Source organism: Coregonus lavaretus (assembly GCF_964263955.1).
Source record: "Coregonus lavaretus genome assembly, chromosome: 21".
NCBI lineage: Eukaryota > Metazoa > Chordata > Actinopteri > Salmoniformes > Salmonidae > Coregonus > Coregonus lavaretus.
In genome coordinates, this window is record NC_140008.1 from 25,419,369 (window position 1) to 25,563,547 (window position 144,179).

Consider the following 144,179-nt stretch of genomic DNA (forward strand, 5'->3'; position numbering starts at 1 on the left):
ATACCACAAGATGTTTCTCTGCTTGGGATGCGGAAACCTTTCCTGGTCTCTTCCGACCCTGAGCGGAGGGTGGAATCAGGTGTATAAGCAGTAAAACCGATGACAGATCACTGTCCCAACCTGTAACAACACAAGTTCAATGTTAACACACTTCAGTTACGTTGTTTTCTTTACAAAAGACCCCCCAGACAGACAGCAGTTCTACATCACAAGAAGTTCTCTAACTAAAACATCCACAGGGCTGAGTCAAATCTCAAAAGTTTTGTTCAATATACTGCTACAGAACGTACTCGTAAATCTTTCACAGATCCAGCTTCTTAGTATTATGTTGATATTTAAATGTTTACACATAATGTTGATATTGCAATACAACACAAAAGGTAGGCTTACAAGCATCTTACCAAAGTCAACATCCAATTCAGTGCCATCCTCAGGAGGATCAGCTGCCAGCAAGAGTTCTTCAAGCTCACTTGTGGATGGAAGCTTTCTGCATTGTTTGATGATCTTTTTCTTGAACGTGACCGGCCACCTTTCCAGAAGCTTGCTTGAGGTATCCTCTCCGAACATTAGAACAAAATCCTGTTCAACCTGGAGTGGGGTGGTGTTGGTGACAATTTCAGTTATTTGACAGCCAATCAAATTGTATTGCGTGCTAGTTTAGCTAGCTAGTATCACTACAATGTCTTACAAAACAATTCACTTGTCATAGTATTTTCAAAATAACATAATTACCAAGCTTTTGACGTCTTTAAAACGTGGAAACTCAGACAGTATGTTGCTTGACTGCTGGGGGTCGAGGATCATTTTGCGGCGATACACAAACGTCAGTTCCATTTTCTTCTTGATTGTGTCTGCATCAGCAGAATGTTTCATCAGTGAGATTGCTTTGTTGCACTCATCATCAGTCAGGGCAGTCTCTGGAACAAACTGGGATTCTCGTCTGACAGTCGGTCCTCCAGACATGTCTTCACCAGTTGATCCTTTGGCTGATTCTACACAACACGGGAAAATTTCAATCATGTCAAAAGTTTTAGTAGCCTGGCTAACTTTTAAAGGAAGTACTCCACTGTAAAATATACTTTTTGAGCTGTAAACTAAATGATATGAATGATATGTTTGATGCTAGGGAGTGTGGCAAGCTGGTTTAGCCAAGGCCAAATGGGAAGAAGGCCAAATTACAGGTGTTGGCCATCTGAGGGGCAGAGGACAGCAAAGGGGGGGGGTGGTTACATGATATATATGAATGTATATGGAGCGTGATAAAAAGGTGACCTTGAAATTGTGGCGTTAATGGCGACGCAAGGAAAAAATTTGGGTGCACCTACATTTTGTGCTGGTGCACCTAAATAAAAAAGTTAGGCGCACAAGTGCAACCAAGACAAAAAGTTAGTGTGGAGCCCTGCATCAATGCTGGTGTTAATATTGACATTATTTCTTCACAATTTATGAAATCTGCAGTTTGTGGGTTGAAAAATGTATGAAAATGCCATCTACTGGTTTAAATCACCCTAAAGTTTGCAAGGCCAGTTTGCCAGGGGTTGCCTCGACCAGTCAGTGTCGAGGCAACCCCCCCTTATGTCACAGTCCTTTGTAGGTCTCTGATGCATATTTTCTTTAAATTTGCTAAGAGGGAGGGAGCTAGCAGAATTGAAGGATGTAGTTACACATTATACTATATGTCTGAGAAATAGTGCAACAAATGCAATTATTGATCTAGCAACTGTTTTGTTCCATACATTTTCCAGTATTACCTCCGAATGATGATCGCCTGTCTTTGGCGGTGCCTCTCTGAATAGTTTTAATCCTCCAGGCCAAGTACCCAGTTCCACTCTCGCCATCATAATAATGCTCCTTGAAGGATGAAAGGATAACAAAAATGGATACTTCATTGAAAACAACATGGTCTGGTAGGATTCAAAAACTTCCAATAGCATTTAACATTACAACTATTACTGTGTGCAACTCACATAGCCATTCTTAGAGAATGGGTCACTGAGGTACGGGAATAAGGTCAGTATTCCTTTGGCATACATTTCTTTCACCTGTCTGGGTGGAGATGTACTGCAAAATTGAAGAAGAAAGGATTGTGCAGTCATATTCACTTAGATTCAGATTTAGATTTACAGATTGAGAACACAAGGACTATTAACAAATTACCCATTCTTTTCTGTCATGTCAGCTGCCAGCATGTTCACCATTTTGCGTCTTGTTTCATCCGTCAAGGACTTGGTTCGGTTGTATTCATTTATTATACGTTCCCCACCGGTTTTGTTGGTAAGAGCTGATTACACCAACTTAAAACAAAATGCATAACAATTCTGCATGTTATGTCCACTGCAAATAAACTGGAAATAAACTAATATGATGTCAGAGGATGTCCCGATCCAATCTCAAAGATTGCAAGTGCTACAAAAATCCAATGAAAAAGCCAATAATGGTAAGAAACTCCCTCCAGACAGCGACAATAACTTGAATGTACTCGAAGTGTGCACTGTATTATCAATAAATAAATAAAAGTATCTGATCAGGACTCAATATCAGCAGATACTTTTTTTAATCGGATAGGGCGCTTAAAAAAACTTGATCGGGACATCCCTAATCAGGACTTCAAAAATGTTTTGAAACCATGTAATTTACAATGTATATTAATGTAATTTTAATTCTCTGAGAACAGATTCAAGAACAGAATTTAAAATGTCAGAATTGTCTTACTTGCTTGGCTTCTGTATCCAGCCTCTGGCGTTTTCTGGAGGGGCTATCTGAAATAATGACTGTATCCTCAGAGTCCAAGGTATCAAGGGATGATGGTTGGGATTGCTCAGAAGAGGCCACCATGGAGACAGATTCTAACCATGATTTTTAGAAGAAAAAGAATTATATATAGTTCCCTCATAATCTAAGACACTTATTTAATAGACACCATGAACTTCATAAAACAAAGAAATAACGTATTCATTAATTAGTCTAATTAACTGAAACAAACCTGAGTCATATTTGATGGTTAGCACCCCAGTTGAGGGATCCTTTATAATATCCTCAAAAACATCATCATCCAATTCAGTCCCTGAACTGTCAACAATTTTCACACCTTCTGTTACAGCTGGGACACCAAACTTTGCAAATGCTAGAAAAAACAGGGATAAAAGCTTGTGTAAACAAAAGTAAATCATTATTTATATAATAATTTCACTGTGTACACCTACCTTACCCTATAAAATAGGTTTTAAACAAACACTATTAAGTGATTAAAATGTTTTTTTTTGTAGCATCATAACTATACCTTAAGCAATGCATCCACAATTAAAGTGTAGTTACCAAGGGCAAAACAGAAGAAATTTAGACGTACAAAAATGGACCAGTTCCAAAAACCTGAGAACTTAACATGTCCCATCATTTTAGGAATATTCCAGTATATCAATTTTAAACAGCTAAATTCAGACAGTTATTACTAACATTGTCAAATTCTTACCTGCAATCAAAAAGTCTTTCAGATTTGGCTCAGTTATTCTGACAAATTTTTGGACATCTCCAAGTTTAGCTTTAAGCAGCATGCTCCCTGCAAATAGTATCAGTACAATTTCTCACAGTTAAAAAGTTGATGGTCTTATTTTAGCAGTATTTCCTCAAATATAAGAAAAAATATTGTTTCAAGCCACCAAAGTGCTGAGAAATGATCAGCACTTTTGCAGAAATGGCCAGTTAAATTGAAGTTACTGTCAAACACATTAAAAAGGATAACGTCTGATTTTCATCCTTGTAACATTAATGTTACCGCCTTGCCCGCACAATTACTGCAATTGTTGGGTCTTGGTATATTATAGAGTGTGGTCTAGACCTACTCTGTCTGTAAAGTGTCTTGAGATAACTCTTGTTATGATTTGACAATATAAATAACATTGAATTGAATAATGTTAGCTAAACGTTACACCATAAGTGTGTGCTAAGATAGTGCTTAAGTATTTTAACAGTACTGCTGCTGCTTTGAAACCCGAAAGTCATTTTGTATAATATCCAGGAAAAAAATAAAGGCACACCGCTTAAGCAGTGTCCAAGGTTAATGTCTACCCGCCGTTAACATAATAAATCCATGCCACCCGCACATAGTTAGCCAGTCAAGCTAACGTAGCTAACTGTAGCTAGTTTAGCCAACTCCCCTTAGTCTTTGCTATGTTCCTGTAATATCTGAACGTTAACAAGAAGTACACAATCCCCCCTCCACGTTGTATTAACATAACTTACAATAAATCGGGCTGACATTGTCTAGTTTGAACGTTATGTTCGTCAGTTAATGTTAATTAACGTTAGCTTAATACTGCTGGCACATGGACTGGACAGAAGTCAGTCACAACATGTTAACGTTAGCCTTTTTAAAATTCGACATTTTAAGACCTAAAACCAACTAGAGTGCACTGTTAGCAACGATATAAAGTAATTCTTAAATGCTGCTTCTGTTAAAATGACAAATAATGTGTGTATAGTCGCTTAGGATAAACTTACCGCAGTCATTCCACATGAAGAAAATGGCGCCGTGAAAATGTGTGGTCCGTTTGAGACGAGTCGTAGGTGGGCGGAGCTTTCCAGAGTACGTCTGACACTGCGTCTTTTAACACCGTACTTTAACACCAACACTGGGCGGTATCTTACTCCAACTGTTGTAGTAATAACTCTGTAAGAGTCAATGTACTTTGACACTGCATATTTAACACTATGGAATTTACTGTGTAGCTTATTCTTTAGATGTTTGGGGCTGCTGGTGAACCATGATGTGCAGGCATCTTCAAAGTGACGACTAGCGCACTTCCCAGTCTTTAGGGTGTCTATAGCTAGGATTCCATCCAATCATGCGAATGTTCTAAAATCTGCAAAAAAACACAATATGTTAATTTTCCCATCAAAGTTGTTTCCATCAAATTGACAGCATCCAGTCTTCTTAGGTATGACACTACAAGCTTGGCACACCTGTATTTGGAGAGTTTCTCCCATTCTTCTCTGCAGATCCTATCAAGCTCTGTCAGGTTGGATGGGGAGCATTGCTGCACAGCTATTTTCAGGTCTCTCCAAAGAGGTTCAATCGGGTTCAAGTCCGGGCTCTGGCTGGGCCACTCAAGGACATTCAGAGCCTTGTCCCGAAGCCACTCCTGCGATGTCTTGGCTTTGTACTTAGGGTCATTTTCCTGTTGGAAGGAGAACCTTCGCCACAGTCTGAGGTCCTGAGCAGGTTTTCGTCAAGGATCTCTCCGTACTTTTCTCTGTTCATCTTTGCCTCGATCTTGACTAGTCTCCCAGTCCCTGCCGCTGAAAAACATCCCCACAGCATGATGCCGCCACCACCATGCTTCACCGTAGGGATGGTGCCAGGTTTCCTCCAGACGTGATGCTTGGCATTCAGGCCAAAAAGTTTAATCTTGGTTTCATCAGACCAGAACATCTTGTTTCTCATGGTCTGAGAGTCTTTAGGTGCCTTTTGGCAAACTCCAAGCGGGCTGTCATGTACCTTTTACTGAGGAGTGGCTTCCGTCTGGCCACTCTACCATAAAGGCCTGATTGGTGGAGTGTTGCAGAGATGGTTGTCCTTCTGGAAGGTTCTCCCATCTCCACAGAGGAACTCTAGACCTCTGTCAGAGTGACCATCAGGTTCTTGGTCACCTCCCTGACCAAGGCCTTTCTCCCCAGATTGCTCAGTTTGGCCGGGCAGCCAGCTCTAGGAAGAGTCTTGGATTACATTTAAGAATTAATGGAGGCCACTGTGTTCTTGGGGACCTTCAATACTGCAGAATAAAAAAATGTGGTACCCTTCCCCATATCTGTGCCTCGACACAATCCTGTCTCGGCGCTCTACGAACAATTCCTTCGACCTCATGGCTTGGTTTTTGCTCTGACATGCACTGTCAACTGTGGGACCTTATATAGACAGGTGTGTGCCTTTCCAAATCATGTCCAATCAATTGAATTTGCCACAGGTGGACTCCAATCAAGTTGTAGAAACATCTCAAGGATGATCAATGGAAACAGGATGCACCTGAACTCAATTTCGAGTCTCATAGCAAAGGGTCTGAATACGTATGTAAATATGGTATTTCTGTTTTTTATTTTTAATACATTTGTAAACATTTCTAAAAACCTGTTTTCACTTTGTCATTATGGGGTATTGTGTGTAGATTTCTGAGGGAAAAAATGTATTTAATCCATTTTAGAATAAGGCTGTAACGGAACAAAATGTGGAAAAAGTCAAGGGGTCTGAATACTTTCCGAAGGCTCTGTAAATATGTAGTGCAAATAGAAATAACTTTTGCGGCTAAATTCCCATGTACCAAATACAAAATACAAGTTAATGGATTTCCATCGCATTTTCAACTCCAGGTTTTGCCACTGCAAATGTTGCTTAGGTATGGTATTGGCACATGCTCTCTAGCCAACAATTTGCAGATACAGTTGAGGTATTTTGTGTATTTTGGCTACCTAATGAGATTATTATGGACAAAAGTTTGAGATTATTTTTATTTGTCAAACTGCTGCCAAACATCATAATTTCCCCAGAATAAGACCATCAATATTTATTGAAAGGAGCATCAAGCTCATCACCATGCACTTTCACCACCCTGTGAAGTTCATATTTTATTTCATCTGTAGCCTAATAAACTGCATGCTTTCCCATGATGTCTTGACATTTTCTATCTGACATGTACTTTACTCACATATAAAGGTTGGATAGAAACCTGGTTAATGTCAAGCCATTTTGAGGATGCTGGAATTATAGGCTATTTTGGACCAACATGCACATGCCTACAGGAGATTTTTGAAGTAGCCTAATCAGATTAAAACATTGTGACTGGTTGTGTTTATGCCACATATATAAAAAAGTGAAATTATAAATATTTAGGCTACATTGAAGCGTTAGGTTCTAGGTGCACTAGGAATAGCCGCTAGAAGTGGAGAGGAGGCAGAGCCTGTTAAATTCCTGAATAACCAACCTGGTCTCAGAGCATTTCGTATTATTCTGTACGTAAATCAGCGACACTTCTTTTAGTATGATATGTTACGTTTCCTATGGTATGTATTAATTTGTGGATGTCCATCACCATAGCTGCGGGAAGTTGTTTTGGGGGGGGTACTGATATTTTTTTTGACCGCGCTACAGACGGTTATATCGTTCAGCTAGTAAAACATTTTTGTGAAGAAATAAAAAAGCATTATATTTTATATATATATATATATATATATATATATATATATATATATATATTTCATTCTGATTTTTCAGGGGGCTGAACCACCCTCAGCAACCCTACTTCCAACGGCTATGTCCAACACTGATTTCGCATGATATGTACAAAATAATACTAAATGCTCTGAGACCAGGTTGCTCTAAAACACAGAGCGCTGAAAGATCAGCAGACAAACGATAGGTCCACATTAGATGCGATGTGTGCAACTGAATCATGATTGGTAGGCTACAATGCGTTTGTTCCTTATTTTTTTATAATGCAATTTCATTGTAACTGATCGCTATGGTAAAATCAAAAATAAAACACAAGTCATCATGGTTGCTAGGAGAAATCTGCTGTCAAGCCGTGAGTAGCCTGAAGCCTCGCACTGGAGTTGCATAATCGAAGGAACACAGTCGTCAGTCATTAGTTAACACCATAGACATTATGGTCTGCGGTCCTACTGCCAGGACCGGTCGGGGGAGTTGTCGGTGTTCTTGCCATGGGCCGAATATGCCCAGAACTCTCTCCGCCACTCCTCCACTAACATGTCACCATGTCAATGTGTTTTAGGGTATCAGCCGGTCCTGGCACCGTGGCATCAGAGCCAGACCGAAGCTCCTGCGGTTGACGACTGGTTTCGGTGCGCGGAGGAGACGTGGAACGGCGCCCACGTCCACCTCCAGCGCGCCGTGCGTCGCCAGAAGTCCAACGCTGACCGACACCGCAGTGAGGCCCCAGTCTTTGTACCGGGTGATCGGGTCTGGCTCTTGACCCTCCGCCTGCCCCTCCGCCTGCCCTGCCAGAAGCTGGGACCGCGGTGGGACCGCGGTTTGTAGGGCCGTTCAAAGTCCTGAGGAGAGTGAACGAGGTTACGTATAGGTTGCTGCTCCCTCCTGATTACTGTATTAACCCTCGTTTCACGTGTCTCTCCTCAGGCCGGTGGCTGGTCCGCTCCTGGAGTCTGAGTTGCGGCAGGTCCCGGGGGGGGGGGGGGGGGGGGGGTTACTGTCACGACTCCCTCACGGCCATCTAGCCACTGCCGCTCCTCTTTTCATCATTCCATTTGTTTTGTCTTGTTTTTCACACACACCTGGTACATATCCACTCATCAGTCTCTGTATAATTATTCCCTCTTCTCCCCCATGTCTTTGTGTGTTATTATTCCATGTGGAGGTGTCGCTAGCTGGTGTTGAGCATTATGTTACTTTATCGCCGGGATATTCACCCGTGTGTTTTGTTCTCCCAATACGCATTTAGGTCGCACTGTATTTGGTTTACGCATTGCTACGGACTGCTGTATTGGCCAAATAACCCTATTATTTGATTCTAACCTCCTGCGCCTGGCTCCATCCTACTCACCTTGTTACAACAACATTGCAATGTTGACGCATGGTTCATTTTTTATAAATTTCGAAGCTATAGCATTAATTATTCAAATTGATACAAACAAATTATAGCTGATAGTACATTTGTTGAAAGTAATGAGCATTACAAACCAGAAACATGGAGATAAGAAAGATTTTGTGCACTTCTCGCCAGCTGTTATTTCCACCCCAAGGCTGTGTTACTCCCGCACCGCCGGCAGGTTAAAAAGTAACGTTGCAGTAGTTCTGTTCTCGGCCTATTTAATTTAAACTAATTTACCCTAGAAATGAAATTACAGTTGCTTATGGTAGAGGACGTTTATACGTTTGTCATAAAATATGGTGTCTCTAGCGCTATCGATCTCTAAGTCATTAGGGGGGAAAAGAAAGTGTTACTTTCCTCCCAGTTCTCCCAAAAATGCTACAGCCCACACTTCTTTGCAAAAGAGGAATTGTTGTTCAATATTTTGTTCATCAATAGATGATTGTGTTTCTTTCTCCTCTCTTGGTATAGGCTCTGAGATTAGATAGTAAATTATATGATATTGCGCTCCTATCTCACAGCAATACTGCAGCCTAGGCCTAACCGTACTGGCCAGGCTACCGTTCTATTTACTTTCGAGCATGCTTGGCTATTGAATGAGCGAGGGATAAATGGTAGCCAAATATTTGTTGTGTAGCGGGAATAAACCAGTCATGTCAGAAAATATGATTAATTTTAGGTCCATATAATAAGTAACATATTACGCTACATGCTGCTATGCTATCTTCTTACCAACGGCAAATGCATCCGTTGTATCATTAGGCTATGTTTTGTTTTAAAAACATAATTATAATTCCCGTGTGTCAAACACCTCAATTTCCCCCAAAATAATATTATTTGCTTGTAATACAATTCTTCAACCATTTGAAGTTGTGTGTACGCATAGTCTGAGATTTGCATGGAGATAGGCACACTTTCCTGTCAAATTCAAATTTGATAAATACCAACCTTTGTGGGAAAAGTGGTGCACGCAAGGTTTAGTATTTTTTGTGCATATGCACCTTTTATAATTGAGGCCCCAGCTCCGTTTAAGGTAAGAAGCCAAATCTATTTGATTTGTCAATTACCAAAGTCTTAATCTCTTTTTTTTGTTGGTGTATATCCTCAGCCATATATGTTTCTGTATTAAAATAAACTAGGTTTAGTGTTTCCTTTCTCCACATCCTGTGTTTGAGGAAGCTTCCTCATTTGGCTTACACGCTGATGGCAAGACTGGACGGATGCCTTTGACATTGACCAGAGCACAACTGTATTCCTTGCCATAGTTGTCATTGTTAGCTGCATGTTTATTGCCATTAATGGTGTTAGACAGTGATAGCAAAAAAAAGTTAAAGGTATTGTAGAGCTTACCTTGTATAGCATAGGGCTACTTGTTGTTGCACTCTCAGGGAAAGGGAAAACTCTGGTATTTGGTGACAAATGTCGTTGGCTCTGGCTGTATGTGGAGGAAAAATAACTTGACTCCCGGGACTGATGCATTTCTGTTTGTCATGTGACTCACAGACTGAGTAGGCTAGATCATCATGGACATTGACGGAAATAAACATGATTTGGCATAGCCGTTATCAAAACATAGGTTAGTTTGTCATTAGGTGTAGTGTTGTCATGCATCAGGGTCCACTGGTGAGTCATGGCTAGTTATTCTGCTGCCCAGAAAGGGTGTGGAACTCTACACAGTCAAACTACAGCAAAAGGCGGGGCTGTATATAGGCTACTGTATGATGTTTGTTTTCATAATTCTAATGTGCTCTTTTTTCTTCTTCAGGAGATAAGGAACTATTCTCTATGAACTTTGTCTGAGTGAGGACTGTAGAAATGCCTCCTAGGCCATCTTCTGGTGAATTTTGGGGCATCCATTTGATGCCCCCCAGGATCTTTGTGGACTGCTTGTTGCCAAACGGGATGAGCCTGACCCTCGAGACCCTCGAGTGCCTCCGTGCGGCCATGCTCATCACCATCAAACATGAACTGTTCAAGGAGGCCAGGAAGTACCCCCTGCATCACCTACTACAGGAGGAGACCTCTTACATCTTTGTCAGTGTTACGCAGGATGCAGAGCGAGAGGAGTTCTACTATGAAACTAGCAGACTATGTGATCTCAGGCTCTTTCAGCCTTTTCTGAAGGTCATCGAACCCGTTGGCAACCGAGAGAAGAAAATTCTGAACAGAGAAATTGGTAAGACTTAGGCTACTTATTACCCTGCCTCCTCTTTGTAGAGAGTTAAAAAACCTGTTAAAACAGGCTTACTAGATTATTAGATATCTTCTAAAACATAATATAAGTAAGTGAGTTTCTTTTGTTTCAGGATTCGCAATTGGTATGCCTGTGTGCGAGTTTGACTTAGTAAAGGACCCTGAGGTGCAGGACTTCAGGAGGAATATTCTTAACGTCTGTAAGGATTCAGTAGAATTCCAAGATGTCAACGGACACCATAGTTGAGCTTTATATGTTTACCCTCCCAACGTGGAATCGACACAAGAACTTCCAAGCACATCCATGGCAAACTGGAAAAAGGCATTATTGTATCAATTAAAATCAAGCAAAGTGATTGTAATGTCATGATGCTGCAAGATGCCTAAGGTAGATCTAGTGGGTGTCAAACAATCACTTTTTTTACTTTGTCAACACATAGGCTAACATGTTAATAAGCAGCAAACAAAATTATCCTTATTCCTTTTCATGATAATCTCTTTCAAGGTTGTTCACAGCCTGTGTGTGGAGTAATAATTATTCTCTTTTCTGTTGCTTATTTTATAGGTCAAATCATTGTAGTGATCTGGGTGATCATCTCTGACAACAACGACAAGCAGAAATACACCCTGAAGATCAACCATGATTGTCTGCAAGAACAGGTGATAGCCGAGGCCATTAGGAAGAAAACCAGGAGCATGCTGTTGTCCCCTGAACAACTCAAGATGTGTGTGCAGGAGTACCAGGGCAAGTACATATATATTTTTTAAAATTTATTTCACCTTTATTTAACCAGGTAAGCCAGTTGAGAACAAGTTCTCATTTACAACTGCGACCTGGCCAAGATAAAGCAAAGCAGTGCGATAAAAACAACACAGAGTTACATATGGGGTAAAAAACATAAAGTCAAAAATACAACAGAAAATATATATACAGTGTGTGCAAATGTAGCAAGTTATGGAGGTAAGGCAATAAATAGGCTATAGTGCAAAATAATTACAATAGTATTAACACTGGAATGCTAGATGTGCAAGAGATTATGTGCAAATAGAGATACTGGGGTGCAAAAGAGCAAAATAAATAACAATATAGGGATGAGGTAGTTGGGTGGGCTAATTTCAGATGGGCTGTGTACAGGTGCAGTGATCTGTAAGGTGCTCTGACAACTGATGCTTAAAGTTAGTGAGGGAGATAAGAGTCTCCAGCTTCAGAGATTTTTGCAATTCGTTCCAGTCATTGGCAGCAGAGAACTGGAAGGAATGGCGGCCAAAGGAGGTGTTGGCTTTGGGAATGACCAGTGAGATATACCTGCTGGAGCGCAGACTACGGTTGGGTGCTGCTATGGTGACCAATGAGCTAAGATAAGGCGGGGATTTGCCTAGCAGTGATTTATAGATGGCCTGGAGCCAGTGGGTTTGACGACGAACATGTAGTGAGGACCAGCCAACAAGAGCGTACAGGTCACAGTGGTGGGTAGCGTATGGGGCTTTGGAGACAAAACGGATGGCACTGTGATAGACTACATCCAATTTGCTGAGTAGAGTGTTGGAGGCTATTTTGTAAATGACATTGCCGAAGTCAAGGATCGGTAGGATAGTCAGTTTTACGAGGGCATATTTGGCAGCATGAGTGAAGGAGGCTTTGTTGCGAAATAGGAAGCCGATTCTAGATTTAACTTTGGATTGGAGATTCTTTATGTGAGTCTGGAAGGAGAGTTTACAGTCTAACCAGACACCTAGGTATTTGTAGTTGTCCACATACTCTAGGTCAGACCCGTCAAGAGTGGTGATTCTAGTCGGGTGGGCGGGTGCCAGCAGCGTTCGATTGAAAAGCATGCATTTAGTTTTACTAGTGTTTAAGAGCAGTTGGAGGCTACTGAAGGAGTGTTGTATGGCATTGAAGCTCGTTTGGAGGTTTGTTAACACAGTGTCCAATGAAGGGCCAGATGTATACAAAATGGTGTCGTCTGCGTAGAGGTGGATCTGAGAGTCACCAGCAGCAAGAGCGACATCATTGATATACACGGAGAAAAGTGTCGGCCCAAGAATTGAACCCTGTGGCACCCCCATAGAGACTGCCATAGGTCCAGACAACAGGCCCTCCGATTTGACACACTGAACTCTATCTGAGAAGTAGTTGGTGAACCAGGCGAGGCAGTCATTTGAGAAACCAAGGCTATTTAGTCTGCCAATAAGAATGCGGTGGTTGACAGAGTCGAAAGCCTTGGCCAGGTCGATGAAGACGGCTGCACAGTACTGTCTATTATCAATCGCGGTTATAATATCGTTTAGGACCTTGAGCGTGGCTGAAGTGCACCCATGACCAGCTCGGAAACCGGATTGCATAGCGGAGAAGGTACGGTGGTATTCGAAATGGTCGGTGATCTGTTTGTTAACTTGGCTTTCAAATACTTTCGAAAGGCAGGGCAGGATGGATATAGGTCTGTAGCAGTTTGGATCTAGAGTGTCACCCCCTTTGAAGAGGGGGATGACCGCGGCAGCTTTCCAATCTCTGGGGATCTCAGACGTTATGAAAGAGAGGTTGAACAGACTAGTAATAGGGGTTGCGACAATTTCGGCGGCTAGTTTTAGAAAGAAAGGGTCCAGATTGTCTAGCCCAGCTGATTTGTAGGGGTCCAGATTTTGCAGCTCTTTCAAAACGTCTGCTGTCTGAATTTGTGGGAAGGAGAAGCGGGGGGGGGGGCATGGGCAAGTTTCAGCGGAGGGTGCAGAGTTGGTGGCCGGGGTAGTAGTAGCCAGATGGAAAGCATGGCCAGCTGTAGCAAAATGCTTGTTGAAATTCTCGATTATTGTAGATTTATCGGTGGTGATAGTGTTTCCTAGCCTCAGTGCAGTGGGCAACTGGGAGGAAGTGCTCTTATTCTCCATGGACTTTACAGTGTCCCAAAACTTTTTGGAGTTAGTGCTACAGGATGCAAATTTCTGTTTGAAAAAGTTTGCCTTTGCTTTCCTGACTGCTTGTGTATATTGGTTCCTAACTTCCCTGAAAAGTTGCATATCGCGGGGGCTATTTGATGTTAATGCAGTACGCCACAGGATGTTTTTGTGCTGGTCAAGGGCAGTCAAGTCTGAGGAGAACCAGGGGCTATATTGGTTCTTAGTTCTGTATTTTTTGAATGGGGCATGTTTATTAAAGATTGAGAGGAAATTACTTTTAAGGAACAACCAGGCATCCTCTACTGACGGAATGAGATCTATATCCATCCAGGATACCTGGGCCAGGTCAATTAGGAAGGCCTGCTCGCTAAAGTGTTTTAGGGAGCGTTTGACAGTGATGAGGGGTGGTCGTTTGACCGCGGACCCGTTACGGACGCAGGCAATAAGGCAGTGATCGCTGAGATCCTGGTTGAAGACAGCTGAGGTGTATTTAGAGGGTATGTTAGTCAGGATGATATCTATGAGGGTACCCATGTTTACGGATTTAGGGTTTTACCTGGTAGGTTCGTTGATAATTTGCGTGAGGTTGAGGGCATCTAGTTTGGATTGTAGGATGGCCGGGGTATTAAGCATATCCCAATTTACGTCACCAAGCAGTACGAACTCTGAGGATAAATGGGGGGCAATCAATTCACATATGGTGTCCAGGGCACATCTGGGGGCTGACGGGGGTCTGTAGCAAGCGGCAACAGTGAGAGACTTATTTCTGGAAAGGTGGATTTTTAGAAGTAGAAGCTCAAACTGTTTGGGCACAGACCTGGATAGTATGATAGAGCTCTGCAGGCTCTCTCTACAGTAGATTGCAACTCCACCCCCTTTGGCAGTTCTATCTAGACGGAAAATGTTATAGTTGGGGATGGACATTTCAGAATTTTTGGTGGCCTTCCTGAGCCAGGATTCAGACACTGCTAGAACATCAGGGTTGGCGGAGTGTGCTAACGCAGTGAATATCTCAAATTTAGGAAGTAGACTTCTCATGTTTACGTGCAAGAAACCAAGACTTTTGCGATTACAGAAGTCAGCAAATGATAGCGCCTGGGGAGTAGGAGTGATACTGAGGGCTGCAGGGCCTGGGTTAGCCTCTACATCACCAGAGGAACAGAGGAGGACTAGAATAAGGATACGGCTAAAGGCTTTAAGAACTGGTCTTCTAGTGCGTCGGGTACATAGAATAAAGGGGGCAGATTTCCGGGTGTTGTAGAAAAGATTCAGGGCATTATGTACAGACAAGGATATGGAAGGATATGAGTAAAGTGGGGGTAAACCTAAGCGTTGGGTAACAATGAAAGAGATAGTATCACTAGAGGCATCAATTGAGTCGGTCTCTGCGTGTACAAAGGAGCTATCTAAGGCAGGTTTAGCTGGGCTGGGGGATCTACAGTGAAATAGTACAATTAGAAATAACCGAAACAACAATAAGCTAACCATGTTTGGGCTGAGGCTAAACATAAACAGGATGTAGTACCGTAAAAAGGAACAGTCCAGCAGACATCAGCTGTATAGCTGAGTTATCATAAGGTCCGGTGAACAGCAATAGGATAGTTCGGAGGCTGCTAAAGCACTAGCAGGTAAGAGGCCACGGCTAGCGTGTGCTAGCGGGCCGGAGCTAGCAGATGGAATCTTCGTGGTCGACGTCGTCGCAACCACATCAGACGATTTCGTCGGCAGACCAGTCGTGTAGGATCGGCGGGGCTCCGTGTCAACACTAGGTGGTCCCGTCCGGTTGACAGAGAGGTAGATAGCCGGGAGATGGGCCTAGCTCAGGATGATTTGCCAGACCACAGCGTCCATTTAGTTGAAGCTAGCTGGTAGCGATGAATCCGGAGTTAAAGGTCCAGTGATTCAGTGATTCCGGCAGAAAAACTGATATGTTCTGGGTCGATAACGCGCTGTGCAGACTGGCCGAATATCCGGTGATTAATATCCAGTGATTGAATTAATCCCGCAGAAAAAAAATCCAATGTTCTGGGTGAAATACCGCTAACTGTGGCTAATAGCAAGTAGCTAGTTAGCTGGCTAGCTAGTTTCAACTGGAGATTCTAGATAAAAGGTAAGTCAATAATAGAATCCGTTCCACATTGAGTGAGGCGGGTTGCAGGAAAGTATATTTTGTAGAAGGATGAAAAGTCTGATAGGGAAATATGTACGAAAAATAAAAATAAACAGGGTATTTACAGGCTATTTACAGACACACGACAAAAACAGAACTGCACTACTTCGCCATCCTCACTCAATGTGGAACGGATTCTATTATTGACTTACATCCTCAAAGTGTGTGGCTGTGACGAGTACCTCCTGGAGAAATGCCTTTGAGTCAATATAAGGTTCGTTGGGCCCGACTGTGCACTGCATGTAACCAATGCATACACATTGAAGCATAACATTAGTTCTGACTCAGGTCCATATTGCTTAATCATGTATGTATCTTAAAGGTCCAATGAAGCCATTACTGTGATTGTTTTCATTTAAAATGGTCAGAAATAAACAAAAATAGTTTCGTAGCAATGGGCAATTTCTCAAGCAATAATTTTGCTACTATTGCCTGGGAGTGGTCTGAGTGGGGAGGGGAAAACTGAAAACTAGCTGTAATTGGCAGAGAGGATTGGTCTATTAACTAATTTACTAGGCCAAAACTCCATCCCACCAAAACAGGCTGAAATTTCAGGCGCTTTTCACAATTTCACAGTATTATTCCAACCTCATAGCGTGAAAATATATATACATATATATACAGTGGCTTGCGAAAGTATTCACCTCCCTTGGCATTTTTCCTATTTTGTTGCCTTACAACCTGGAATTAAAATAGTTGTTTTGTTTTTTGGGGGGTTTGTATCATTTGATTTACACAACATGCCTACCACTTTGAAGATACACATATTTTTTATTGTGAAACAAACAAGAAATAAGACAAAAAAACTGAACTTGAGCATGCATAACTATTCACCCCCCCAAAGTCAATACTTTGTAGGGCCACCTTTTGCAGCAATTACAGCTGCAAGTCTCTTGGGGTATGTCTCTTTAAGCTTGGTACATCTAACCACTGGGATTTTTGCCCATTCTTCAAAGCAAAACTGCTCTAGCTCCTTCAAGTTGGATGGGTTCCGCTGGTGTACAGCAATCTTTAAGTCATACCACAGATGCTCAATTGGATTGAGGTCTGGGCTTTGATTAGGCCATTCCAAGACAGAGAGCTCCTTGGTATTCATGGTGCCGCTTGCTTGGTGGTGCCCCTTGCTTAGTGGTGTTGCAGACTCTGGGGCCTTTCAGAACAGGTGTATATATATTGAGATCATGTGACAGATCATGTGACACTTAGATTGCACACATGTGGACTTTATTTAACTAATTATGTGACTGTATATATATATTTACCAGTAAAACTACTAGTCAAATGTTTGGACACACCTACTCATTCAAGGGTTTTTCTTTATTTTTACTATTTTTTACATTGTAGAATAATAGTGAAGACATCAAAACTATGAAAAAACACATATGTAGTAACCAAAAAAGTGTTAAACAATTAAAAATATATTTTATATTTGAGATTCTTCGAAGTAGACACCCTTTGCCTTGATGACAGCTTTGCACAGTCTTGGCATTCTCTCAACCAGCTTCATGAGGTAGCCACCTGGAATGCATTTCAATTAACAGGTCTGCCTTGTTAAAAGTTAATATGTGGAATTTCTTTCCTTAATGCTTTAGAGCCAATCAGTTGTGTTGTGACAAGGTAGGGTTGGTATACAGAAGATAGCCCTATTTGGTAAAAGACCAAGTCCATATTATGGCAAGAACAGCTCAAATAAGCACAGAGAAATGACAGTCCATCATTACTTTAAGACATGAAGGTCAGTCAATCTGGAAATAGTCAAGAACTTTGAAAGTTTCTTCAAGTGCAGTCGCAAAAACCATAAAGCGCTATGATGAAACTGGGTCTCATGAGGACCGCCACAGGAAAGGAAGACCCAGAGTTATCTCTGCTGCAGAGGATAAGTTCATTAGAGTTAACTGCACCTCAGATTGCAGCCCAAATAAATGCTTCACAGAGTTCAAGTAACAGACACATCTACACATCAACTGTTCAGAGGAGACTGCGTGAATCAGGCCTTCATGGTCGAATTGCTGCAAAGAAACCACTACTGAAGGACACGAATAAGAAGAAGAGACTTGCTTGGGTCACGAAACACGAGCAATGAACATTAAACTGGTGGAAATCTGTCCTTGGTCTGATGAATCCAAATTTGATATTTTTGGTTCCAACTGTTGTATCTTTGTGAGACGCATAGTAGATGAACGGATGAACTCCACATGTGTGGTTTCCACCGTGAAGCATGGAGGAGGAGGGGTGATGGTGTGGGGGTGCTTTGCTGGTAACACTGTCGGTGATTTATAAAATTTTTTACATTTTAGTCATTTAGCAGACGCTCTTATCCAGAGCGACATACATTATTTATTTTATTTTTTCATACTGGCCCCCGTGGGAATGGAACCCCACAACCCTGGCGTTGCAAACGCCATGCTCTACCAACTGAGCTTCATCCCTGCCGGCCATTCCCTCCCCTACCCTGGACCACTTGTGCGCCACCCCATGGGTCTCCCGGTCATGGCCAGCTACAACAGAGTCTGGATTCGAACCAGGATCTCTAGTGGCACAGCTAGTGCCTTAGACCACTGCGCCACTCGGGAGACATTGAATTTAGAATTCAAATTCAAATCAAATCAAATGTTATTTGTCACATACACATGTTTAGCAGATGTTATTGCGGGTGTAGCTAAATGCTTGTGCTTCTAGCTCTGACAGTGCAGTAATATCTAACAAGTAATATTTAACAATTTTACAACATATACCCAATACACAGAAATCTAAGTAAGGAATGGAACACTAGTCACTTTAATAATGTTTACATATCTTGCATTACTCATCTCATATGTATATACTGTATTCTATAATATTCTACTGTATCTTAGGCCATGCCGCTCTGTCATTGCTTGTCCATATATATTGTATATATTCTTAAATTCCATTTCTTAAAGTGGCCAGTGATTTCAATAGGCAGCAGCAGCCTCTAATGTGCTAGTGATGGCTATTTAACAGTCTGATGGCCCTGAGATAGAAGCTGTTTTTCATTCTCTCTGTCTCAGCTTTGATGCACCTGTACTGACCTCACCTTCTGGATGATAGCGGGGTGAACAGAAAGTGGCTTGGGTGGTTGATGTCCTTGATTATCTTTTTGGCCTTCCTGTGACATCGGGTGCTGTAGGTGTCCTGGAGGGCGGGTAGTTTGCCCCCGGTAATGCGTTCGGCAGACCGCAACACCCTCTAGAGAGCCCTGCGGTTGCGGGCGGTGCAGTTGCCGTACCAGGCATTTATACAGCCCGACAGGATGCTCTCAATTGTGCTCTCAAGGCACACTTAACCAGCATGGTTACCACAGTATTCTGCAGCAATACGCCATCCCATCTGGTTTGCGCTTAGTGGGACTATCATTTCTTTTTCAACAGGACAATGACCCAACACATCTCCAGGCTGTGTAAGGGCTATTTGACCAAGAAGGAGAGTGATGGAGTGCTGCATCCGATGACCTGGCTTCCACAATCGCCCGACCTCAATCCAATTGAGATGGTTTGGGATGAGTTGGACCGCAGAGTGAAGGAAAAGCAGCCAACAAGTGCTCAGCATATGTGGGAACTCCTTCAAGACTGTTGGAAAAGCATTCCAGGTGAAGCTGGTTGAGAGAATACCAAGAGTGTGCAAATCTGTCATCAAGCTGTCATCAAGGCAAAGGGTGGCTACTTGAAGAATCTAAAATATAAAATATATTTTGATTTGCTTAACACTTTTTTGGTTACTACATGATTCCATATGTGTTCTTTCATAGTTTTGATGTCTTCACTATTATTCACAATGTAGAAAATAGTAAAAAATAAAGAAAAACGCTTGAATGAGTAGATGTGTCCAAACTTTTGACTGGTACTGTATGTGTGTGTGTATGTATGTATGTGTATATATATAACACAGGATAATCTGTTTTTTGACTGCACTGGGCCTTTAATCCTATTCCTTTTTCCTCTCAGTATGTGAGGAGTTGCATCATGCTTGGCAGGATGCCCAACCTCATGCTGATGGCAAAGGATAGCTTTTGCTCTCAGTTACCCATGGACAACTTCACCATGCCCTCTACACCCGGCGCATCTCCACTGCCACCCCCTACATAAATGGAGAGTCCTCCACCAAGTCCCTGTGGACCATCAACGGCACCCTGCGGATACGAGTGCTCTGTGCCACATATGTCAATGTGAACATTCGGGATATAGATTAGGTACTCCATTGGTTATTGTTTTAAATCACCTTTTTCACATTTGTTTACTGTTTCTCTGTTTCTATGATTGGCTAGGCCTTTTAACTCTTCTCTTATAGCCACTTTTCAGTAATTCATTTTCTATTTGACTCCTTGGTGTGAATATCATACTGCTGCTACTGCTGGTTGTTTTCACTGTTTTTTTGGGTCTATTCTTCCTGTTGTCCATGAAGAGTTATGTGCGAACCGGCATCTACCATGGAGGGTAGCAGATGTGTGACAACGTGAACATGCAGCGTGTGCCATGCTCTAATCCCAGGTATTACACACACACAAAACATGTGGCGTCACAGACAGTGGCTCACTCATCAAGAGATATATTGTTGCTATTTATCCCATCGTAATGGTAATGGAAGAGGAGGTTGTGTGTTGAGCTGTGATTTTTACACTTGTAATTGGTTCAGGGTGATTCGCCGTGTCTGTGCTTGTTTCCTAGGTGGAACGAGTGGCTGACCTACGACATGTACATTTCTGACATCCCCCGGGCGGCCTGCCTCTGTCTCTCCATCTGCTCTGTAAAAGGCAGGAAGGGGGCGAAGGAGGCAAGCACTCAGTTTAATCGGACACATCAGACCTTTAAGGGTAGAAATGATACCTACTGGCTAGAATGGTGTTCAATGGTCTTACCTGAATGACCCGAGGTGTCCTCAATGTGCATGTTGAATTACTTATTGACTTGTGGCATGGAGCGATCATGGCTGTGTAACCTAGGCATGAAGACTGTAACCAACACCTGGGCTTAGTGATATCACCTGAAGGTCATAGAGATGGGTTTTCGTGCCCATGATGAATTAGAGATAAATGCCTCTAAAGGCCATCCTTTGTGAGCAACCTACTTTACACCTTGAAGCCAACAATTAATTTGAACTAAAACATAGTCTGTTTGTTTGCCTCCTATTCTTTTCAATTCAATTCAGTACGACTTTTATTCCCCAAGGGGCAATTAGGATGTTTGTGTTGTTGTTACACAAGTACCCCATATAACATTAGCTCAAGCCTGTAGGAATGCATTCACTATTCTCTGTGGAAGGATGGCCATTCACAATATGTGTGTTAATAACCGAAGCCACCCTTTGACCGTGATCCTCTCCTCAGGAGCATTGTCCACTAGCGTGGGAGAACGTCAACCTGTATGACTACACTCATACCCTGGTCTCTGGGAAGATGGCTCTGGACCTGTGGCCTGTACCCCACGGCCTGTGTCACGCCCTGGCTCTGGGGACTCTTTAATGTTGAGCCAGGGTGTTCGTTTCTATGTTTTGTGTTTCTATGTTGGCCGGGGTGGTTCTCAATCAGAGGCAACGTGAATCAGCTGTTGCTTGTTGTCTCTGATTGGGAACCATACTTAGGTAGTCGTTTGGCATTTGTGTGGTGTGGTATCTTGTTCCGTGTATGGTTTGTGTTTTGTTACCAAGGACTTCACGTATCGTTTTGTTGTTTTGTTCGTGTGTTGTACATCTAATAAATCATGTACGCTTATCACGCTGCGCCTTGGCCCATTTCATCATGTAACGATAGTGACACCCTGTCTAGAGCTGGAGTTTGACTACTTCAACTGTCCTGTCAAGTTCCCAGACATGACCACTCTGGGGGAGCATGCTAACTGGACAATATCCAGGGAGCTAGGCTTCAACTACTGCCAGTCAGGCCAGGTAATAGCATACATGGATATATACTGAGTGTACAAAACATTAGGAACACCTGCTCTTTCCATGACATAGACTGACCAGGTGAATCCAGGTGAAAGCTATGATCCCTTATGGATGTCACTTGTTAAATCCACTTCAATCAGTGTAGATGAAGGGGAGGAGACAGGTTAAAGAAGGATTTTTAAGCCTTGAGACAATTGAGACATGGATTGTGTGTGCCATTCAGAGGGTGAATGGGCAAGACAAAAGATTTAAGTGACTTTGAATGGAGTATGGTAGTAGGTGCCAGGTGCACCGGTTTTAGGGGGTCAAGAACTGCAATGCTGCTGGGTTTTTCACGCTCAACAGTTTCCTGTGTGTATCAAGAATGGTCCACCACCCAAAGGACATCCAGGCAATTTGACACAACTGTGGGAAGCATTGGAGTCAACATGGGCCAGCATCCTGTGGAACGCTTTCGACACCTTTTAGAGTCCATTCCCCCAAGGAATTGAGGCTGTTCTGAAGCCAAAAAGGGGTGCAACTCAATATTAGGAAGGTGTTACTAATGTTTTGTACACTCAATGTGTATGGGAGCTGGTCTGATGTGATGTCTGATCCCTTGCAGAGTAATAGAGTGGCGCGAGACCAAGCCTTAACAGACAGTGATAGCGAGCAGCTGAGACAGTTGTGCAACCAAGACCCCCTGTCTGAGATCACAGAGCAGGAGAAAGACTTCCTCTGGAGGCACAGGTACTGTCAGAAGCAGCACTGTCACCACCATAGAACTAGAATCAGTAGTCACCACCACACTTTACCTGGAGATACCTGTACAGAACCTGCTAGTGAGGCCTTGACTAACATGTCTATTGTCGCAATATTGTGTAAATATACCTGAAATCCTGCCCAAGATCCTACTGGCTGTCAAGTGGAACTCAAGAGATGAAGTTACAATGTTTTTAACATTACTGAACCAACATTTTTTTAAGACATCTCAAAAATGGAGAATGAAAGAAAATGAATTCTGAAATTCTTCAGACACTTATCTGAGAACTCTTGTGGGAATGTAATCCTCTTCTACTGCAGCACTACCAATGTGATAGCGGTGAAGTTACTGTTGTTTTTCTTGCTCTTAGATGTATTGCCTTCTGAAGGATTGGCCAGCAATAAAACCGGAGCAAGCCATGGAGCTGCTGGATTGTAACTATCCAGACCCAATGATCCGTGACTTTGCGGTTCGGTGCCTTGAGAAGTACTTGACCGATGACAAACTCTCTCAGTAACTCATTCAGTTAGTCCAGGTAGGATTTATTTGGCTTTGGCTTCCAGAGAGTGACTTTCCTCTCACATTTCTTTGATTGTTTGGACTGTTGTCAAATATAAAATGTCATAATGACTATAATAACTGGCTCATCTCCATACTCTCTTGTCAGGTTCTAAAATATGAGCAGTAACTTGATAACCCACTTGTACGATTTCTGCTGAAAAAGGCCTTGACTAACCAAAGGATAGGACATTTCTTTTTCTGGCACTTAAAGTGAGTTACTAAGAGTTACTTTACTGAGTCAATTCCATTACTTTCACAGAGTTGACTGAGTGCTAATGCCCTATAACTCATCCACTTTCACTGTCCACTATGTGCCCTAGATCTGAGATGCACAATAAGATGGTGAGCCAGCGGTTCGGCCTGCTCCCGGAGTCCTACTGCCGGGCCTGTGGAATGTACCTCAAGCACCTGAGCAGATAGGTGGAGCCATGGAGAAACTCATCAACCTCACCGACATCCTCAAACAGAAGTAGAAGGACGAAACTTAGAAGGTAACCCAGCACTCCCTCTCTCTCTCCAATACACGCAGGTTTATTGTGCAACATGATGATCTGTTAGAGAATGTCTGCTGTTTCAGCTTACTGTTCCACGTTTCTGTTTCACTTCCGAAACTGACATCAGTGGCTCCGTTTACCTAATGTTGTGAAAACTAGGCTTCACATTTCAAATTGGGTATCTATCTTCACAGCTTGCTCTGTGTGGCCCTTGCAGATGAAGTTCCTGGTGGAGCAGATGAGGACCCCAGACTACATGGATGCCCTGCAGAACTTCACTTCCCCCTTCAACCCTGCACACCAGCTGGGAATCATACACACTGGCACTCCTGTGCCTTACCCCAGCCTTAACATAGACACTATTGAAACTGTAGATGGGACATTCTGTTTCAATGGCTAAAATGGTCAGCATCTCTCTTTAGTGGCCCTAGTGGGAATGTTACATTAATTTGATCTAAGAGAGCAGAGGTAACCTGTAAGCATTCTAGTTCCCCATCATAACGTTCTGCTCATGCTTGAAAATGTGAAATGTTATCTGTAAACCGATTGTCAACTAAAGTGCTCAGACACTGGGCCCCTCAGTGCGGACGACTTGCACTCTAACACTGTTCATCCAATTGATCAATAAAGCTAATGCAGCTGCCTGTGTTGCTTGTACCTTGTAAAATGCTCTGCCACCCCCAGGCTTGAGGAGTGCAGAATCATGTCATCTGCCAAAAGGCCACTGTGGCTCAACTGGGAAAACCCTGACATCATGTCCGAGCTCCTCTTCCAGAACAATGAGATCATATTCAAAACGGAGATGGTGAGTCCGAGTCAGGTTTCATATTCATTCTGCGTTCTAAACAAGCGCTTTGCCTTGTAATGTTGTACTGGATCAGTTGGATTAAATGGATGGAATGTATTTAAATTCTGCCATGGCACACTGAATATGGTTTCAGACCTGCGACAGGACATGCTAACACTTCAGATCATCAGAATCATGGAGAACATTTGGCAGAACCAGGGTCTAGACCTGAGGATGTTGCCGTACGGCTACATGTCTCTAGGTGACTGTGTGGGGCTGATCGAGGTGGTGCGGAGCTCTCACACCATCATGCAGATCCAGTGTAAAGGTGGCCTGAAGGGGGCACTACAGTTCAACAGCTCAACACCACCAGTGGCTCAAAGACAAGAACAAGGGAGAGATGTTAAGAAACTATATGTTGTTTGGGCACTTTCCTTCACAATTGCGTTGGTTTGAAAATTGTAAATCGTAGTGTGTCACGGCTCAGATTTGACGTTGTAACTCTGTATGTAGGTATGACCTGGCCGTTGACTTGTTTACACGATCCTGTGCTGGGTATTGTGTGGCGACCTTCATCCTAGGCATCAGTGACAGACACAACAGTAACATAATGGTGAAGGATGATGGGCAGGTAGGACCTGAGTTCTCAACAAGCTATTGTCATGATTTTAATTTATTTTTATCCTGTGCTAATCTGGGATGTATTGCAGCTGTTCCACATAGATTTTGGCCATTTCCTGGACCACAAAAAAAATAATGTGGCTACAAGCGAGAGCGAGTTCCGTTCGTCCTAACACAAGACTTCTTGATTGTGATCAAGAGAGTTTGAGAGGTAGCCATATTTGTTTTCTCTTTCTTGTGTGAGAGGACGCATCTGTGGATGTCTGTCTAGTGCTTGAATGTAAATGTTGTGGCAGACAGCTAGTGTCTACACAGTAGGCAGCTATTATATAACAGTGGCCTGTGTGCTCTGTCTCCCTGTGCTCTGTCTCCCTGGGTGTCTGATAGGCTACTGCCTGCCAAGTTTCCAGACTCTCTCCCATACTACTGCTTTAACAAATGGACTGATATCAGTATCTACTGCTAAATCAACCATTTTCAACAGAGACTATATATTTCAATGGCCAAATCTATGCTTGGGAAGGATTCTTTTGAGGCTAGAGAATTCAGAGGGAACAAGGGGAGTGGTATATACTGATTCTTCTGCATTTTCCCTCCTATTCTGTTTCTCAGGTTCCAGGAGATGAGCTATAAGGCCTACTTGGCCATTCGGCAGAATGCCAACCTCTTCATCAACCTGTTCTCCATGATGCTGGGCTCCGGGATGCCTGAGCTGCAGTCCTTTGATGACATTGCCTACATCCGTAAGACCCTGGCACTGGACAAGACAGAGCAGGAGGCCCTGGACTGCTTCATGAAGCAGATGAACGACGCCCACCACGGCAGCTGGACCACCAAGATGGACTGGATCTTCCACACCATGCGCCAGCACGCACTCAACTGAGCCCAGGCAGGGATACCTTCACCCAGCCCAGGCCCACCGGACACACCTGCCAGCTGTGAGTGGCACATCCAAACCTTAATGAACTTATGGGTGATGCACAACCATCTTACTGAGCACTTAACAATCCAGAGCTATATTATTATTATTTTTACTGTATTTGTTTCCTGCAGCAGCTTAACAACTAACTCGCCTTGTCTAAAACCGTTCCTTTTTTTACTATAGTGTTTTGTCCATACATTTTCTTTGAACCTTTTGTGTACACTTTTCTCTTCTAAGAGACACCTTCCCTGGGTATTTATTCTTCTTGTTCCTTTCATTTATGTAAAAGAGAAGAATTTGCCCGTCACCTTTACAGGGTCACGGGGTATAGATGTCTTCCTTTAACGTAAATGCCTTTTGAATATGCACGGTACATAGGAACTCCCCCCAAAAAACTGGGTATGAATTCAGTCATTTTAGATGTGCTGCCTACTCCTCCCCCAAAAAGTGAGCCCCTTGAAAGGCAGCACATCTGGAAGTAATAGTGTTTCATTGTGGCCTAATGGCTCCATTTGGTGGTAATTTCTAGCACCACAGTTTTTGAAACCATTGTCATACTCCTCTTGGCATCATATTTAGCAGTTTGTGCAGATGTTGTTGTTGTTTTTTTTTGGGGGGGGGCACACACACTGATTGACTGACTGACTGACTGACTGACTGACTGACTGCGATACTATGGAGAAGTACAGCAGTACTGGAAGTAATGAATGTGCTGTCCAGAAATCCTTGCAGTGTAGAAAGGAAGCCTTAATGTAGTTGACGTACAATGAGCAAGGGCTGGATTTCTCCCTCTTGATCTTTGAGGTCAATGGTAAAATAAATCTGTTGCTCAGTGAGACGCCTTCAGTTGAGCTTGGTCATAATGACTGTTGAGAAGTGCATTAAGCTAGACAATCATAGCCACGTCTTTTAACTGATGTTTTGATCATGTCAATGGTGCAGTTGGATTGTGAACTATACGAATGTTACATTGCTATAGGTTAGCATGGGGAGAATCGGGCAGTACATTGTGAACATAATACTTTATTTGTAAATGTTGGGAGGTGGATGAAGTCTGATCAGTGAATGTGAGATATTGAATGGCTGTTCTGAGGCAGCTAGTCAGTCCTGTTTATTTATGTGGGCACCTCTCTCTCTGTTTGGACTAGACTCTTCTGCCCCCTGTTTGCTATTGTGTTCTTAGTGTAAACCTTTTGATAATAGTTGGACCAAGGCAACTCTGAATAGAAGCTGTGGGATACTGTTTTCATTCCATAATGGCCTCTTAAAGTCCAAACCTCTTTCAGAGGTGAAACCCTGTATTCAAGTGAAAGCCCTGTATTCTCATTCTCAATCATGTTCACAAGCATAACTCGGTGATATATGCTGGTGAGAAAAAAGGTGCCATCTGAAGAAGTGGCTGTTTATGGAAGATTTTTCCCCAACGAGAACAGATTTCTCAGAAAGTGATAAAGAAAAAAAATGCACTTTCCGTTTTCCAACAGTTTTTGTTGATTCAATGACAGCCAAAGTTTTAAGTGTCGATTTTTATAATGTTATGTGAATCGCTCAATGGTTGTATCTGCATTACCATAGAAAGCCTAAGGACTAACACATACACTATACAGTTGAAGTCGGAAGTTTACATACACCTTAGCCAAATACATTTAAACTAAGTATTTCACAATTCCTGACATTTAATCCTAGGAAAAATTCCGTGTCTTAGGTCAGTTAGGATCACCACTTTATTTTAAGAATGTGAAATGTCAGAATAATGGTAGAGAGAATGATTTATTTCAGCTTTTATTTATTTCATCACATTCCCAGTGGGTCAGAAGTTTACACACACTCAATTAGTATTTGGTAGCATTGCCTTTAAATTGTTTAACTTGGGTCAAACGCTTCAGGTAGCCTTCCACAAGCTTCCCACAATAAGTTGGGTGAATTTTGGCCCATTCCTCCTGACAGAGCTGGTGAAACTGAGTCAGGTTTGTAGGACTCCTTGCTTGCACATGTTTTTTCACTTCTGCCCACACATTTTCTATAGGATTGATGTCAGGGCTTTGTGATGGCCACTCCAATACCTTGACGTTGTTGTTCTTAAGCCATTTTGCCACAATTTTGGAAGTATGCTTGGGGTCATTGTCCATTTGGAAGACCCATTTGCGACCAAGCTTTAACTTCCTGACTGATGTCTTGAGATGTTGCTTCAATATATCCACATAATTTTCCTTCCTCATGATGCCATCTAATTCGGCTCTCGCTCCCGAGGGAATATGATGGGACAGCTGCCGGGTGTAAGGGTTTCCTGCTCCAGGTGGAGCTCTACCTGGTAACCATCCACCCGGCTCCCTCGGGATACGAGAGCGTGTCCGCCCTCATCTCCTGTCTGTCGGGCAGAGTGCTGGAATGGGCCAACGCAGAGTGGGGTGGAATAGATGCTGAGTCCGTACGTTACGAGGATTTTACCCGCCGTTTCCGGGCAGTATTCGATCATCTGCCGGAGGGGAGAGCGGCGGGGGAGCGTCTGTTTCACCTCAGACAGGGAAGGAGGAGAGCACAGGACTTCGCCCTGGATTTCAGGACACTGGCAGCCAGCGCGGGATGGAATGAGAGGGCCCTGATTGACCACTACCGATGCAGTCTACGGGAGGACGTTCGTAGGGAGCTGGCCTGCAGGGACACGAATCTAAACCTGGACCAGCTGGTAGATTTATAGATCCGGCTGGATAACCTGTTGGCCACCCGCGGACGTCCGGATCAGGGTCCGTCCAGTCCATCCCCCAGCACTTCCGACTCCACTCCTATGGAGCTTAGAGGTGCTGATGTGGAGAGACCCGGCAAGGGGGTGGTCTCCTGCACCAACTGTGGCCGCAGAGGACACACTGCGGGCCGGTGCAGGAGAGGACCCTCATGGAATCGAGGCAGCAGGCAGGGCCCTGGTGGACCATCCCAGGCGAGTAGGCACCCAACTCACCCAGAGCTCCCTGTTGCTCACATGATGGTCAATGTAAATTTCCCTGGGTTTTCCCCACATTCCCAGCATAAGGCGCTCGTAGATTCCGGCGCAGCTGGGAATTTTATGGATAGGCTGGTTGCGCATAAATTAGGGATTCCTATATTGCCTGTAGATGTGCCCTTCCCCATACGTGCCCTAGATAGTTGCCATTTAGGGTCGGGTATGGTTAGGGAGGTCACAGTTCCACTCCGGATGGAGACGCAGGGGGGTCCTTATCGATTATCCTGCGTTTCCCGTGGTGCTGGGGCTTCCCTGGCTAGCCACCCATGACCCCAGGATTTTGTGGCAACAGAGGGCTCTTAAGGGATGGTCACCTCAGTGCTCGGGAAGGTGTGTAGGTGTTTCCGTAGGAGCAACTACGGTGGAGAGCCCAAACCATGTCTCCACAATGCACATTCCCTCAAAATATGCCGATTTAGCTCTCGCCTTCTGTAAAAAGAAGGCGACTCAATTACCACCCCATCGATGAGGGGATTGTGCGATAGATCTCTGGGAGGGCGCTGCACTTCCCAGGAGTCACGTGTATCCTCTGTCACAGGAGGAGATGGTGGCTATGGAGACATATGTCACCGAATCTCTGGGACGGCAGTCCGTCTCTTTCTTAGGATACCGCCTGTCAGAGTCAGTGGTCGAGATGGAGTGTGACCGCATTTCAGCCGTGCGTAATTGGCCGACTCCTACCACGGTAAAGGAGGTGCAGCGATTTTTGGGGTTTGCCAACTACTTCTGGAGATTTATCCGGGGCTTTGGCCAGGTAGCAGCTCCCATAACCTCTTTGCTGAAGGGTGGACCGGTGCGCCTGCAGTGGTCAGCTGAGGCGGACAGGGCTTTTGGTCAGCTGAAGGCGCTGTTCACCTCGGCTCCCGTGCTGGCTCATCCGGATCCTTCCTTGCAATTCACAGTCGAGGTGGATGCGTCTGAGGCTGGGATAGGAGCTGTACTGTAAAAGTGCTCGGGTTCGCCTCCCAAACTTCGCCCCTGTGCTTTTTTTTTCAAAGAAGCTCAGCCCGGCGGAGCAAAACTATGATGTGGGGGACCGGGAGCTGTTAGCTGTTGTGAAATTTCATAAGGTGTGGAGACATTGGCTTGAGGGGGCAAAACACCCTTTTCTCATTTTGACTGACCACCGCAATCTGGAGTTCATACGGGCAGCGAGGAGACTGAACCCTTGTCAGGCAAGGTGGGCCATGTTTTTCACGCATTTTGTGTTCACCCTATCGTACAGACCAGGTTCCCAGAATGCTCAGGCAGACGCTCTGTCCCGGCTGTATGACTCAGAGGAGCAGACCAGGGAGCCCACTCCCATACTTCCGGCTTCTTGTCTGGTGGCTCCGGTGGTATGGGAGGTTGACGCGGACATCGAGCGGGCGTTACACACGGAGCCCACTCCCCCCCCAGTGTCCAGTGGGTCGTGTGTACGTTACGTCTGAGGTTCGCGATCGTTTGATCTATTGGGCTCACACGTCACCCTCTTCTGGCCATCCTGTCATCGGTCGGACAATGCGCTGTCTTAGTGGGAAGTACTGGTGGCCTACCTTAGCTCAGGACGTGAGGGTTTATGTTTCTTCCTGTTCGGTGTGCGCCCAGTGCACGGCACCTAGACACCTGCCCAGAGGGAAATTACAACCTCTCCCCGTTCCGCAACGGCCGTGGTCACACCTATCGGTGGACTTTGTTACGTATCTTCCTCTGTCACAAGGTAACACCACGATCCTGGTCGTTGTGGATCAGTTTTCTAAGTCCTGTCGTCTCATTCCTTTGCCCGGTCTCCCTACTGCCCTACAGACCGCGAAGGCCCTGTTTACACACGTCTTCCGGCACTACGGGGTACCTGAGGAAATAGTGTCTGATCAGGGTCCCCAGTTTACATCAAGGGTCTGGAAGGCGTTCATGGACCATCTGGGGGTCTTGGTTTCACCCCGAGAGTAATGGGCAGGTGGAGAGAGTAAACCAGGATGTGGGTAGGTTTCTGAGGTCATATTGCCAGGACCGGCAGGGGGATTGGTCAGTTTACATCCCCTGGGCAGAGATGGCACAAAATTCCCTCCGCCACTCCTCCACTGACCTGTCTCCCTTTCAGTGTGTACTAGGTTACCAGCCGGTCCTGGCACCATGGCATCAGAGCCAGATCGAGGCACCTGCAGTGGATGAATGGTTTCGGCGCTCTGAGGAGACATGGAGCGCTGCCCATGTACACCTGCAAAGGGCTATCAGGAGACAGAAGGCGAGTGCCGACCTCCACCGCAGTGAGGCTCCAGTGTATGCACCGGGGGACCAGGTCTGGCTCTCGACCCGAAACCTGCCCCTTCGCCTGCCCTGCCGGAAGCTGGGTCGGTGGTTTGTGGGGCCCTTTAAAGTCCTGAGGAGGTTGAACAAGGTTTGTTATAGGTTACGAGACAGAACGTGTCTCCTTCCTGAGCGGTATGACGGCTGTGTGGTCCCATGGTGTTTATACTTGCGTACTATTGTTTGTACAGATGAACGTGGTACCTAAAGGCGTTTGAAAATTGCTCCCAAGGATGAACCAGACTTGTGGAGATCTACAATTTTTTTCTGAGATCTTGGCTGATTTCTTTTGATTTTCCCATGATGTCAAGCAAAGAGGCACTGAGTTTGAAGGTAGGCCTTGAAATACATCCACAGGACCTCCAATTGACTCAAAGTATGTCAATTAGCCTATCAGACGCTTCTAAAGCAATTTTCTGGAATTTTCCAAGCTGTTTAAAGGCACAGTCAACTTAGTGTATGTAAACTTCTGACCCACTGGAATTGTGATACTGTGAATTATTGTCACGAATACAGCCGAGGCTGCCCCTCCTCCTTGCTCGGGCAGGCTTTGGCGTTCGTCGTCACCGGAGTACTAGCTGCCACCGATCGATGTTTCTGTGTTACACTAGTCTTGTCTTTATTATTCACACCTGTTACCCATTATGCTTATTTGTTTTCCTATAATTACCTCTGTTTTCCCTCCTGGGTTTGTGCGTGATTGTCCGTTGTTTTACGTCGTTTGGTGAGCTGTTGTTCTGATCTTCCCTGCGTGGAGGGTTTGTTATGGTTTACTTTTGTTTTAGTAAATCCATTCATTTCTCAGTTCTGTGTCCTGCGCCTGATTCCGTTTCACCATTTCACCCAGACGTTGACAATTATAAGTGAAATAATCGGTTTGTAAACAATTGTTGGAAAAATTATTTGTGTCATGCACAAAGTAGATGTCCTAACCGACTTGCCAAAACTATAGTTTGTTAACAAGAAATTAGTGGAGTGGTTGAAAAACGAGTTTTAATGACTCCAACCTAAGTGTATGTAAACTTCCGACTTCAACTGTATATACAAAAGTATGTGAACACCCCTTCAAATTAGTGGATTCTGCTATTTCAGCCACACCCATTGCTGACAGGTGTATAAAATCGAGCACACAGCCCTGCAATCTCCATAGACAAACATTGGCAGTAGAATGGCCTTACTGAAGAGCTCAGTGACTTTCAACGCGGCACTTTCATAGGATGCCACCTTTCCAACAAGTCAGTTCGTCAAGTTTCTGCCCTGCTAGAGCTGCCCCGGTCAACTGTAAGTGCTATTATTGTGAAATGGAAACGTCTAGGAACAACAACGGCTCAGCTGCGAAGTGGTAGGTCACACAAGCTCACAGAACGGGACCGCCGAGTAACGAAGCACGTAGCACGTAAAAATTGTCTGTCCTCGGTTGCAACACTCACTACCGAGTTCCAAAGTGCCTCTGGAAGCAACGTCAGCACAATAACTGTTGGTCGGGAGCTTAATTAAATGGGTTTCCATGTCCGAGCAGCCGCTCACAAGCCTAAGATCACCATGCGCAATGCCAAGTGTCTGCTGGAGTGGTGTAAAGCTCGCCGACATTGGACTGGAGCAGTGGAAACACGTTCTCTGGAGTGATGAATCACGCTTCACCATCTGGCAGTCCGATGGACAAATCTGGGTTTGGCGGATGCCAGAAGAACGCTACCTGCCTTAATGCATAGTGCGAACTGCAAAGTTTGGTGGAGGAGGAATAACGGTCTGGGGCTGTTTTTCATGGTTCGAGCTAGGTCCCTTAGTTCCAGTGAAGGGAAATCTTAACGCTACAGCATACAATGACATTCTAGATGATTCTGTGCCTCCAACTTTGTGGCAACAGTCTGGGGAAGGCCCTTTCCTGTTTCAGCATGACAATGCCCCCGTGCACAAAGCGAGGTCCATACAGAAATGGTTTGTTGAGATCTGTGTGGAAGAGCTTGACTGGCTTGCACAGAGCCCTGACCTCAACCCCATCGAACACATTTGGGATGAATTGTAACGCTGACTGCGAGCCAGGCCTAATCACCCAACATAAGTGGCCGACCTCACTAATGCTCTTGTGGCTGAATGGAAGCAAGTCCCCGCAGCAATGTTCCATCATCTCGTGGAAAGCCTTCCCAGAAGAGTGGAGGCTGTTACAGTGAGGGTAAAAAGTATTTGATCCCCTGCTGATTTTGTACGTTTGCCCACTGACAAAGACATGATCAGTCTATAATTTTAATGGTAGGTTTATTTCAACAGTGAGAGACAGAATAACAACAACAAAAATCCAGAAAAACGCATGTCAAAAATGTTATAAATTGATTTGCATTTTAATGAGGGAAATAAGTATTTGACCCCTCTGCAAAACATGACGTAGTACTTGGTGGCAAAACCCTTGTTGGCAATCAGAGGTCAGACGTTTCTTGTAGTTGGCCACCAGGTTTGCACACATCTCAGGAGGGATTTTGTCCCACTCCTCTTTGCAGATATTTTCCAAGTCATTAAGGTTTCGAGGCTGACGTTTGGCAACTTGAACCTTCAGCTCCCTCCACAGATTTTCAATGGGAGTAAGGTCTGGAGACTGGCTAGGCCACTCCAGGATCTTAATGTGCTTCTTCTTGAGCCACTCCTTTGTTGCTTTGGCCGTGTGTTTTGGGTCATTGTCATGATGGAATAACCATCCATGACCTATTTTCAATGCCCTGGCTGAGGGAAGGAGGTTCTCACCCAAGATTTGACGGTACATGGCCCCGTCCATCGTCCCTTTGATGCAGTGAAGTTGTCCTGTCCCCTTAGCATAAAAACACCCCCAAAGCATAATGTTTCCACCTCCATGTTTGACGGTGGGGATGGTGTTCTTGGGGTCATAGGCAGCATTCCTCCTCCTCCAAACACGGCGAGTTGAGTTGATGCCAAAGAGCTCGATTTTGGTCTCATCTGACCACAACACTTTCACCCAGTTCTCCTCTGAATCATTCAGATGTTCATTGGCAAACTTCAGACGGGCCTGTATATGTGCTTTCTTGAGCAGGGGAACCTTGCGGGTGCTGCAGGATTTCAGTGCTTCACGGCGTAGTGTGTTAACAATTGATTTCTTGTTGACTATGGTCCCAGCTGCCTTGAGATCATTGACAAGATCCTCCCGTGTAGTTCTGGGCTGATTCCTCACCGTTCACATGATCATTGCAACTCCGCGAGTTGAGATCTTGCAGGGCGCCCCAGGCCGAGGGAGATTGACAGGTCTTTTGTGTTTCTTCCATTTGCAAATAATTGCACCAACTGTTGTCACCTTTTCACCAAGCTGCTTAGCAATGGTCTTGTAGCCCATTCCAGCCTTGTGTAGGTCTACAATCTTGTCCCTGACATCCTTGGAGAGCTCTTTGGTCTTGGCCTTGGTCTCCTATTCTCAGCTCGTTACCTGTATAAAAGACACCTGGGAGCCAGAAATCTTTCTGATTGAGAGGGGGTCAAATACTTATTTCCCTCATTAAAATGCAAATCAATTTATAACATTTGTTACGTGCGTTTTTCTGGATTTTTTTGTTGTTATTCTGTCTCTCACTGTTCAAATAAACCTACGATTAAAATTATAGACTGATCATTTCTTTGTCAGTGGGCAAACATACAAAATCAGCAGGGGATCAAATACTTTTTTCCCTCACTGTAAATGGTGTAATTGTTATTTAACAAGGTTCAAGGGTCATCTTTGTATACCTCTTTATTTAATACAGTACTTTTATTCTGACAGGTTTATAGACATATTTAATTATATTTTTCATATACTGTATTTTGTCATTACTATCAACAACGTTACTATAATTCTATTATTACACAGCCATCTTGCATGAGAGTTGGTTAAAATAATATTCTGCTAAGCAGCTATAAAAACAGTTTGGCGCTATAGGAACAACTAATAATACTTCCAACTTCTAACCAGTATACTTCGTGTTTCAGTTTGTTCCTCAGTTAAATACTTGCATTGTATCCAGACTGACTAGAATTATTTGAGTGTTATGTGACAATGTACAAATAAACTTCTCAGTTAAGTACTTGCATTTGTGGATAGTGTGTTGCTTTACAGAACAACAGCACCCAGCACAATTTAATACATTTAGTTATTTATTTTTTTGTATCAAATGGCTAAACAGTCAAGATGCACTTTGACAAATTTGAGGGAATACAAAAGCAAGATTGAACTGCATTGTCAAAAAGAGATAATAAAAGCATGGTTCTTTTTTATTTCAAATCAGCAGGTGTGCTTATGATACAAATGCACTATAGAGCATGCACTTATTTTTTCCACAGCAACTCTAAATCACTTAAGCCCCCCTCTACCACTGGCAAAGGTGTTGTGCTTTCCTCCTGTTCAGGGCTCGGGATTGTTGGGGGGACAAACTGCTTCCAGGGCTTGGAGGGGCAGTGGAAGGGGCTCTCAGCAGCAGTGGGGGCCACAGAAAGCAGGGCTGACTCTGGGTCTGTTCTAGCCATGGTCACAGCAGTCGGGCTGCGCTCCTGAGACTCCTCTGATGACTCCTCTTTGGCTGAAGCAGTAGAGGCTTGGGTTGTTTTAACTTCATCAAAATTGTTGAAGTTCCTCAAGGGAGACCATCCAGGAGGTCTTCTTCTAAAGACTTCCTGTGAATGGAAAGATTTTTCATGTCAAAATCCTCCCTCATTTAGCACAAATCCCCCAAATGTATAGCTACACATCACCACCCTATTAATTTATCCGATTTTCTGTGCATCATTAATATGCTGTAGTAGTATAGTTTGCACAATGTCTCACAAAAGTCTCAAGGGGACCCGGTGCACATTCCACATTTGCTTCTGCAGTCTCATGCCTCCAAGGTGCCATATCTACTGTGGAATTGCAGTGAGCGAGTTCCTAGAGCGATAGCATACAAGATGATAGCGATGCCAGGGACAAGCATTCATGATACAACACATTACAGTGAAATGTTATGATACCACATTGATACCACAAAAGTATTATAAAAAGTATTTCATTTACATACAGAAGTATTACAACACCAGAATCATATATTAGATCAAATACAGTAGGCTATTCAAAAAATACTATGAGCTCCAATGTAGTTTACCACATCAGGATCTGGATGACATTCATCGTTCAGCTCTTTGTGGTCCGCTTTGGAGCAATTGCTTTTCCTCATATCGAACATCAGTCTATACCTGAATCCAGAAACCACCTGAGAAGAGCATGTGAAAGAAAGTAGAAGTTATTCAAATACAATAGTTTGAGTTACGAGTGTCATTCCAGAGTTCGTTGGGGGGAGGCCCCAACGAACTCTGGAATGACACTCGTAAAGCAAACAAGTGCATTGCAGTCCAACGGTCACAACCATAGAGATACATTTGGCCACACGCACCACACCTCCCAATGCCAGAACCAAGGTGATGATTTGGCATATTTCCATTGGAAGTAATGAGCAAAGATACTTATCTTCTTACAAAATATGATATTTTTTCTAAATCTCTGTCTCTTTGTGTTGTTTGTCATTGTTGTAAGGCCCAATACCCCTGATCCCAACTGGTTACTCTGTTACTTGATTCACACTATAAGGCCCCAACCGTACAATCCTGGCTCTGATATTTTCTTTTCACATGGCCCTTTACAGCATGGGTTCAGCAGCTATGGTGGATGCGTAACCAGGCCAGCCCTGGCCTAGTTCAGCTCAGCATGGTTTGGCTTGGTTGGGCCCAATAGTGTGAATCGGGCATGAATTGAATTAGGTGTTTAGAGTCTTGGTGCTCAACCTTCCACCAGAGGGTGTAGTTGGCTAGCCTTTGCAACTGATTTACATGTACCTGTCTAGTAGCGAAACCAACACTGTTCAGGATGAAGTGGTGGCTGGAGTCAGAATCAGCATTGAACCTGGTGATGGAGTATGTCAAGGGATCCTTCAGGTCCTCACTATCCACATCAATCTCCCTAGGACACCCCAGACATGTGGTGCGTTCAGCAACAACAGGGGCCTCCACTGGAAGACAGAGAGGGTTGTCAGTATCTCAGTTTGTCTCAGCTGCTCAATTGAAAATGATTTTAGCCACATTTTTTCCAGAATGTTTGGGTGATTCGAATCACTGAAAATAAATATTCTGCAGCATGAGTCATTGTATGGTCAATATTTATTGGGTTGTCTAGAAATAGACCTGTCTGTGTTGTATGGCTTGGTCTAATTGGTGTGAAGTATGAAAATGTATGCACTCACTAACTGTAAGTCGCTCTGGATAAGAGCGTCTGCTAAATGACTAAATTGTAAAATGTAAATGTAAGTGAAAACGAACTACCTGGGTCACAGAAAACTGCCAGGACCTCTTTAGATGTCTCTGACATGTGGACTGTTGCTTTACAAGGCCTTGGCACCTGATAAACAAACAGAAAAAGTGAAAAAACTGAGATTGCCCAGAGATGTCATCTAATAACAATACATTTTTCACCTAGTGAAATTATTCAAGTGTACAGTTACCTTGTTCCCGGTGGGGAGGTAGTCACAGTCTCTCCAGACTTTGTCTCCCCCTGCTGGACAGTCAGTGACCCTGCTATTGAATTCCACAAAGTACTGAGTGCACGAGTCATTCTGAGCCTACAAGAGAGGAACGCAAAACTGGACTGTGACTCGGTGTAGGAATGTTCGTATTCTCTCTTCAATAACAGAATGAACTCAAGATGTATGCAAAAAGGACAGGATAAATAACTGAATATAAAATTACAATATTCTAAGCCAATCACTAAGCCACTTACCTTTGAGGACTCCAGAATCTGGTAGAGTGCTAGTTGATTTCCATAAGAAAGCTTCTCATTATACTTTACTAGGGCCAAGTCCACAGCTGCCTCCACATCTTTGTCATCACAGAACGCCAGGATCTGCTCTGGCTCCAGCTCCTGCCCCTGTCCTGGAGCCCAAAGCTGGAGAGAGAACACCACCAGCACACACAGTCTCACTCCAAGCTTCATAACGAATACATGTATGTCCCAGGTCCAGAGAGATGAAAATGTGAGACCAGATCTCGTTCCCTACTGGACTCCTGCCTCTGAAATTATTGACTGTAGTCTGTTAGCCTACACAAACCTGTTTAAATAAAATGAGACTGGCAGAAAGGCATCCAGGCAGTCCCAGTGACAACAGAGTAAATGTTTACTTATCAGCTGTCACCACCATGCCTGCACTCTTTAAAAATCAATACCTTTTCTGAGTTGTAGAGAGTTTATGGCATGCAAGAAAAATAATGGACATGTTTAAGTATATATTATTCTCCTACAGTCACTTGTTGTGATACCAGTTTGTTTGACCCATCTAAAAAGATCCAGGCATGACTGATAACTAACTATGTAAGAGTCAAGTGTTAGAGTCAACTATGTAAGAGTCAAGTGTAAGAGTAATCTATGTAAGAGTCACATGCCTGAGGAGGGTTTATTTTCCTGTCTCCTCTATACTTTAAGGAATTAAACCTATCTTACTGTGCTGTGAATGTGCTGGTCAAATGACACATTATCACAAATGAATTACCTGTAATAGCCACTTCATGCCATGCAATGACTATATCAAAACCTTTTGGTCTAATGAAAACTAATTGTCTATCCCTAAAGTAAACATAAATATTAGTTTAGTTTTAAGTGTGTGTCATAGGGTAATGCAATAGTAAAGGTCCATGTTATTTAGATGTAAATGGAGGGGGAATAAGACAACCTCTCTCCCATAATAAAGACTTTGGATGGGTAAACATGACCCCTCACCAGACACTTTCCCCAAATTATTGTCAATGAAAAGTTAAGCCTGACCTGCATTGACACTGCTGCAGTTCTGTGTATTTTAGGAGATACTTTGTCCCTCTCTACCTTTGACCCTGAATGCCTCCAATGCCTGCCTACGCACCGTTTGATTTCCCCAGCTCAGCCATTCCCAGAAACCAACTACAGCTCTGGTGCAATAATAATACGAATAATAATACAAATGCAATCTTTGATAAACCAATGGAAAACATATTTTCAATTTAGAGGCTAACATCTTTAACTCCTGGCTAATGCAAACAAGTAATTGTCATAAAAACCGCTAATTCAACACAGATGCCAGATGGGCTGGTCCATTTTTAACCTAGTAGGCCTGTCTAATTTGTGGGGGCTTTGCGCAAAATTATCATTATCTGGCTAATAATGTGGGCCTCAAGGAAAAACATTGTCCAGCGTGGGGGCCTCAGGGAAAAGAATGGGTTGGTGTTGGGGCCTCAAGGAAAGAAATGGGCAGTTTTTTCAGAAATACCAGAACCGATTTCTGGTACCAGTCCACTCTGATTCAACATATGACCTTTACATGAACCAACCTACTTTTATGCTATGTTTTTAGGTAAAGAGTTGAGTAGACACAAAACAGAACATATCTGACCTGCAACAGCAAAATGTGCAGTTAGTTACATCATATATTGTCTATCAGCCATTTAAATAATTCGAAAATAAAACCCTCTTTGCCCCTCCCCTTGAAGGTGCTCATCACTTGAACAAGACGTTTTGGTCTTCTGGAGATGAATTCACCACACCACATCACATCTCACACCCCACATTTGGTGACAAACACCTAACTGAACACACAAGATGACAGACAAACTCAGCAACAACATGCATTGTGAAACAATACTTTTTCTACGGGTTGCGATCATAATGGGTGAGTTAACTTGCACCTTTATCTAATAATATCTAATAATGTCTAATCTATTCAGTGTTAGTGGTAGTCTAATTAAAACTGGGCAATGCAGCAATGCAGTTAACCATGCAGTATGTAATCGTTAATCTGCAAACAGAATAATGCAGGCCATTTGAATCTGATTTTGATTCTGAGATGATAACAGTGGTATTCTATAACAGTGGTCTGTGCACTCTTAGAAAAAAAGGTGCTATCCAGAACCTAAAAGGGTTCTTTGGCTGTCCTTATAGGAGAACCCTTTGAACAGTGGTGGAAAAAGTACCCAATTGTCATACTTGAGTAAAAATAAAGATACCTTAATAGAAAATGACACAAGTAAAAGACACCCAGTAAAATCCCACTTGAATAAAAGTCCCAAAGTATTTTGTTTTAAATATACTTAAGTATCAAAAGTCAATGTAATTCCTAAAATATACTTAAGTATCAAAAGTAAAAGTAAAAGTATAAATCATTTCAAATTCCTTATATTAAGCAAACCAGACGGCACGATTTTCTTGTTTTTTTAATTTACGGATAGCCAGGGGAACACTCAGACATAATTCAAAAACAAAGCATTTGTGTTTAGTGAGTCCACCAGATCAGATGCAGTAGGGATGACCAGGGATTCTGCTAAGCATTCAAAATGTAACGAGTACTTTTGGGTGTCAGGGACATTTTATGGAATAGAAAGTACATTATTCTCTTTAAGAATATAGTGGAGTAAAAATTAAAGTTGTCAAAAATATAAATAGTAAAGTAAAGTACAGATACCCAAAAAAACTACTTAAGTAGTACTTTCAAGTATTTTTACTTAAGTTCTTTACACCACTGCCTTTGAAGAATCCGTTTTGGTTCCAGGTGGAACCCTTTTGGTTTCCATCCCTTTCCATAGAGGGTTCTACATGGAACCCAGAAGGGTTCTACCTGGAACCAAAAAGGGTTCTCTTATGGGGACAGCCGAATAACCTTTTTGGAACCCTTTTTTCTAAGTGTAAAACATTGCTCGTAAAACTTCATGACATTTTACAGATATAATCATGACCACTTCAACACATGTAGTAATACCAAACAAGTTGTTAGAATGGCTTATTTAGGTTTATTGTAAAAAATAAGAAACTGAAACCAAGGGGATCTGTAAGTGTGCTTGTGAATGGTGCCTTGTCTTGTGGTTTCTGTAACCTGTTTCACTTTAGACTTCACTGCATTCCCCTTTACAGGAAACAGCCTCATGACTGCTGCATTGGACCCCACCATCATCACCACAGAGTCTGGCCTAAACAACCTTAAGCCCACTGAGCAGGCAAACCTACCACAGAGGCCTGTCCTTCAGCCCAATGAGACTGTTCCTGTCACCGGAAACTATGTGCTGAAAGACCCTGCAGGCATGCCATGCATCAAAGTCTCCATGGGAGTGGAGTACATAGTTATTGAGAAGAAGGTAGGGACAGTCACTTTCTCAGCACTTTTTGTTTAGTGCATTTCAGCACTTCTTTGCAGGGGTGAGATCTCATGTGGGTTGCTACCTAAGCTGTGAAAAACAGACAACAGACATTTTTATCAAGGAGAGGCTGCATAAAAAATACAAACATTATACAGATTAATGTTTAGTCATCCATACAATATTATTAATTGATACTATATTATAAAGTAGCTGTAAATCCTACCACATCACTTGTTTGCTATTGTTTTTGTCCTTTTCCAATCCAATGGTATGTTGATTCTTATTTTTTTCAGAAATCTTCCTATTTCAACGTAGACCCTACCACCACCCAGACTACGGGTAGATGTGGTGAAAAAGAGGCAGTTCTCTCCCTGGCTATTATAGGAGAGGGAGGCTATCTGAATCTCACCTTTGAAAAGGTACACATTCAGAACCTTCCATTTTCTCATGTCACACATGATTTCTGACACATATGATCACATAACTGTAAAACTTTTTTCGCCCTATATCTTTCTGACTCATACTGAGATAATGACTGTGAATTCACAGGTTGACCACAAGACTTTTCCATAACGAGCAGAAGCAGAGCCATAGATTATACATGGCTCTCAGTAGAAGCATACTCATTCAAATACATTTGCATGATGATTTGCATGTTTGGCTTTGAATAAACAGTTAAGTATTTGTCCTCCCACAGGAAGGAAACCTGACCTATGTGTCAAAGATCAGAGCTAATTTGGCACCAGGCAAAGGTAAGTAGACCATCATGATCTCATAAATGGAAGTCAAAATAGAGACATGATGTGAAACAAATGCATAGATCTTTTTCTACAGATTTCATTGTTAGAAAAACAAGGCTGAGCTTATTCTTTCACAATTAGGAATTAAGAACTATCCTGGGGTAATAGAACATGAGAAGCTGTTCCCAACTGCTGCTGGCCGCAGCCTCAAGTGCTACTCTCAGACTGAGTTTCATCTGTCTGAAAACCTTAGAGTGAAGATTGTGCCTCTTCAGTTCCAAGCTTTCAAACTCACCAATGGGAAGTTTGGAAAGGGTAGGTCACTTTAACTGGGGCCTTTCTGTTCACGATTTACAAAACCATTTTGTTTATGATTTTACTGTAGGGTTATATATGGTTTAATGCTCTTTGAAATGTAACATTGTAAACGTAATTTTTTGCCCTTTCAGCCCATCAAAAACAATTATTAAAATTGCTAAGATCCAGATGAAATATTGTTTCCTAATGTCCCCCTTGTGGCATTTCAGAGGTTGAGTGCAGGGCTGATTTCATCAAGAAGATCATTCCCATTATTCTTGGTGCCACGGCTGTGGGACTCTTTCTGATTGCTGTCCTGACCTTCCTGATCATCCGGGACCACCGTAGACAAGCTGGCTATGACAGGATCTGAGAAGACTTCATACAAATAACATGAACACTTTTTATGGCCATGTTTTGTATTTCCAAATTTTTTATTTTTATTCATTACTCAATATTACACTTTTTTTGTTGTGTTTTCAAATATAACATTCTTTCTGCAAAGAAAATATAAATAACATTATTACAGTAAAAAATATGTGAATGTATTTAATACTAATATGAAAGCACTGTGTAAGTTTACAATCATAATCAGCAAATATGGTCCGAATAATGTGGCTTTATTTTAGCAATTCGAATTTTGATGCTTCCTAATGTTTTTAAATTATATCTTGTTTGAAGAGTGCATACATTCCCGTGTGGCTTTATCCAGCTGAATTGAAATCCACTATCTTAAAATTCACATATAAGTATAGATTTCTTGAATGCCTTTTTATAAAAACACACTGTCCAAAAACATATAATTCTGTAAGACATTGTAAATTCGGTCTTGAACCTCTCTGTGTGACCTCTCCTGAGGGTTAGTGCTATTCGGGTTCCTTAGTACTTCCCGACCTTAAAGCCTAACCCTAACCACTATTAAACTTTTCAACTTCAATGGAGTTGGAGTAGGGATACGCAAGGATCCCGAATAGCAAGGCCCGGCCATAGACCCGATTGTCACTAGATAAAACAGCCACAAAGTCATAAATCTCGCCTATTTCTACAATGTATCTTCTTAAACCTAACCCTAACCTTAACCACACTGCTAACCTTTTGCCTAACCCTTACCTTAAGTTAACACCAAAAAGCATGATTTTTTACGATATAGACACATTTGACTTTGTGGCTGTGGTAACTAGTGTAAACCCCGCCTCCGTCTCGACTTTTTCTATTGGTTGATCATCTTACGGGTACACAAGAGAGACAGTCTTAGCAAATGGAACTTCATTTTTGACATCACTCTATATTTGTTGTTATTTTCACCAAACTAAGAGCATGTTTTAGGCTTATAATTTCATAGAATACCATTTCCACCGATCAACTCTAGTTGATAATACGTATTGTAAAATGCAGTATCGTAACTAGCTAAGGCTTAATTGGTAAATCAAAATAATCGATTTAATAAAGGCAAACGCTTATCATTTTCTCATTCGGCTGCTAGACAGCTTGTTAGACAGCAGACATGGCTGCTGTCCTAAAAGTTAAAACCTTACAGGGTCTAAGAATATTTCAACAGTAAGTCGATAATGCGTGTCATATGTTGTGTTTGCTATTACTGCAAGTTATCTATTCTTAATAAATAAACTGCTAAGAAGATGTCGTTAATAGTTTTTGTCTAGACAGTTGGCTAGCTAACTAGCTAGCGCTAGACAGCCAGCCAGTCGAACGTGCATCAGAATATTGTAGTTATCTTCTTAGTGTTAAAATGGTTAAACAGGTAACGTTAACATTATATAGCCAAAACAATTAAGCCACTATCTCGTGTCGTGTGTTTCAACATAACTAGTTAGCCTAATTACTTTTTAATGTGCTCCGATTTTGTGCAAGGTTAAATAAAGGTAACGTTAGCTAACTTAGCATAACAACTAACGTTAGCTAGCTAACCACGGTGAAATGTTTTGTTTCCAAAGCGATGGGCAGTTCATTTAATGCATTTAGCTCTATATCAGCTAGCTAGTTAGCTAATAGTCATTATCTTTGAGCAATGGTCATTATGCATTCGAGTATTAGCCAGCTGTGATGTACCCACCTGCACTGTGGTAAATGGTACAATTAGCATGTCTGCCCTTGAAAGCCATTCATTGATGTAAACAGCTGTAACTACTGTAGGTGCTCACTTTACATGACCTGTCCAACCATCAAGGTCTGTGTCCTGCAATGACCTGTGATTGTCTCATCTTAGGAAATGTATTTGGACCAAAGGATCAGTACGCTTCGCCTCGGTTGGTAAGTAACATGGGACAATAATATTAAAGTCAGCACTTCTGTGAATATTGTCTCTTTTTCAAGTTATTACTCTCCATCTAGATTGAACTGCATAACGCATACCAATTCTAGTTGACTAAATTGGTATGCGTTACATCACTCATAGCTCAGGTCTCTTTTCCTTTAGGGCAAGGCAGAATAGATAAATTACTAATTGCCAACAGAGGAGAGATTGCCTGCCGTGTGATGCGAACAGCAAAGAAGATGGGTGTGCGCTCTGTGGCAGTATACAGTGATGCAGACCGCCATTCCATGCATGTGGCCATGGTATGTCAAGGCTGTCGAAACTTTGAACCCTCAGTGTTATGTTTGTAGATGCAACCATATTGATGAGCTTTCTCTCATGTTCCTTAGGCAGATGAGGCCTATAACATTGGGCCAGCTGCATCCCAGCAGAGTTACTTGTCAATGGAGAAAGTCTTGGAGGTTGCCAAGAGATCTGGATCACATGTATGTCAAGTGCAGTATTGTATTTTTCGTTCTCATTTATTATGACAATCCACTTTTTCTCAAAGTCGCCATACAGGCTATGACTGAAGAATAAGTTGATGTTTGTAATTGTGTTTTTGTTATAGGCTGTCCATCCAGGATATGGCTTCCTGTCAGAGAACACAGAGTTTGCTGAGGCATGCAAACAGGAAGGTATCATTTTCATTGGTCCTCCATCATCTGCCATCAGAGACATGGGTATCAAAAGGTATAGTTAAATGACTCCTCTCTTTTCAAGTCACTATTCAGTTTTGTATGTTGTAAGTCTGATATGAATAAGGGTTATTCAAAAGTTAAATCTTAGAAAGGCTGGTCATGGCTCACATCAACACCATTATCCCAGAAACCCTAGACCCACTGCAATTTGCATACCGCCCCAACAGATCCACAGATGATGCAATCTCTATTGCACTCCACACTGTCCTTTCCCACCTGGACAAGAGGAACACCTATGTGAGAATGCTATTCATTGACTACAGCTCAGCGTTCAACACCATTTGTGGTCCTCTGTAGCTCAGCTGGTAGAGCACGGCGCTTGTAACGCCAAGGTAGTGGGTTCGATCCCCGGGACCACCCATACACAAAAAATGTATGCACGCATGATTGTAAGTCGCTTTGGATAAAAGCGTCTGCTAAATGGCATATTATTATTATTATTATTATTATTATTATTATTATATAGTGCCCTCAAAGCTCATCACTAAGCTAAGGACCCTGGGACTAAACACCTCCCTCTGCAACTGGATCCTGGACTTCCTGACGGGCTGCCCCCAGGTGGTAAGGGTAGGTAACAACACATCTGCCACTGATCCTCAACACGGGGGCCCCTCAGGGGTGCGTGCTCTGTCCCCTCCTGTACTCCCTGTTCACCCATGACTGCATGGCCAGGCACGACTCCAACACCATCATTACGTTTGCCGACGACACAACAGTGGTAGGCCTGGTCACCGACAACGATGAGACAGCCTATAGGGAGGAGGTCAGAGACCTGGCCGTGTGGTGCCAAGATAACAACCTCTCCCTCAACGTGATCAAGACAAAGGAGATGATTGTGGACTACAGGGAAAAAAAAGAGGACTGAGCACGCCCCCATTCTCATCGACGGGCTGTAGTGGAACAGGTTGAGAGCTTCAAGTTCCTTGGTGTCCACATCACCAACAAACTATCATGGTCCAAACACACCAAGACAGTCGTGAAGAGTGCACAACAAAGCCTATTCCCCCTCAGGAGACTGAAAAGATTTGGCATGGGTCCTCAGATCCTCAAAGTTCTACAGCTGCACCATCGAGAGCATCTTGACTAGTTGCGTCACCGCCTGGTATGGCAACTGCTCAGCCTCCGACCACAAGGCACTACAGAGGGTCTCCCGAGTGGCGCAGTGCCACTAGAGATCCTGGTTCGAATCCAGACTCTGTTGTAGCCGGCCGCGACCGGGAGACCCATGGGGCGGCGCGCAATTGGCCCAGCGTCGTCCAGGGTAGGGGAGGGAATGGCCGGCAGGGATGTAGCTCAGTTGATAGAGCATGGCGTTTGCAACGCCAGGGTTGTGGGTTCGATTCCCACAGGGGGTATGAAAAAAAATAATGTATGCACTAACTAACTGTAAGTCGCTCTGGATAAGAGCGTCTGCTAAATAACTAAAATGTAAAAAATGTATGGTAGTGTTTACGGCCCAGTACATCACTGGGGCCAAGCTTCCTGCCATCCAGGTCCTCTATACCAGGCGGTGCCAGAGGAAGGCCCTAAAAATTATCAAAGACTCCAGCCACCCTAGTCATAGACTTCTCTCTGCTACCACATGGCAAGCGGTGCCGGAGCGCCAAGTCTAGGTCCAAAAGGCTTCTTAACAGCTTCTACCCCCAAGCCATAAGACTAATCATGGCTACCCGGACTATTTGCATTGACCCCCCCCACCCAAACCCCCTCTTTTACGCTGCTGCTACTCTGTTTATTATTCATGCATAGTCACTTTAACTCTACCCATATGTACAAATTACCTCAATTACCTCGACTAACCGGTGCCCCTGCACATTGACTCTGTACCGGTACCCCCCTGTATATAGCCTCCCTACTGTTATTTTATTTTACTGCTGCTCTTTTTAATTATTTTTATTATTTTTATTTTTTACTTATCTATTTTTTACTTAGCACTTTTTATTTTCTTATAAAACTGCATTGTTGGTTAAGGGCTTGTAAGTAAGCATTTCACTGTAATGTCTACACCTGTTGTATTCGGCGCATGTGTCAAATAAAATTTGATTTGAAATATACTCCTTTTCTTTTTCCTAGTACATCAAAATACATTATGTCAGCTGCGGGTGTTCCTATCATTGAGGGTTACCACGGAGAGGACCAATCGGATGAGAAGCTCCAAGCTGAGGCTGTCAGGATTGGCTACCCAGTGATGATAAAGGCAGTGCGTGGCGGGGGTGGTAAAGTAAGTAATATGTACAAACCAAAATGATTGTTTCATGGAATGATAGTGTGGTTGTTTGTGTCTCAAGGCTGCTATGGTTCTGATTGGTTTATCTAGGGAATGCGCATTTCACACACCGCTGAAGATTTCCACGAGCAGCTTGAGTCTGCGAGACGAGAGGCTCGCAAGTCCTTCAACGATGACGTCATGCTAGTGGAGAAATTTGTAGAGGACCCCAGGTTTGTAGAATACACTGTATATCTATTTGTTTTGGAGATTCAGACAAAGCCCTTGTTTAGATGTCATGTGACCAGATTCCTTCCCTGACCAGACATGTGGAGGTCCAGGTCTTTGGGGACCAGCATGGAAATGCTGTCTACCTGTTTGAGCGGGACTGCAGCGTACAGAGAAGGCACCAGAAGATCATTGAGGAAGCACCAGGGGTAAGTGCAGGGTCCCGGCCTTTGCCCAGTACCCTGCCCTGAACTTTAGTCACTGTTACTAGCCGGCTACCACCCGGTACTCAATTCTGCACCTTAGAGACTGCTGCCCTATGTTACATAGTCATTGAACACTGGTCACTTTAATAATGTTACATACTGTTTTACCCTCTGCATATGTATACAGTGAGGGGAAAAAAGTATTTGATCCCCTGCTGATGTTGTACGTTTGCCCACTGACAAGGACAGGATCAGTCTATAATTTTAATGGTAGGTTTATTTGAACAGTGAGAGACAGAATAACAACAACAAAATCCAGAAAAACGCATGTCAACAATGTTATACATATTTTTGCATTTTAATGAGGGAAATAAGTATTTGACCCCTCTGCAAAACATGACTTAGTACTTGGTGGCAAAACCCTTGTTGGCAATCAGAGGTCAGACGTTTCTTGTAGTTGGCCTCCAGGTTTGCACACATCTCAGGAGGGATTTTGTCCCACTCCTCTTTGCAGATCTTCTCCAAGTCATTAAGGTTTCGAGCCTGACGTTTGGCAACTCGAACCTTCAGGTCCCTCCACAGATTTTCTATGGGATTAAGTTCTGGAGACTGGCTAGGCCACTCCAGGACCTTAATGTGCTTCTTCTTGAGCCACTCCTTTGTTGCTTTGGCCGTGTGTTTTGGGTCATTGTCATACTGGAATACCCATCCACGACCCATTTTCAATGCCCTGGCTGAGGGAAGGAGGTTCTCACCCAAGATTTGATGGTACATGGCCCCATCCATTGTCCCTTTGATGCGCTGAAGTTGTCCTGTCCCCTTAGCAAAAAAACACCCCTAAAGCATAATGTTTCCACCTCCATGTTTGACGGTGGGGATGGTGTTCTTGGGGTCATAGGCAGCATTCATCCTCCTCCAAACATGCCGAGTTGAGTTGATGCCAAAGAGCTCGATTTTGGTCTCATCTGACCACAACACTTTCACCCAGTTCTCCTCTGAATCATTCAGATGTTCATTGGCAAACTTCAGACGGGCCTGTATATGTGCTTTCTTGAGCAGGGGGACCTTGCGGGCGCTGCAGGATTTCAGTCCTTCACGGTGTAGTGTGTTACCAATTGTTTTCTTGGTGACTATGGTCCCAGCTGCCTTGAGATCATTGACAAGATCCTCCCGTGTAGTTCTGGGCTGATTCCTCACCGTTCTCATGATCATTGCAACTCCACGAGGTGAGATCTTGCATGGAGCCCCAGGCCGAGGGAGATTGACAGTTCTTTTGTGTTTCTTCCATTTGCGAATAATCGCACCAACTGTTGTCACCTTCTCACCAAGCTGCTTGGCGATGGTCTTGTAGCCCATTCCAGCCTTGTGTAGGTCTACAATCTTGCCCCTGACATCCTTGGAGAGCTCGTTGGTCTTGGCCATGGTGGAGAGTTTGGAATCTGATTGATTGCTTCTGTGGACAGGTGTCTTTTATACAGGTAACAAGCTGAGATTAGGAGCACTCCCTTTAAGAGTGTGCTCCTAATCTCAGCTCGTTACCTGTATAAAAGATACCTGGCAGCCAGAAATCTTTCTGATTGAGAGGGGGTCAAATACTTATTTCCCTCATTAAAATGCAAATAAATTTATAACATTTTTGACATGCGTTTTTCTGGATTTTGTTGTTGTTATTCTGTCTCTCACTGTTCAAATAAACCTACCATTAAAATTATAGACTGATCATTTCTTTGTCAGTGGGCAAATGTACAAAATCAGCAGCGGATCAAATACTTTTTTGCCTCACTGTATTCTAGTCAAGGCTCATCCTATATACAGTGCATTCAGAAAGTATTCAGACCCCTCTACTTTTTCCACATTTTGTTACGTTACAGCCTTACTCTAAAATTGATTAAATTGTTTTTTTCCTCATCAATCTAAAAACAGGTTTGGCACGCCTGTATTTGGGGAGTTTCTCCCTCTGCAGATCCTCTCAAGCTCTGTCAGGTTGGATGGGGAGCGTTGTTGCACAGCTATTTTCAGGTCTCTCTTGAGATGTTCGATCGGGTTCAAGTCTGGGCTCTGGCTGGGCCACTCAAGGACATTCAGAGACTTGTCCTGAAGCCACTCCTGCGTTGTCTTGTCTGTGTGCTTAGGGTTGTTATCCTGTTGGAAGGTGAACCTTCGCCCCAGTCTGAGGTCCTGAGCAGTCTGGAGCAGGTTTTCATCAAGGATCTTTCTGTACCTTGCTCCGTTCATCTTCCCCTCGATCCTGACTAGTCTCCCAGTCCCTGCCGCTGAAAAACATCCCCACAGCATGATGCTGCCACCACCATGCTTCACCGTAGGGATGGTGCCAGGTTTCCTCAGACATGACGCTTGGCATTCAGGACAAAGAGTTCAATCTTGGTTTCATCAGACCAAAGAATCTTGTTTCTGAGAATACTTTAGGTGCCTTTTTGCAAACTCCAAGCGGGCTGTCATGTGCCTTTTACTGACGAGTGGTTTCCATCTGGCCAGTCTACCATAAAGGTCTGATTGGTGGAGTGCTGCAGAGATGGTTGTCCTTCTGGAAGGTTCTCCCATCTCCACAGAGGAACTCTGGATCTCTGTCAGAGTGACCGTCGGGTTCTTGGTCACCTCCCTGACTAAGACCCTTCTCACGCGATTGCTCAGTTTGGCCAGGCGGCCAGCTCTAGGAAGAGTCTTGGTGGTTCCAAACATCTTCCATTTAAGAATGATGGAGGCCACTGTGTTCTTGGGGACCTTCAATGCTGCAGAAATGTTTTGGTACCCTTCCCCAGGTCTGTGCCTCGACACAATCCTCTCTCGGAGCTCTACAGACAATTCCTTTGACCTCATGGCTTGGTTTGTTTTATATAGACAGGTGTGTGCCTTTCCAAATCATGTCCAATCAATTGAATTTACCACATGTGGACTCCAATCAAGTTGTAGAAACATCTCAAGGATGATCAATGGAAACAGGATGCACCTGAGCTCAATTTCGAGTCTCATAGCAAAGGGTCTGAATACGTATGTAAATATAGTATTTCTGTTTTTTATTTTTAATACATTTCTAAAAACCTGTTTTCGCTTTGTCATTATGGGGTATTGTGTGTAGATTGATGAGGGAACGTTTTTATTTAATCAATTTTAGAATAAGGCTGTAACGTAGCAAAATGTGGAAAAAGTCAAGGGGTCTGAATACTTTCCGAATGCACTATCTACTGCTTTACACACATGTTCTATTCATATACTGTCCATAATGTCTATACACACCGTCATATAACTTAACACTGAGTGTACAAAACATTAGGAACAACTTCCAAATATTGCCCTCAGAACAGCCTCAATTAATCAGGGCATGGACTCTGCAAGGTGTTGATAGCGTTCCACAGGGATGCTGGCCCATGTTGACGCCAATGCTTCCCACAGTTGTCAAGTTGGCTGGATGTCCTTTGTTAGGTATTACTGCACTGTTGGAGCTAAAAACATAAGCATTTCATTAAACCTGCGATAATGTCAGCAAAATATGTACACGTGACCAATAAAATTAGATTTTTGCTCAAGACTAAATTAACATGTCTTGGTGTCCTGTGTGAATGGCTGTTTGCTGGTTAGGAGACTTGACTGCACTGTGGTTTGTACTGTGTGTGTGTGTTAATGATTGTTTTTTGTGTTTGCACGTGTGCTTGTAGCCTGGTATAAGCGAGGAGGTGAGGCGGAAACTGGGAGAGGCTGCGGTGAGAGCAGCCAAAGCCGTCAACTATGTGGGAGCAGGTGAGCAGAGAATGGACCTCAAACATTGTTGAATTTCTTTGTTGTTGCTTTGAACGCTCACTCACTAGAGGGTGTGAAATCATTATCTGTTGTTGTAACGTTTTAAATGGATGCTTTCCCATCCTTTGCACTACCCTGTGCACCGGTGTGACAACCACATTTATGTCCCTGACTCTATGCAGGCACTGTGGAGTTCATCATGGATGCACAGCACAACTTCTACTTCATGGAGATGAACACACGTCTGCAGGTGGAGCACCCTGTGTCTGAGATGATCACTGGTACTGACCTGGTGGAGTGGCAGCTCAGGGTAAGATGGAGAGAGGGGGAAAGCGGGATGCCTTTAGAAAGTCGGTTGGAGACATCAATATGTTGTAATACACTAAGTGTACAAAACATTAAGAACACCTGCTGTTTCCATGACAGACTGACCAGGTGAATCCAGGTGAAAGCTATGATCCCTTATTGATGTCACTTGTTAAATGCACTTCAATCAGTGTAGATGATGGGGAGGAGACAGGTTAAAGAAGGATTTTTAAGCCTTGAGACAAGTGAGACATGGATTGTGTATGTGTGCCATTCAGAGGGTGAATGGGCAAGACAAAATATTTAAGTGCCTTTGAACGGAGTATGGTAGTAGGTGCCAGGCGCACTGGTTTGTGTCAAGTACTTCAACGCTGCTGGGTTTTTCATGCTCAACAGTTTCCCATGTGTATCAAGAATTGTCCACCACCCAAAGGTCATCCAGCCAATTTGACACAATTGAGGGAAGCATTGGAGTCAACATGGGCCAGCATCCCTGTGGAACGCCTTCAACACCTTGTAGAGTCCATGCCCCACGACGAATTGAAGCTGTTCTGAGGGCAAAAGGGGGTGCAACTCAATATTAGGAAGGTGTTCCTAATATTTTGTACACTCAGTATGTTGAGTGTATTTATGAGCTCCTCTAGAAGGCCTCATAATCCCACATTATCCCAGTGATGGCAGGATTTTAATCTGCATAAAGATTAAATGAACAATTTGTAAAAGCACCACCCTGACGTAGGGCTGCACGATAAGGGCATGAAATCTAATAGCAAGTTTTTTTTGGGACAGAATATTGTGACTTGACATGCGATATAGATCAAAACACTTGGGTGAACTGTTGGGATCATAGAAATAAAATGATTTACACTGAGTGTAGAAAACATTAAGAACACATTGAGGGAGCGCGATGTGGCCCGGCCAACACTGTTAGCATTCAGAGGTACAGTAGATAATGAATAACATGGGCTTTCTCTTTGAGGTTACACAGCACAGTGCTAAAGATAGCTCGCCACAAGATTACCACAAGTTAGATTACAGAGGAGTGATGCTATCACACAGCAGTGATAAGCTAACCATCAATGAGAATTCACCCCAGCCATTACCAAATGTTCATACAATCCAAACTAATATTGTGTCCTCAGAACAGCCTCAATTCGCCGGGGCATGGACTCTACAAGGTGTTGAAAGCGTTCCACAGGGATACTGGCACAAGTCTTAACAAGTGACATCAATAAGGGATCATAGCTTTTTTGTGGTCCTCTGTAGCTCAATTGGTAGAGCATGGCGCTTGTAACGCCAGGGTAGTGGGTTCGATCGCCGGGACCATCCATACGTAAAAATGTATGCACACATGACTGTAAGTCGCTTTGGATAAAAGCGTCTGCTAAATGGCATATTATATTATTATTATTATAACTGGTCAGTCTATGTCATGAAAAGACCAGTTGTTCTTAATGTTTTGTACACTCAGTGTATATTAAGAAGCAAAGTGGAAAGCAGCATCGTTCTTCTTTGGAACAATCTGTTGACTGCATTTGACCTAACAGAACAGCATGCAAATGTATAGTGAATCTAACAGCAAGGAGGAGGAACTGTGTTGCTTGAGTGACAGGGGGTGAGGCTTTGTGTGTGTGTGTGGGAAGCAGCCGCAACAGGAGAGAGATGACAAACAGAGTAAACTATAAAAACGGACGTTTGTGTACTCTTCTTACTTGGCTCTCAGGTGGCTGCAGGCGAAAGGCTGCCCCTCCTGCAGGATGAAATAGAACTGATGGGACATTCGTTTGAGGCCAGGATATATGCTGAGGACCCCAACAACGACTTCCTCCCTGGGGCAGGACCCCTCCTTCATCTGTCTACACCCCTGGCAGACGAAAACACACGCATCGAGACGGGCGTCAGGGAAGGTACAGTACATCCAGCTCACCTGTAACTACTAACACCTATTTTACACTGGACTGTCAGACAGAACTCTTGATATAACCACATAGTGATGATGTACCTGTCTGTGTTCTCAGGAGATGAAGTGTCAGCCCACTACGACCCCATGATTGCTAAACTGGTGGTGTGGGGAGAGGACCGATCTGCTGCTCTGAAGAAGCTCAGATACTGCCTACGCCAGTACAACGTAAGAGCATTGTACACATACTGGACACATCCCATTGCTTATTTCTATTCTGTAAGAGACTGTTGATTGATCTTTGACCACTGATCCCGGCAGATCGTAGGCCTCAACACCAACATTGACTTCCTGCTGAGTCTGTCTGGGCACCCAGAGTTTGAGGCGGGGAATGTGACCACCAGCTTCATCCCCCAGCACTATGAGCAGCTGTTCCCTAAGCCCATTCCTCCCTCCAGGGCCACACTATGTCAGGCTGCCCTGGGCCTGCTGCTCAGAGAGAGGGCCAGCACCCAGACCTTCAAAGACCAGTCCAATGGTGAGGAACAACAACAGGCCTGTCTCTACAGGTCACTGAGAACTACACTACATGACCAAAAGTATGTGGCCACCTGCTCGTCGAACATCTCCTTTCAAAATCATGGGCATTAATATGAAGTTGGTCCCTCCTTTGCTGCTATAACAGCCTCCACTCTTCTGGGAAGGCTTTCCATTAGATGTTGGAACATTGCTGCGGGGACTTGCTTCTATTCTGCCATGAGCATTAGTGAGGTCGGGCACTAATATTGGGGCGATTAGGCCTGGCTCGCAGTCGGCGTTCAAATTAATCCCAAAGGTATTCAATGGGGTTGAGGTCAAGGCTCTGTGCAGGTCAGTCAAGTTCTTCCAAACCGATCGACAAACCATTTCTGTATGGACCCCGCTTTCTGCACGGGGGCATTGTCATGTTGAAACAGGAAAGGGCTTTCCCCAAACTGTTGCCACAAAGTTGGAAGCACAGAATTGTCTAGAATGTCATTGTATGCTGTAGCATTAAGGTTTCCCTTCACTGGAACTAAGGGGCCTAGCCCGAACCATGTAAAACAGCCCCAGACCATTATTCCTCCTCCACCAAACTTTACAGTTGGCACTATGCATTGGGGCAGGTAGCATTCTCATGGCATCCGCCAAACCCAAATTCATCCTTCGGATTGCCAGATGGTGAAGCGTGATTCAGAGAACGCGTTTCCACTGCTCCCGAGTCCAATGTCGGCAAGCTTTACACCACTCCAGCTGACGCTTGGCATTGCGTATGGTGATCTTAGGCTTGTGTGCGGCTGCTTGGCCAGGGAAACCCATTTCATGATGCTACCGACGAACAGTTCTTGCGCTGACGTTGCTTCTAGAGGCAGTTTGGAACTCGGTAGTGAGTGTTGCAACCGAGGACAGACGATTTTTACGCGCTACGCGCTTCTTCACTTGCCGGTCCCATTCTGTGGGCTTGTGTGGCCTACCACTTCGCGGCTGTGCAGTTGTTGCTCCTAGATGTTTCCACTACACAATAACAGTACATACAGTTGACCAGGGCAGCTCTAGCAGGGCTGAAATTTGACGAACTGACTTGTTGGCATCCTATGACGGTGCCACGAAAGTCACTGAGCTCTTCAGTAAGGCCATTCTACTGCCAATGTTTGTCTTTGGAGTTTGCATGGCTGTGTGCTCAATTTGTATATACCTGTCAGCAATGGGTGTGGCTGAAATAGCTGAATCCACTAATTTGAAGGGGTGTCCACATACCTTTGTATATATAGTTGTATTTATATATAAACTCAGCAAAAAAAGAAACGTCCTCTCACTGTCAACTGCGTTTATTTTCAGCAAACTTAACACGTGTAAATATTTGTATGAACATAACAAGATTCAACAACTGAGACAAACTTACATTTTTACATTTTAGTCATTTAGCAGACGCTCTTATCCAGAGCGACTTACAGTTAGTGAGTGCATACATTTTATTATTTTATTTTTTCATACTGGCCCCCCGTGGGAATCAAACCCACAATCCTGGCATTGCAAACGCCATGCTCTACCAACTGAGCTACATCCCTGCCGGCCATTCCCTCCCCTACCCTGGACGACGCTGGGCCAATTGTGCGCCGCCCCATGGGTCTCCCGGTCGCGGCCGGCTACGACAGAGCCTGGATTCGAACCAGGATGTCTACTGAACAACTGAAAACTGAACAAGTTCTACAGACATGTGATAACAGAAATGGAAGAATGTGTCCCTGAACAAAGGGGGGGGTCAACATCAAAAGTAACAGTCATTATCTGGTGTGGCCACCAGCTGTATTAAGTACTGCACTGCATCTCCTCCTCATGGACTGCACCAGATTTGCCAGTTCTTGCTGTGAGATGTTACCCCACTCTTCCACCAAGGCACCTGCAAGTTCCCAGACATTTCTGCGGGGAATGGCCCTAGACATCACCCTCCGATCCAACAGGTCTCAGACGTGCTCAATGGGATTGAGATCCGGGCTCTTCGCTGGCCATGCAGAACACTGACATTCCTGTCTTGCAGGAAATCATGCACAGAATGAGCAGTATGGCTGGTGGCATTGTCATGCTGGATGGTCATGTCAGGATGAGCCTGCAGGAAGGGTACCACATGAGGAAGGAGGATGTCTTCACTGTAACGCACAGCGTTGGGATTGCCTGCAAGGACAACAAGCTCAGTCCGATGATGCTGTGACACACCACCCCAGACCATGACGGACCCTCCACCTCCAATTCGATCCCGCTCCAGAGAACAGGCCTCGGTGTAACGCTCATTCCTTTGACAATAAACGCGAATCCAACCATCACCCTTGGTGAGACAAAATTGCGACTCGTCATTGAAGAGCACTTTTTGCCAGTCCTGTCTGGTCCAGCGACGGTGGGTTTGTGCCCATAGGCGACATTGTTGCCGGTGATGTCTGTTTAGGACGTGCCTTACAACAGGCCTACAAGCCCTCAGTCCAGCCTCTCTCAGCCTATTGCGGACAGTCTGAGCACTGATGGAGGGATTGTGCGTTCCTGGTGTAACTCGGGCAGTTGTTGTTGCCATCCTGTACCTGTCCCGCAGGTGTGATGTTCGGATGTACCGATCCTGTGGAGGTGTTGTTACACGTGGTCTCCCACTGCGAGGACGATCAGCTGTCCGTCCTGTCTCCCTGTAGCGCGGTCTTAGGCTTCTCACAGTACGGACATTGCAATTTATTGCCCTGGCCACATCTCCACTCCTCATGCCTCCTTGCAGCATGCGTAAGGCACGTTCACGCAGATGAGCAGGGCATCCTTGGCATCTTTCTTTTGGTGTTTTTCAGAGTCAGTAGAAAGGCCTCTTTAGTGTCCTACGTTGTCATAACTGAGACCTTAATTGCCTACCGTCTGTAAGCTGTTAGTGTCTTAACGACCGTTCCACAGGTGCATGTTCATGAATTGTTTATGGTTCATTGAACAAGCATGGGAAACAGTGTTTAAACACTTTACAATGAAGATCTGTGAAGTTATTTGGATTTTTACAAAATATCTTTGAAAGACAGGGTCCTGAAAAAGGGACGTTGCTTTTTTTCCTGAGATATATATATATATATAACTCAGCAAAAAATGTCACCAGACATCACCGGCAACAACGTCGCCTATGGGCACAAACCCACCGTCGCTGGACCAGACAGGACTGGCAAAAAGTGCTCTTCAATGACGAGTCGCGGTTTTGTCTCACCAAGGGTGATGGTCGGATTCGCGTTTATCGTTGAAGGAATGAGCGTTACACCGAGGCCTGTACTCTGGAGCGGGATCGATTTGGAGGTGGAGGGTCCATCATGGTCTGGGGGCGGTGTGTCACAGCATCATCGGACTGAGCTTGTTGTCATTGCAGGCAATCCCAACGCTGTGTGTTACAGGGAAGACATCCTCCTCCCTCATGTGGTACCCTTCCTGCAGGCTCATCCTGACATGACCCTTCAGCATGACAATGCCACCAGCCATACTGCTCATTCTGTGCGTGATTTCCTGCAAGACAGGAATGTCAGTGTTCTGCATGGCCAGCGAAGAGCCCGGATCTCAATCCCATTGAGCACGTCTGGGACCTGCTGGATCGGAGGATGAGGTCTAGGGCCATTCCCCCCAGAAATGTCAGGGAACTTGCAGGTGCCTTGGTTGAAGAGTGGGGTAACATCTCACAGCAAGAACTGGCATATCTGGTGCAGTCCATGAGGAGGAGATGCACTGCAGTATTTAATGCAGCTGGTGGCCACACCAGATACTGACTGTTACTTTTGATTTTGACCCCCCCTTTGTTCAGGGACACATTCTTCCATTTCTGTTGTCACATGTCTGTGGAACTTGTTCAGTTTATGTCTGTTGTTGAATCTTATGTTCATATAAATATTTACACATGTTAAGTTTGAAAATAAACGCAGTTGACAGTGAGAGGTTGTTTTCTTTTTTTGCTGAGTTTATATACATACATACACACACACACACACACCCACACACACACATTACCAGTCAAAGGTTTGGACACACCTACTCATTCCAGGATTTTTCTTTATTTTCTTTACTATTTTCTACATTGTAGAATAATAGTGAAGACATCAAAACTATGAAATAACACATATGGAATCATGTAGTAACCAGAAAAGTGTTAAACAAATCAAAATATATTTTATATTTGAGATTCTTCAAAGTAGCCACCCTTTGCCTTGATGACAGCTTTGCACACTCTTGGCATTCTCTCAACCAGCTTAATGAGGTAGTCACCTGGAATGCATTTCAATTAACAGGTGTGCCTTGTTAAAAGTTAATTTGTGGAATTTCTTAATGCGTTTGAGTCAAACAGTTGTGTTGTGACAAGGTAGGGGTTGTATTCAGAAGATAGCCCTATTTGGTAAAAGACCAAGTCCATATTATGGCAAGAACCGCTCAAATAAACAAAGAGAAACGACAGTCCATCAATACTTTTTAAGACGTGAAGGTCAGTCAATCCGGAAAATGTCAAGAACTTTGAAAGTTTCTTCAAGTGGAGTCGCAAAAACCATCAAGCGCTATGATGAAACTGGCTCTCATGAGGACCGCCACAGGAAAGGAAGACCCAGAGTTATCTCTGCTGCAGAGGATAAGTTCATTAGAGTTACAAGCCTCAGAAATTGCAGCCCAAATAAATGCTTCACAGAGTTCAAATAACAGACCCATCTCAACATCAACTGCTCACAGGAGACTGCGTGAATCAGGCCTTCATGGTCGAATTACTGCAAAGAAACCACTACTAAAGGACACCAATAAGAAGAAGAGACTTGCTTGGGCCACGAAACACGAGCACTGGACATTAGACTGGTGGAAATCTGTCCTTTGGTCTGAGGAGTCCAAATTTGAGATTTTTGGTTCCAACCGGCATGTCTTTGTGAGACGCAGAGTAGGTGAACAGATGATCTCCGCATGTGTGGTTCCCACCGTGAAGCATGGAGGAGGAGGTGTGATGGTGTGGGGGTGCTTTTCTGGTGACAATGTCGGTGATTTATTTAGAATTCAAGGCACACTTAACATGCATGGCTACCACAGTATTCTGCAGCGATACGTCATCCCATCTGGTTTGCGCTTAGTGGTACTATAATTTGTTTTTCAACAGGACAATGACCCAAAACACACCTCCCAGTCTGTGTATGGGCTATTTTACCAAGGAGAGTGATGGAGTGCTGCATCAGATGACCTGGCCTCCACAATCACCTGACCTCAACCCAATTGAGATGGTTTGGGGTGAGTTGGACTGCAGAGTGAAGGAAAAGCAGCCAACAAGTGCTCAGCATATGTGGGAACTCCTTCAAGACTGTTGGAAAAGCATTCCTCATGAAGCTGGTTGAGAGAATGCCAAGAGTGTGCAAAGCTGTCATCAAGGCAAAGGGTGGCTACTTTGAAGAATGTAAAATTGAAAATATATTTTGATATGTTTAAACAACAAATTGGTTACTAGATGATTCCATATGTGTTATTTCATAGTGTTGATGTCTTCACTATTATTCTACAATGTAGGAAATAGTAAAAATAAAGAAAAAGCTTTTGAATGAGTAGGTGTGTCCAAACTTTTGACTGGTACTGTATATATATGCCATTTTGTGATATTTTTCTATTCTATTATTTTGCTTGGTATTATTGTTTCACTCACGTCTCTTTGACCTGCATTGTTGGAGCTCGGAGCTTAAGAATTTCACTGTACCCTGCAATTACATCTGCGACCCTGTGCATTTGACTAATAAACTCTGATTTGATTTATACAACAACTGTCTGAGAGAGTACTGTTGTCGGTAGATCCTAAATTGTCTGTTCTTTTCTCCCATCGCAGATCCCTTCTCTCCTTTTGCCTCCAGTAACGGCCGGAGGGTGAACATCCTATACAGTAGGAATATGACCCTCCAGCTGGGTGAAACTAGTGAGTACACCAGCCTTTTCTGAGTTAAGATCACATTCTGAGTTAAAATGCAAGCCCAGATCTACCGCTCAGATTCTTTGGATCATGCCATACAAACGTAAGCCTATGTAACATTAACCTATTAAAAACAGTACTGTAGCAATGAGGTTTGTGCAGTAGGCCAGGGATCATCAACTAAATTCAGCCACTGGGCGTTTTTTTTTCCTTCTTTCTTGAGCGGATGGTCGCGGGGCTGGAACATAATTATAAATACTTTGTAGACTGAAAATTGACCCCAAGACGCCCAAACAGAAACTCAGCAAAAAATGAAATATCCTCTCTCTGTCAACTGCATTTATTTAAAGCAAACTTAACATGTGTAAATATTTGTATGAACATAACATGATTCAACAACTGAGACATAAACTGAACAAGTTCCACAGACGTGACTAACAGAAATGGAAGAATGTGTCCCTGAACAAAGGGGGGTCAAAATCAAAAGTAACAGTCAGTATCTGGTGTGGCCACCAGCTGCATTAAGTACTGCAGTACATCTCCTCCTCATGGACTGCACCAGATGTGCCAGGTCTTGCTGTGAGATGTTACCCCACTCTTCCACCAAGGCACCTGCAAGTTCCCTGACATTTCTGGGGGGAATGGCCCTAGCCCTCACGCTCCGATCCAACAGGTCCCAGATGTACTCAATGGGATTGAGATCCGGGCTCTTCGCTGGCTATGGCAGAACACTGACATTCCTGTCTTGCAGGAAATCACGCACAGAACAAGCAGTATGGCTGGTGGCATTGTCATGCTGAAGGGTCATGTCAGGATGAGTCTACAGGAAGGGTACCACATGAGGGAGGAGGATGTCTTCCCTGTAACGCACAGCGTTGGGATTGCCTGCAATGAAAACAAGCTCAGTCCGATGATGCTGTGACACACCGCCCCCAGACCATGACGGACCCTCCACCTCCAAATCGATCCCGCTCCAGAGTACAGGCCTCGGTGTAACGCTCATTCCTTCGACGATAAACGCGAATCCGACCATTACCCTTGGTGAGACAAAACCGCGACTCGTCAGTGAAGAGCACTTTTTGCCAGTCCTGTCTGGTCCAGCGACAGTGGGTTTGTGCCCATAGGCAACATTGTTGCCGGTGATGTCTGGTGAGGACCTGCCTTACAACAGGCCTACAAGCCCTCAGTCCAGCCTCTCTCAGCCTATTGCGGACAGTCTGAGCACTGATGGAGGGATTGTGCGTTCCTGGTGTAACTCGGGCAGTTGTTGCCATCCTGTACCTGTCCCGCAGGTGTGATGTTCGGATGTACCAATCCTGTGCAGGTGTTGTTACACGTGGTCTGCCACTGTGAGGACGATCAGCTGTCCGTCCTGTCTCCCTGTAGCGCTGTCTTAGGCTTCTCACAGTACGGACATTGCAATTTATTGCCCTGGCCACATCTCCACTCCTCATTCCTCCTTGCAGCATGCCTAAGGCACGTTCACGCAGATGAGCAGGGCATCCTTGGCATCTTTCTTTTGGTGTTTTTCAGAGTAAGTAGAAAGGCCTCTTTAGTGTTCTAAGTTTTCATAACTGTGACCTTAATTGCCTACCGTCTGTAAGCTGTAGTGTCTTACATTTTTGTCATTTAGCAGACGCTCTTATCCAGAGCGACTTACAGGAGCAATTAGGGTTAAGTGCCTTGCTCAAGGGCACATCGACAGATTTTTCACCTAGTCGGCTCGGGGATTAGAACCAGCGACCTTTCGGTTACTGGCACAACGCTCTTAACCACTAAGCTACCTGCTTAACGACCATTCCACAGGTGCATGTTTCAAAATTTGAGGTAGGCAATATGATCACACCGGTAATAGATCAGTTGTTGTATTACTTGAGGCACAGCTGAGTGAGTATACATTTAAATTATTTGCTTGTCATTTTTATTTTACTGGGCTGATGGTGCTTACATCTGATGGTCAGTCTCAGCGAAGGGAGAGAGCAGCAGACTGAAGGTCCGCCTCTCAATGTCCCTCCTTTCCCCCTTTCCTCCGCTTACCAAAAGGGGACACCGTCTTCAAGCTGATAGTGAAACTCAAGTTGCACCGCATTATTTCTGCCCCATACACACATTCATGTTGTTACTCCTATGAACATAGAAAGTAAAATTTTCCTCAATATTAAAAAAGACCCAAGCCGCTAATAAGACAAGCCTATCAATACACTTTCATTACAGCTGCAGTGCTGGTTATAGTGCGAGTGGAAGTAGGAAGAACGCACATTTTATTGTTTCATAAAAGTCTTGAATAAAAAGTGTTGACAGTGCTGAGTAAAAACTTAAACATGTAGTCACTCATATAAACAGCAGCTCTTTGCTGTATTCGTTGACAGTCTCTCCCTAGTGATGGTTTTAAAAGTTTTGAAATGTCACAGTAGGCTATCAACTTTGCTGTAGCTTGCTTTTACGCCTGCTACGTTACTGCAGACATGGTAATCTCAGTCATCCGATTGGCCAGCGGTAAGCCTATAGTGCACTTGATTTGGTACCTTCAGACATAAAAATGGTTCAAAATGGGAACACTTCGCCTACCCGGCGCGCAGGGCAGCTGAATCGGGTGAACCTACTGCCAACGCAAGGCTTTATCGTTGGGTTTTGTACAGAAATGTTTGCCGATCGACTAGGAATGCCTTGGAGATCGACCAGTTGATCGCAGTCGACCAGTTGGTGACCACTGTCACCCTTAGTCAGTCTTCACGTTGATGAGCCCAAGCCTGTCCTCCTAGACCTTGTTCTAATGACTGTTTTTAAATAATTAGTGGTAATGACATTGATTCATTAGTGTGTCTGATTCCTCCCAGTCTATAAGCAAGCCCATCTCCTCACTATTATTGAACTTTCAGCAGTCCATATGGCATCGTTAGTCACTCATCCTCATGTTTCACTGTTGCTGAGAAAGTCTTGAATACAGAGAAAAGTACTTTTAATCTGCTTTTTGTTTACTTGTCACAATGAATTTATAAGTCGTTTCCACTGAGAATAAGTTATTCATATTTTATGTCATACAAAAAAAATACTTTGGAATAGGACCCATCATATGCATTTTTTATAAAGGTAAATCTGAGTCCATGAATCAAGTGGCAGAGGAAAGACTTCACACAGAACTTTAACACATTTTTTTATCTGCAGAAGTGGAAGTAACAGTTACATACAATCCAGATGGGACTTACTCTATGGAGGTACATGTTCTGTGTGTTGTAAAAATTGCCATATATACTTCTAAATTCTGTCTGTGTCACATGATTTGCTGCAACTGATGGGTTTTGTCTGCTTCCTCAGAATGAAGGTGAAGTGTTCCAGGTGTCAGGGGAGGTGGAGACAGAGGGGCAGGCATCATTCCTGCACTGCTCTGTCAACGGGGTGAAGTCCCGGCCCAAACTGGTCATCCTCGATAACACAGTACACCTCTTCTCTATGGTGAGTCTCCCCCCCGGTGCACGTTTTGGTTTTTGCCCTAGCACTACACAGCTGATTCAAATAATAAAAACTTGATGATGAGTTGGTTATTTGAATCAGCTGTGTAGTGCTAGGGCAAAAACCAAAACGTGCACCCAGGGGGGACCCCAGGACCGAGTTTGAGAAACCCTGCTCTAGAACACCGCCATTTTCCTTCTCAGGTCCTCTAACCCACTCTCTTCTCCCCATCAGGAGGGCAGCGCAGAGGTGAGCGTTCCAGTGCCCAAGTTCCTGGCTGGTGTGAGCACAGGAGCACAGGGAGGAGCTGTGGCACCCATGACCGGGACCATTGAGAAGGTAATAAATTACGGATCATCCCTTTATCTCCTGGTTGTCTGTCTCTTTCTCTCACAACCATCATTTCTGTCTAGAAAAGCTGATGATCTTTAATATGTTGCTCTGGGATATGATTTCCTGCCAGATGGTCAGTTAGCACTCAGGCATGCTGATTCATGGGATATTAGCTCACTTAGCGGCTAAGGTCGGCACATTATTTAATCTATACCTCCTGTTGATGACATGGTGTGCATCATTCAGACGTGCCAATTGATAATTGTCAGTTGCAATGGAAAAACAGAATGTGGCCACTGAGACTCCTGTCCTAACATTAACAGGGCCATTTAGAATCTATAGGTAAGATCCTTTATAGTATCTCCTCTCTTCCTCCAGGTGCTGGTGAAGGCAGGAGACACTGTGCAAATGGGAGACGCATTGATGGTGATGAATGCCATGAAAATGGAGGTGAGCTTATGTCATTTCCTACACTGTGAGGAGTCCACTCCCAACACTACACACACACTAGCTCATCCACGTTGACTTTTCAAACCCTGCAGCCACCCACTTACATTGTGTTGTAAATGAACTATGGGTCCTCAGACTGTGTTCTCTCTCTCTCTGCAGCACACCATCCGAGCACCCAAGGCTGGAGTTATCAAGAAGGTGTTTTTCAAGGAGGGCTCCCAGGCCAACCGACACGCAGCCCTGGTGGAGTTTGAGGAAGCCGCTGAGGAGGAATAATCTCATCTGTGTGAATATCTGTGTGAACTTTGACTGTAAGAGTTACTGTAGAAATTATAGGAAAGTGGCATTTTGAATTCAACCGGAAGGGTTGACATTTTCTGTAGGAGTAGCAAACTGCTGTACCATCCTATGGGAACACACTACAGGTCCATGTGTTTCACACTGTACATACAGTATGAGATGCCAGAATGTTTTAATCTTCATTTTCTGATGGCTGTATAAAAGTAGAAGTCTGGCTTTTGTACTGTCCTCTGCAAAGTGCTCTTGTAGTCGGTTTCTCTATGCTTGGCTCATGGTTCTACTATAACCACTAAACCGCTAGCTTTTTGGTGGGGGTTCTTCCTTTCCTGATGCCTTTTCTTCAAGCTTCAGTTTTTTTCTAGCTTCACTATAGCATGGTCCCAGATCTGTTTGTGCTCGTCAACTCATTGTCAAGCTAAAAATGTTTTATGGTTTAATGACAAGGAGTTGGCATGATGACACAAACAGGTCTGGCACTCAGACTACATCTCATGATTCAGATTCACTCCAGGCTGTCAAATTCAAATAAGGGCTATTTGCTGCTAACAGCCTCCCCTCACAGGCCTACCTTGTTGTGATTTAATGACCAGAATCTGGTTACGTTACAGTCCAACAGCTAATACCAGGGAAGAGATGGCCTGCCATCTGAATTCATTAAATACGGTCATCTCTCACATCATGTGACCTACAAAATAGATTGACCATCAAATAACCAATTTGAGAGAAAGGTGGAGCACATCTGTGTTTTTATAGGTGTTGTAATATGTCAGCATTATAAAGTGTTGAATCCCCCAAAGCACACTCCTGACAACTTTGTGGTGAGTTATTATGAATGTGTGCCGTCATCCATTCAGGAGTGCATCTGTATTATTCACGTCATGATTTGTAATTAGCAGAGGGTTGTCAAATTACGTTTTTCTAAAAGATAATTTCAGATAGATAAAGTTATTTCTCTAAATGTCTCATTTTGTGGTTTTATAGAGGTATACTACTATGCTGGTGCTTATCTAATGGTCACAGTAGTGTGTGTACATTAGTTGCATACACAGTCTGCTGGAAAGGACAAAGGTTACACATGCTTTTTAAAAACATATTTATTCCTTAAATAGAATTTGCTTTAAACATCAGCAATGAAACAGTTTCACTGACAGGAGAGTAAAATAACAGTAACAACTTTTTTTTCTATTAACATGATCAAGAGATCGGAACATGAACAGCTGACTTCACATCTGTGTCCCTAGTGCAGATGGATCCTTATTGCCAATGAACATGGAGACTTGAAATAGATTTAAATATTCAAACACCTCTTACTGACTGACCTAATGAGTGGCATGATTAGAAGCTCTTGGTGAAGAGACTGACTTGAGGCCAAATGTGACTATCTGAACTAGAAGCTACATATATAAAACTGAGTGTGACAAATGACAACAGTAGCAAATAAGTATACAGTTGAAGTCGGAAGTTTGTGGCAAAAACATTTAATCCTAGTACAAATTCCCTGTTTTAGGTCAGTTAGGATCACCACTTTATTTTAAGAATGTGAAATGTCAGAATAATAGTAGAGTGATTTATTTCAGCTTTTATTTCTTTCATCACATTCCCAGTGGGTCAGAAGTTTACATACACTCAATTAGTATTTGGTAGCATTGCCTTTAAATTGTTTAACTTGGGTCAAACGTTTCATGTAGCCTTCCACAAGATTCCCACAATAAGTTGGGTGAATTTTGGCCCATTCCTCCTGACAGAGCTGGTGAAACTGAGTCAGGTTTGTAGGCCTCCTTGCTCGCACACGCTTTTTCAATTATGCCCACAAATGTTCTATAGGATTGAGGTCAGGGCTTTGTGATGGCCACTCCAATACCTTGAATTTGTTGTCCTTAAGCCAATTTGCCACAACTTTGGAAGTATGCTTGGGGTCATTGTCCATTTGGAAGACCCATTTGCGACCAAGCTTTAACTTCCTGACTGATGTCTTGATGTTGCTTCAATATATCCACAATTTTCTTTCCTCATGATGCCATCTATTTTGTGAAGTGCACCAGTCCCTCCTGCAGCAAAGCACCCCCACAGCATGATGCTGCTTCACGGTTGGGATGGTGTTCTTTGGCTTGCAAGGTCCCCCTTTTTCCTCCATACATAACAATAGTCATTATGGCCAAACAGTTCTATTTTTGTTTCATCAGACCAGAGGACATCTCCAAAAAGTACGATCTTTGTCCCCATGTGCAGTTGCAAACCATAGTCTGGCTTTTATATGACCGTTTTGGAGCAGTGGCTTCTTCCTTGAAGAGCGGCCTTTTCAGGTTATGTCGATATAGGACTCGTTTTACTGTGGATATAGATACTTTTGTACCCGTTTCCTCCAGCATCTTCACAAGGTCCTTTTGCTGTTGTTCTGGGATTGATTTGCACGTTTCGCACCAAAGTACGTTCATCTCTGGAAGACAGAACGCGTCTCCTTCCTGAGCGGTATGACGGCTGCGTGGTCCCATGGTGTTTATACTTGGCGTACTATTGTTTGTACAGATGAACGTGGTACCTTCGGGCATTTTGAAATTGCTCCCAAGGATGAACCAGACTTGTGGAGGTCTACAATTTATTTTCTGAGGTCTTGGCTGATTTATTTTGATTTTCCCATGATGTCAAGCAAAGAGGCACTGAGTTTGAAGGTAGGTCTTGAAATACATCCACAGGTACACCTCCAATTGACTCAAATTATGTCAATTAGCCTATCAGAAGCTTCTAAAGCTTTCTGGAATTTTCCAAGCTGTTTAAAGGCACAGTCAACTTAGTGTATGTAAACTTCTGACCCACTGGAATTGTGATACAGTGAATAAGTGAAATAATCTGTCTGTAAACAATTGTTGGAAAAATTACTTGTGTCATGCACAAAGTAGATGTCCTAACCGACTTGCCAAAACTATAGTTTGTTAACAAGAAATTTGTGGAGTGGTTGAAAAACAAGTTTTAATGACTCAACCTAAGTATGTAAACTTCCGACTTCAACTGTTCTTCATCAGACATGCCAGAGTGACCAATGCTGACCTTGATAAATCGTGCCAGATATGCTTACAAATATTGGTACCATGCAAATAAATATAAACCTCCACTGACTACTTGGACATTTCAAAGTGTCTCCCACTTCGAGCTGATGAGAGGTAACTGCTACAAATAGTAACCAAATAAAATCCCACGATTTTATATTAACTCGGCCATATTCTAATAAATCTGTGTGTGCTGATGATGTGCATAAATCAGTCATTGATAGCAAGTTTAAAACGGTTGTCTCAATGACCCTCTAGACTCGACTCTGGCATTTCCATTATTGTGGGCCAAAGGCCCCAAAAGATAGAGGATACAGAGAGCTCATGCAGTTCTGTTCAGTCAGTGAGGCGATGGAAATAAATACACAAACAAATATGAAGAAGTGGTTAGTAACAGAGGGGGAAATACACAGCAACAAAAACATGATTTCAATTAGCAATGATTAGGAAAATAAAAACAATGTGTGGGATTTTAAACAAGAACTAGATGTGCAAGCCATATTTGATTTCATCATGTTGACAGCTATTTAATATCTTTCATTGGGAGCTATTATATGGACATTCTCCTGTCGACATGTCTGAACGAACGTACCGCTAACAATCTGTGCAGAAAAGGCATATTTTAGGGACAGTTTCCAAAAAAAGCAACAGACTTGAGACCTGATCATCCAACTGCTTTCACATTTTCATACCTTAAAATCAGGTTGTAAAAATGGAGGATATGGCTATAACAAGGCCCACCTAATTTCCTCAGGAAATAGACCTTCCAGATAGTCAGGTGAAGCAGCAGCAGCACTGACCTACAGGCGCAAAGAAGTAGACCATGTTCTTTCACTCAAGTCTGACAAATTCTTTCGTCTTTAGTACCGTCTTATTCCCTTTTATTATTTACAGAAACAACAGATGCCAATGTAGCATCTCTCTCAAAGTGGTGGTGCAAAGCCTCATGGCTGGTCAGCCCTGGGCCATTCGGGGAGTAGTCCCTCTCCGTGTGGCAGGGCGGCACTACTGCTCTCTGCTACCTTAGCAATGAGTGGCCTCCATGGGTTCGAGCGTCAAGATGCTCCGGTCGTTGGAATAGAAGGGGTCCGAGTCGCTCCATGATCTAAAAGCATCAACGACAGAGGAGTGAGGGGTGGGGGAGGATGACTAAGCTGAAAACCTGCCTCTGGAGTGCTTCCATCTGTCTCTGTCCTGCCTAAAGACCCTTTATTTACTGTTGGATGGGACGGCCATCTTGCCATTGCATGGTACAGTAGGGGGATAGCACAGGAGTAGTTGAAGACTTTATCTGTATTGATATGAGGAGGCCCTGCCATGGAACTGAAACCTTGTCATCCTGCTCATCTTCCACTGGCTTCCTGCCCTGTCTCCTGACTCGTTTCCTGCCCTGTCGCCTGACTCGTTTCCTGCCCTAAACTTCAACTACAGGGGTAGTAGCACAAGCAAACAGTCAAACTCAAAAAGGAGGAGAGAATAGGGTGAGTACAGCGAGGGTTAGTACAGGATTAGTACATGGATGACACAAACAGTCAACGTCCCCCTTCTCTCTGAGTAATGTCACTATATGCATAATACATCTTATGCATAACCAGGTATACTAAATACTGTTTCTTTGAATGATATGATGCTCAGTTCTTGGCTGTACAATTATGTGACCAATTTACACTGAATATCTACTGCTAATACAAAAATTGTATCATAATATAATAATATATCGAAGACATCTTGAATATATATTTGCATATTTATAGTAAAGAAAATATCAAAGAGCCCTTGAAAAGAGGGCTCAACTCTCTTACCTTCAGGAAAGGCACAAGGCCCTTCCCTATCTATCAAAGCCTGTATGAACTAACATCGCCACCAGGGGGAATAGTAAGGACTTTATTCAGACTCCAGTAGAATCTAATATAATCTAAATAATATTGTTCATCAATATACCCATTTTATTATCTTTGGATCACAAGTGTCAACAATACCGTATACGTGCTAAATGGATTAAGTATTTCAGACAAAGACAACCGTTTTAAGATCTTGTATGTACATGATGCTTTTGGACTTAAAAAATAAGTATTTCTTGATAAATGTGTATGTTGGTGTGATGTCTAGTGGTACTCCCACTTGATATCAAGCTATTAGTCCATTGTCTATGGCGATCTATCAGAACAGAAAACCAGGCAAGCAGCAGAATATTAGATTGAATAGTGACGTCAAGGTGATAACAGCTGCATATGAATAACGTAGATGGGGGAAGTTGATTTATCTAGATTTTAGACACAGAGCGGCAACGACGAGAGAGGTTCAGACAAAGTGCAGCAAAGCTGGAGGAGGAGGAGTAACGTTATAGAAAAGATCAGGAGACACGTTAACACATAACGTCTGGTTACTCAGCATACAAAATACCAAAGGCAGCCCCATGCAACAAGACAGTTCTCTTCTCAAAAGCAGCTATAAGGCTTCAAGTACTTCACTGTATAAAATAAATAGCAAAAAGACTATTCTCATTTTGAGACTACAGTTTTCCAGTACATCTCTCTGTCAGGGAGTGTGGTCCCCATGTTTCAGCTGTGGCACACAGACCCCAAACACTGCAGCATGTCAAAACATTCAGTAACAGTACAAGGTACGGTACAGTAGGGCTGATGTATTCCCTGCCAGGCTGCCAGTCAGCGAGCATGGGCCATGGTGGGGTCTCTCTCTCCCCCTGTGCAGTGGCAGTATCCTAGCATTAAGGCCGGAACAAGTCTCAGTCTAACTTTGATTATTTTCTTTCGGAGTGCTCATCTCACCTCACAGTGTTGGGACAGTGAGGGTGTGAAGTAGATGTGTGGGCAGACAAGGAAGGGGCTGAGAAAGCATTACACTGGCATCATGCTGTCATTGTCCATAGATACACACATGCAGTATAACAAACTTTGGCAAGTCCGAGACTAAGAGTACAAGGAGAAAGCAGAACGAGAATGCTACATTTTTAACAATATTCAAATAAATATACCTCGGTTAGCATACTCTTGAATAGATCTTTCAGCATAAATACACTGTCATAGATCAATATAGACTTGGACTCTGAACCTGGGCTTCGCCTACACTGTGAAACACAAACACACTGACTCGGCAGGCTTTGGAAAAGTTAAAAGAAGCACAAAACTTCAGACAGAAGACGAGGTTGATCAGACACAAAGATAGGTGACAAAAAGCCCCCGGGTGAAAGAAGACTTGAAAAGAAATGCATACGAGTACAGACTTGGAAGGACAGATTACATAGACACATGGCTACATTGGTGAGCATGTTGTCCCACTGAATATAGAAGAGAAATAGACGAAGGACTCCATGAAGCCATGAAGTTGATCATAGCATACAAGATAAATATGTCTCCCTTAAAGGCCATTTAAGATTCAGGATCCAGATACTAGTCTCCCTCCCTACAAACCTTTGTCCGTCACTGGGCTGCCTGTCCTACCAGTAAGACCGTAGTCTAGTCTACCTCTCTCTCTCTACTAGGCTCTCACTACTCCTGGGGAGCAGTGGGCTCATCCTGCTCCAGCTTGTAGGAGATGCGCCTGCAGCAGCAGAGGCTACAGAGGGTGGGGTCACACCTGTTGGAGTTGGCAGGGTCGCAGCGGCCCATCACTTGCTCCACCATCCGGCCCAGCCGGGTGCACCCGTTCTCCCCCTCTGAGAAGCAACTCATGGAGTCCACGCAGCCGATGCCCTGGTAGTTAGTCTCAATAAGCTGCAGAGAGAGAGGATAGAGACAGAGAGAGAAGATAGATACAGAGAGAGAAGATAGATACAGAGAGAGAGAGAGAAACAGAGGAAGGGGAGCCAGAGGGGTGGCAGAGCACAAGAGAATTTTAGAATCAGAACACACAGGTCACCCCAATATCCACAAGAAAACAGCCCAATGACTGTCCAGGGAGCCGGGAGGGGATTTTGGGGATTCGGAGCTCTTCAAAACAATAAGGGGTGGGTGATTATGTACAAGGTATCAGGCAAAATGTACATGGCCAAGCTGGGGAGGTGAAAATCAATCAAATAAAAACTAAAATCAATACATTTAAAAGCGGTAAACGATGCAGTATTTTCCAAGGCAAGTCTGTCCTTGTCCCTGGCCTGGCCAAGCCTTGAAGCCATGTAATCAAATCACACAGGAGTTACAGGCAGTTGCCATGCCAGTCTGATGTGTGCTTAAAATCATATTCTCACGTTAATCTCAGTCAGCTCAGTTCCACATAACAATGATAAATAACAGTGATTCACTCGCAATCAAAGACAATCTACGGCTGCAAATGAATGGCAAAGGCAGAAAATTCAGTGAATATAAAATGCATAGCATTAAGTGGAGGAAATAATCGACTTTGATCTCGTACAGCCAATTCTTGATTTTCCTGAGTAAGCACTCACTGCGCAGAGCACCGCTAAAGAGGCAGACCTGAACACATCCCAAGACTATCGACACTGGTTTGGGGTTACAACGCTCAATTCCCTCCTCTGCCCACCACTCAGAAACTACAGCAGAAATAGTGGTAAAAAGAGTGAGAACAAAATAGGTATTAGGCTACACTGCCATGGATGTATAATTCTACTGTATCCTACATTAAACACTGTGTCCTCCAAATTCTACTCTATCAAAAACTGATGAGCAAGGCAAGCCAGTTTCAGGTGATATGGATATTCTTCTCATCAAGACTGATTACATAAACATCCTTCATGTTGTTTCCACCTTGACCTGCAGTTAGGGGACCACTAACATGGTTGGAGGTGGTGATGATGATTGACAGTTAAAGTAACTAAGTATGTTAAAAAGCAGCTTTTCTGTGTTTGAATGGTGTGAGCGTCCCCATTAACAGGTGTGATGGTATACCGGTCAATACAAATATTCATGACAAGTAAACAGCTGATTGGCCAGCTCAGCCAATAAGACAAAAACATAACATCATCCTCTATGAGGAAATAGCAAGAATTTTCTAAAACAGTCTGTTTGAGATACAAGTTTGCTGTGAAGTTTTCAAATTAGTTTTTCTAAAATGTATGCTTTGGCCACAAATACGAGTATAGGATGAGTCATCAACATTATTTGGGCATGAGTTAACAGATTATGAAAAAAGTTAGTATTTAAAAGTGACACTGTACAGTGGGGAAAAAATTATTTAGTCAGCCACCAATTGTGCAAGTTCTCCCACTTAAAAAGATGAGAGAGGCCTGTAATTTTCATCATAGGTACACGTCAACTATGACAGACAAAATGAGAAAAAAAAATCCAGAAAATCACATTGTAGGATTTTTTATGAATTTATTTGCAAATTATGGTGGAAAATATGTATTTGGTTAATAACAAAAGTTTCTCAATACTTTGTTATATACCCTTTGTTGGCAATGAAACAGGTCAAACGTTTTCTGTAAGTCTTCACAAGGTTTTCACACACTGTTGCTGGTATTTTGGCCCATTCCTCTATGCAGATCTCCTCTAGAGCAGTGATGTTTTGGGGCTGTCGCTGGGCAACACGGACTTTCAACTCCCTCCAAAGATTTTCTATGGGGTTGAGATCTGGAGACTGGCTAGGCCACTCCAGGACCTTGAAATGCTTCTTACGAAGCCACTCCTTCGTTGCCCGGGCGGTGTGTTTGGGATCATTGTCATGCTGAAAGACCCAGCCACGTTTCATCTTCAATGCCCTTGCTGATGGAAGGAGGTTTTCACTCAAATTCTCACGATACATGGCCCCATTCATTCTTTCCTTTACACGGATCAGTCGTCCTGGTCCCTTTGCAGAAAAACAGCCCCAAAGCATTATGTTTCCACCCCCATGCTTCACAGTAGGTATGGTGTTCTTTGGATGCAACTCAGCATTCTTTGTCCTCCAAACACAACGAGTTGAGTTTTTACCAAAAAGTTATATTTTGGTTTCATCTGACCATATGACATTCTCCCAATCCTCTTCTGGATCATCCAAATGCACTCTAGCAAACTTCAGACGGGCCTGGACATGTACTGACTTAAGCAGGGGGACACGTCTGGCACTGCAGGATTTGAGTCCCTGGCGGCGTAGTGTGTTACTGATGGTAGGTTTTGTTACTTTGGTCCCAGCTCTCTGCAGGTCATTCACTAGGTCCCCCCGTGTGGTTCTGGGATTTTTGCTCACCGTTCTTGTGATCATTTTGACCCCACGGGGTGAGATCTTGCGTGGAGCCCCAGATCGAGGGAGATTATCAGTGGTCTTGTATGTCTTCCATTTCCTAATAATTGCTCCCACAGTTGATTTCTTCAAACCAAGCTGCTTACCTATTGCAGATTCAGTCTTCCCAGCCTGGTGCAGGTCTACAATTTTGTTTCTGGTGTCCTTTGACAGCTCTTTGGTCTTAGCCATAGTGGAGTTTGGAATGTGACTGTTTGAGGTTGTGGACAGGTGTCTTTTATACTGATAACAAGTTCAAACAGGTGCCATTAATACAGGTAACGAGTGGAGGACAGAGGAGCCTCTTAAAGAAGAAGTTACAGGTCTGTGAGAGCCAGAAATCTTGCTTGTTTGTAGGTGACCAAATACTTATTTTCCACCATAATTTGCAAATAAATTCATTAAAAAATCCTACAATGTGATTTTCTGGATTATTTTTTCTCAATTTGTCTGTCATAGTTGACGTGTACCTATGATGAAAATTACAGGCCTCTCTCATCTTTTTAAGTGGGAGAACTTGCACAATTGGTGGCTGACTAAATACTTTTTTCCCCCACTGTAGGTGATAATTTCCTACGTGATTTACCAGTCCTGTAATTTAACGTCTAGGATAATGCGTCGGCACAAACGGGAAACTCGCACGCGTCACACCCAACTGCACAACGGTCAGCCAACTAGACCCATCAACAACATAGAAGACATCAAGACCCCAAGAACATTTAGAACCCAAGAACATCAAGAAAATCTGGAATAAATATGATGAATTTGACTAAGGTGATATTGGTAACAAATTAGATACATTTGATCTATTAACAATCATAATTTTTGTTATTAATGAGTAACCTTGATTTTATTAACTTAAGTCAGGGATGAGGTATATGAAGTTAAATGATGGGGACCCCCCCCCCCAAAAGAAAAATGCGTACATAAAGCCATTTTTAAAAAACAAGCCAAATTAAAAATAATAGCACAATCAATTTGACATATACTGGTAGGATTATGATATATTAAAATGAAAAATATGTAGAAAAACATTGTTTGTTTGATATAATGACTCAGTCTTTTGCTCGTTTAAAGGCATTTAGGCTAATAAAACATGCATACACATAATTGCTTACATACACAGACAGACAGGTGAAAAATGACACGAGTCATGATTAAGTAAGGTTGGGTGTTGTTATCACAAGGCACAATGCTGAATATTTCACAAATTAAAAGCATTATATTTGGGACAAATCATTCACTAAACCTCAACTAAATCATGCAATGAATAATGTGGAAATTGAACAAGTTGAGGAGACTAAATTGTTTGGAGGAACCCTAGATTGTAAACTGTCATTGTCAAAACATATTGATGCAACAGTAGCTAAGATGGGGAGAGGTCTGTCCATAATAAAGCGCTACTCTGCTTTCTTAACATCGCTATTAACATGGCAGGTCCTACAGGCCCTAGTTTTGTCGCACCTGGACTACTGTCCAGTCGTGTGGTCAGGTGCCACAAAGAGGGACTTAAATGTACACGAAGAGCTAACATTAATAATATGCATGCCAATCTCTCCTGGCTCAAAGTAGAGGAGAGATTGATTTCATCACTACTTGTATGTGTGAGAGGTATTGACATGTTGAATGCAGCGAGTTGTCTGTTTTAAACTACTAGCACACAGCTCAGACACCCATGCATACACCACAAGACATGCCACCAGAGGTCTCTTCACAGTCCCAAAGTCCAGAACAGACTATGGGAGGGGCAAAGTACATTTTACATTTACATTTTAGTCATTTAGCAGACGCTCTTATCCAGAGCGACTTACAGTTAGTGCATATATTTTCATACTGGCCCCCCGTGGGAAACGAACCCACAACCCTGGCGTTGCAAGCGCCATGCTCTACTAACTGAGCTACAGGGGACATTACGGGGACTTTCTACTACATAGAAATCTATTCCACATCAAGTAACTCATGCAAGCAGTAAAATATGATTTAAAAAACAGATAAAAAACAGAGCAATATGGGGATGGGTGGACAGGGTGGGCGATGGCAGTCCAGGGGAGGACCCACACACACACTGAGAAGCCTGGCCTGGCTGGGCCTGGGAAGCAGTAGGGTTACTACCTTGGCAGCAGCTAATGGGGATCCATAATAAATACAAATACTACCTAGGGGAGCATAGGGCTGGGCCTTGGGCGGGGGGAGGAGAAGCAGCTAGCAGTTGCCAATTGTCCTCCCCTCGGCTCCTGCCTTCAGCAGAGTCATATTCTGAGCTGACTGAACTCTTATCCTCTTCCATCTGGAAGCACAAAACAACCCATTAAGTCTCCTGGACAGAAGGAAACAGGAGAGAACAAGACGGAAGGAAACAGGAGAGAACAAGACAAATGAGCACAAAAACGACTCCCACATCCATAGGAGGTAATAGAGGATAGCAGCACCGATCAATTCGTGTCCAAAACAATTAGTGTGCACTAACATTTTAACTAGGAGACTGGGCACAAAGATGTTCCAAAGAACCAATGAGCCAGTTTAGTCATTTCAGGGTACTCTCAATTATGTAAATTGATCAATTGTAACTGGATGATTCAGGAATTAATTTAGAATTTGGTTTAGCAATTATTCTGCAAACATGTCAATCCAATTAGGAAATTGATCCCTTGCTTTTGGATGGAGTGGTTGTCATTTTCTCTGCTCATTGTGCATATCTTAAGAAAATAATACTATTGTTTAAGAGCATGCTGTCCAGAATATGATCCGGAGATACAGTGAATAAACTACTATGAAAATAGCATTCACCAGCTAGCAGCTTTTGCTAACTATTATTTTGGGCATCAGAGTTACTGTATTAGCAGCATACATTAAACAGCCTCAAGCTGTGCTCCACATGCCGTTATGACCGGAGCTTTATATCAGGGCTGCTGCACAATGCTGCAGTGAGGGGCTGCTCTGCCCAATGCAGAGTGCACTTGACTTTTACAGGCTAAACTAAAGTGACATGCAGTTGATAGACTCTTTGCAGGGGTGCATAACAAAATGCCTTAGACTTATCTTTCCCTCTCTTTTTTACCCTTATCTCCTAGAATGCTGGTTAGTTAGTTTGTCCTCTGCATTCAGACAAGACTTATAGGCAGCAGGGCCCCGCCTACTCTACCTAATTTTGCCCAGCTGATTCTTGGCTCTGGAGAGAGGCTGCAGAGCGATGAAGTCATCACCTATGGCGACTCGGTTGGAGTACATCTACAGAGCAGATGAAAGGAAGGAAGGGCGGAACACAGAGAAGGTCAGGTAGGAGGGAAGACGACATACACAGTAGACACGCCCAACACAGGGTCAAGCGCCCAACAACCTGCCCGCTTGACCCCATCCCCTCCTCCCTTCTCCAGACCATCTCCGGTGACCTTCTCCCCTACCTCACCTCGCTGATCAACTCATCCTTGACCGCTGGCCATGTCCCTTCCGTCTTCAAGAGAGCGAGAGTTACTCCCCTTCTCAAAAAACCAACACTCGACCCCACTGATGTCAACAACTACAGACCAGTATCCCTTCTTTCTTTTCTTTCCAAAACTATTGAGCGTGCCGTCTTTAGCCAACTCTCTTGCTATCTCTCTCAGAATGACCTTCTTGATCCAAACCAATCAGGTTTCAGGACTGGTCATTCAACTGAGACTGCTCTTCTCTGTGTCACAGAGACTCTCCGCACTGCTAAAGCTAACTCTCTCTCCTCTGCTCTTGTCCTTCTAGATCTGTCTGCTGCCTTTGATACTGTGAACCATCAGATCCTCCTCTCCACCCTCTCCGAAATGGGCATCTCCGGCGCGGCTCACTCCTGGATTGCGTCCTACCTGACCGGTCGCTCCTACCAAGTGGCGTGGCGGGAAGCTGTCTCCGCACCACGTGCTCTCACCACTGGTGTCCCCCAGGGATCGGTTTTGGGCCCTCTCCTTTTCTCCCTATACACCAAGTCACTTGGCTCTGTCATATCCTCACATGGCCTTTCCTATCATTGCTACGCTGACGATACACAACTAATCTTCTCCTTTCCCCCTTCTGATCACCAGGTGGCGAATCGCATCTCTGCATGTCTGGCAGACATATCAGTATGGATGACGGATCACCACCTCAAGCTGAACCCTGGCAAGACGGAGCTGCTCTTCCTCCCCGGGAAGGACTGCCCGTTCCATGATCTCGCCATCACGGTAGACAACTCCGCTGTGTCCTCCTCCCAGAGTGCGAAGAGCCTAGGCGTGACCCTGGACAACACCCTGTCGTTCTCCGCCAACATCAAGGCGGTGACCCGCTCCTGCAGGTTCATGCTCTACAACATTCGGAGAGTGCGACCCTGCCTTACACAGGAAGCGGCGCAGGTCCTGGTCCAGGCACTTGTCATCTCCCGTCTGGACTACTGCAACTCGCTGTTGGCTGGGCTCCCTGCCTGTGCCATTAAACCCCTACAACTCATCCAGAATGCCGCAGCCCGTCTGGTGTTCAACCTTCCCAAGTTCTCTCACGTCACCCCCCTCCTCCGCACACTCCACTGGCTTCCAATTGAAGCTCGCATCCGCTACAAGACCATGGTGCTTGCCTTTGGAGCAGTGAGGGGAACGGCACCCCTGTACCTTCAGGCTCTGATCAGTCCCTACACCCAAACGAGGACATTGCGTTCATCCACCTCTGGCCTGCTGGCTCCCCTTCCTCTGCGGAAGCACAGCTCCCCCTCAGCCCAGTCAAAACTGTTCGCTGCTCTGGCACCCCAATGGTGGAACAAGCTCCCTCACGACGCCAGGACAGCGGAGTCACTCACCACCTTCCGGAGACATTTGAAACCCCACCTCTTTAAGGAATACCTGGGATAGGCTAAAGTATTCCTTCTAACCCCCCCCCCCCCCCCCCCCCCCCCCCCCAAATTGTAAAGTGGTTATCCCACTGGCTATAGGGTGAACGCACCAATTTGTGAGTCGCTCTGGCTAAGAGCGTCTGCTAAATGACGTTAATGTGCCCTTGAGCAAGGCACTTAACCCTAATTGCTCCTGTAAGTCGCTCTGGTTAAGAGCGTCTGCTAAATGACTAAAATGTAAATGTAAATGTAATGATCATAACACACTCGTACAGTCACACGCACGTGCACGCATGGATAAACACCAGCCTGAGAAAGGAAGAAAGTCATCTCTATCACAGAGACAGGAAATGAGACTCAATCCTGAGAAAGAGAGAGCTTTTATCTTCTAAGAACCACTGAGCAGCACTTTCACACTCAACTTTCTCCATCACGGACTGGGAATGCTAGAATTGCTGACTTGACAACTATGATGCAAAAAAAGGCCAATAAGTGTAAGTAAACAAACAAAAAAAGAGGGGGTGTTAATATCAACCTTTTAAGAAAAGAGGCAATTGCGACCACAAAAATGGAACTGTTCAAGAGGCTGTTTGAAGAGGCTGTTTTCAAAAAACTGTTTGTTCAGCAATATGCTCCTACCATATGGCATCTACTGTCTAGCTCTCCCACCTATCAGACACACACAGACACGCTACAGTAGATTAAGATCTGGAACAGAGATGCACCCGCTTTGTTTGGAGCATGCCTTTGTCAGTTGCACAGTGAATTGTTGTTCTTGTGTTGTCTGTGAGGTGAGAAGCCATGCTGTGGTGTCATGCGTTTCCTGTCAGTGTATAGTTTATTACGGCAACCCGCAGCCCACCCCTTCCCCCTCCTCTCCCCTGTCCCTGGGTGTCCTACCTGAGACTTCTGGGTACTGGTGGGCTGGAGGTGCCTATAGAACACCTTCTTGATGATGTCGGGGAAAAGGCAGGCGATGATGATGATGATGATGGCGAACCAGGCGGAGCCGCTGGAGAGCAGCTGGACAAAGACAAAGTACATGTCCTGGGTGTGGAGGAAAGGCCTGGAGGGGGGCAAAGGTCACAGAGAATCACACTGTTAGCCAGCCAACATCTGTTCAGGCTTAACTAACCCTGTGAGTAGAGCCTGGAATAGAACTTCAAGCTTTTCGACTGTCTGGGATAAAACATTTAGATCATTTTAAAGTGGCTAGCATCACTGAGGTGTAATTCTAAGTAGACTGTATGCCACATGCAGTACAATTACACTTGTTGATCTTATCACATACTATATAACGAAATGCAATGTGTATTTGAGATACACAGGTTGTGTGGGAAAGAGATGGCACCTCAGCTCACCAGATGATTCCCCCATAAAACAGGGAGAAGATGAAGTAGAAAGCGATGGAGCCCCAGGTAACAAAGTGATTCATCCACGTCCAGAAGTGGGTCTCCAAGGCCAGCTGTCGACAGAGAGAAAAAACAACATGTAGTTTGGTCAGAACAGCATGTGAAAGGCCATAGGAGAGCAGAGGGGAGTGAGGTGACTGTGACAACAATATCAAAAAGTGATAGATTTCATGCAGGATTGCTTTAAGAATTATTTATGAATTGAAGAATTGCAAAAACTCAAATGACATTATTTACCTTCAATGTAACAGTGATGACCATTACTGTGAATACCAAAGTGCCAAAGGTCCAGTTTCCAAACATCTACAAGAAAAATTAAATAAAACATTTAAGAATTTTCACAGAGACAATACAATGGCTTAACATCTATCATAGGAATACTGCTTTAATAGTGATGTAGACCGAGTCATGTATTAGTAGTCACAGCTTTCCAGAAGACTAGGCCTAAGCCTTGTAAGCTAAATTGATGACAAACTTGTGGAGACACTGGAAGGAAGTTACTGACTCTGAAAGCAGTGAGTGTCTCCAACTAGCCGTCATCACTCACCCCTTGAGAAACATGGCACATCATCATAAGCATAACCAAGCAGGATGTTCATAGAGAATGGACCAATGACAGCAACAGATGTTAGGGTGGTAACGATGACAGGGGCATGCATCAACTGTAATTCAGTCAACTTTTACCAGTTGTCTGTTAGCTCTCAAAATCTGATGACATGCAGAGCATGAAAAGAGGGAGAAGAAGAAGAAAACTAAACAAAAGAAAGAAGCGAAAAAGAGCAACATGGTGAGTGCTTTTTCAACAACACCAATCTAGTAGAAAGACTGACACAGACAAAAATAATAGAGACAGAATAGAGGGAGAGGGGGCTGCTGCCCAAATAGAAAAATCACAACACAGCACAGCCTCCTGGAACAGTCTGGAACTTACTGCCATCACACTGCCTAACTTAAACTGAAAGAGCAATATTTCAAATTACTATGCACCTTGGTAAAACACCCAATCAATATTCTCAGAGATCTGCACAGAACATTCAAAATCAGGTTCAAAGTCAAGTTCCCCGTGGGGCCAAAGCCAGGTGGGGGGTGTGGATCTCCTTACCCCTTCCTCCCCCGGCAGGACCACTCCCAGAGGTACAACAGATAGTACAGTACATGTGGCCCGGCCCAGCCCCCTCACCTGTCCATTCCCCATGAGAGACGTGTCCTCCCCCATCAGGATGTAGGAACCAAAGAAGAAGACAAAGGCGTGGCAGAAGCCCAGCAGCGTCCAGTACAAAAAGGTCTTGAAGGAGAGGAGGGAGTTCCTGCTGATGTCTCTGTTGGTGTGAAAGGATACAAAGCAACATGGTTCTGTCCGTTAGCAAATGCTTGTTGTGTTTTCATGCAAATGCATCTAATGGAGGTAAAGCCTCATTCTTTATGGAAAAAATATGCAAAATATAACACCACATCCTACCTGTAGAGCACTGGCTTACTCTGCAGCACGTGCGGATGGACCTGTTGCTCAAACAGGCTGTACACCAGTATGGGCAGGGAGGTGAAACAGATGTTGTAGAGCGTCAGGTAAACGCTGTCATATAGAGTCTGGGGAAACAGGGAGGCAACAACGAGGTAGGCCAAGGTTGCCACATAACCCTGGGCCATGTACAACACAGCACACACTCACACCTGCCAATATGTTTTTTCCCCTCCGTCAACTAGGGCCTACATTTGGCTAACTCCTACTGTATATTGATGATCCACAGAGATGGACAGTTTGAGTTGATGATCCCTCAGGGGGAGATATAGCTACACGTGGTACATTCAGAACAACAGGCATGTATATCACACAGAACAAGGTACACCGATACAACACTCACAAAGCAACAGTAATAAGGGACCACAAAAAAATGAACAAATTGAACTAATGAGACATTGAAAGACACTTACTTGTTGTGAAAACAGACAGAAGAACTGGTATAAAAACTGGGGCGTAATAAAGCACACATTCTAAGAGAAGACAAAAAGGGATTTAGACCCGAGACAATCACATCTAGCTCCTGTATTGGTTTTCATTTTATAGAGCACCGCAAAGCATCCTTAAACATAGAACTCACCTTGTAAAAAAAGTACTGTACAAGGGATGCTATTCTAATGTAGTAGGAGTGGCCATGGACGAGCAGTAATTTGGAAAGGAATCTAAACCTTGCTATTGCATAGTCACTGTTTCGTACTGCTTGTCTTCCCTCCTTGCCCATGATACCTGAAAAAAAATTAAAAGGTCTGTTATTACCCACTTTGAAACTACAGGGAAAATACACTATTGAGTAATGGGTTATTGTAATTTGATGGGGTGGAGGACTTACCTATGCCAACATGGGCCTCTTGAATCATGCTGACATCATTGGCTCCATCCCCAATGGCTAAAGTGATGGGTTTCTCTGGAGACGTTTTCAGCAATCTCACCACCTGCCAAGCACAGAATTCTCATTAAGCAGCCCAAATGAGACCAGGAGCATGTCCATCGCAATTAGCCTTTACTGTAACACCAGCTACTGCAGATAAAACCACAGCACTAGCCAGATACTCTACTCTCCACAGCCATGACCACTAATACAAAACTCTGCGAAACCAAAAGATAAAACTTAAATAGCTAGCCATCTTAAGGAAGTTTTCCAGACAATTTCAGCAAGTGTCATGTAAGTACACTGTTGTAAGTGAGTTGTAAAGTGGTCTAGAGACCTTTCGCAAACACAGCGCAACAGAGTACTTGAATGTCGTTTTGCATCACAAAATGAACGGTTCCTTGAAGAACATAGTTCTGCCTATGTCGCTGTGTCGCTACGTCGACAAATCACGTTTTTGACTGCACTGGGACTTTAAACAAACCAAACATTAGAATCCCCCCAAAAGGTATTTTGTTGAGAAGTAAAACGGTAAAAACAGCTGGTAGCCATGTGCCTTTTCTCCGTGATATAGGATGACATTCTATTTTTAGCTGAAGGGAGCGAATACATTGAAGCAGCATATCAAATCGGGATAATGTTGTAGGTTACACTAGCAAGTATAAGAATATTTGCCAGGGCATATTATTTAATTATAAATCTCATTATTTCACATTGAGATGTGGGAAGCTAAAAAGGGTAGCTGTTTTGCTGTATTTTTAGCCAGGCTAATGCCAGCTAGCTACTGCTAGCAAGGGAAGACCACTCTTAGTTGGTTTTTACCACAAATGAGAAGACAAAAATAAACTCTGCTATCGCCCCGTTGTAAATGGGAGTCTAGGAAACACGGACCGGCGAGGGTATCATGTTATCAAAAGGTGCACGTTGTGATCTGTGTTTTCGGAGCGCACTGTTGTAATCATAAATAATCTACTTCAATCACATTCATTCTGCTAGCAGGTATTATGTATTACTATAAAATCTACTAATGTATTATTATTACTAATTTATGCAGGCAATTATCTTTACATTAACAATACATTTGTTCTAAATACTTGAGAGGGCATGAGAGAAATGAGAATGGTGCTGTTCACTGACTGCATTCATAAAGGAGAGCCCTAAAAGGCAGGTAGTGACGGCAAGGGGACTTGCCTTGGCCTTCTGCAGGGGCGCCATGCGGCAGCACAGCACGGCAGAGCAGTTCTTGCACACCTCCATGAAGAGCTTCTCGTGCCCCCGAAGTGCCAGAGACACGCTGGCCCCATCCACCACCAGGCCATGCTGGATCACATGGTCCTCTCTGATCCTACACACACACACACACACACACACACACACACACAGGAGAGCAGGTATAACTATACAGCCCTAGCATGGAGGTCCTCAGGACACACACACACACACACACTTGTTTTACTATCCTTGTGGGGACCAAACAATTGATTGATTCCCATTCAAAATCCTATTTCTCTAACCCCAAAAAAGCCTTTTTCCTTGTGGGGACCGGCAAAATGTCCCCACTTGTCTGAATTTTCCTTGTTTTATTATCCTTCTGGTCCCCACAAGGATAGTAAAACCACACACACACACACACACACACACACACGTCTACAGTGCATATAAATATGACGTTAAACTCTGCCTCCTATAGTTCTTTATTGCACCCAGACTTGTATATTACCCTGAATACATTAACATGCTGATGAGGGCTTGTAGACTAGTTAACCCAGGACACAACATGGACCACAGACATGGTGAGTGACTGACGTGAATGGCATGGGGAGACATGGTGGTAGATGTGAGTGACTGTGTCCTACCTCCTGGCCAGTTGTCGGAGCTGCTCGGCACACTCGTTGTCAGACTTCTGCTGCACCAGCTCCAGGATGTTCATGGTGCGGTGGAAGTGGCCGCAGGACAGGCTGACGCTGACCGCCGTCTCGTGCTTGTCCCCGGTCAGCACCCACACCTTGATCCCGGCCAGGCGAAGCGCCTCGATGGTCTCCTGGACCTTCTCCTGCAGCCTGGGGACACAGACACACACCAGTCACAGCACGTTAGCCTCCATGCCATATAAAGAACTAAAAGGTAGCCCCAAAGGTGGGTTAATTTCCGGGAAACAGAATCGCCCCGGTATGACTGAGGGGCAGGCTCTGTATGAGTGTACTGCACAATGATTGCAGAAAAGGGAATCATGTTTTTTTATGTGTGTGTGAGTCTGTTTCTTTCAGCTTCAAATGTTTTATCCCGCTACCCCAGAATGGAAACAAATGATTGATTGCACTTTTAACCTATCTGATTAGCTTTAAAAGGGCCAATCCACAGTTGGATGTAGCAACTGCAGATTGACCCTTTAATGCTGCTGCAGCTAATTGGCACACATCCATATTCCATAGGAGTGAGTTGAGATCATCCTCCTATAATAATAATAATAATAATAATAATAATAATAATAATGCCATTTAGCAGACGCTTTTATCCAAAGCGACTTACAGTCATGTGTGCATACATTTTTACGTATGGGTGGTCCCGGGGATCGAACCCACTACCCTGGCATTACAAGCGCCATGCTCTACCAATTGAGCTACAGAGGATCAGTTACTCCTGAAGTAACTATGTAGGGTGTGGCTCATCATGACTCAAACCAATCACTTAATTCTGTTTAATTGACCATTTAATTTGCTATGGATGTTGATATGATATCACAATCAATAGAGGTAACGAGGGCATCAATAAGATGTCATAGTCAGACCAGGCCATTAGTCAATCAACTAACCATGTGAACATAATTACATTAAGGAGATGGTCGGAACGAGAACCTGAGGCCCTTAGGGGGCTAACTAATGAAACCTCTGCTCTATGATATCCCATTAAAGCTGCCTGCTTACAACCAAGGCTGTTGTATTCAAGTGGTGAAGCATCTAGTTGTTTGAAAATGCCAAACATCGCCTATTATACATCCAAGAGTAAGTAAGAAGAATGTGTTAATAAGTGTAAGTAAACAAACAAGAACATCCTGTATTCAGGGTTGAATATTCAATATGGATGGTGTGTATGTATATATATATATATATATATATGCGGGGGGGGAAATACATATGGGGGATTGGAAGTGATGCAGACAATTACATTGATGGAAGTTACAATCTATCTGCAATATTAAAGCTGATCTACCCCCAAGAAAAAAAGAAGAAAAAAAAGAAAAAGAAAACAATAAATACAAAAAATGTGCAATTCAGCCAGTCAAAATGACATTGATACAATGATGATATGCACAGACATAGTTTGATGTGCTTCCAATAATTATTGAAACAGCCAGATGTAATCTTACATCTGTCCACCTTCACTCTAAGCATGTTGTACACTAGCAGCACTGCAGTATGAATACAGAGATGATGTTGAGATAGAAATGTTAAAGTTAAGTGGTAAAGCCAGATTGATTAGGAGTCTAAAGAGAGAGTGCTTAAGATTTATCATATCCTCAATAATGTAGAGGCTTGTTCCTTCAAAGATTTTTTGGGGTGAGCAGAGCAGCATCCTCTAAGCGAGGAGTTCTATGCGCACCGTGTCTACCGGAGGAAGGAGAAAGAGAGAGCGAGAGAGAGAATGATGGTGTGGGCTGTCTGTATCTCACTGCAGAGCAAGCGCGCGCACACACACACAAAATGCCAACGACAACAGAAAGTCTCTCCTGGATTGCCACTCACTGACCAATGACCAAATCCAGACTGCCTCTGCTTCAGTGTCTCCACGGTCACTCTGTTCAGTATGTGTGACTGACATGGAGCTACAGTGGACAAGTCTGAGGCATTCTATGTAATACATGTAGTAATCAGCATAGACGTGGATAGTCATTTTAAGATGCATGCAAAACTAACCCAGAGGCAGCTAATGGCAAGTGAGCCCTTGTTACATAATTGTTTTAATGGAGCATGGATACGCCCCATTACATTTCATTGCAACAGCCCCCTCAACACAATTGCAAAAAACGAGCAAGAATATTGGATCCTGAGTCTTCGTAAAGGCTTGCCTTGAAGCCCCTCTAACCACTATTAAAAGAGCCTATATCCCTAAATTCAGAGCACCCTCTTCCTTCCAGCAGCATGCTTGCAATGCCTTTCTGCTAAGCAGCAGCACACTAGGTGACTGACGTATGACACTAGGCAGGGCAGCATGTAGAAAGGCATGAGTCATGTTTGAGTGGCTAAGCGCATTAGGCCCAGGAAGGTTGAGCCCAGCCCCTGGCCCCCTACACATGGAGGCTGCTGCACGGCGCTGGTGAGTCACAATGTGCTGTCAAGGTAAAACATCTGTTGACAAGGAACAGAGGAGGAAGCGATCTGCCACTTGTGCCATCTTAACAATGGCTGAACCTCAAGACCGTTTTCACATTGACGAAAGCAAAGGGACATTTTAGAGAGGTATCAATTCTCGAGAGACAATACTGGTGTAAACCTGAAAAATTATCACATCCAGAGGTCGTGCATGACACTCACTCGACAGTTGCCCCACTCCGAGCAGGAGTGCTTACTTACTGTAAACAGAAAGAGCCTGACCAATGTTTTTTTTGGGTACGATACAGATTCTTGGGGGATCAAAATGTACCAATGCCGATATACAGTGAGCTCCAAAAGTATTGGGACAGTGACCATTTTTGTTTTGTTTTTGCTCCGTACTCAAGCACTTTGGATTTGAAATGATACAATGACTATGAGGTGAAGTGCAGACTGTCAGCTTTAATTTTAGGGTATTGTCATCCATATCGGGTGAACAGTTTAGAAATTATGCACTTTTTGTACATGGTCCCCCCATTTCAGGGGACCAAAAGTATTGAGACAAATTCACTTGTGTATTAAAGTAGTAAAAAGTTAAGTATTTGGTCCCATATTCATAGCACGCAACGACTACATCAAGCTTGTGACTCTACACATTTGTTGGATGCATTTGCTGTTTGTGCCACTGTCCCAATACCTTTGGAGCTCACTGTATCTGCCGATATACAGCGTAATTTTTACACACTGTATTCTCATAAATTGCCATTAAAATCAGCAATTGTCAAAGAAATATGCTTCAAATGTTGATTTCTTACATTGTGAAATGAATGACATCATGAGAAGTGTTCATTCAGATAAGTATGACATGTAGCTTTTTTTCATCCTATTTATTGAATATCGGTGGAATTATTGGCCGATACCGATATAGCGGTAAAAAGCCAATATCAGCAGATAATATTGGTGAACTGATATATCGTTCAGGCTCTAAAAATAATTGTCTCATTAAGCTCAACACTCCTACAGTATAAATGGTAATACCAGAGCAATGTTTTTGAAACAGCTGAAATTGCAGTAACAGCCTGTTACATTCTTAAATTGTCACAGTAGCTGACGCCTGCTGGTTGCACTAAGCCACGTAAAACTATGTAAGCCCATTCCCACCAAAAAAATTTTTTGGTGTCTTCACACCTACCACAGAGGTAAGCAATCCTGATCCTGGAGTGCTGCAGGTACACTACATGACCAAAAGTATGTGGAAACCTGCTCGTCGAACATCTCATTCCAAAATCATGGGCATCAATATGGGGTTGGTCCCCCCTATGCTGCTATTACAGCCTCCACTCTTCTGGGAAGGCTTTCGACCAGATGTTGGAACATTGCTGCGAGAACTTACTTCAATTCAGCCACAAGAGCATTAGTGAGGTCGGGCACTGATGTTGGGCGATTAGGCCTGGCTTGCAGTCGGTATTCCAATTCATCCCAAAGGTCTTCAATGGGTTTGAGGTCAGGGTTCTGTGCAGGCCAGTCAATTTCTACACCAATCTTGACTAACCATTTCTGTATGGACCTCGCTTTGTGCATGGGGGCATTGTCATGCTGAAGTAGGAAAGGGCCTTCCCCAAACTGTTGCCAAAACGTTGGAAGCACAGAATCGTCTAGAATGTCATTGTATGCTGTAGCGTTAAGATTTCCCTTCACTGGAACTAAGGGGCCTCGGCCGAACCATGAAAAACAGCCCCAGACCATTATTCCTCCTCAATTAAACTTCACAGTTGGCACTATGCATTGGGGCAGGTAGCGTTCTTCTGGCATCCACTAAATTCAGATTCGTCCGTCGGACTGCCAGATGGTGAAGCGTGATTCATCATTCCAGAGAACGCGTTTCAACTGTTTCAGAGTCCAATGGCGGCGAGCTTTATACCACTCCAATCGACGCTTGCCATTGCGCATTGTAATCTTAGGTTTGGGTGCGGCTGCTCGGCCATGGAAACACATTTCATGAAGCTCCCGACGAACAGTTATTGTGCTGACATTGCTTCCAAAGGCAGTTTGTGAGTACTGCAACCGAGGACAGACGATTTTTATGCGCTACTCGCTTCAGCACTCGCCGGTCCCGTTCTGTGAGCTTGTGTGGCCTACCACTTCGCAGCTGAGCCGTTGTTGCTCCCAGACGTTTCCACTTCACAATAACAGCACTTAACACAATTACTGCCAATGTTTGTCTATGGATATTGCATGGCTGTATGCTCGATTTTATACACGTGTCAGCAACGGGTGTGGCAGAAATAGCCGAATACACTGATTTGAAGGGTTGTCCACATACAGTACCAGTCAAAAGTCTGGACACATCTACTCATTCATGGGTTTTTCTTTATTTTTACTATTTTCTACATTGTAGAATAAAGTAAAGACATCAAAATTATGAAATAACACATATGGAATCATGTAGTAACCAAAAACGTGTTAAACAAATCAAAATATATTTTATATTTGAGATTCTTCAAATAGCCACCCTTTACCTTGATGACAGCTTTGCACACTCTTGGCATTCTCTCAACCAGCTTCACCTGGAATGCTTTTCCAACAGTCTCCACATATGCTGAGCACTTGTTGGCTGCTTTTCCTTGACTCTGCCTTCAGACTCATCCCAAACCATCTCAATTGGGTTGATGTCAGGGGATACCAAATAGGGCTATCTTCTGTATACCACCCCTACCTTGTCACAACACAACTGATTGGCTCAAACGCAGGGATGTAGCTCAGTTGGTAGAGCATGGCGTTTGCAACGCCAGGATTGTGGGTTCGTTTCCCACGGGGGGCCAGTATAAAAAATAATAATAATAATAATAATAATGTATGCACTCACTAACTGTAAGTCGCTCTGGATAAGAGCGTCTGCTAAATGACTAAAATGTAAATGTAAATTAACAAGGCACACCTGTTAATTGAAATGCATTCCAGGTGACTACCTCATGAAGCTGGTTGAGAGAATGCCAAGAGTGTGCAAAGCTGTCATCAAGGTAAAGGGTGGCTATTTGAAGAATCTCAAATATAAAATATATTTTGATTTGTTTAACACTTTTTTGTTTACTACATGATTCCATGTGTTATTTAATAGTTTTGATGTCTTCACTATTATTCTACAATGTAAAAAATAGTACAAATAAAGAAAAACCCTTGAATGATTAGGTGTGTCCAAACTTTTGTCTGGTAGTGTATATATACACATACATACATGTATGTGTGTTAAACTCTACTGATCGAGTGCTCAAATAGCCCACCCTTTCTGATATCATTGCTTGGAGCTCATAATGAGCTAACCCTTGACCAGACAGACACCAAACAGTGTTGTTGACATACTTGTCTTCCACCCCGGTGGCTCCCAGCAGCTCCAGGTCCTTTTCTATGAAGCTGAAGACCTCGGCCAGCCTCTCCTCTCTCTGCTGCAGGGCCGTGCGGGCCTTGTGGAGCCGCCGGTCCACCTCCTCATACTCCATTACACTGAAATGTCTGCAGGCCACCACCAACGTTCGCAGGCCCTTCTGGAGAGGGGGAAGAAACCGAGTAGCTGTCAGAGACTGGCTTTATATCAAATAACCACACGCCTGCCAGTCACAAATCAAAAACAAATCTCTCTGTAGATCCTGATGTCTGGATAAAGTGACTGTTAAGTTGCAAGATGTATTGCTTTGCTTGGGGAGTCTGGGGGGAAAGACCCACAAGTAATCATTACTCTGCAGTAAAAAAAGAGGCAATCGGCCATGAGACCCCTTGCTTAGAAATAAAAGTGCCATTTAAATATAGTGTTTAGTTTACCTCCAATCTTGTGGAATGAAAATGGGGTGTTTGAGTGTGTCCGTGTGTGTGTGAGCATACAAGTACGCATGTGTTCAATTCAGACAGGAGGCGACCCAGCTGCACTGGTGGACTCTTCAGCACAGATAATAAAAGATAGCATTCAGCGTAGCAAAAAATCTGCTGTACATAAGGGCTGGAAATAGTGCGTTGTCTAATATGATGTGATGTGGTATACTCACCAAGGCAAATTCATCTACATGTACTCTTGTTTTGTTAATTTCTCCACTTGTAGTAAAGGGAAGAATGGCGGACTCAGCTCCCTTTGTAAATAGTACTTTTCCCCCTATAGCAATAGATAAAATATATTGCAAATGAATTGTCATAGTGAGTATGGGCCAGATATGAAATACAGGGTAGCAGTAACAGTTAGGGAAATGAACTGAATAATGTTGCAGGACCAAATCAAAGGTGGGTTACATAATGTAATGAAATCCAAATATGTTTATGAACGAGCCATTCGTCTAATATGGAGAGAAATCCCTGTACCTGAGGGTGTCTGTAATATGACACTCATTCTCCTTCGGTTTGCATCAAACTCTAGTACATGGAGTAGTTTATACCTGTGGGACAAGGGAATAATTGGTAGTACATCACTTTCTATGCACAGTACAGGTTCATCATCTACATAAAATGTCTGACTTTTTAACCATAGAAAATTATACTTACTTTTCTGACTTTCCAAATGTTTTTATTTCCATAATTTCTCCATGGCTACCAATAAAGGTAATCCCCATCCTGCAAATCAAATCAAAAACAATTAAATTGTTTCATGTGACATTGCTGACCATAAATACTGTAACATGCAGACTGTTGCCCATACATAACCCATGACCATAACTGTAATATGCAGACTGTGGTCTGGAATGTGGTGAACCTCTAAAACTATTTGTCTCAATAAATGTTAATTTGTCTGAGTGCTTGTATGTCCAAAAAGACCTGTGAGACCAGCACTGGTCATATAGCTATATATATGAATTTGATTTACCAACAACAGTACAAATGGGTTGAACAGTGAGACATGACAGCTATCCTCCTGGGTACCTTTTAGTGGCTTCCACCAGTGCTTTCTCGTCCGGCGAGGAGGCATAGTACTCCATCTGGGAGGAGAAGCCGTTAGCGTGGGAGAATGGGTTCGCCGGGCCGTCGCCTGGCTGCTCGTAGCTGATCTGCACTGTGTGACACAGCGACACTGCCTTCAGGAACAGCAACTCCTCCCGACTCTGAGAGGTGGCAGACAGACAGAGAGAGACAGACATGAGAACAGTACCTAGAGTTATCAAACCATTGCGAGGGTCCAAACCCATGAGGACAGTCAATGAATAATTGTTTAACACATGGTTTGAAATGCAGAGCTAACCATGTACAGTTGAAGTCGGAAGTTTACATACACTTAGGTTGGAGTCATTAAAACTCGTTTTTCAACCACTCCACAAATTACTTGTTAATAAACTATAGTTTTGGCAAGTCGGTTAGGACATCTACTTATTTTTCCAACAATTGTTTACAGACAGATTATTTCACTTATAATTCACTGTATCACAATTCCAGTGGGTCAGAAGTTTACATCCACTAAGTTGACTGTGACTTTAAACAGCTTGGAAAATTCCAGAAAATGATGTCATGGCTTTAGAAGCTTCTGATAGGCTAATTGACATAATTTGTGTCAATTGGAGGTGTACCTGTGGATGTATTTCAAGGCCTACCTTCAAACTCAGTGCCTCTTTGCTTGACATCATGGGAAAATCAAAATAAATCAGCCAAGACCTCAGAAAATTAATTGCAGATCTCCACAAGTCTGGTTCATCCTTGGGAGCAATTTCCAAACGCCTGAAGGTACCACGTTCATCTGTACAAACAATAGTACGCAAGTATAAACACCATGGGACCACGTAGCTGTCATACCGCTCAGGAAGAAGACACGTTCTGTCTCCCAGAGATGAACGTACTTTGGTGCGAAAAGTGCAAATAAATCCCAGAAAACAGCAAAGGACCTTGTGATGATGCTGGAGGAAACAGGTACAAGAGTATCTATATCCACAGTAAAATGAGTCCTATATCGACATAACCTGAAAGGCCGCTCAGCAAGGAAGAAGCCACTGCTCCAAAACCGCCATAAAAAAGCCAGACTACGGTTTGCAACTGCACATGGGGACAAAGATCGTACTTTTTGGAGAAATGTCCTTTGGTCTGATGAAACAAAAATATAACTGTTTGGCCATAATGACCATTGTTATGTTTGGAGGAAAAAGGGGGATGCTTGCAAGCCAAAGAACACCATCCCAACCGTGAAGCACGGGGGTGGCAGCATCATGCTGTGGGGGTGCTTTGCTGCAGGAGGGACTGGTGCACTTCACAAAATAGATGGAGGAAGGAAGATTATGTGGATATATTGAAGCAATATCTCAAGACATCAGTCAGGAAGTTAAAGCTTGGTTGCAAATGGGTCTTCCAAACGGACAATGACCCCAAGTATACTTCCAAAGTTGTGGCAAAATGGCTTAAGGACAACAAAGTCAAAGTATTGGAGTGGCCATCACAAAGCCCTGACCTCATTCCTATAGAACATTTGTGAGCAGAACTGAAAAAGCGTGTGCGAGCAATGAGGACTACAAATCTGACTCAGTTACACCAGCTCTGTCAAGAGGAATGGGCCAAAATTCACCCAACTTATTGTGGGAAGCTTGTGGAAGGCTACCCGGAACGTTTGACCCGAGTTAAACAATTTAAAGGCAATGCTACCAAATACTAATTGAGTGTATGTAAACTTCTGACCCACTGGGAATGTGGTGAAAGAAATAAAAGCTGAAATAAATCATTCTCTCTACTATTATTCTGACATTTCACATTCTTAAAATAGTGGTGATCCTAACTGACCTAAGAAAGGGAATTTTTACTAGGATTAAATGTCAGGAATTGTGAAAAACTGAGTTTAAAGGTATTTGGCTAAGGTGTATGTAAACTTCCGACTTCAATTGTATATTTAATGAATGCACAGACAACAAATGAATAAATACTGTATCGCAAGTCACTTGGGCACGTGAGGTTTTAATGGTGTTTACCAGAGGAGGCACAGATCCGTCAGGCGAGTCATCCGTCATTCCCTCGGGTAAAAGCTTTCCATTGATTTCCTGGTATTTGATACCATTGATTGAACATTCACGGAACAGCATCTCGTTCTCTGTCAGGGTGCCGGTTTTATCCGTAAACACGTATTCCACCTATAACACACACACAGAGGCTGTTCATAACACACACACAAACTCTGCTATGACGCTGAGCATGGTGGCGCCATTAACAGAGACCAATAGTGAAGTGCTTTATGTCCGGACCTGTCCCAGCTCCTCGTTGAGGTCGGACGTGTTGACCTGAGCCATCTGGTCGCTCTCCTCGTGATAGAGATCCATGTCCCAGCCAATGAAAAACGAGCCCAGGAATTTCTGCATCTCCACAGTGACGTAGAGTGAGATGGGGATGATAAAATTGTATAGGACCAGAAACGCCAGGAAATCAGAGATGAACTTCAGGATCTGTCAACAAGGAAGTGGTTGGGAAATAATAAAATACAACAATTAATAAAGAAATAAACTACAAATAACCTATACTATTAAAGTTAGGGACTGTAGTAAAATAATTTGTATTCTATTTTTAATTTATAGTATTTATAGTATTATAAAATAAAACATCTCCAAATACAAGAAACTGGAACACAAAAGTACTTAAAGCCAGGAATTAGGCAGGAATCAACAAGGTAGAAATAAAAACACTACAAACAGAAGACATAGAAGGCACAGTATGTGGGTATGTATGGGTGTATATGTGGGGGGAGTGCGGGTGTGTTGGAAGATGGGGTGCCCGTGTGTTTTGTGTGATTGGGAAAGTTTGATGAGAAAAGTGAGTGAGTAAGGAAAATGGTTGCAAATGCCAGAGCCCATGTGTGTCTGTGAGCAGGAGTTGTGACAGAGCGAGAGTCTTCACTTTTGCGCAGATATGGGATATACATTTTAAAGTAAAATACAAATATATATATATACATTTTTTTTCTTCTATCACGATGGAATGGTGCCAACCTTATATCCTCGACACCCACCTGAGCGACCCACCCACCAAGGAGAAGTCCTTATCCGTTTTATAGGCCTACTGCAAGTAGCCTACGCAGCCAAGACAGAAATGTGAACGCGGTCAAAGACCCACTAAAGCAGCACCGCCCCCTCAAGAATCTGAGCATGTCTTGCAGGGTTCGTCCAAAAGCCAAAGCTCCTGGATGGGTGAGCATAATATACAAGGATTTTCTCAAAGCTGCTTATGAGAACCTTGACGACCTCATACCTAGCCGGTGGGAATTCCGGTGGAGTACCCCCACCCAGGTAGTGGCAGTGCTGGCAACACTGGCTGCAGTAACCCATGGGGCGGGAGAATGGACAATCTGAGAAGAGGCATATTATTGTTGCCCTGCTAGGACTAGATATTGGTTAATCAAATCTTCCCATTCCAATTTGGCATGCCTTCTCAATCAGCCAAACTGTATATCCATTCACACATCAAGTCTTCTCTTGAGTTGGGCTCGGGATGAAACAACTGTTGAACATCTGAGCTTGTGGTTGTGTGTGTGGGTGGAGTTGATCTATGGGTGGAAGGGGAGAGAGGGGCAGAAGTGTTTGTGTGGAAGGGGTAGGGTGAATCAGTGTATGCATCCCACATCTATTGACAAATATTTTAGATTTTCTACTGCCAGTCCTTGTTATAGGTAACGATCCTTCGTAGAAGTGCTTATATTATTACGCACTTATTAGTCAATTGTGGGAATGAATTAAAGATATGCAAGATTTTGTAATATATATCTTTTTTAAATAACTAGATGCATTACAACTGAGGTGAAGGCATTAGAAATGCTGTTGGCTGCGAATCTGGTTCTGTACTGTAGGTGGCACCAGGTGCTCTTTTTTAAAGGATGGGCCCCTAGCTCTCAAAGGCCCTAGGATCCATGTGTATAGGGGTGGTCAGACAGTCACTGGGATGACAACCCAACTTGGGATGGGGGAGGTTTTAGCGGGTGGAGTATTGGAGGCCAGTTAAACCCCGTTTCCTCTGGCACTTAAAATTAGGGCCAAATTCGAGCTGGCTCGAATGGAATTCTCAAATTCGAGCTGGGTCGAGGGAAACCCCGGACAGCGATTAAAGTTCGGGCTGGTGACGCCATTACTACGCAACCACCAGCTGATCACTGCTGGATGCTTACACCACGTTTAGCTAGCTCGTCTGGGCTTGTTGCTGTTAGCTAGCACATGGACAAGCAATACTTCTGTAGTCAGACATAACACAAATTACCACCATAGCTGGATCCTTCATTTATTTTTGCACTACAAAAACTTATGAGATCAGTCAGCTCTCGAATGCTAAGTACAGAGAGGGAAAAAAGTATTTGATCCCCTGCTGATTTTGTAAGTTTGCCCAATGACAAAGAAATGATCAGTCTATAATTTTAATGGTAGGTTTATTTGAACAGTGAGAGACTGAATAACAACAAAATCCAGAAAAACGCATGTCAAAAATGTTATAATTTTTTTTGAATTTTAATGAGGGAAATAAGTATTTGACCCCCTCTCAATCAGAAAGATTTCTGGCTCCCAGGTGTCTTTTATACAGGTAACAAGCTGAGATTAGGAGCACACTCTTAAAGGGAGTGCTCCTAATCTCATCTTGCTACCTGTATAAAAGACACCTGTCCACAGAAGCAATCAATCAGATTCCAAACTCTCCACCATGGCCAAGACCAAAGAGCTCTCCAAGGATGTCAGGGACAAGATTGTAGAACTACATAAGGCTGGAATGGGCTAAAAGACCATCGCCAAGCAGCTTGGTGAGAAGGTGACAACAGTTGGTGCGATTATTCGCAAATGGAAGAAACACAAAAGAACTGTCAATCTCCCTCGGCCTGGGGCTCCATGCAAGATCTCACCTCGTGGAGTTGCAATGATCATGAGAACGGTGAGGAATCAGCCCAGAACTACACGGGAGGATCTTGTCAATGATCTCAAGGCAGCTGGGAAAATAGTCACCAAGAAAAAAATTGGTAACACACTACGCCATGAAGGACTGAAATCCTGCAGTGCCCGCAAGGTCCCCCTGCTCAAGAAAGCACATATACAGGCCCGTCTGAAGTTTGCCAATGAACATCTGAATGATTCAGAGGAGAACTGGGTGAAAGTGTTGTGGTCAGATGAGACCAAAATCGAGCTCTTTGGCATCAACTCAACTCGCCGTGTTTGGAGGAGGAGGAATGCTGCCTATGACCCCAAGAACACCATCCCCACCGTCAAACATGCAGGTGGAAACATTATGCTTTGGGGGTGTTTTTCTGCTAAGGGGACAGGACAACTTCACTGCATCAAAGGGACGATGGACAGGGCCATGTACCGTCAAATCTTGGGTGAGAACCTCCTTCCCTCAGCCAGGGCATTGAAAATGGGTCGTGGATGGGTATTCCAGCATGACAATGACCCAAAACACACAGCCAAAGCAACAATGGAGTGGCTCAAGAAGAAGTACATTAAGGTCCTGGAGTGGCCTAGCCATGATGTCATGGCTTTAGAAGCTTCTGATAGGCTAATTGACATCATTTGAGTCAATTGGAGGTGTACCTGTGGATGTATTTCAAGGCCTACCTTCAAACTCAGTGCCTCTTTGCTTGACATCATGGGAAAATCAAAAGAAATCAGCCAAGACCTCAGAAAAAGAATTGTAGACCTCCACAAGTCTGGTTCATCCTTGGGAGCAATTTCCAAACGCCTGAAGTTACCACGTTCATCTGTACAAACAATAGTATGCAAGTATAAACACCATGGGACCACGCAGCTGTCATACCGCTCAGGAAGGAGACACGTTCTGTCTCCTAGAGATGAACGTACTTTGATGCGAAAAGTGCAAATCAATCCCAGAACAACAGCAAAGGACCTTGTGAAGATGCTGGAGGAAACAGGTACAAAAGTATCTATATCAACAGTAAAACGAGTTCTATATCGACATAACCTGAAACGCCATGAAAAAGCCAGACTACAGTTTGCAACTGCACATGGGACAAAGATCGTATTTTTTGTATAAATGTCCTCTGGTCTGATGAAACAAAAATAGAACTGTTTGGCCATAATGACCATCGTTATGTTTGGAGGAAAAAGGCGGATGCTTGCAAGCCGAATAACACCATCCCAACCGTGAAGCACGGGGTGGCAGCATCATGCTGTGGGGGTGCTTTGCTGCAGGAGGGACTGGTGCACTTCACAAAATAGATGGCATCATGAAGAAGGAAAATTATGTGGATATATTGAAGCAACATCTCAAGACATCAGTCAGGAAGTTAAAGCTTGGTCGCAAATGGGTCTTCCAAATGGCCAATAACCCCAAGCATACTTCCAAAGTTGTGGCAAAATGGCTTAAGGACAACAAAGTCAAGGTATTGGAGTGGCAATCACAAAGCCCTGACCTCAATCCTATATACAATTTGTGGGCAGAACTGAAAAAGCGTGTGCGAGCAAGGAGGCCTACAAACCTGACTCAGTTACACCAGCTCTGTCAGGAGGAATGGGCCAAAATTCACCCAACTTATTGTGGGAAGCTTGTGGAAGGTTACCCGAAACGTTTGACCCAAGTAAAAAAATGTAAAGGCAATGCTACCAAATACAAATTGAGTATATGTAAACTTCTGACCCAATGGAAATGTGATGAAAGAAATAAAAGCTGAAATATATCATTCTCTCTACTATTATTCTGACATATTACATTCTTAAAATAAAGTTGTGATCCTAACTGACGTAAGACAGGGAATTTTTACTAGGATTAAATGTCAGGAATTGTGAAAATGTGAGTTTAAATGTATTTGGCTAAGGTGTATGTAAACTTCCGACTTCAACTGTATATTTGCGAGAAAAAAAGATATGGGGGATTGGAAGTGATGCAGACAATTACATTGATGGAAGTGACAATCTGCAATATTAAAGCTGATCTTTAAAAATAAATAAAATAAAGATACAATAGAGTTGTATAGAATTATGTTAATGTTGAACTCTAATGTTAAGTGGAGGGCCACGAACAGTACCTAGTAATACCTTATACTGTTAGAAAGCTAATATTTTTTGTATTTTTTATTTATCTATGATTTGTATGCACTTTTTGCACTAGTATGCACTGCTAAAGTAAATAGTATGAAAAATTGTACATTGTAGATTTTATCTTCAAATGTCATATGCTATGAACTTTAAAAATATAAATCTACATATGCTGTGCATTCGGAAAGTATTCAGACCTCTGACCTTTTCCATATTTTGTTACGTTACAGCCTTATTCTAAAATTGATTAAATTAATGTTTTTCCTCATTAATCTACACACAATACCCCATAATGACAAAGCGAAGTAAGGTTTTTAGATTTTTTTGTATTAAAAATAAAAAACAGAAATACCTTATTTACATAAGTATTCATATCCTTTGCTATGATATTCCAAATTGAGCTCAGATGCATCCTGTTTCCATTGCTCATCCTTGAGATGTTTCTACAACTTGATTGGAGTCCACCTGTGGTAAATTCAACTGATTGGACATGATTTGGAAAGGCACATACCTGTCTATATAAGGTCCCACAGTTGACAGTGCATGTCAGAGCAAAAACCAAGCCATGAGGTCGAAGGAATTGTCCGTAGAGCTCCGAGACAGGATTGTGTTAAGGCACAGATCTGGGGAAGGGTACCCGAAAATGTCTGCAGCATTGAAGGTCCCCAAGAACACAGCAGCATCCATCATTCTTAAATGGAAGAAGTTTGGAACCACCAAGACTCTTCCTAGAGCTGGCCGCCCGGCCAAACTGAGCAATTGGAGGAGAAGAGCCTTGGTCAGGGAGGTGACCAATGGTCACTCTGACAGAGCTCCAGAGTTCCTCTGTGGAGATGGGAGAACCTTCCAGAAGGACAACCATCTCTGCAGCACTCCACCAATCAGGTCTTTATGGTAGAGTGGCCAGACGGAAGCCACTTCTCAGTAAAAGGCCCGCTTGGAGTTTGCCAAAAGGCACTTAAAGGACTCTCAGACCATGAGAAACAAGATTCTCTGGTCTGATGAAACCAAGATTGAACTCTTTGGCCTGAATGCCAAGCATCACATCTGGAGGAAACCTGGCACCATCCCTACGGTGAAACGTGGTTGTGGCAGCATCATGCTTTGGGGATGTTTTTCAGTGGCAGGGACTGGGAGACTAGTCAGGATCTAGGGAAAGATGATCTAGGGAAAGATCCTTGATGAAAACCTGCTCCAGATGATGTGGAAAATAATCACTATCCTTTATTAAAAATCTAAGTTCTTCCAGAGTTTTTGTAGAATCAAGATTGACTTTATTACAATTCAACAAAGTCAGGCTGGTCTGCAGAGTAGCCCCCCTTCTCTCACTCTGCTCCCCATCTATATAGTCCCATTCTCTTCCCTTCTAGCTCAAAACCCCTCCTTCTTCAGTTTCCCGTTCTCTATCGCTCTGCCCACTTCCTTTGTCTATGATGGCGGCTACAATCAATCAATCCCTTATCTTGCAAAAACACTCATGTTTAGTTTAAACTCTGTTCAACTCCAGCTCTCCCGAGCTTGACCTGGAGATTGATTGTTGGACATGACAGGTTCACTGAGGAGAGATGCATTAGGCAACAGTCTGGTTTCAGTCTCTGATAAGGTAAGACAGCCATGGATTAGGTAAGAGAGAGCAATTTGACCCTAGGTCAGATCCCCACTTCACACACACACACACAGTGAAATGACCCAATTAAGTTATTGCATAACAACAGAGAATTCTAACTATATGTTCGTGATTAACTCAGTTTTATCTTATAGTCCACTAAAAAATCTTTCTCACAGAGCGCTCAGGACCTCAGACTGGCTTGTAGGTTCATACCCGAGAAGACTCGAGGCTGTAATCGCTGCCAAAGGTGCTTCAACAAAGTACTGAGTAAAGGCTCTGAATACTTATGTAAATGTAATATTTCAATTTTTTATTTTGAATAAATTTGCTTTGTCATTATGGGGTATTGTGTGTAGATTGATGAGGGGAAAAAACCATTTCATCCATTTTAGAATTAGGCTGTAACGTAACAAAATGTGGAAAAGTCAAGAGGTCTGAATACTTTCCGAATGCACTGTACTCACAATCAACTTAACAATTTACATGCTATAAGATTTCAGCTGCCTTATTATTGTATTAATTGTTTATATAACTACTGTTCAGGGAAACTCCAACTAATTTCCTGGTGCACTGCTCAAATCCCCCTTTTTGCCCTCAGAACAGCCTCATTTCGTCGGGGTATGTACTCTAAAAGGTGTCGAAAGTGTTCCAGAGGAATGCTGGCCCATGTTGACTCCAATGATTCCCACAGTTGTGTCAAGTTGGCTGGATGTCCTTTGGGTGGTGGACCATTCTTGATACACACAGGAAAATGTTGAGCGTAAAAAACCCAGCAGCATTGCAGTTCTTGACACAAACCGGTGTGCCTGGCACCTACTACTATACCCCGTTCAAAGGAACTTAAATATTTTGTCTTGCCCATTCACCCTCTGAATGGCACACATATATAATCCATGTCTCAATTGTCTCAAGGCTTAAAAATCCTTCTTTAACCTTTCTCCTCCCCTTCATCTACACTGATTGAAGTGGATTTAACAAGTGACATCAATAAGGGATCATAGCTTTCACCTGGATTCACCGGGTCAGTCTATGCCATGGAAAGAGCAGGTGTTCTTAATGTTTTGTGTACTCAGTGTAAATCGATGTGTGTTTGTTGTAGAACGATGGGACTACTTCCTATCGCTGCAGTAGACTCTCAGCTTTGCAGCGCTATTTGGTTTGTGTGCCTGTGATGTACCGTTCCGATCTGACATTCCGATCAGTGAATGAGCATAAAGTGGGGACTCCCGAGCCTCCAATGACTGTGGATATGTAACCTGATACCGCAGTCCTCCAATTTGGTCTAAAAGAAGTTGATTTATAAGCGAATTACTTTGATATGCCTTGATAAAACAATTACATCACTTTTTTTTTTTTATCAACAAATCACAGCACATATTTATGGGTACAGGTTCTGCTTTTAATTCCTGCTTCTACTTCCTGCTTTGCTCCTCGCAATGGCACCAGTCCCCCTATTATGCCATAAATTACTTGAATGGGGACACCCGTTCTATTCATTATATTTCTATAGCAGCACATGCAGTCAGGAGCGGAGGAGAAAATGTGTGTCTTAAATTATCATTATTATTATATCTTTGCTATTCGAACGGTTATTACAGTGACCATAGTCATTTGGCTGGCCAATTACCATCATCCAAAATTCCATGACCGTCACCGCCCTAGTGAAAACATCTTCCCACCTTCACTGCATTATCCCCAAAAACAACAAACATTTTGCAAATAAAGTATCCAAGAATCCTATGAAATCTAAGATAATCTGTTTAAGAGAGTGATTTACCAATGTGAATAAAGTGTCTCAGACAGTGACTGACCTGGCTACTGTTTCTCTCCTGCTCTGTCTGCTGGTTGTAGAAGGGCTCGTCCCACTTCTTCTCAGCCTGCCAGGCGTACTTCAGGATGGTGCTGAGGATGGCCTCAAACAGCAGGATGCCCAGGTAGATGAGTAGAAAGGTGTTCATGGACCTGAAAGAAACACACCCAAAGATACACACTGTCTGAGATGTACAGTACATACTGTAAAGCTGAACCTGAAATCTGAGAAGAGGAAACTCAGAAGTGTTCAGTGTTGCTGTAGAGGTGCAGAATGTCCTAATGCTCACTTCTCCACTGCAGAGCGCTTCTGGGATTTGCACTTGTAGTTCAGGGCCATCTTGGACTCCATCCCAGTGTAAACTGCCACACCTGCAAATCAAGAGTGGATCTTTACTGAACCCTGAATAGACAACAACCAACTGGGCAACTAGGGACAACAGAGCATAACTGAGGACAGAAAACAATATGATGACAACAGTGAGAGCAAGAAGCCATTTACCAAAAATTTCTTTGGTATTTTTCAATCTTGCTCCTCGAAGCAGCAGGTTTTCAGGTCCAAGGGGTCTAATGAAGCAGGGACAAATTTAAGAATGATACAACATAATAACTTTTATTTCACCAGCAAATGGAAACAATGTGCCATTCCATCCATGCAACTCAGATAAAAATCCAATAAACTAGAATTGGCAAATTTTGCAATCTCACCTTACAATCTCTTCTTCTTGTTGTGTTACCGTTATTCGCCCAACAAACCTGAAAGAAGAGACATTTCTTCTGAGTGGGAAGAGTTACAGAGTAACAGACAAACTGCAACACCAACAAACCCTAAAAATACCTCCATTCTGGCCTGTAGAAATTTGAAAAATAATAAATGGTCCTGTTCAGTTATGGGGACAGTGAAAGGAGAGCGCAGCATTCTGACTGGCCAGTAAGAGCATGGTGTTATGTTCTGGACTGTAGCTGTGACTGTACCGTACCTATACAGATCTGCATCTGGCTGCTGACACTCCACCACAGCATGTAGGGCCTCTAGCCTGGACACCGACTGAGACAACAATGTCTCTGGCACAGAGTAATGAGTCTACAAGACCACAGAGAGAGTAGGGATATGTTCATGGAGAGGGACGAAGATAGCAATTTTATAGAATATAAATAAAACATTTACAATGAGACAGTGAGCCACGAGGCTTGTTAGGTTTCCATTTATAATTGAACTGAATCATTCCATGAATGCTTGAGGGACAAAATCCAATCTGGTGGCTAAAGGCATCCGTCCGCATGCTTCCCAGCCGAAACATATATTATGACGACATTCTGTGATGTTTTCGGTTGTTCGTACACACAATTTTTTTTTCGAGGCAATCCGAAGTCGGTACCGAAGTCTACGGCCCTTTGTCGGTGATTGGTCAACAGTAGGGATTCTTCAATTAAGTGTTTGTTATCGAATCGTTTTCATGCAAATTTTTGCACTTGAGAAATTCTGTACCAAAAAATATTGTGTTAGATGTAGAAATTGCACGACTATGATGTCCTCTGCAAAAATATCAAAATTAATGACAGATTTATTGAGTTATCTTAGATTAATTCAGACTATTTTGTGGCAGGGACTCACTACAGCGTGTCAAGATGGACTAACAGTACTATTGACTATTTTTTCTTGTTTTTCAAGCGAAGGTCTTTTAAGGGAGTATGCGAGCACACTCGTTCGGTTCACCTAGCCGAGTTCGGCTAGGCACCAGCCGAACCGAAGCATGCCGACGCCTTTACCCATGTGCAACCTTTCGTTGCTCTAACCCCCTCAGTGAGAAAGCTAGTCCATCCCCCATTGGATTCTAATGTCATTACTGCAACACAAACAGCCATAAAAGACAAGTAGCTGGCACAGAAAGCTGACAGAGAGGCTGCACTCCTGAGATTGCACAAGAAAGAATACATTGCAGTTGTCCCAAAAAATATATATCTTCTGTTTGTGACAATATACTCTTCAAACACGTCACATTTCCAGAGTGGGCTCTCTGGTACTTTAATGATATGACCAATTTTTTTAAAGAAAAAAGAGATAAATAAGTAAACTGTTATATGGCAGAAGCATTTTGATTAGAAGCAGATAATTAGATATTGCCTCTGGCAAAAACACGATCTCTCGACAGACTGCATAAGTAGTAGGTCATGGAAATGAAAGGATGGAGACGGGCCATGAAATGAGCAGTTTTTCCTCCCTCTGTGAGAGGGGAACGCTAATCCTTTTAGGGCTCAGAGAGAAAGAAAGTGAGAGCGGGGACGGAAGATTAAAAGCTCAACCTTTAGATTAGTCTCTCCGTCCAGGCTGGTGGTGGTGATGTGACACGTTCCCTCAGCTCGGTCCGATGATAAGAGGACCAGGTCCACTGGGAATGTCTCATCTTTGGCCACCCGGACTATGTCCCCCACCTGAGCAGACAGCACAGAAAGACACGTCACAACAGATGAATGAGGAGCAAACCTCCCCCATGATATCCACGACCTCAGAATCCAATATTTTCTGAAGACAAGGACAGTGTAGTTCAATAGTGAATGCCACCATGCACTGTTTTAAAAATAGCCCAGTTTTTGCTATGTGAAAACTGATGCATTCCATCTGCAGAACTGTTAAACAACAAACTAAAACAGCACTTGAATACACTTCTGGAATCTTCTGGCAGTTTAATGTATGATTTATTTTACCTTCAAAATGTATTATCAAAGTAAATGAAAGATGAGTGCTAATCTTTCCCTTTCAAGACGATTCAATACATATCTGAATACATGGGCTCTGATACGATACAGGAACGATACGTTTTAGTTTGAAACAATTCAGTGTGATTCAGTTTGATTAGAGAACGAATCGATGCGATGCGATGCGATTCGATTCGATGAGATACGATTCGATTCACTTACATTTGTTGCATAAACACATTCATTTTCCATTCTAAATTAAAATCTGCTGCTGATGGAACTCATGATCTGGATCTGTCTGAGCCGACTTCTCTCTGTGTGTGTGTGTGTGTGTGTGTATAAATTATGTACGTCTATGTTGTATGCACTATGTAGGCACCTGAGCTGAAGATAGACTAGGCATCTACCACCCCACTACCACTATCAGATTACGGGAGGCAATGTAGCCTATGTTCTTTGTACCCCCACTTTGGTTCTGAAACCACCATCACCCACTAATTAACTTGTCATTTTTGCAGATTAAGTGTTTTAGCTAGTAATGTATGAATATTTACCGTTTACAAAATAGCTATGACATAGCCAATGAATATATAGCACAATTTTGGATTACACCCCCCATCTCAAAATCGAATGGTCTTGACCATTTGGAGGTTTTTATGGTGTGATCTTCTCCTCTTGCTTCGGCCATGCAGTGTGCCTCGCAAAAGTGACTGGTGTCCTCATTATGAAATTATCAACTTTACCCTGTATATCTAAAAATGACCATATACATTGATTGTATAAAGCAAAAACTATTGCTGATGTTTGTAAGCACCGTTCAGCAGGTATACCCAGATGAGTTGTGTCTCCGGTAGCTTACTTTTATTCTGGTAAAACACAATTTTCAACAGTGCATTGATAACAATAACCTAGAAAATTACAAAGGTTGTCACTCAATTAATAAAGCCTAATATCACGGAAGGCAGATGTACCTCGCGTTGGTAAGCACGTAAAGCTGGGCACAGTTTGACTAGGCCACTGATATTGCCTGGGGTTGTTCGACATGCACATTTAATTTTACATTTTTTTACATTACTTGTAGATCAATTACTGTCAACACAGTTACATGCAGTTCAACACTGAAGGAGAGAGGACACATCAGTTGTCACAAAATATGAGGTAGAAAACAAATAATGTGTGAACCGGTGATTCGTAAAGTTTTAATTGATTTTCTGACCGATGCATGCTACATTTGGATCGGTTTGGGATCCGCGGGCCGATGCACTTGCATATTAAACATTTGAATTAGGGACCGATGTGTATAGTTGGCTAGCTACATCTGGCTAACATTTGTTAATTGGGAACAAATCCTCTTATTCAATAACTACCTGGTGAGTAGATAACCAACATTTAGGCAAAGAACGTAGCGACTGAGACTTGTCTGTGGGTGGTACCTTGGTTTCACATTCCTGGCCTGGCCAATTGGTTTACTGACAAATCTTTAACACAGTAGTACAAAGCACCAGCCAAAGGTGGAAGGTACATGAAATATAACCATTTGTGTGACATCTGTGTGTGGGTGTATGGTTTGCCAAGTGTTAGGACGGTGTGCTGTACAAGGCAGGACTCATTATGACAGTGTTGTGACTCACTCGGATGTTCTTTGAGCGTGTCTGCACAAGGCTGCCACTGCGTACCACAAACACAGGCGCCCCGTTCACCTCGTTGTCCGCCTTGTGCCTCAGCCAGTCCTCATAGCCCTGAGTGGTGGGGGGAGGGAAGGAAAGAAGGGATGAGATTAAACCATCTAGACATTCTGACATCTAGACAAAGTGTGTATGATAAGCAGCCATATTTAATTTGCTCGATCTACAGTTGATGTTGAAGAAAAAAAGAGGAATTAAAATATGTTAATACTCTCACCTGTTTGATGGCAGTTACTGTGATGACAAAGAACAGAGGAAGTCCACTGGTGACAGGGGAAGTGGGGGTATCTATCATTAGCTGGAAAATAAAGAGATAATGTCAAAGGAGACAACAGCTGGCAATAATGTGGTTTCCTCATATAACCTGAAAACACACTGGCCATTCATAAGCTGATGCCATCTTTATTGCAGAAAATGCATCATGAATAAGTATAACGAAGTAACAAATGTAGGATTGGACACAGTAGCAGCCACAGAATCTTCAGAATATCTGAAGAAACCAAAAAGTGTGGCCTCTGTGTAGCCTGATGCATACTGAAGGTTAGCTGCTAGGGACCTCCAGGCACAGTATGCTCAAGAGCACACAGCAATTATTGGTCACTGCCCACTGAATAGAACTGAGTCATGTCACGCATTGGCCAGCAACAGTTAGAAATTGGTAGACTGGGTGCTGAGGCAAGCCCTTACCTGGACCAGGAATATGATGAGAAAATAAAAATTGGCTATTCTTCTGAACTGTTCAAACAGATTCTTGGGAACAAAATTCCAAACGGTGTACTAAAGACGGGGGAGGGGAGAACAGGAACGTCAGAGTGTGAGTTGTTTGACACTGAAATAAAGTGGTTGAGTAACTTGAACATTTGTTGATGCTTTTGACTCAAAAGCTAGGGATTCAACACCTCTGCCTTACCTTGGATGATATGATTCTGTTGTCTGCAAACCGCTGAGGGACATAATGGCCATGTTGAGGGAAACGGTTTGCGATGTAAACCGTTCTGGTGTCACTTTGATGGGGAGGGTCAAAGCCCTGGAGGAGAGAGAGAGGAGGTCAAACTTCAACCACTCACTCAGAACCAATATGGACAACTTTTACCTAGAGACTGCCTGGCAGGAAAATGACAGCCCAATGCTTTTTGAAGAGCACTGTGTCTATAAGTCTATATTTAAGACATCTTGAATACAAACACTACTTTGCACTCTGATTATCTGTCAGAAACACACAGGCTAGATTATAGCCTGATTATAGTCTGTAGCCAGTGACCAAGCACTGTACTGAACAAAATATATTTGACTGAATTAGCATAATTCTACAGCTAAATCATTGAGAGCATCTTGACTGGCTGCATCAACTGCAAGGTACCCGACCACAAGGCGCTACAGGGTGTGGTGAGTACGGACCAGTACATCACTGGGGCCGAGCTCCCTGCCATCCAAGACCTCTACACCAGGCGGTGTCAGAGGGAGGCCCAAGAAATTGTCAAAGACTCCAGCCACCCAAGCCATGCTACCGCTCTGCTACCGCACAGCAAGCGGTACCTGTGCACCAAGTCTGGAACCAACAGGACCCTGAACAGCTTTTAAGACAACTAAAGAAGACTGCTAAATAGCTAATCAAATGGCTACCTGGACTACCTGCACTGACCCTTTTTTGCACTAACTCTCTTGCACACACACTGGACTCTACCCACACACTCACATCCCAACACACACTACATACATCCACACACACACACACAGATGCCACAAACACTCACTACATCCGCTGCTGCTACTGTCTATCTATCCTGTTATCTAGTCCCTTTAACCCTACCTTCAGTATATGTACCGTACAGTGAGGGAAAAAAGCTGATTTTGTACGTTTGCCCACTAACAAAAGACATGATCAGTCTATAATTTTAATGGTAGGTTTATTTGAACAGTGAGAGACAGAATAACAACAAAAAAATCCAGAAAAATGCATGTCAAAAATGTTATAAATTGATTAGCATTTTAAATGAGGGAAATAAGTATTTGACCCCTCTGCAAAACATGACTTCGTACTTGGTGGCAAAACCCTTGTTGGCAATCAGAGGTCAGACGTTTCTTGTAGTTGGCCACCAGGTTTGACACTTCTCTCGTGGGCTGGTCAATAACTTCCTTATTGCAGGGAACTGAAGACAAATTCTAGAATTCTAATCCTAGTCTAAATGAGTAGTGATAGGCTATCCGTATCTTAAAATACATTTCTGTACGCAATTTTCAAAAGAGTCAATTAATCTGGGCCACATGATGGGGATTAATAATGACGACAGTGTGTGTGTGTCCATTGCTCATGAGTAGTGAGAATGAGTGCTGTCAAAAAGTGATTGAATTCAAATGGATTTACCCTGTTTTGATTTATTACAGCTCCTCACTCCATGTAGCTGGGCTCTGGATTTCCCTCAGGACATGGGAGTTGTAGGCTTTGTTAGAGCATGAAATAACTTGACAGTTATTGGCGTAGGAGGGGCACATCAGACCAGGTGACAAAAGCAATTTCGTCCAAGTATGTAGTAGTTTGTCAGAAAGGTAGAAGGCCAAACCAAACAATAGAAAATAATTCTCAGAACAAGGAGTTACTGTATGCAGATGTCTATCAATGAATTAGCTGTGTTGATGATTCACTCATTCCCTGGCCCAGACAGCCATATTGACACTGATACTGGTTACACAAGAATTTCCCAAGAACTCTGTCAAAATGCCTGCCTGTTGAAAATATAACTGTACTCTTTGTAACATTTTCGGCTCATCCACTCTGACATTCCCCACAGCAGCACATACAGTACATATAGCCTATGATTCAAACTAGTGACCACCGATGATGTTTGATCACCAAGGAGGACTAAGACTGTGCTTTTGAATGTGCTCGGGGGTTAGCAGAACAGGCAGATCATTAGATGAGAGATTTTGCCTGGGTGCAGTAAACATGGCCAAGATGGGGAGAGCGGTGTGTGAGAGTGTTGTGCAAACACAAAAGCCCATGGGAGAGCGGTGTGTGAGAGTGTTGTGCAAACACAAAAGCCCATTGAGGAGGGCGGGCTGTGACAGTAATTGAATGCATGTGTTGATGTCTGGCCTCAGTGACGTGGCCCACTCATTCTCACTACTCATGAGCAATGGACACACACACACACTGTCGTCATTATTATTCCCCATCATGTGGCCCAGATTAATTGACTCTTTTGAAAATTGCGTACAGAAATGTATTTTAAGATACGGATAGCCTATAGCATTCTAGGATTAGAATTTTTGAATTTTTATTCAGTTCCCTACAATAAGGAAGTTATTGACCAGCCCACGAGAGAAGTGTCATTGACTTGAATAGGCTAATTTCAAATCAAATCAATTCAAATTGCATTTGTCACATGCTTCTTAAGCAACAGGTGTAGCCTAACAGTGAAATGCTTACTTATGGGTCCTTTTCCAACAATGCAGAGTTAAGATAAGATATCAAATAAATAAATAAAATAGTGACACAAGGAATAAATACACAGTGAATAACAATATTGAGTAAAAGTAACATGGCTATATACAGGATTACCAGTACCGGGTCAATGTGCAGGGGTACAAGGTAATTGAAGTAGCTATGTACGGTACATATACTTTAGGTAGGGGTAAAGGGACTAGATAACAGGATAGATAATAAACAGTAGCATTAGTTTATACTGGATTAAGCGTACATTTTCGTTAACTGTAATTTCGTTAGTTATGCTCCAACATGCCATCCATCTTGTGCCAACATTAGTTCTTTTGAAGTCTTGGTTCAAATTGATGTCAGTTGGATAGGCTCTCTGCAAGGTTTTGTATATCTTACCTATCATATTAAAATCATTTTCTGACTTAAATAAGACTCCCTCAAGGGTGCTCTGATGTCGAAAATATTTCAAATCGAAATGTTGTGATATGTAACTTTTAAGTTGCACGTATTTGAAAATATTGCTTTTTAATTATGTCATGGAAATACATTTATTTCCTGTTACCAGGTCATTTACGGTTTCTATGCCTTTAGTTTTCCATGTGGACCAATTTATCTGTGAATTCTGAAAAGCTATCCAAGGATTGTTCCATAGGGTTGTGTTTTTAGGGAGTGATATTGATTCTTGTAGAATAGATTTAATTTTCTTCCATATTGTTAAAGTGTTTTTAACTATGAAGTTGTTAATGTTCTTAGCTTTATCCATTGAAAATATACACGTAAAAATATTCTGGGGATGAGCATGCATATCTTCAATATGTACCCATTGTTCCTCTTTAGTGCATTTAACTATATGTCCCAAGTAAAAGCCTCGGGTAGCGAGTTGATACAATTCAAAGTCTGGAAGGTTAAAACTACCCTCAGATTCAGGAAGATGTGAAACTTTCCTTCTTACTCTATGAATTTTATTTGCCCATATTAAGTCTTATGACAGAGTTTTTTTAAAGAATGTCTTCGCTGGGGTAATTGGTATTACCGAAAATGAATACAAAAACTTTGGGAGCCATGCCATTCTGAAGAGGTTTATTCTACATGTAAGATTCATGGGAAGATAGTTCTATTTAATTAGATCTGCTTTTATATTGTTGAGTAATGGAATAAAGTTATCTTTATACAGTGAGGGAAAAAAGTATTTGATCCCCTGCTGATTTTGTACGTTTGCCCACTGACAAAGACATGATCAGTCTATAATTTTAATAGTAGGTTTATTTGAACAGTGAGAGACAGAATGACAACAAAAAAATCCAGAAAAACGCATGTCAAAAATGTTATAAATTGATATGCATTTTAATGAGGGAAATAAGTATTTGACCCCTCTGCAAAACATGACTTAGTACTTGGTGGCAAAACCTTTGTTGGCAATCACAGAGGTCAGACGTTTGTTGTAGTTGGCCACCAGGTTTGCACACATCTCAGGAGGGATTTTGTTCCACTCCTCTTTGCAGATCTTCTCCAAGTCATTAAGGTTTCGAGGCTGACGTTTGGCAACTCGAACCTTCAGCTCCCTCCACAGATTTTCTATGGGATTAAGGTCTGGAGACTGGCTAGGCCACTCCAGGACCTTAATGTGCTTCTTCTTGAGCCACTCCTTTGTTGCCTTGGCCGTGTGTTTTGGGTCATTGTCATGCTGGAATACCCATCCATGACCCATTTTCAATGCCCTGGCTGAGGGAAGGAGGTTCTCACCCAAGATTTTATTGTACATGGCCCCGTCCATCGTACCTTTGATGCAGTGAAGTTGTCCTGTCCCCTTAGCAGAAAAACACCCCCAAAGCATAATGTTTCCACCTCCATGTTTGACGGTGGGGATGGTGTTCTTGGGGTAATAGGCAGTATTCTTCCTCCTCCAAACGCGGCGAGTTGAGTTGATGCCAAAGAGCTCGATTTTGGTCTTATCTGACCACAACACTTTCACCCAGTTCTCCTCTGAATCATTCAGATGTTCATTGGCAAACTTCAGACAGCCCTGTATATGTGCTTTTTTGAGCAGGGGGACCTTGCGGGCGCTGCAGGATTTCAGTCCTTCACGGCGTAGTGTGTTACCAATTGTTTTCTTGGTGACTATGGTCCCAGCTGCCTTGAGATCATTGACAAGATCCTCCCGTGTAGTTCTGGGCTGATTCCTCACCGTTCTCATGATCATTGCAACTCCACGAGGTGAGATCTTGCATGGAGCCCCAGGCCGAGGGAGATTGACAGTTCTTTTGTGTTTCTTCCATTTGCGAATAATCGCACCAACTGTTGTCACCTTCTCACCAAGCTGCTTGGCGATGGTCTTGTAGCCCATTCCAGCCTTGTGTAGGTCTACAATCTGGTCCCTGACGTCCTTGGAGAGCTCTTTGGTCTTGGCCATGGTGGAGAGTTTGGAATCTGATTGATTGATTGCTTCTGTGGACAGGTGTCTTTTATACAGGTAACAAACTGAGATTAGGAGCACTCCCTTTAAGAGTGTGCTCCTAATCTCAGCTCGTTACCTGTATAAAAGACACCTGGGAGCCAGAAATCTTTCTGATTGAGAGGGGGTCAAATACTTATTTCCCTCATTAAAATGCAAATCAATTGATAACATTTTCGACATGCGTTTTTCTGGATTTTTTTTGTTGTTATTCTGTCTCTCACTGTTCAAATAAACCTACCATTAAAATTATAGACTGATCATTTCTTTGTCAGTGGGCAAACGTACAAAATCAGCAGGGGATCAAATACTATTTTCCCCTCACTGTATGCAGCATACGGCAGGCTAGCTAAATAGGATGACTAAAGACAGTACAGTATGGGGACCACATAACGTTAGATGGCCTGACTGGCTGACTGTTACTGCCTGAACAGATAAGAGATTATTACGTTAAGGAATGAAAAATAATAGTCATCAAATATAAACTAAGTAATATACACAACTGAAATATTGTACTATTTCATAGTAATTTTCTATTGTCTACCCAATGTGGACCTGACAGAGACATTGGAATATTTTCAATGTTTTGGCAATTGAATGTACACTATTTTTGGCTTTGGAATGTCCATGAAAAAGCTCTAAAATCATTGTAACGTCATTATTTCATATTTACATTTTTTTATCGAAACCGAAAACCGTGATTTAAAAAAAAGTATCTAACCAAAACCGAACCGACCTCAAAAAGCACTAATCGCTCAGCACTACTGGCTAGGCTAGCTAGCAGGCTAAAATAACTGCATATACCAGTAAAATTATTTTATATACTAGTAACATTATTTTAGAACTGTTAGATGGCGTTATGTATTTCCAAAACGTTGGTTTACTTTAATGTAGCTGTAAGGTAGGTGTTGATAGCAACTGGCTGACTCACGCAGTGCTAACATAACTTTAGCAGGCTGGTAGGGCTAACGTTAGCAGGCTAATGTTAGCAGGCTAGTTGGCTAGCAACCTTGCAAGCTGATTTAAAACAAATTCATAAAGTATTTGCTTATAAGTTGCCTGAAACTTTTATTGAAACCAGTCATGAGTGCAAAAAATGTGGTTTAGTTGAAGTTCTACATTTAAAGTTATTTCTGTTTAAGTTTACATTATAGGGAATAGGCTGGCTTGCCGGGTCCTCCATATTACATCACATCCCGGAAAAAAACATTTTCCGACATGACTTAGGCATTATGATCGTTTTTATGTAATAACTTGAAAAATAGAAAAGGTGTAACTTTGCATTGGGACTTTTGATCCATATGTTACATGTGGTTATGTTTATGCAACCTACCCTTTAAATCAGGGGTGTAATCATTACTCCAAAGAGAAGCAAAATGTTCTGTTTTGCAAGCAAAACTAGCGTTTCTATTGGACAGATTCAGGTAGGTCCTTCCTGGTTTGCTGGCACCTGTCCAATAGAAACACTTGTTTCTGTTGCACAACAGAACATTTTGCAACTGTTTGGAGTAATGATTTGATTACACCCCTGGTAATACTTAATGAGCACAAAAAGGTGCTATTATTTATAGATTTTTATGATATTAGTGAAATCATGAAAATATGTTTGTCTTGCCTAATTAATGGTCTAACTAGGCAATATAAGAGATTCTCCAGTACTTTTGTATACTTTTTAGCTAGTAGTTCTGAAAGCAGCGCTCTAGGCTAGAACCATGGTTTAGCCGGAGGACAGCTATTTCCCGTCCTCCTATGGCTACATTGACTTCAATACAAAACCCAGGAGGCTAATAGGCCTTACCCCCTTCCATAGACCTACATGGTAATTATGACCAGTACCAGAGGACGTCATCCAACCAATCAAAGCTTTTGCAATATGAACTGACATGTTGTCCATCCAATCATAGGATTTGGATCAGAGAACAAACCTAGGGTGGTGTATTGGGGTTGTGCCACAGAGCATTATGGGGGTTCTGTGTGTTGAGAAGCTTGGTGAGTTGGTGACAATAAATAGAGATTGAGAGTGAAAAGTGATAGTTGAGCATTTTTAGGATATTATTCAATTCAAAATAGTTTATTTCAACTACAGGAGACGGAGGTAGATTATATATTGTTTTTCTTGGTTTTAGAACTTTATTTTTGTGTGGAGTTAGTGCAATTTATTTCAATTTGCCTTCCTCTTTAGTAGCAAGTAGCTAGCTAACGTTAGCTAGCTACCAGAGTGCAGTTTTCTCAGCCAGAATGGCTCGCTAATGCTAACAACAAAGTAGTGGATTTTTGTTGAAGAACCCCTTTCATTGCCCACATCAGATTCAAACTTCTTGGAAACAGCAGCATCGATCATGTATGTAATGGACGAAGGTCTGCATGTTAAAACTGCGCAACACAACGAGAAGGTAAGGGTCACAAGCTTCTTATCGGAAAGAGTTAGCTTTTACTTAGGGGCAAGATGAGGGAAAGTTCAGCTAAAAAGGGCAACAACAAGGAGCTTGCAGAGGTAATTGCACATTACGATGCTTTACTTTGTGAGCATATGGAAGTTCCTACTCTCTTCTCTACGATGTCGAAATCATTTCAGAATGATTTGATCACTTCCATTAAAAAGTTAGATTAAAAAAGAGGTTGACGCACCACATTTTCCACGCACGCTCAAGTAGGCTTTCCACTTTCCTCCGGTATTTATTTAGCAAAGGTGATAACACAATCACTTCGGACAGACAAGCAAAAACTCTTTACATAAATGTTGCAGCAGCCTAGGCTACACCTAAACATTAGAGATCTGACATGCTGTATGGGATGAAAACGAGACGATTTTTCACTCTGATCAACTGTAGGCTACTAATAATAGCAGCTGCATACAGCCTATGCGCCCTGTCCATTTGGCCAGCGTAAACAAATTGGTAACGTTATGTATTTATAGTCCATTTGTTTGTCAGGAGAAAATGTGAATGTGAAAAAATTTGGTTTATATTCAAATTTGGGCTGCCTATACCTTTTCAATCCAAAACTATTAACTGAAATTAAATCAATCAACAGTCTGTCATCACTATTGAGTAAATGTTTTATTAGACCTACAGTTGCATAGGCCTGCATAAAGCAAGTTCAGCCCTGTGAGTTCTATTGTCCATCGGTTGTCTCTGTGTCTGTGTAGATGAAACCCCCGTTAGTCTAGCCTAAATATACAGTGCATTCGGAAAGTATTCAAACCTTATTCTAAAATTGATTAAATTGTTTTTTTCCCCTCAATCTACACACAATACCCCATAATGACGAAGCGAAAACAGGTTTAGATTTTTTTGCTAATTTATAAAAAATAATAAAATATCACATTTACATAAGTATTCAGAACCTTTCCTCAGTACTTTGTTGAAGCACCTTTGGCAGCGGTTACAGCCTCAAGTCTTCTTGGGTATGACGCTACAAGCTTGGCACACCTGTATTTGGGGAGTTTCTCCCATTCTTCACTGCAGATCCTATCAAGCTCTGTCAAGTTGGATGGGGAGTGTCGTTGCACAGCTATTTTCAGGTCTCTCCAGAGATGTTTGGTCGGGTTGAAGTCTGGCCTCTGGCTGGGCCACTCAATGACATTCAGGAACTTGTTCCGAAGCCACTCCTGCGTTGTCTTGGCTGTGTGCTTACTGTCGTTGTCCTGTTGGAAGGTGAACCTTCGCCCCAGTCTGTGGTCCTGAGCAGGTTTTTGTCAAGGATCCCTCTGTACTTTGCTCCGTTCATCTTTCCCTCGATCCTGACTAGTCTCCCAGTCCCTGCCACTGAAAAACATCCCCACAGCATGATGCTGCCACCACCATGCTTCACCGTAGGGATGGTGCCAAGGTTTCCTCCAGACGTGACACTTGGCATTCAGGCCAAAGAGTTCAATCTTGGTTTCATCAGACCAGAAAATCTTGTTTCTCATGGTCTGAGAGTCCTTTAGGTGCCTTTTGGCAAACTCCAAGCGGGCTGTCATGTACCTTTTACTGAGGAGTGGCTTCCGTCTGGCCACTCTACCATAAAGGCCTGAATTCTGGAGCTCTGTCAGAGTGACTATCGGGTTCTTGGTCACCTCCCTGACCAAGGCCCTTCTCCCCCGATTGCTCAGTTTGGCTGGGCGACCAGCTCTAGAAAGAGTATTGGTGGTTCCAAACTTCTTCCATTTAAGAATGATGGAGGCCACTGTGTTCTTGGGGACCTTCAATGCTGCAGATATGTTTTGGTAACCTTCCCCAGATCTGTGCCTCGACACAATCCTGTCTCGGAGCTCTACGGACAATTATTTCGACCTCATGGCTTGGTTTTTGCTCCGACATGCACTGTCAACTGTGGGACCGTGTATAGACAGGTGTGTGCCTTTCCAAATCATGTCCAATCAATTGAATTTACCACAGGTGGACTCCAATCAAGTTGTAGAAACATCAAGGATGATGAATGGAAATAGGATGCACCTGAGCTCAATTTCAAGTCTCATAGCAAAGGGCCTGAATACTTATGTAAATAAGGTATTTCTGCTTTTTATTTTTGATAAATTTGCACACATTTCTACAAACCTGTTTTCACTTTGTCATTACGGGGTATTGTGTGTAGATGGATGAGGGAAAACGTAACAAAATGTGGAAAAAGTCAGGGGGTCTGAATACTTTCCGAATACACTGTAATTAATATGAACAAGTATATGGTTGCTGCATTTTTACAGGGTTTTCATCTTCCCCAGGGCCAGGAGTTTTTTCATGAGTTTTTTTAAACCATGTGACCTGATTAGAAAAACTGGTCCCATCATAGCCTGTATAAAACCTTTTTACAACTGATTAATCATTGTCATACCCTATAGGGTCCGGAGTTTTCCTGGTTAGGTTATTAGATAAGGAAAAACTCTGGGCCCCAGGGGGGAAAAATTGCCCCACCACTCTGGGACCTATGGTGCCACCAGTCTGCTCGCAGTTGTCAGTCTGTGGATGATCAGGGCTTTACTCAGGAACGTTTCTTGGGCTACTTTAATGTGTCAAGTGGGCGAGATGCGCAGTCTGTGTATGACTTTATGAATTCTGAGATGTCTGAGTTTAACTTCATTGAGGAACTTGCTGCCCAAACCTATCATGGCACTGCTGTGATCCCTTCCCAACACTGTAAGTAGCCCTCTCATTCCCCATTCTTGTAATATAAATATATTTTTTAATGCTTTAGGTAAAAAATAAAAAATAAAAAAAACACGCTTTGTCGTCTCTGTGTGGTCCGCACCTATACCGTGGGTCTCCCATCCTCCTAATCTTTTCATGTCACCAGCTTCCACTGGTGTCTATTAATTGTCACAAATACCTTACTCTGTCATTCCCAAACATTCTATGAATTTATGAATGACCATATCCAAGTGCTCGCTTGTCAGAAAATGCACACAAAAAAGTGTCATTCTTCCTGGGCTGGGGGTGTACATTAACAGATTTTAATAAGAGTTCATGTTGTTAAAACGCTGTCAGTTCCACTTTAAGATGAATACACTAATTGTAAGTAGCTAACTAACTCTCGATAAGAACGTCTGCTAAATTACTCAAATGTAGCCAATTATAGCTAGCTGGCTAGTTAGTTAGTTAGTTTTTAGTATAACTGTATTACTGGCCAACAGCTTAGCTCATCGTGTATAACAGAACAGCCAACTTACTATATAAGATAAGTTTGAGTAACGTTATAATTGATAAGTGAGCCCTGGTTGGATTTATGCAGTAGCTAGCTGCTAGCCATGCTAATGTTTGGTAAACAAACAAGCTAGCTAGCTCAGTGACAGCTGCGAACTTACCTTACACAGGCAGCCAGTTGGTAGGATTCTTAACTCAACTAGCTATCTAAATCATATTGTTTCATGTGCATCAACGCCTTTCTCAATAGCAAAGTACACTTGCTATCGGATATTGCTAGCTAGTTAGTTAGTTAGCAAGGAGACTTTGCTTACCAGCTGTTGCCGTATCCACCGTAGTAGCATCCTTGCAAAATGTCATCCAAAGTAGCCAGCAAGGTGGCTAGCTAGCTATTCCAATAAAATCTTCTCAAACCATAAATATTTCCTTTTACAGGCAGGTCTTCTTGTGTCTGTTACACAAAACATCCAGGCTGTGTGATTATGTGATCAAAGATGATCTCTACCATTACGTGGAAGTAATTATTTCCCTAGTAATGTGACAGCTACGAAGTCTCTCGTCCATAGAGAATGATAGAGGCCTCTAGTGGACAAAAGGCTGTATTAGCATGGGCAGCGCCATTGACGCTTCCACCATTTTAATGTAGTCAACTGGGTGGGACTTCCAACTTCTTTGGCTGATCCCTCCTGGTGACCCTGTTGGAGTCATATCCAACCGGTTCATCAGGAGTGATCAGCCAATTGTGAAGAAGAACATTGTGTACTTCAAAATGTGACCCACCACCTGGATTGGGTCCAATGTAGCAAAATTTGAAATTGTGTTTTTTACATTGGATTAAAGTAGAGCTAGAAAATGGTATATCAATGGGAAAGTCATCCTGCTTTTAAGGTTCACAAACCCCACTTTTGAGAAAATGGCCCGTGAATGTTTTGGTACACCTACTGGCGAGCTCTTCTTTCTCTACACCCATTCAGCATTGTTCACACCCTCTTAAGCCTTACATGCTGACTAGACCGGGCGTGTGTCCGCATGCGCCATCACGCGCATGTTGATTTTGTCCACCCACACCAGACGCGACCAGGACATGCAGGTTGAAATATCAAAACGAACACTGAACCAACTATATTAATTTGAGGACAGGTCGAAAAGCATTCAACATGTTTGACAATTTAGCTTGCTGTTGCTAGCTAATTTGTCCTGGGATATAAACATTGGGTTGTTATTTTACCTGAAATGCACAAGGTCCTCAACTCTGACAATTAATCCACAGATAAAACGGTAAACCGAGTTTGTTTCTAGTAATCTCTCCTCCTTCAGGCTTCTTCTTCTTCTTTTGACTTTATATGGCGGTTGGCAACCAACTTTAAGGTGCATTACCACCACCAACTGGACTGGAGTGTGGACCTCAGTTCATCTTTCAGTCACCCACGTGGGTATATGCTCCTAAAGACCAATGAGGAGATGGGAGAGGCGGGACTTGCAGCGTGTCAAGTGTCACAAATAGAACCAAGTTCTATTTTAGTGCCTAGCAATGCAGACGCGCGCGAGCAGTGTGGATGAAATGATTGAATAACATGTATGTGTACATTTATATTGCAACGCTCGCAGATGTAACGCTAGCGGTGTGGTCAGCATGTTAGCCCCACTAATCTCTTTAAGGATTCACAGTGTAGTAAACAACCAATGATTTCAAGATGAAAAGTGGTGAAAGTAGTAGCAAAAAGTAGTAGTAAAAATACACTTTATCTAGTCCTTGGCCTATATCCTAATCTGACTTTGGTGCAGGTCATGTTGTTCTTCACATTACCGTCTCTGGTATGTGGTATCTAAATAATGATGCTAATTATGCTGTGAGAACAAGGAGTCCGCTTACACTGTACTTTGATTATAAAGGTTTATTATTTCAAAAGATTTCAGCGTAAATTTACAGACATCTGCAGGCATCTGGAGAACAACGGACCCAATATAATATGGTGTTCTGTCCTCCTTTGTCCCAACCAAGTATTTATAATCTTTAACATGATATGGATGGTTTCCCCTACAGACCAATCCCATGACTCCACACAACAGACTTCCTCTGTTTTAGGGTGCCCCTATAGAACTGCTCTCCAGATGCTTCCCTAAGCTGAATCAACATCCTCTAAGATACCATTTGCAAACGTTAGCAAAGTCATAAATTGCTTAGACACCACATATTTCCCCCCTTCGAGACTAATTATGTCTCGAAAATAATAAGAATAGGATTATGACAAATAACAATTTCTCTTATTGAGTATCTTTAACAATAAACCAAAAACACATTTTTCTATGGAGTGTAAATACATTTCTATGAAATATGAACAAATCTTTATGGAGTGTGAGAGCGAAAAACCTGTCTGGCAGCTTTCTTTCCAAATATCCATCAATCAATCAAGACAGTAAAATTATCTCACGGCCCCTCTGCCCCAGGCAACCACCTAAGTACTCCAGATCAATTCATAAATCTTTATCAATGCATTTTAAACTATGATGCAATTTCAATACACATGAAAGCCTCAGCAAACAAAACACAATCAAAAATGTCCACATTCAGGCTGGTCGACCCATCGGACCCTCCTGTGGATTCTCTCTATCCCTGCCTAGACCCAATATCCCTAAGCATCCACGAAATAAACAAAAACATCTGAGATCCCCACATGTACCCAACAACAGCAAATATAATTCTTCAAAAATTTATACAGAAAGAATTTGACACAAATTATGTATTACACATGCAAATATGTCTATATATCATTGCAGACACTGGAATGTAGCCCACTACACTTCATCTCCTCAGCAGTGTCGACTTCCAATGCAACGTCGATGATGGAATCTGAACATTTCCACACCTTCCTTGTTCCACTTCCTCCAGTCCATTCATATTGTCTATGTTTGAGTATTTGAATCCCCTCTACACATTCCCCTATATGCTTCTGGAAGAAAAGAAAAGACCAAACAGTATCTTTTGCAAAACAACACATTCAAATTAAAACATCAATATCAACTAAAAATGATATATAAAATTATATATAAAATGAATCACATTCCATTTCCCCCCTTTGATTCATCACAAAATACTAAAATCACACTAATATTTAAAACCTGTGAAAAATTATCGGATATTCAAAATGGATATCTATCCATCAATACTCCATCCAGTCCCACTTGTTCATCTTCATCTAGATCAGTAACAGTTAACAACAGCATCTGAGTGTTTTCTCCAGGCATCACAACTCCAACCCATCTCAATATCATAGCCTTCGCAAAAGTCAATAACAAAGTACAAAAGCAAAACATCACACACAGCGCTATCAGAGCTGCTACTAAAATCTGAACTATCACTGCTCCCACTGGGCCTAACTGATCTTGCAACCAAGCCTTCGCTGACCATCCAGCTCCTTCAGATCTACCAAACGCGTCCCTTATATTCTTCAATGCATCTATAACACTAGTGATATTATCGGAACTATCTGGGATCAAAGTATAACAATCATCCCCCGTCAAATTCATAGCCAAACATAAGCCACCTTGTTTTGCTAAAATATAGTCAAGAGCCATGTCATGTTTCAACAGCGTCAGTCTGTGACTTCTTTGAGTATTCGACAGAAGGTTAAACCCTCTTATCGTTTCATTTGCAAAACCCTGCAAAGTATAGGTAATATTATCAATGTGATCTCCCAAAAATGTTACACCATACCATGGAAAAAAGTCCCCACTTCTCTCCTAGACTTATCCTCCAATGGTAGGCTTCCAGACTATGAAATTTGTGCCTTTTCACCCTATTTCCAAACCTAGACTCAGATGTATCTGTGTCCGGTGCTTCCTGTCACGATCGTCGACTGAAGACACGGACCAAGGCACAGCGTGATAAGCGTACATTCTTTAATTGTACTTACACGAACAAAAACAACAAACCAAACGATACGTGAAGTCCTAGGTTAATACAAAACAAACCTTACGGAACAAGATCCCACAAATAAACTGGTGCCAACAGGCTGCCTAAGTATGGTTCCCAATCAGAGACAACGAGCTACAGCTGTCTCTGATTGGGAACCACCCTGGCCAACATAGATCAACACGATCTAGAAACAAAAACATAGAAAACAAAACATAGAAAATCCACACCCTGGCTCAACATATAAGAGTCCCCAGAGCCAGGGCGTGACAGTACCCCCCCCCCCCCCCCCCCCCCCACCCAAAGGCGTGGACTGCGACCGCGCCACACAAACACAAGAGGGTAGGGGCCGGGTGGGCATTCCACCTCGGAGGCGGATCCGGCTCCGGGCGTGACCACCACTCTCTCTCCACCCCCCCGTTGCGCCCCTGATCTGGTCTGGCCCCGCTGGCCGGAGCTGGACTGGACACCGGTGGAGCGGATTGCTCTGGCTCTGGAGTGGAGCAGGCACGGGCCGTGCCGGACTGGACACACGCACCACTGGCTTGGTGCGGGGAGCAGGAACGGGCCGGACCGGGCTGACGACGCGCACCACTGGCTTGGTGCGGGGAGCAGGAACGGGCCGGACCGGGCTGACGACGCGCACCACTGGCTTGGTGCGGGGAGCAGGAATGGGCCGGACCGGGCTGACGACGCGCACCACTGGCTTGGTGCGGGGAGCAGGAGCGGGCCGGACCGGGCTGATTTGCCCTGTAGCTGCCTCCTGCTGCCCCGTCATCCACGCCGTGTGCCCCCCCCAACATTTTTCTTGGGGTTGCCTCTCGCGTGTCCGTCGTCGGCGCGGTTGGCGCCGTTTCTCCTCTCCTGCCTGGGCATTTACCTTTGCCCATGGCCCTCTGCCCGCGAAGATCTCCTCCCAAGACCACCATTTGCCCACCTGCGACATCGCCATCTTCTCCTCCTGGGCACGCTTCTTGGTCCTCTTATGGTGGGATCTTCTGTCACGATCGTCGACTGAAGACACGGACCAAGGCGCAGCGTAATAAGCGTACATTCTTTAATTGTACTTACACTAACAAAAACAACAAACCAAACGATACGTGAAGTCCTAGGTTAATACAAAACAAACCTTACGGAACAAGATCCCACAAATAAACTGGTGCCAACAGGCTGCCTAAGTATGGTTCCCAATCAGAGACAACGAGCTACAGCTGTCTCTGATTGGGAACCACCCTGGCCAACATAGATCAACACGATCTAGAAACAAAAACATAGAAAACAAAACATAGAAAATCCACACCCTGGCTCAACATATAAGAGTCCCCAGAGCCAGGGCGTGACAGTACCCCCCCCCCCCCCCCACCCAAAGGCGTGGACTGCGACCGCGCCACACAAACACAAGAGGGTAGGGGCCGGGTGGGCATTCCACCTCGGAGGCGGATCCGGCTCCGGGCGTGACCACCACTCTCTCTCCACCCCCCCGTTGCGCCCCTGATCTGGTCTGGCCCCGCTGGCCGGAGCTGGACTGGACACCGGTGGAGCGGATTGCTCTGGCTCTGGAGTGGAGCAGGCACGGGCCGTGCCGGACTGGACACACGCACCACTGGCTTGGTGCGGGGAGCAGGAACGGGCCGGACCGGGCTGACGACGCGCACCACTGGCTTGGTGCGGGGAGCAGGAACGGGCCGGACCGGGCTGACGACGCGCACCACTGGCTTGGTGCGGGGAGCAGGAATGGGCCGGACCGGGCTGACGACGCGCACCACTGGCTTGGTGCGGGGAGCAGGAGCGGGCCGGACCGGGCTGATTTGCCCTGTAGCTGCCTCCTGCTGCCCCGTCATCCACGCCGTGTGCCCCCCCCAACATTTTTCTTGGGGTTGCCTCTCGCGTGTCCGTCGTCGGCGCGGTTGGCGCCGTTTCTCCTCTCCTGCCTGGGCATTTACCTTTGCCCATGGCCCTCTGCCCGCGAAGATCTCCTCCCAAGACCACCATTTGCCCACCTGCGACATCGCCATCTTCTCCTCCTGGGCACGCTTCTTGGTCCTCTTATGGTGGGATCTTCTGTCACGATCGTCGACTGAAGACACGGACCAAGGCGCAGCGTAATAAGCGTACATTCTTTAATTGTACTTACACGAACAAAAACAACAAACCAAACGATACGTGAAGTCCTAGGTTAATACAAAACAAACCTTACGGAACAAGATCCCACAAATAAACTGGTGCCAACAGGCTGCCTAAGTATGGTTCCCAATCAGAGACAACGAGCTACAGCTGTCTCTGATTGGGAACCACCCTGGCCAACATAGATCAACACGATCTAGAAACAAAAACATAGAAAACAAAACATAGAAAATCCACACCCTGGCTCAACATATAAGAGTCCCCAGAGCCAGGGCGTGACACTTCCCCTCTTTTAATGGTAAAAACCTCATATGGAAGTTTCAACGTCGACATGTAACAACATCCTGTCCATCCATAGGGTAAGAATATATACGCTTTATCACCACAAACCCACCAAATATCTCTAAAATTCCCTATAGTCACATTACCAGGCAAAAGCTGATCTTTCACCATCAAAGTCCTGCTCTTCTTACTAACTGGAACATAAAGAGTTACATTATATTTCTCATTACTAACCTTATGTTCATGCTTACCCAAAGTCATCATATAATCATCACAATCTGATATTCCCATAAACATACCCTTTCCATCATATGTTTTATTAGAACAAAAACAGCTTTTAGCCCTCACTGGTTTCACCTCCAATGCTTCATGAAGCGCTGTTAACTGATTTTCCTTCCCATCTAACAAATTCACATAGGGTAATTCATTTAACCAAGAACACTTAAACCTAGGCCTAAACAAATGCTTCGACAACGACATTATTGTATCTGTTAACGATTGTTGCTGATACAACAGCCATGATAAAGCATAAGATTGACACGTACTTGATAGAGGTTGAGCCACCATCTCTAAGATTGAACCCCATGTGCCTGGTGCTGGAATTCTCAACAGACATGGACCCTCAAGATTCCTCACTGATCTTACAGAATGAGTTAACTGCTGGAACCAAAGATTCCTACCTGCCCATCCATCTTTAATTTGCAAAACAGAAGAATCAAATCCATATGCCTTCCATTTAGTTTCTCTCTTCCCTAACGAGTGGTATTGATCAGATATATCTTCTTGTCTTCCATTAAAATCAAAGAACTCATCCTGTACCTCCATGATAGTATTCTGCACTATTTCAGATGAATCTACATCATTCTCTACTACCATCTGCTCTCCTATTTCAACACTATCCTTACTACCATTGACAGCACTCTCCATCCTTATCATAAACTCCTGAGTCACTCTTACTACATCCTTTAGTTTCAGAAAAGTTGTTGTTGGTGTCTGTGTCATATTTCCTAAATTTGTTATTGCCGTCGTACCATTAATCTCTTTCAAAGTTACTATTAAAATAGTTGCTTTAGTTGATGTATTAACACTCTTAACTATTTCCTGTGGGAAAGTTACAGATATCCTCTGTGTATTATTTACTGTTGGAGTGGCTACTGTAATATACTTCTCCTGAACTCCTTTGGTGACTGTGGAAGCTTCAACAGACTTCAAATCTTCCATCATAAGCGTCACCTTACGAGTTACATAGCCTTTTAACCAATAATTCTTAACCGGAACAAATTTTAATGCTTGCACTAAATAAGTACACATATATTCTCCCTGATCTTTCCATGTAACATTACGCAAAATAAGTGAGCAATCACTCATAACCCTCTTCCACTTCATATCGTTGTACAAAATATACTTCCTTTGACTAGGGGAAACAGCTTCTACTTCTTATCCTGATAACAACACTTCTTCGTCATAATTATCTCTCCACTTAACTCTAAATTTCCCTTCACCACTGTTCTCTCTCTCTCTCACTAGCATTGAAGCTGAGCTGACTGTCCTAGAGTTCCTTCAACCCTAGTTTTCATAACTTTTTAGTCTGACTTTTTCTCCTAATTTTTCAAAAACCATTTCACTGATTTATCCACAAATTCCTTTCCCACTAATTTTAGGATATGTGATCGGATAATCCCCACCTGCTTATGACTTCTTTTCCCAAAAACTTGGCAAACTATTGAGCATCTTTTAGCTTAGTCTGACATCTTATGCACCTCTTGGTGTAGGAATGTAACCAAGAATAACAGTCACCCCCTGCAAACATAATTTTTCAGACAGATTATGCACCTGCCTATGACATAGTCAATCTGTTCAAGCAAATATGGTTCCCAAAAATCCTACTCCTTTGTGATCTTTCTCCTAACCTCCCCCCTTGCAACATGAGCTTACCCCTAGCTTCCTAAATCATCAGACCTATTAGGTCTAGAGGCGCTACTATCAACCCCTCATGGTTTCTCCCAAAGACAACAATGGATTGCTACTCTAAGGATTTTTTCTTGTCTTCAAAACACCTGCTTTTGAAAGTCCTTCAATTTGTGGTTCAATCCCTTGGATTGCTTCATCTTTCAATGGATACTGATTCTTCCAAGGAGGTCTGCCTCCTGGTCGAAGTTCAACTTTCACAGGTTGGGCTGATTTCACAAGTCCAATATCGGTACTACTTTGAGATCACAAACATTCTTGAACTTTTTGCAACATCTCCTCTTTCATAGATTTTTTATCCATCTTCACACTGCAAATAGATTAATGTGTCATCCGTACAGTTTATGACTCTCCTTGTCCTTGAGCCAAAATCATTATTTTGAGAAATCGCTGATCTTCACTCCTCCAAATCCCCCAAATTCTCTTTCATCAGTACAAAAACAGCTTTCTCTGCTTCTGTCATCATTTCTCCTATTTGCTTCTGCTCATAGCCTTCAGAAACCAACAAGGTCACATGTGGCACACTCTTCTCAATCTCAAATTCTTTATCCAGATAATCATCTGTGTTTATCTTCATAGCTGCTCCTTGTGGTCCTAAAACTATGCAACATGAGCTGAGTTGAACTTTCTTTGGTTGATGACTCAACCATTCCCCTGAGTTCGATTGGGCAGCATTCTTTAAATACTTGAGCGTACAATGAAATGTATATTCCGGAAGCCTCGCATCTGGCATATTTTCCCCTTAAATTTCTTCCATATCTTAGCCTGCTTCAAAAAATCTTCACTGAGATTTCCAATCCAGAATACTGAAGACGAATCCATCTCTGTCATCATCAACAATTGGTAAACCTTTTCCTTTGGCACTTCTACCAGACAGCCGTCTGGTGTACATTTTATTGTACAGTTCAACTTACAGAATGCATCTCTTCCCAACAATGCAATAGGTGTATGTTCTGATACCAGTATGGGTATTGTAATTTTCTGATTTTTATAGCAGAGCTCAATTGGTTCCGTAAGAGGAATCAGCTGTTTCACTCCCTCAAATCCCTGTCCTAATTAGTTGATTGGACATAGTGAGATGTGTAACCTCTTCAGGCTGAACACAGATAAAAGCCGTTCCGCTATCCACCATCACTTCCAATGGTTGGTTGTTTATTTTCACCTCAATTGTTGGATCTTTTTCCCCTAACTGGTGCTACCAACTGACACCCCCCTTTCGGATCTTCTGGGCACCCCTATAATCCTTGCTCCGGGCCCCTATAGGGGTTCACCTGTCCTCCAGATGATCTTGACTTGCCCCTGTATCTTCCTCTGAAATACCCTCTTGTGTTTCCTCCTGGCCCATTGCACTCACGGGCAAAGTGACCAACCTGTCCACAATCATAAAACACTTCTGAAGATTGTTGGAAGTATGGCTTAAATCTTCCTCCTCTTCCTAAGCCTTCTCGTCCTCTTCCTCTCCAATTCTGTGTCTGTCCAGAAACTGGCTGTGGATATGAAACAACTGGTACCGCTATTGGTGGCTGGTACAATTGCGGTTGGAACTGGTCCGGTTGAAGCTGTAGCAGTGATTGTTGATTTGGTGCACACTGATTCTTCATAACCAAAGCTTGTTTCTTCTCCTTCTTATTCTCCACCAGTTGTATTTGATTGAGTTTTCTGAGAGTTTCTTGGTCCTGTTCTTTCTGGTTGTGTTCCTTTTTCCTGTACAGATCCACTTGATGGGCTATATGATCTGTATAGACGCCTTTTGTCATGCTTCCAAGTCCAACCACCTCTGCCAGTTTGCTCCTTACTGGTGAGGGCAGTCCCATCTGCAGTTTAGCTCTCAAAATTGACTGCTCAATTTGACTCACATCTGGATCATTTCCGGTAATATTTCTCCACACTTGATGAACTCTTGACACATAGGCTCTCTGATTTTCTTGTTGTCCTAGTGGGTCAATCAGAATGTTGTCAGGATGCACATTTGTTGGAAACGTATCTTTCAGTGCTCTCCACAGCCGATTTCTACTTGCAGCCAACAATTCAGGGTCATTCACTGCAGTCCCCACATATCTATTGAGTCCAGCTCTCTGAAATATTTCTTCCATATCTGGAATCCCAAGGAGATTAGCCAAAAGTATCTTAATGTCTCCAATGGCTGACTGTGTTCCCACCGTAATTTCTTCCAATTTTGAAATCCAAGGATATGCTCCATCTTGAAGAGTAGGCAGCTTCTCAAGTATATCTGACATATCGGTATTTTGCAAAGGCTTATATTCTAGGTTCTGTCCTCGAAATATCATCTGGCATCATCTTCTTACTGGTGCCCTCTTTCAATCAATCAATCAATTTTATTTTATATAGCCCTTCTTACATCAGCTAATATCTCGAAGTGCTGTACAGAAACCCAGCCTAAAACCCCAAACAGCTAGTAATGCAGGTGTAGAAGCACGGTGGCTAGGAAAAACTCCCTAGAAAGGCGAAAACCTAGGAAGAAACCTAGAGAGGAACCAGGCTATGAGGGGTGGCCAGTCCTCTTCTGGCTGTGCCGGGTGAAGATTATAACAGAACCATGCCAAGATGTTCAAAAATGTTCATAAGTGACAAGCATGGTCAAATAATAATCAGGAATAAATCTCAGTTGGCTTTTCATAGCCGATCATTAAGAGTTGAAAACAGCAGGTCTGGGACAGGTAGGGGTTCCATAACCGCAGGCAGAACAGTTGAAACTGGAATAGCAGCAAGGCCAGGCGGACTGGGGACAGCAAGGAGTCACCACGGCCGGTAGTCCCGACGTATGGTCCTAGGGCTCAGGTCTCTCAGTTGGCTTTTCATAGCCGATCATTAAGAGTTGAAAACAGCAGGTCTGGGACAGGTAGGGGTTTCGTAACCGCAGGCAGAACAGTTGAAACTGGAATAGCAGCAAGGCCAGGCGGACTGGGGACAGCAAGGTGTCATCATGCCCGGTAGTCCTGACGTATGGTCCTAGGGCTCAGGTTCTCAGAGAGAAAGAGAGAACGAGAGAATTAGAGAGAGCATACTTAAATTCACACAGGACACTGGATAAGACAGGAGAAGTACTCCAGGTATAACCAACTAACCCCAGCCCCCCGACACATAAACTACTGCAGCATAAATACTGGAGGCTGAGACAGGAGCGGTCCGGAGACACTGTGGCCCCATCCGAAGAAACCCCCGGACAGGGCCAAACAGGAAGGATATAACCCCACCCACTCTGCCAAAGCACAGCCCCCGCACCACTAGAGGGATATCCTCAACCACCAACTTACAATCCTGAGACAAGGCCGAGTATAGCCCACAGAGGTCTCCACCACAGCACAAACCAAGGGGGGGCGCCAACCCAGACAGGAAGATCACGTCAGTAACTCAACCCACTCAAGTGACGCACCCCTCCCAGGGACGGCATGAAAGAGCACCAGCAAGCCAGTGACTCAGCCCCTGCAACAGGGTTAGAGGCAGAGAACCCCAGTGGAGAGGGGAACCGGCCCGGCAGAGACAGCAAGGGCTGTTCGTTGCTCCAGAGCCTTTCCGTTCACCTTCACACTCCTGGGCCAGACTACACTCAATCATATGACCTACTGAAGAGATAAGTCTTCAGTAAAGACTTAAAGGTTGAGACCGAGTCTGCGTCTCTCACATGGGTAGGCAGACTGTTCCATAAAAATGGAGATCTATAGGAGAAAGCCCTGCCTCCCGCTGTTTGCTTAGAAATTCTAGGGACAATTAGGAGGCCTGCATCTTGTGACCGTAGCGTACGTATTGGTATGTACGGCAGGACCAACTCGGAAAGATAGGTAGGAGCAAGCCCATGTAACGCTTTATAGGTTAACCGTAAAACCTTGAAATCAGCCCTTGCCTTAACAGGAAGCCAGTGTAGGGAAGCTAGCACTGGAGTAATATGATCAAATTTCTTGGTTCTAGTCAGGATTCTAGCAGCCGTATTTAGCACTAACTGAAGTTTATTTAGTGCTTTATCCGGGTAGCCGGAAAATAGAGCATTGCAGTAGTCTAACCTAGAAGTAACAAATGCATGGATTAATTTTTCTGCATCATTTTTGGACAGAAAATTTCTGATTTTTGCAATGTTACGTAGATGGAAAAAAGCTGTCCTTGAAACAGTCTTGATATGTTCGTCAAAAGAGAGATCAGGGTCAAGAGTAACGCCGAGGTCCTTCACAGTTTTATTTGAGACGACTTTACAACCATCAAGATGAATTGTCAGATTTAACAGAAGATCTCTTTGTTTCTTGGGACCTAGAACAAGCATCTCTGTTTTGTCCGAGTTTAAAAGTAAAAAGTTTTCAGCCATCCACTTCCTTATGTCTGAAACACAGGCTTCTAGCGAGGGCAATTTTGGGGCTTCACCATGTTTCATTGAAATGTACAGCTGTGTGTCATCCGCATAGCAGTGAAAGTTAACATTATGTTTTCGAATAACATCCCCAAGAGGTAAAATATATAGTGAAAACAATAGTGGTCCTAAAACGGAACCTTGAGGAACACCGAAATGTACAGTTGATTTGTCGGAGGACAGACCATTCACAGAGACAAACGGATATCTTTCCGACAGGTAAGATCTAAACCAGGCCAGAACTTGTCCGTGTAGACCAATTTGGGTTTCCAGTCCCTCCAAAAGAATGTGGTGATCGATGGTGTCAAAGGCAGCACTAAGGTCTAGTAGCACGAGGACAGATGCAGAGCCTCGGTCTGACGCCATTAAAAGGTCATTTACCACCTTCACAAGTGCAGTCTCAGTGCTATGATGTGGTCTAAAACCAGACTGAAGCATTTCGTATACATTGTTTGTCTTCAGAAAGGCAGTGAGTTGCTGCGCAACAGCTTTTTCTAAAATTTTTGAGAGGAATGGAAGATTCGATATAGGCCGATAGTTTTTTATATTTTCCGGGTCAAGGTTTGGCTTTTTCAAGAGAGGCTTTATCACTGCCACTTTTAGTGAGTTTGGTACACATCCGGTGGATAGAGAGCTGTTTATTATGTTCAACATAGGAGGGCCAAGCACAGGAAGCAGCTCCTTCAGCAGTTTAGTAGGAATAGGATCCAGTATGCAGCTTGAAGGTTTAGAGGCCATGATTATTTTCATCATTGTGTCAAGAGATATAGTACTAAAACACTTAAGTGTCTCTCCCGATCCCAGGCCCTCGCAGAGCTGTGCAGATCCAGGACAGCTAAGCCCTGGAGGAATACGCAGATTCAAAGAGGAGTCCGTAATTTGCTTTCTAATGGTCATGATCTTTTCCTCAAAGAAGTTCATGAATTTATTACTGCTGAAGTGAAAGCCATCCTCTCTTGGGGAATGCTGCTTTTTAGTTAGCTTTGCAACAGTATCAAAAAGAAATTTTGGATTATTCTTATTTTCCTCGATTAAGTTGGAAAAGTAGGATGATCGAGCAGCAGTGAGGGCTCTTCGGTACTGCACGGTACTGTCTTTCCAAGCTAGTCGGAAGACTTCCAGTTTGGTGTGGCGCCATTTCCGTTCCAATTTCCTGGAAGCTTGCTTCAAAGCTCGGGTATTTTCTGTATACCAGGGAGCTAGTTTCTTATGACAAATGTTTTTCGTTTTTAGGGGTGCAACTGCATCTAGGGTATTGCGCAAGGTTAAATTGAGTTCCTCAGTTAAGTGGTTAACTGATTTTTGTCCTCTGACGTCCTTGGGTAGGCAGAAGGAGTCTGGAAGGGCATCAAGGAATTTTTGTGTTGTCTGAGAATTTATAGCACGACTTTTGATGCTCCTTGGTTGGGGTCTGAGCAGATTATTTGTTGCGATTGCAAACGTAATAAAATGGTGGTCCGATAGTCCAGGATTTTGTGGAAAAACATTAAGATCTACAACATTTATTCCATGGGACAAAACTAGGTCCAGAGTATGACTGTGGCAGTGAGTAGGTCCAGAGACATGTTGGACAAAACCCACTGAGTCGATGATGGCTCCGAAAGACTTTTGGAGTGGGTCTGTGGACTTCTCCATGTGAATATTAAAATCACCAAAAATTAGAATATGATCTGCTATGACTACAAGGTCTGATAGGAATTCAGGAAACTCAGAGAGGAACGCTGTATATGGCCCAGGAGGCCTGTAAACAGTAGCTATAAAAAGTGATTGAGTAGGCTGCATAGATTTCATGACTAGAAGCTCAAAAGATGAAAACGCCATTTTTTTTTTTGTAAATTGAAATTTGCTATCGTAAATGTTAGCAACACCTCCGCCTTTGCGGGATGCACGGGGAATATGGTCACTAGTGTAACCAGGAGGTGAGGCCTCATTTAACACAGCAAATTCATCAGGCTTAAGCCATGTTTCAGTCAGGCCAATCACATCAAGATTATGATCAGTGATTAGTTCATTGACTATGACTGCCTTTGAAGTGAGGGATCTAACATTAAGTAACCCTATTTTGAGATGTGAGGTATCACGATCTCTTTCAATAATGGCAGGAATGGAGGAGGTCTTTATCCTAATAAGATTGCTAGGGTGAACACCGCCATGTTTAGTTTTGCCCAACCTAGGTCGAGGCACAGACACAGTCTCAATGGGTATGGCTGAGCTGACTACACTGACTATGCTATTGGCAGACTCCACTAAGCTGGCAGGTTGGCTAACAGCCTGCTGCCTGGCCTGCACCCTATTTCACTGTGGGGCTAGAGGAGTTAGAGCCCTATCTATGTTGGTAGATAAGAGGAGAGCACCCCTCCAGCTAGGATGGAGTCCGTCACTCCTCAGCAGGTCAGGCTTGGTCCTGTTTGTGGGTGAGTCCCAGAAAGAGGGCCAATTATCCACAAATGTTATCTTTTGGGAGGGGCAGAAAACAGTTTTCAACCAGCGATTGAGTGCTGAGACTCTGCTGTAGAGCTCGTCACTTCCCCTAACTGGGAGGGGGCCAGAGACAATTACTCGATGCCGACACATCTTTCTAGCTGATTTACACGCTGAAGCTATGTTGCACTTGGTGACCTCTGACTGTTTCATCCTAACATCGTTGGTGCCGACGTGGATAACAATATCTCTATACTCTCTACACTCGCCAGTTTTAGCTTTAGCCAGCACCATCTTTAGATTAGCCTTAACGTCGGTAGCCCTGCCCCCTGGTAAACAGTGTATGATCGCTGGGTGATTCGTTTTAAGTCTAATACTGCGGGTAATGGAGTCGCCAATGACTAGGGTTTTCAATTTGTCAGAGCTAATGGTGGGAGCCTTTGGCGTCTCAGACCCCGTAACGGGAGGAGTAGAGACAAGAGAAGACTCAGACTCAGACTCCGACTCGCTACATAATGGGGAAAACCGGTTGAAGGTTTCTGTCGGCTGAATGAGCGACACCGGTTGAGCATTCCAACAGTATTTCCCTCCAGAAGCCATGAGAAAGTTGTCCGGCTGCGGGGACTGTGCGGGGGGATTTATACTAACGTTACTGTCTGTACTTACTGGTGGCACAGACGCTGTTTCTTCCTTTCCTACACTGAAATTACCCTTGCCTAACGATTGCGTCTGAAGCTGGGCTTGTAGCACAGCTATTCTCGCCGTAAGGCGATCGTTCTCCTGTATATTATGAGTACAGCGACTGCAATTAGAAGACATCATGTTAATGTTACTACTTAGCTTCGGCTGTTGAAGATGTTGACGAACCATGTCCAGATAAAGCGTCCGGAGTGAAAAAGTTGAATAAGGGAAAAAAGTTGCGATGGAAAAAAGGAAAAAGAAAGTAAAGTTGGCAGCTAAAACGCACAGGAAAATGACTCTTCTGTCTCGGGATAAAACGTCCGGGGTGAAAAAGTTTAACGAAAAAAGATGAGTGAGGACAAAACTAAAAAGTTGGTAAATTTGTTGAACACTGAGATTGATTAAACGTTTATTAAAAGTAAAACGTGAATAGTTTGGCAGGTAGCCAAGTAGCAACAAACAGCACAGCAGCACGGAGACAATGCGGAAGCGAGACGGAAGTCTTTCCTTGGCCTCAATGTATACTTCTTCTCCAATTCTTGGGATCCTTTTCTCAGCATTTTTTTCTTCTGTATCTTCAGCTTCTTGAGTTGTTCTTCCAGTTGTCTTACTTCTTCTAAATTATTCGCTTTATCCAGGCATGATACGCATCGGTCTATATCTCTTTCTATTTCTTCTGTGCTAGTCATTGTAGGATAAAATCCTCTTGAATATGAAGCACCTTTAATCTCCAAATCTTTATCGCTGTCTTCATCTTCGCTTTCATCAGAACTAGAATATCTTGTATTCTTCTTCTTCAAACATCCATCACCCCTTCTTTCCGCTCTGGCCAACCTCATATCCACCCATGATCTCTTCTGAATCACTCTGATCATCATCATCATCATCATCTTCAAGTTCCATCCTCCTGAACCTCACTCCACCCTTAGTTTCCAGATATATCGTTTTCTTCTTACTTTTGGAGTTTGGATTCATCTTTATGGTCGTTTCTGCTTGTCCTCTCTCTATTATTCGTTCATCTTCATCTCTGATGCAATAATCACCCTCCTGAATGATCACTGGAAGCTGAGGATAGACGTCCTTAAACTCTACTTCTTTCTCATAAGGTGGGGGTCTTTTTGCTGAATCCGTATGTGAGAAAGGTGTACTGACTTCTGTCATTAGTTTTTCTGTCACCTTCACTTCTTTTACCATTTTCTCTATACCTTTGTTTCTTTTATCGTTTGTATCTTTCATCAGTTTTTGTCCTTCATTTTCAAACAGCTTAAGAACCCCCAGCTCTCTTTGTCTCTTTTCTTTACGTTGTTCCCTTTTTTTCCCTTTCTTTTGATCTGCCTTATAAATTGACAGAAGCACTTTCATTATGTTGATGACGTCAGGGTTAAGAGTCCCTTCCACTGGCCATGGTTGTTCAATGTCAGGCCAACGTTTATTCCATTTTCCAGATAACCTTGCAATACCATTAACTAGAGGATTACTATTTTGTACTACATCAACTGGAGTAATTACTTTCATAGTTTTTATGTCCTTTTTCCCCATTGTAACAACTCTTTTATATTCCTTTATTGTGAAATATATATATTTTATAGTTTACCAAATTATTGATTAGTGGCAATCTTACCACATCCGATCAGGAAAGTAAATGAAAGTAGTCAACTTCAGAGCAATCCAAAAAAGAAAGACCTGTAATCCAGCAACACTACAGCACTCACAAACCAATTGCTTAATAAGCACCCAATGACCTTAATTTTACAGAATAATGTCAGTACCCGATTTCCAACACAACTCTAATCAAACCAACTTATGCACAAAAACTCCAATATGCAATTACATCAATTGATCAGTCTGTTGCCAAGTCCCTGTCAAATTGTCACAACATGAAATATGCTAGGCACACAAAATATCCTGTATGGGAAGGTAAGTTTTGTAAATAGAACAGTACTGGCCTTAATTTGACTTGATCCGTTACAGCACACTCTGTCGCGTTATGCACTCGTCAGCACCTCCTCTCTCTCTCTGTCTCCTCCTTCTCATCTCTCATATGACAGAAGAACAAAGAACAGACAATAATTTAGTATTTTATGCACTCACTGAGTTATTTCAACCATTCAATATTCCTCTGTTCACATTCGCGCTAAGAAATAAGCAAACAACTTAACTCAGGAATATTTATAGATAGCTCAATAACATTTTATTTTATTTATTTTTAATCCGTCAACATATCTCTAGTTTATCAATTCAATAGGTCTCAATCAAATAGTTTCATCGTTAAACAACAGCCGATTTAACAAACAGACTACTCTATTAGTGTCTAAATCTCCCCCTTCTTCTCTGTCTGCTCTGAGTCTGCGTCTCCCAGCAGCTCAGTGCAGGCAGGGGAGTGACATATTTGCTCTACGTAACTCCTCTAAACTCATAAAATCCCACGCATGCGTAGTTCATTCACCAATGCGATTTCAGAGTGGAAGGAGCTCCCAAGCAGCTCTCTCCCAGCTAAACAACAGAAAGTAGACAGACCAACTTTACCTCCGTTCTTTCCCCCAACAGACAAACAGTAACACTTAACAGAGCTCACAAACCAACACAAAACATAGAACACAAATCCTACTTTGAAGTTTCTTAACTTCACTTATCCTAATCTGCAGATTTATAGTTATTTTCTTATCCATTACAAAACATCTCTATACACTCTTAAAAACTCCTCCCTGTAGGCTCATGATATTCTAATAGTTAGTAAACGTTCTCTTTTTATAGAGAGTCATAAGATTTTTCACCTTAACGTCCTTCCAGGGGGCTCATATATAGTTAACAATTATTAACGTTCTCACCCACTGAGACTCATAAGATTTTTAACCTTAACTTACATATTTCCTTATAAAAACAAAAACCCCTGTCCTCAACCTGTCAGAGTGGTGTGTGTAGATGAGGAAGGAATCAAGCGCAGGAAACCAGGAGGACTTTAACAGAACTTTAGTCAAGTCTGACACGACCATAAACGTCAACCCAACCGGGTGGCGCAAACAGATTACGCACAAAACACTGTGCGGAGAAAACAAGAAAAAGCGCACGCAGTGCGAACTCTCGTAACACATACGAGAGACTCAAATATATCGAGCAACAGCTGACAACAAAACAATCACGCATAACACCTGACCCAAACACACGAAACTAAATAGGGAAACAATTAAGACACAAATAAGGGACAGGTGTTATGAACAGACAAAACCAAATGAACATGAAACATAGAACGGTGGCAGCTAGTACTCCGGAGACGACGACCGCCGAAGCCTGCCCGAACAAGGAAGAGGAGCAGCCTCGGCCGAAACCGTGACAGTACCCCCCCCTTGACGCGCGGCTCCAGCCGTGCGCCGACCCGGAGCTCGGGGACGACCCGGACGACGCGGAGCAGGGCGCGCAGGATGACCCCGATGGAAATCGGTCAGTAGGGACTGGTCCAATACGTCCCTCCTTGGCACCCAGCACCGCTCCTCCGGACCGTACCCCTCCCACTCCACGAGATATTGAAGACCCCCCATCCGGCGTCTAGAATCCAGGATGGACCTCACGGTGTACGCCGGAGCCCCCTCGATGTCCAACGGGGGCGGAGGAGTCTCCTCAATCTCAAAGTCCTGGAGTGGACCAGCTACCACCGGCCTGAGGAGAGACACATGGAACGAGGGGTTAATATTTTTGTAATCAACAGGTAGTTCTAACCTATAACTCACCTCGTTCAATCTCCTCAGGACTTTAAATGGCCCCACAAACCGCCGACCCAGCTTCCGGCAGGGCAGGCGGAGGGGCAGGTTTCTGGTTGAGAGCCAGACTCGATCTCCAGGTGTGTATACTGGCCCCTCACTGCGGTGTAGGTCGGCGCTCGTCTTCTGTCGACGTATGGCACGCTGCAGATGGACGTGTGCAGCGTCCCACGTCTCCTCCGAGCGCCGCACCCACTCATCCACAGCGGGGGCCTCGATCTGGCTCTCATGCCATGGTGCCAGAACCGGCTGGTACCCTAATACACACTGAAAAGGGGTTAGTTGGGTGGAGGAGTGGCGAAGAGAGTTCTGTGCCATCTCGGCCCAGGGCACATATCTCGCCCACTCCTCCGGCCGGCCCTGACAGTATGACCTCAGAAACCTGCCCACATCCTGGTTGACCCGTTCAACCTGCCCATTACTCTCCGGGTGGTAACCCGAGGTAAGGCTTACCGAAACCCCCAACCGTTCCATAAATGCTCTCCACACTCTAGAGGTGAACTGGGGGCCTCGGTCAGACACTATATCCTCGGGTACCCCGTAATGCCGGAAGACATGGGTGAACAGAGCCTCTGCGGTCTGTAGGGCAGTGGGTAGACCCGGCATGGGAAGGAGACGACAGGCCTTAGAGAACCGATCCACAACGACCAGGATGGTAGTATTCCCCTGTGAGGGGGGAAGGTCGGTGACAAAATCCACCGAGAGGTGGGACCAGGGTCGTTGTGGAATAGGCAGGGGTTGTAACTTACCCCTGGGCAAATGTCTGGGCGCCTTACACTGGGCACACACCGAACAGGAGGAGACATAAATCCTCACATCCCTAGCTAACGTTGGCCACCAGTACTTCGTGCTAAGGCAGTGCACTGTCCGGCCGATACCCGGATGGCCAGAGGAGGGGGACGTATGAGCCCAACAAATGAGGCGATCGCGTACCTCGAGCGGAACGTACGTCCGACCCACAGGACACTGTGGAGGACTCGGGTCGGTGCGTAACGCCCGCTCGATCTCACCATCAACCTCCCACACCACCGGTGCAACCAGACAAGACTCCGGTAGTATGGGCGTGGACTCAACTGACCTCTCCTCTGTGTCATATCGCCGAGACAGAGCATCTGCCTTCCCGTTCTGGGACCCAGGGATGTATGTGATTTTAAACACAAACCGGGCTAGAAACATAGTCCAGCGAGCCTGGCGAGGATTCAATCTCCTAGCTGCCCGGATGTACTCCAGGTTACGATGGTCAGTTAGAATGAGGAAAGGGTGTTGAGCCCCCTCGAGCCAATGCCGCCACACCTTTAGGGCCTGTACCACGGCTAACAGCTCCCTGTCTCCTACGTCATAATTCCGCTCCGCCGGACTGAGCTTCTTACTGTAAAACGCACAGGGACGGAGTTTAGGTGGAGTGCCAGAACGCTGGGAAAGAACGGCCCCTATCCCGGCCTCTGACGCGTCCACCTCTACTTGGAACGGTAAAGAGGGATCCGGATGCGCCAACACCGGCGCCGAGGTAAACAGGTCCTTCAGTCTCCCAAAAGCCCTGTCCGCCTCAGCTGACCACCGCAAGCGCACCGGACCTCCCTTTAACAGAGACGTTATGGGAGCTGCCACCTGTCCAAAACCCCGGATAAACCTCCGGTAATAATTCGCAAAACCCAAGAACCGTTGCACCTCCTTCACAGTGGTTGGGGTCTGCCAATTACGCACAGCTGACACCCGGTCTACCTCCATCTTCACCCCTGACGCAGACAACTGGTAACCCAGAAAGGAGACCGACTTCTGGAAAAACAGACATTTCTCTGCCTTGACATATAGGTCATGCTCCAACAGTCTCCTCAATACTCGGCGCACCAGGGCTACATGCTCAGCACGGGTAGGGCTATACACCAGAATGTCGTCGATGTACACCACTACTCCCTGTCCCTGCATGTCCCGGAAAATCTCATCGACGAAGGATTGGAAGACTGAGGGAGCATTCATCAACCCATATGGCATGACTAGATACTCGTAGTGTCCGGAAGTCGTGCTAAACGCTGTCTTCCATTCATCGCCCTCTCTAATGCGCACCAAGTTATATGCGCTCCTAAGATCCAATTTTGTAAAGAACTGCGCACCGTGCAGTGACTCCGTCATAGTCGCAATCAGAGGAAGTGGATAGCTGTACTTCACTGTGATCTGATTGAGACCGCGGTAATCAATACACGGGCGCAGACCTCCATCCTTTTTCTTTACAAAAAAGAAACTTGAGGAAGCGGGTGAAACGGAGGGCCGTATGTATCCCTGTCTAAGAGACTCAGAGATGTACGTCTCCATAGCCTTTCTCTCCTCTTGAGACAAGGGATACACATGGCTCCGCGGGAGAGCTGCTCCTGACTGGAGATCTATCGCACAATCCCCCCGCCTATGAGGAGGCAGCTGCGCCGCCCGAGTCTTACTGAACGCCAGTGCCAAATCCTCATACTCGGGGGGAATCTGCAGTGCTGGCATTAGATTCGGACTCTCCACCGAGGTCGCCCCTATGGAAACACCCAGACACCGCCCCTCACATTGAGCAGACCACCCTTTAAGAGCTTTCTCTCGCCACTTAATAATAGGGTCATGAGTCATCAACCAGGGAAGACCCAGCACTACCGGATACGCAGGAGAGTCAATCAGATAGAGCTGAATTCTCTCCTCATGACCCTCCTGCGCCATCATCTGAAGGGGTGCTGTGACCTCCCTAATCAACCCAGACCCTAACGGACGGCTATCTAGGGCATGGACGGGGAAAGGCTTATCCACAGGAAGGAGGGGAATCCCTAACTCTATACAGAACTGGCGATCTATAAAATTCCCAGCTGCGCCTGAATCTACCAGCGCCTTATGCTGGGAACGAGGTGCAACCTGTGGGAAGCAAACAGGCAAGGTTAGGTGCACGACAGAAAGCTCTGGGTAAGCAGGGCGCCTACTCACCTGGGTGGACCCCCCAATGCGTGACCTGCCTTCTACCTCCCTGGAGGACCCGCCCCAACACCTAGCCGCGGTGTGCCCTCCACGACCACAGTTGGTGCAAGGGCCGGGTCCCCTCGGGCTCCTCCTCCTCCGTTCCCTAGCGCCAGCACCTCCGAGCTCCATAGGGCTCGGCTCGGAGGTGCTGGAGAGTGGAATGGGCAACCCCCTCCCGGAACGTCCACGGGTGGCGAGCAGGGTATCCAGCCGGATGGCCATGTCGACAAGCTGGTCGAAAGTCAACGACGTGTCCCTGCACGCCAACTCTCGCTGGACGTCCTCCCGGAGGCTGCAGCGGAAATGGTCGATATGGGCCCGCTCATTCCACCCTGCATCAGCCGCTAGGGTCCGAAACTCCAAGGCAAAGTCCTGGGCGCTCCTCATCCCCTGTCGGAGGTAGAATAGACGCTCCCCCGCCGCCTTCCCCTCTGGTGGATGGTCGAACACAGCACGGAAGCGGCGGGAGAACTCCGCATAGTTCGTGGTAGCGGCGTCCATTCTCCTCCACTCGGCGTTGGCCCACTCCAACGCCTTGCCGGTGAGACAGGAGATGAGGGCTGAGACGCTCTCGTGTCCCGAGGGCGCCGGGTGTACGGTGGCGAGGTAGAGCTCCACCTGCAGCAGGAACCCTTGACACCCGGCAGTGGAGCCGTCGTACGCCCTCGGGAGCGAGAGCCGAATCCCACTAGGTTCCGGAGATGAGACAGGAGGGCTGACCGATGGGGCTGGTTCGGTTCGTGGAGGTGTGGGAACCCCGCTGGTCTCCCATCGGTGCAGTGTATTCATCACCCCCTCCAGGGCATGACAGACCTGGTTGATGCGGTCCTCCTGGCCACGAAGACGTTCAGCCATCTCGGCTGTCGGCGCGGTCGCTCCTGCTGATTCCATGGATAGTATGCGTGATTCTGTCAGAGTGGTGTGTGTAGATGAGGAAGGAATCAAGCGCAGGAAACCAGGAGGACTTTAACAGAACTTTAGTCAAGTCTGACACGACCATAAACGTCAACCCAACCGGGTGGCGCAAACAGATTACGCACAAAACACTGTGCGGAGAAAACAAGAAAAAGCGCACGCAGTGCGAACTCTCGTAACACATACGAGAGACTCAAATATATCGAGCAACAGCTGACAACAAAACAATCACGCATAACACCTGACCCAAACACACGAAACTAAATAGGGAAACAATTAAGACACAAATAAGGGACAGGTGTTATGAACAGACAAAACCAAATGAACATGAAACATAGAACGGTGGCAGCTAGTACTCCGGAGACGACGACCGCCGAAGCCTGCCCGAACAAGGAAGAGGAGCAGCCTCGGCCGAAACCGTGACACAACCAAAACATATATGTATATATCTCTAACATAAATCTTTATCCTAACATGAGTCGACACACAGTTTAAACACAACAGAGACGTCTTTATTTTTATTTGATTTTTTTCTCTCTCCCACACACACACACACATACACAGTTTAAGAGGCTTTTTTCCATTCCTACGGACCCCTAAGGCAGTATTCTACCTCCATCGCGCCATTTTTTTCCATTGTTCCTAAATTTCTGCTACCACGAGTTCGCGGATATTCAATGAGCGGTTACATCAAACATATACTTCGTCAACTATAAGTTGAGCGGTAACTTGCAATAGAATGTATATACCACAACCTCCAGTCCCCGGGACTGACCTAAACCCACCTAATGTGCTTTTAGGATTTTCGGCCCATCCTTAATGATCGCCTCGTTGGAGGGCTTATCATAGATTCGCGATGTCCTAATTTGTATACATTTTCCTTGGCCTTATTCCTTCATTCTATTCTTCAAATAGTTATAGACACTCCCCCCTGTTTGCGTTGCTTTCAACGCAAACACATTTAGAAATGTAGAACGGACTCTCATCCCACAGCAAATAACAGCAAAATGCACATATAAGTCTTTCAAAGGGTACATCCCCCCAGCGCACACACCCACATAAGCAAATGAACCGACCAGCGCACAAAATTGTGAGAAATCTCACCTTATGAGCCGGCGTCTTGAGCGGGAGTCACTTCGTAGCTCATGAATGGAACACTGGAGAAACGCAGCACGTCCCAACTACCTCGTCGCCATTCTGTGGTTTCTAAATAATGATGCTAATTATGCTGTGAGAACAAGGAGTCCGCTTACACTGTACTTTGATTATAAAGGTTTATTATTTCAAAAGATTTCAGCGTAAATTTACAGACATCTGCAGGCATCTGGAGAACAACGGACCCAATATAATATGTTGTTCTGTCCTCCTTTGTCCCAACCAAGTATTTATAATCTTTAACATGATATGGGTGGTTTCCCCTACAGACCAATCCCATGACTCCACACAACAGACTTCCTCTGTTTTAGGGTGCCCCTATAGAACTGCTCTCCAGATGCTTCCCTAAGCTGAATCAACATCCTCTAAGATTCTATTTGCAAACATTAGCAAAGTCATAAATTGCTTAGACACCACAGGTAAACACACACTATATCAAATAAAATCAAGGTTTACTTGTCACATGCACAGGATACAGAAGGTGTAAACGGTACAGTTAAATAGTTACTTGCATAGTGGAGTATTTTGTTTAGACATGTAACTAGCTAGATAGCTAAACAATTAACCATAAACCCAACTCTAATGCCGCATTCAAAACAACTGGGAACTCGGGAAAAAAACAAGCTCAGACTGGGAAAAATCTATTTGAATGGTCATCCAACTCGGAATTCCAACTCGGGAACTCGAGCCGCTTGCTAGAGCTCCGACTTTACGACCTGAAGATCACTGACGTCATGATTTGACCTCACAGTTTTCAGAGTTCCCAGTTGTTTTCAACGCTGCAATACTATCATGCATGAATCTGCAGGTAGCTAAAGCTAAACAACTAGGTTAAATGTTAGATAGCTAGCAACGCAAATGGCTTTCTGAGATACAAATAATATTACTACACAGATCATACATGTAACGTTAGCTAGCTAGCTAACAGTACACTTTAACTTGCAAAATTAGAAATATATAATATCTGAAAATGTTGCTTGACTTTAACCGTATACATAGATGAACGCTTCTCCCTCTATGTCATAGATGCCATGGTTGCCCTTAGTTTGAAGATGTAATCCAGAGACAGGTGTTTCATACAACAGCCTTCTGTGTTCTCTTTTGAACTCTCTCCGCATTTGGCAATCATCTCTCTGCTTCCACCCGGCATTCCACTGATTTAACTTTTTACATAACAACAACACTGTTTCTTCCCCACCACTGTCATCAGAAGACTACAATGTCTGGTTCAATTAACATGTTTTTACCTAAATCTGG

General features: G+C 43.6%; 4 protein-coding genes and 1 pseudogene across 5 annotated transcripts; 3 read left to right on the plus strand and 2 right to left on the minus strand.

The window, feature by feature from the left end:
- The first annotated feature begins 10,430 nt into the window (after positions 1-10,430).
- Positions 10,431-25,859, plus strand: LOC311149121 (phosphatidylinositol 4,5-bisphosphate 3-kinase catalytic subunit alpha isoform-like; annotated as a pseudogene). Its single transcript has 21 exons — positions 10,431-10,791; positions 10,922-11,130; positions 11,374-11,557; positions 16,022-16,087; positions 19,836-20,080; positions 20,295-20,378; positions 20,556-20,661; positions 21,215-21,320; positions 21,638-21,771; positions 22,376-22,500; positions 22,622-22,694; positions 22,884-23,048; positions 23,181-23,284; positions 23,395-23,543; positions 23,652-23,664; positions 23,786-23,886; positions 24,253-24,373; positions 24,510-24,757; positions 24,869-24,986; positions 25,066-25,187; positions 25,589-25,859. The product of its transcript is annotated as a phosphatidylinositol 4,5-bisphosphate 3-kinase catalytic subunit alpha isoform-like (transcript).
- A 9,032-nt stretch (positions 25,860-34,891) lies between these two features.
- LOC311148476 (kininogen) lies at positions 34,892-38,292 on the minus strand. Its single transcript, XM_084185452.1, has 7 exons — positions 37,955-38,292; positions 37,680-37,796; positions 37,501-37,576; positions 37,018-37,190; positions 36,291-36,398; positions 35,978-36,076; positions 34,892-35,826 (listed from the first exon to the last, which is right to left on the minus strand). Exons 1-7 carry the CDS (start codon positions 38,165-38,167, stop codon positions 35,482-35,484), a joined length of 1,131 nt encoding a protein of 376 aa, XP_084041578.1. The 5' UTR covers positions 38,168-38,292; the 3' UTR covers positions 34,892-35,481.
- Positions 38,293-39,725: 1,433 nt separating this feature from the next.
- LOC311148886 (lysosome-associated membrane glycoprotein 3-like) lies at positions 39,726-43,050 on the plus strand. The gene is made up of 6 exons (XM_084185898.1): positions 39,726-39,869; positions 41,105-41,325; positions 41,622-41,747; positions 42,026-42,080; positions 42,210-42,383; positions 42,596-43,050. The coding sequence occupies exons 1-6, from the start codon at positions 39,800-39,802 to the stop codon at positions 42,736-42,738; spliced, it is 789 nt and encodes a 262-aa protein (XP_084042024.1). The 5' UTR covers positions 39,726-39,799; the 3' UTR covers positions 42,739-43,050.
- A 549-nt stretch (positions 43,051-43,599) lies between these two features.
- Positions 43,600-65,910, plus strand: LOC311148885 (methylcrotonoyl-CoA carboxylase subunit alpha, mitochondrial-like). Its single transcript, XM_084185897.1, has 19 exons — positions 43,600-43,922; positions 44,590-44,633; positions 44,800-44,939; positions 45,027-45,122; positions 45,248-45,369; positions 47,451-47,598; positions 47,695-47,816; positions 47,909-48,020; positions 51,692-51,773; positions 51,956-52,083; positions 53,803-53,986; positions 54,098-54,207; positions 54,301-54,517; positions 60,335-60,421; positions 63,581-63,630; positions 63,731-63,868; positions 64,100-64,204; positions 64,577-64,648; positions 64,808-65,910. Exons 1-19 carry the CDS (start codon positions 43,870-43,872, stop codon positions 64,922-64,924), a joined length of 2,127 nt encoding a protein of 708 aa, XP_084042023.1. The 5' UTR covers positions 43,600-43,869; the 3' UTR covers positions 64,925-65,910.
- Positions 65,911-68,854: 2,944 nt separating this feature from the next.
- On the minus strand, positions 68,855-118,933 carry LOC311148884 (phospholipid-transporting ATPase IF-like). Its single transcript, XM_084185896.1, has 30 exons — positions 118,684-118,933; positions 107,771-107,887; positions 107,548-107,637; positions 107,078-107,158; positions 106,807-106,914; positions 104,783-104,911; positions 103,459-103,562; positions 103,187-103,234; positions 102,981-103,045; positions 102,769-102,850; positions 102,481-102,631; positions 94,291-94,488; positions 94,021-94,179; positions 92,003-92,181; positions 91,628-91,696; positions 91,448-91,521; positions 91,141-91,244; positions 90,464-90,645; positions 84,650-84,853; positions 83,985-84,138; positions 82,755-82,857; positions 82,506-82,651; positions 82,339-82,398; positions 81,866-81,993; positions 81,587-81,725; positions 80,644-80,709; positions 80,356-80,459; positions 79,895-80,060; positions 71,590-71,726; positions 68,855-69,097 (listed from the first exon to the last, which is right to left on the minus strand). The coding sequence occupies exons 1-30, from the start codon at positions 118,711-118,713 to the stop codon at positions 69,016-69,018; spliced, it is 3,459 nt and encodes a 1,152-aa protein (XP_084042022.1). The 5' UTR covers positions 118,714-118,933; the 3' UTR covers positions 68,855-69,015.
- Positions 118,934-144,179: the final 25,246 nt, after the last annotated feature.

What these genes read in the sequence shown, in the direction of transcription:
- LOC311148885 (XM_084185897.1), top strand. Translation starts at nt 43,870, where the DNA reads ATGGCTGCTGTCCTAAAAGTTAAAACCTTACAGGGTCTAAGAATATTT. An exon ending in AAATTTGTAGAGGACCCCAG is followed by an intron (nt 47,817 to 47,908) that starts GTTTGTAGAATA and finishes TTCCCTGACCAG; the next exon opens with ACATGTGGAGGTCCAGGTCT. An exon ending in ATGGGACTTACTCTATGGAG is followed by an intron (nt 63,631 to 63,730) that starts GTACATGTTCTG and finishes CTGCTTCCTCAG; the next exon opens with AATGAAGGTGAAGTGTTCCA.
- LOC311148886 (XM_084185898.1), top strand. Translation starts at nt 39,800, where the DNA reads ATGACAGACAAACTCAGCAACAACATGCATTGTGAAACAATACTTTTT. An exon ending in ACGGGTTGCGATCATAATGG is followed by an intron (nt 39,870 to 41,104) that starts GTGAGTTAACTT and finishes TCCCCTTTACAG; the next exon opens with GAAACAGCCTCATGACTGCT. An exon ending in TAATTTGGCACCAGGCAAAG is followed by an intron (nt 42,081 to 42,209) that starts GTAAGTAGACCA and finishes TTTCACAATTAG; the next exon opens with GAATTAAGAACTATCCTGGG.
- LOC311148884 (XM_084185896.1), bottom strand. Translation starts at nt 118,713, where the DNA reads ATGCTACTACGGTGGATACGGCAACAGCTG. An exon ending in CACGCTCAAAGAACATCCGA is followed by an intron (nt 104,912 to 106,806) that starts GTGAGTCACAAC and finishes CTGTCTGCTCAG; the next exon opens with GTGGGGGACATAGTCCGGGT. An exon ending in TCAACGAGGAGCTGGGACAG is followed by an intron (nt 94,180 to 94,290) that starts GTCCGGACATAA and finishes TGTGTGTTATAG; the next exon opens with GTGGAATACGTGTTTACGGA.
- LOC311148476 (XM_084185452.1), bottom strand. Translation starts at nt 38,167, where the DNA reads ATGAAGCTTGGAGTGAGACTGTGTGTGCTGGTGGTGTTCTCTCTCCAG. An exon ending in TTGGTTTCGCTACTAGACAG is followed by an intron (nt 36,399 to 37,017) that starts GTACATGTAAAT and finishes TGCTCTTCTCAG; the next exon opens with GTGGTTTCTGGATTCAGGTA. An exon ending in GTCATCCAGATCCTGATGTG is followed by an intron (nt 36,077 to 36,290) that starts GTAAACTACATT and finishes CTATCGCTCTAG; the next exon opens with GAACTCGCTCACTGCAATTC.